The 144,179-nt window shown below is 42.6% G+C and overlaps 2 protein-coding genes across 4 annotated transcripts; both read right to left on the reverse strand.

Moving 5' to 3' along the window:
• Positions 1 to 9,000: 9,000 nt before the first annotated feature.
• Positions 9,001 to 69,499, reverse strand: KATNAL1 (katanin catalytic subunit A1 like 1). The gene is made up of 11 exons (XM_072134365.1): positions 69,082 to 69,499; positions 58,558 to 58,729; positions 55,909 to 56,069; positions 50,931 to 51,096; positions 30,469 to 30,596; positions 27,371 to 27,476; positions 25,396 to 25,554; positions 24,261 to 24,387; positions 22,143 to 22,277; positions 10,715 to 10,841; positions 9,001 to 9,230 (listed from the first exon to the last, which is right to left on the reverse strand). Exons 2-11 carry the CDS (start codon positions 58,717 to 58,719, stop codon positions 9,032 to 9,034), a joined length of 1,470 nt encoding a protein of 489 aa, XP_071990466.1. The 5' UTR covers positions 58,720 to 58,729; positions 69,082 to 69,499; the 3' UTR covers positions 9,001 to 9,031.
• Positions 69,500 to 131,656: 62,157 nt separating this feature from the next.
• On the reverse strand, positions 131,657 to 138,923 carry HMGB1 (high mobility group box 1). 3 transcript variants are annotated; one of them, XM_072134366.1, is made up of 5 exons: positions 138,775 to 138,923; positions 135,091 to 135,252; positions 134,030 to 134,175; positions 133,759 to 133,933; positions 131,657 to 132,364 (listed from the first exon to the last, which is right to left on the reverse strand). In XM_072134366.1, exons 2-5 carry the CDS (start codon positions 135,238 to 135,240, stop codon positions 132,203 to 132,205), a joined length of 633 nt encoding a protein of 210 aa, XP_071990467.1. In that variant the 5' UTR covers positions 135,241 to 135,252; positions 138,775 to 138,923; the 3' UTR covers positions 131,657 to 132,202. The 3 variants fall into 3 exon arrangements, with proteins under 3 accessions (XP_071990467.1, XP_071990468.1, XP_071990469.1); XM_072134367.1 differs by lacking the exon at positions 138,775 to 138,923 and adding an exon at positions 138,581 to 138,706; XM_072134368.1 differs by lacking the exon at positions 138,775 to 138,923 and adding an exon at positions 138,599 to 138,620.
• Between the last annotated feature and the right edge of the window lie 5,256 nt (positions 138,924 to 144,179).

The raw sequence follows: 144,179 nt of genomic DNA on the forward strand, positions 1-144,179 counted from the left end.
CCACCACAGACCGTCCAGGAGTTGGCGGATGCTTTAATCCAGGTCTGGGAGGAGATCCCTTAGGAGACCATCCGCAACCTCATCAGGAACATGCCGTGGTGTTGTAGGGAGGTCATACAGGCACGTGGAGGCCACACACAATACTGAGCCTCAGTTTGACTTGTTTTAAGGACATTACACCAAAGTTGGATCAGCCTGTAGTGTAGTTTTTCTACTTTCATTTTGTGGGTGACTTCAAAACCAGGCCTCTATTTCCATTGATTACTTTTTTGTGATTTTGTTGTCAGCACATATTTGTTTATTTGAATATTACAGTCATTCAGATCTAGGATGCACTATTTGAGTGTTCCCTTCAATTTTTTGAGCAGTGTACAAAGACTGATAGGAGGCAAAATGCTAGACCAGAGCTTGGAGAGAGGTCAGGATAACTTATTTCTTGTTTTTACAGCTATCAGTGGCACTCTTAAAGGGGTTAAAGTTAGACTCTATCCACAGGATAGGGTCTAATTTGCTGATCGGTGGGGGTCTCATTACTGATCATGTGAACTGGGGGTCCCCTTTGCACCCCTTGTTGCTGCCCGTGATGAGCAGAGCAGCCGGTCGAGCATGTCCGTTCTGCTCCATTCATCTCGATGGAGCTGACGAAGATTGCCGAGCGCCACATTTTTCCAGCTCTATCCTCTCAGGATTATTAAACCCCACTAACTATGCAATTAATCAAGCAGAATGTAAGACAGAGCGAAGGTGGATAAACTTGAGCTACAAGCTCCCGTCTGCTGGAACATACACATAAGTGATCACTTGCTCTCTGCCCCCAGCAACAATTCACATCTATTGAGCTTTTCCTGAAATATGTCACCCTTGAAATAACAAAGCAGAGAAATTATGCTGGAAGCTTTAGAGATATTGAGCTGTGATTTGATTATAATATTTTATTTCAATTTTGATGAATTACATCCTAGCGTGGTACAGCGGAGGGCATTGCTGAATATTCTCATAATGAACTCATTGCTGATCAAGGATTTAAGGCATTTGATGTGGTTCAGAATTAGGGGCATACAGATAATTGGGATATAATAATTGGGTAGTTTTACATTGGCGTTGGTGCTCAGCATCTGTTGTGCTTTGTCTTTGCAGTTTCTCCATTCTGCTTCCGTTTTGTCTCTGCGTCCACCAAAAAAAAAAATTTGTTTAAAATAGTTTTGAAGACATCACACCTGGTTTCTTAGCTTCATCATGATGAAAAAAACTAACATTTTATCAGGTTTTTTTGCAGACCCCTACACTTCTATTCCCTTCCTTCATCAGCATCCGTGAAAAAAATAGGAGTTTTTTTTAAATTTTGAACCACTGACATGAAGAACAAAGCCAATGTGATAGAGCCCTTAGAGAGAGACCTCGCTGACCTTAGTTCCGTATATGTTTACAGAGGAGCAATAGGAGGAAATCACAGGTAAAACATAGAAGTGTTACCTTATTCCATTGGTGGGTGTAGAGATGAGCAAATGTATTGATTGTTTTGTATTCAGTATAGATCTGCCAAATTCCAGACAGCTAACACATATCTACTGCTGTCATACATTCCAGAGCTTAGGAAGGGAGGGATGGGCAAGAGAAAAATTTAAACAAATTGTAAAAGATTACAAAATTTCATAAAATGATATATGTTTTAGAGGAGTAGATGGGTTATATACAAATTTCGAGGTCAATTGAAGCAACATCAGTTCAAACCCAATTTTTTAAAAACTTCATCGAAGGGAATCTTGAATGATTTGCTCATCTCTTTTTGGGAAATTACTGCACAGATCCTTTTGAGAAGAGCGAGTTCCTACTGCTCTATACTATCTTAGACACTACACGTACAGTCATATTTAATACAACATTCATTACATATACATACAGTATAATAAATATTAGTCAATACAGTATGCAATATGGAACTGTAAGGCCCAAAGGGGAGCTGCTCCTTGGGGAGGTGGGGACTGGCCACATTAGTGAAGGATGAATGTCCAGGACAGGGGTGGAGTAACACTGCCATGAGCCCTGGGGTTTATGAATATTATAGCCCTTACAAGTCTGGAAATCACTTCCTACATATTGTACTAGAATCAAGCTTCTTAGCGAATGAAGGATGTGGAGGACTATTGGAGGACCTTCAAAGGTCCTGAATGGCTCTTGTGTACATGTGTATTGAGAGCAGGAACAGATGTACAAGGATTTCATGGGTAAAGGTCCTTCCCAGTAGACATTTTAGTGTGGATCATAATGGAAGAGAACATATCATTCAGAGAAGCTGTTCCTCCTCTGTTTTCACTCCACTCCTGGGTTGGACAGCAAAAACTGCACCTGAAAAACGGAATGTCTGAACACACTCCAACCCCCCCTCCCTCATTCCCCTTGATGGTTTGTTTATATCAAACAACCTGCTGAGAAAGATGCTCTTTGTAAAATTTCTCCACAATGGAAAAGAGTAGATCCTGAGTCCCTTCCAACATTTTATGAGAAACCGATCATGAGTTAGGTGAAAATGTCTTTCTAAACTGGGCGACATCATTTAAGGAGGTTTTTATGTGTGAACCTCCACTTGAGACTCTTGGAATGAGAAAGGGATACTGGTGTCTCCAGTCTAGGGATGAATTGGATTCTGTAAGGGTGCACTCAGATGTGGCGCTAGCGTTGTGTAAACAAACGCAACGCTAGCACCCCGGGGTGAAGCATATGCATTTCCGATCGGTAACCAGCACTTGGTGTCTTGCAAAACAGCGGATGTAGGTTAAGGATCGCATGCACTTCACTGGAAACACATATGCTATTGGGACGAGGCCTGTCCCTGGGTGCTAGTGTTGCGTTTGAAAGACAAAGCTAGCACCACATGTGATCACACGTGATACATGTGATATCTTTGGTAAATTAGGTCTTTGGAAAGTTGGTCCCTGTTACCTAAAATAATGGTAATGGTATGATAACCCCATAAAACACAATGTCCATCTCTCATAATTGCATTTAACCAAAAGTTGTTTAATGTTGCAGATATGATGTGTAGTGTGACACCGGGAACAACGACAATCAGTGAAGCGCGATTAAGGGTTTCTACAAACTGTATGTGACAGCTTTAACTCGACTCCTCTGCTTTATCATAACAAAGCAAATTATATCTCATAATTGTGGCGGAGGTCAGGGGAAATCAGCTGTGACTGTCATATCCAATTTGTAAGTCACTGAACTACTGGGCAAAAAAAATCTGCTACTTACATTTAATCAGACACTAATTTGATCCATACGGATGCATCCAAGATTTTTAGACTTGCTACAGGAAATCATTAGTATGGGTGGCACGTGGTGTGACAGATTTTTCTTCTGTTGCCCAATTTGTTGCTGCCACTGGCTGCGGGAGTCCTGATGAGGATGACACATCCATGGGAGTTTCCACCTGAAGCGTCATTTTTTTTTTTTTTCAGGTGGAAAGTAAACGTCAAAGCACTCAAAGAGGCAATTCTGACAGACATGTGTTGGTTCATAATGTAGAAGATATCTCCAGGAACAAATAGGCATATACCGTACATCACCGGATGGTAATTTTAAAGCATAACTAAACTTTTGACCACATTTTATAAATGCACAGTACAGATAATAGTAAACTTTGTAATATTCGTCATTAAAGAAATCTTTTCCCGTTTCCTTCTTTTTCCTCTGCCTTTCTTCCTTATCTAAGCAGTTTGTGTAAATCAGTTTTCTGTCCTGTATCCACTGAGAGAACCTGATAAAGTGTCTAATGACTTAAAGGGAACCTGTCACCAGGAGAGCCATTTTTTAGCACTCCCCCAGTCCCCGCAGAGCATAGTACATACGCTGCCAAAGTGTTTTTGTATAGAAAATTGGTTTTACAGAAAAAAAGATATGTTGTATTGTACCTTTCATTAGCATCTGCTGTGTGACTAGGCAGTTGCCTATTGGGAGGGACTGGAAAGGAGCAGTTCCCCCCCCCACCCTTGGGAAACATGTGACCTTTTCAAATATATGAATAACTCCCCACACTCGGGATTGGCTGTAGAGCAGCAGGGGGCGTCGCTAAGCCCAGTGATGGGTGTTTTCATATATTTGAAAAGGGCACATGGAGAAGCTGTTCCCCAAGGGTGGGGGGAACTGCTCCTTTCCAGCCACTCCCATTTGGGAACTGCCTAGTCACACAGCAGATGCTAATGAAAGGTACAATATAACATATCTTTTTTATTATCTGTCTTATCTGCCTGAGGTGAAGAGAGCTCTCAATGCCTTCACATACACTGCTCACTACAGGAGAAAGAGTAGAAATAAGGCACAGAAAAGCTTCATTACCTAATATAAATTGCTTTGTAAGTTGATTACAAAGTTAACTACTATCACCTGCTCTATGTTCATTTTTTTAATTAAATTGCTTCAAAGGTTAAATTACTCTTTGCAGATTATTTTGGATAAATGATGATCCGCAAACAAAACTTAAAAGGTGTTGTCCAGTACAGGCAGTCCCCGGGTTACGTACAAGATAGTTGAATTTGTATGTAAGTCAGAACTGTATATTTTATCATTGTAACCCCAGCCAGAATTTTTTTGGACCCAGTGATAGTTGGATTTTTAAAAATGTTGGATTGTCATAAGAACCAGGATTAATACTAAAGCTTAATTGCAGACACTTTTGATAACTATTATTGGTGTTTACTGTAGGCTAAGGATAAAGTACAGTAATTTAACAATATCCAGAGGTCCATTTGTAACTAGGGGTCATCTGTAAGTCGGGTGTTCTTAAGTAGGGGACCGTCTGTATTTGATAAACATGCCCATTAGCTTCTGAGAACTCCACCATGGGCAGTGTGTGGTACTGTAACCAATCTCCATTGATTTCTATATAAAGCTAAACTAAAATACCAGCACCAATCATGGTCAGGTCTGGTGCTGTTTTGGAACAAAGCAGCCAAGCTTTTCAATCCCTGGGGAACTCCTTTAACTCACAAAGGGATACAATGATCCAGATTTATTATTTTGGCAAAACCTTTAGGTTAGTAACCAATAAGTGTTCATTATTTCCAAAAATCTATACACTGTGTTGTTACTTGAAATTAAGGAATAACCTGCCAACAGGGTGTTACTATGTTACCATTGTCCTTGTAAAACATGTGTATTCTTTACAGTGTGATATGCTCAGCTCCTATTGGACTGTAGGGACACATCCCATCTGGTTACACCCAGTTGGCAATTTGTTTAAAGACATTTGTTTGCTCACACAGAATTGTGAGGAGAGGTGGTATCTTCTAAAATTAGAAATAACTTGACAAGGCAATGACAATCATTTACTTTTATTATTAATTTCAAGATAAAATATTAAAACGTGTGGATTTCCCAGCACATTGTGAGTGTACAAGTCATCTGCTCAATAAATATTATACACACATTTGAGGTTAGAAATAAAACAAATATCCCCCATGTCTCCCCGAGTAAAAATCATAGTAGTACCACGTATAATATTAGTAGGAAAATGTCATGTAAAACATTTACACATTTTTATTATAATATTTTGTTTAGATTTCTTACCATTTCCTAGATCTTTTAGGGCAAAGGGTTGGATCCAATTATATCCATTCTATTTAGCTCAAAGACGTTGTCCAGAGGTTTTAAAAAACATGGCAGCTTTTTGCTATAAACAGCGCCACACCTGACCATGGGTAGCGCATGGTATTTGCAACTCCGCTCCATGCATCTCTGTGCAGCTGAGTTGCAATACAAGAACGAACCAAAGTCAAGTGTGGCGCTGTTTTGAGGAGATGGCAGCCATGTTTTGTAACCTCAGCACAACCCCTTTTAAAAGAGGATTGCACTGGATACAACTTAGAATCGTAGGTCAAGTTTTTATCAGGGGAATTAAAAAAAGTGTGGAAGTTGAACACATTTCAAAACTTTGTGAAACATTTCATTCTAATTTAGGAGGTTTTAATGCCTACCCTCCTATTGTGGCAGCTGTCCGACCCTGTCATGTATCTCCTAACCCATGGATAATGGTATAAATTACTAGAGTAACCCTAAGACTAGAGGCACATGGGTTCGATTTGTAAATCACTGACCATGTGCTGGATGAATTTCATGGACCAACCATAGTGCAGAGAATGGGACTCCTTATTGGATTATATCAGTATACGATGCTAGGAGTCCCTTTGTCTCTTCAAAACAGCAGCGACAAACTTTAATCATGATCACAGTTTCTGTTTTGTAGACCACAAGCAACTGTTTGCACCACATTAATACTGGTGTATGGTAAAGTGTCCAGTCCTCTCCACTGGGGTCAGTCACCAATGTTCGGACGAAGTCCATGATTCATGGACCTTCTAAAGATGTTCTTACACATTAAATGTATGTTGGGCAGACTCACCAATATTTGACAGGTTTAATAGACTACCTGACGTGTATGGGGATCCTCCAAACTCTACCCTTATAGATCTTGGGGTAAGACAAGGAACAAGCAGTTGGATTTTGGTCTGATCCACTTTTAAAGGAAATATGACACTACAGATCTTAAAGGGGTTGTCCACTTTACCTCATGTTTTTTGTAATGTATGTAAGTGTGGGGTGCAGGGTATTTAATAATTTACCAATATACATCTATTACTAGTTCTGTTCGGCTTTCTTGATTTGTAGAGTGGAGCCTCATGTCTTTTACCTCATCAACCAAACATTCCTGTCCATAAAATGGCTACAGATGGAGGGTCATGTGATCTCTGTCCACGAACAATCGCCCTGCCAGGACCTTAATCATATATTTATGAATATTGTTATAAGGTCCTGGCAGGGTGATTGCTCATGGACAGATAAGATCACATGCAGCCATGTTATGGACAGGAATCTCTGGCTGATGAGGTAAAAGACAGGAGGCTTCACTTTACATATCAAGAAAGCAGAGCAAAATTTTTAATAGATGTATATTGGTAAATTATTTAATATCCTGCCCACTTACACACACATTACAAGAACATGAGGTAAAGTGGCCAACCCCTTTAAAAGAATGATCATCTCCATAGGTAGAGCTGGACTCTTATAAAGCATCAAATGGTTAAAAAAAACAAAAACCCAAATATACAGCATTGGTCAGTATTTTGATGGAAAGTCGTCTAGTCAGGAAAAAAAAACCCCTCTGCCAGCACAGAATATCCTCGTCACAAATTTTGCAAGAATGTTATTATAATTGGATTAGTGGCGAGAGTTTACCAAACAGACAGAAATGTAATTACGCTTGTAATATCTTCACAACTGGAAGGATTTTAGCAGAGCAAATTGAATTATTGCCTTATCTTTGCCACAGAGGCACGAACTGCATAATGGATCACAAAAGGCGTGAAAGATGATCTAATTGTGTTCGTAAGTCGCTTTCTATTGCGTTTTAGGGTGGGCAAGAAATATTGCTACAGTCATGTACGTGTAAACAAGACGATGAAATTGTACGGGTCTTATCATCATAAAGGTTGTGGGAGCGGAGTACAGTAATGTGACAAGGAGACAAGGCGATACAATACTGTTACATGTACGCTATAATAGTCTATGAAATATGTTCAGAAATCTCATCCTCACTGAACAGCAGCGACTTACAGGAAGTGGAACTCCAGACAAATGTGATGGCCCATGTTATGCTTGGAGTAGTTTGTGAAGTCAAAGTTATATTTCCATCTTAGCATTCACATTTCATTTATCATTTCTTCAATTACGTGTTCTTAAAAAAAATGTTCCTGTGTGAAAATAATTTCCCACAAATGTAGCCAAATTGTCCCTTAGAAAAAAGATGGCTCTCCTTGGACACGACCACCTCCACACCCTGGCAATTCTGGCCAAACATGGGTAATTAAGTGCTGACAGACCACCTGGATTTAGCGTTATTTACTACCGGACAGCTGTGGGACATGTAGTAACTCATGGTCATTGCAGGTGATGAAACTATTTGGTCATATCCAAAAACATGGCTACATTTGTGGGAATTAACTTCACACAGGTAATTTTTTAAAATAACATCCAACTGAAGAAATGTTTGTTTATGGCAAATGAATTAAATTAAATGTCTATGCCCAGGTGAGAATACCCCTTAGTGGGAAAGTCATAACAGTGTATCAGTCTGGTGTGTTCCTTTACGTATTGTATACTGTAAGGGAAGATTAACTAAATGGTTGTAAATTAGTAATACTAGTACGATTAAAGGGGTTTTCCAGGCTTAATATTGTTCCTCAATATTAGATTGCTGGAGGGTCTTACACCAAGCACCCCCCCACAGCTGAGAACAAGAAGAAGACAGCCCCAGTCTTTGTTTAGTGGCCAAACCAGGTCACTGCAGTTTAACATTCAATTATATGCAGTAATCTGGTTTTCCCAATACACAGAGAACGGAGCTGTCTACTTCTTCTTCCTTTCTCTGTTAACTCCTGAAAACAGCTGATCTTTGGGGGTACAGGGCGTCATACCAGATCAATCTGATATGGGTGCTCATTGTTAAAGAAAACCCATTAAAAGCCAAAGTCCAGTACATTTTCATAGCTATTACCCCATGGCATATCAAACAATGAAGCATTTTGGAAAATGATGTATGTATACAGCTCTCATGCAGACCTATCTGTCTCATAGTTACAGACTACAAATAAACTCTCAGTATTCTGATCCAGCTGGTGTTAGTTCCCCCACTCCTTCCGCACCTACTCCATACAAATCTTAGTACATGGAGCAGATGGAAAGACGGAATTGAGAGAATCAGACCACAAAAGTTAATAGTAGACTTGTGGATAGTTTTATCTCAATGGGGAATTTTTGTAGTAGTTTTTGTTGCACAATTAGTCGAATCCAGAGATGTTACTCCACCCTTTACTCCAACTAAGAGAAGTGAAATCCACGGGAAAAAACCACAGCTTTGGGAGAACCTTAGGAGGACTGGATATTGCCCATAGATCTAGAGTCGGTGAAAACTTGTGTGAATTGTACAAATAATAGAGCTTGGAAATGTTTCGTCGAAATTCACATGAGTAAAGATTTACTAAGCGGAACCAAATTCACCCATCCACTTCTCATACTTCTCCAAATCTGCAGCAGAAACAGACTTTGAGATTTTCTTGAGTGCCAAGTCAAAGTCCATCATGGTCACTGGCATCTGTAGCTCATCCTTGGACAGAGCCCGGATCTGTTCTGGTGTTAAACCTTGGATGCGTCGTCTCATGGCCATCATGGAGGCGTCCCTGAAGAACACAATCCAATGGTTATATTGAAAAACATCAAAGTGCAAATCTCGGGGAAAAAAAACTTTACGCAAGTCAACGAGGATAGATGTTAATTGGGTAAATCGGTCTACTTTTGACACCAATTCAAGGTTTCCACGAAACAAATTCACTTAGGTTTTAGAGAGGAGCGCCGCTAAAAGTAATTAAATAGACAATCGAAGAATCCTTCCCCCAGATATTAAATCTGTAATTACGTTTCTGAGCGGATGATTAATTGCGCCGGCAGATTTGCTTAAGACAGCTAACAGATTGCTAAATTATTTATGAAAGGTTAAGGTTTTACCCGGAGGAGATTGTAGCTTTAAGAAAAGAGGAAGAACTTGAATGACAAATCACAAAAAAAAAAAAAAAAAGAGGAATGTTTTTATCTCGTTAACTCTTTCACAACAACCTTGTTACATGTCAAGACTCCAATAAGTGCCCAGTAAAGTTTCTTAACAACCAGTTTGAGGTCTGTATGTAGAGAAAAATACCGATGCATACCGATGTGTGTGTGCAACAAGGCACACCAGACCCCCATCAGAAGATCCGGCACCTTCTTGCGATGCTTGTGCCGGACAAAGGAGTACTTGAGATCTGGATCTGTATAGGCCTTGTGTGGCAAACCTTAGGCAGTCGGGAGGGGTGGATATTTAGGAAAGAACAAGGTGATAGGATGATGATAGATGTAGAGGCAGGGAGGTTGGTGGCTTTAAATCCTCCTCGGTACCCAGCTTTGTTGTTCTTATTAGGTCACTGTGAACTTACTAAACTGAAGAAAATCATCCGTACAACATGGAGGCACAGGTGGTCTGACTGGTGAGTGCAGTCAAGAGTATCCTGCACTTATTTTTGAAGAGGCATCCAAAAAAAACACATGACGTCATGGACGTCATGATTCGGTGCGGCAGTCGAGGTGTGTAATCTGAGTTTCTGCAGAAACTGAGGTGTGTACTATGCGGTTCTGCAGCAGGTGAGGTGGAAAGTTGTGATTTGATAGCACAATAAAAATAAAGATTCATGTATTTACTGTGTATTCAGTTTCCGTTTTCAGGTATTACCGTTATTTGGAATTAATCGAGGGCCTCTAACAATATTTTCGCCCAAGGGGTCTCCACCACCCCTAATCCGACCCTGATACGGACAGTTGTTTCTGTGAGCTGGATGTAGCTCATCCCCTATTCTGGAAACATCCAGCCAATCAAAATGTGGTACCCAATCCTCCAGCTCTCAATAGAGAATGCAATGATAATAATAATAATGAACAGCCACTAATGGTCATCATTCTACCTTAGGGCAAAATAACATTACATTTTATCATTATAAAAGGGGTATTCAGTCTTGGAAATCAGAACACTTTTAACCACACAATAACTACACTTTGTCAAATCTGTAGTAGCCCTTTAAGAAAAAAAAACAGGATAATATTAGGGCTGCTAGATAAAAGAATGTCTAAAATGTACCTGCAAACATTGGTGATATCAGCTCCAGAGTATCCCTCAATCTTCTCTGCGATGACCTCCAGGTTTACCGCCGGGTCCAGCTCCACTTCTCGGAGATTTATTTTCAGCAGCTCCGCTCTTCCATTAGCTGTGACAGGGAGACGGAACAGACATAACTTCATAGCAATTAATAACACAACAATTACTGAAAAGAACTGAAAACATTAGTGTAGCCCCGAATATGCCAAGCCAAAATCAATTAAATCCAAATCATATTCTCTCATTAGATGCCACTTGGCTGCCAGGTGCCAAATTCTGATAAAACGCTATCCAAAACCATCACTGCAGATCACGCTGCACATATGTGCACTGTATTATTAAAAATGAGCTCAGAAATATTCATGATGGCTGTGATGAGAAGGAGTTCCACAATTTTCATATCATTGTAACTCGAGACAAAATTTTTTTTGGTCTCTGTGACAATTGGATTTTAAAAGTGCCAGGATTAACAGTAAAGCTTCAATAGAGACACCTGTGTATCTGTATATTGTAGTCTAAGGCTCAAGTAAGGTAAATTAGCAACATCCAGAGGTCAGTTTGTAACTAGGGGTCGTCTTTAAGTCGGGTGTTCTTAAGTAGGGGACCGCCAGTACCATGAAAATGTTTTAAATTATACACATATACTGTACCTTATGGAAAGGAAAACTAGCAAAAATGTTCCTCTATACAATGGCATACCACAAATGAAAAAGTATAATGGGGCACATTTATCAAACTGACTATTTTTAGTTGCCCATTGCCACCAATCACAGCTCCCCTTTAAAATATTCATTAGCATTGGTAAAATGAAAGATGAGCTGTAATTGGTTATCATGGGCAACTAAGAATATTCTGACTTAGACAGCTTGATAAATCTTCCCCAAATGTCTTAAAGAGGCAGTGTCACAAAGTTCCTCTTTGATCGGGTTATACATTTTTTTTCTTTAACCCTTACAAGAGCTGTCCAAGATAAAGATGTCTAATAGAAAGTGTCTCAAAGTCCAGCATCTAACTATTTAGTGTTACTGAACTGTCTAGTTGCAACGCCCAACCTTCAGGGCCGTCTTCAGGTTTTAGCAGGCCCCTTGGCGATGGAGCCTTTGCAGTGAAATCCTGCATTAAAAGTTCAGAAACTAAAACATTCTCCAGTTCCCTAAAATATTCTGCAATTTATCATCCCAAACAGCCCCCATATGGTTATTTTATATACAGACCCCTTCAGCCCTTATGGATTAATTAAATACAGCTCCCCCTCATCCCCATGGATTCCTTATATACAGCCTTAGGTGGGCCCCCCCAGCAGCTTTAGGCCCCGGCACTTGCCCACATATGCCCAGTGCCAACGCCGGCCCTGGCAACCTTTGCAAAAACCCTCCCAACACCTAGCGCCAAAGGCACATACCCATTCAACCCCTATTATTATTACTGATCATCTGCTTTACACAAAGTGAGCAAGACGGACAAAAAATTGGAAGTGAGATGAAATGAAGAAAAAAAAATGACGATAAAGAAGACCCAAATTTTAGCAGCGTAAATGACCCTTTAACACTCATAGCTCAAGGACATCTACCTTATGTTCTTCTTATAAATGAGATTGGCCTTTGAATGGAGCGTTAGAGATTAAAACGTACTGTTTTAGAAAGTATCACTGTCTGAAACATCACATAATCCTTTTAGAATATCTTATACACGCCTCACGATTTCCCTTGGAAAAAAAAAAATAAATTTTTTGAAAGTCAACTTTAAAGACCTTGAAAAACTCTCCCGATGTTCGGTGTAATTCATTTTTATATGTGTTATAAGCAATAAGTCCTGGCGGCAGCAGGCAGCATAAAATACATGTATGAATAAATCTGATCTAATGACATCACTTTCCAGGAAAAGCTAGAAAAGTCATGTTCTTCTGCCAAGTCCTCGCTGGATACACATCCACTTTACATGCAGCCCGCGCAACACTCACAATTGTTCCAGAAGCAGCAACAGTCCCACAATTTATACTTCTATTCCAGACTTGATGTCAATGCCCTTGGTCCAAAAGATTATTAAGAGAAAGAATATTAGTAATGTTCTGTGTAATGTTATATGTCTGAAAATTTGGTTGCGATAGAGGTGCTGGCCGAGTATGTCATGAGTAATACCAGCACCATGATCATCACAGCTGCTACTTAAAGGAAATATATGCTTTTATGAACCAAATATACCTTGAGGATGCTGTAGCTACACCGATGCAGAAACATATCTTGTTTAATCCCTGAATCGAGTGATTGTGCTGAAAATCACGTTTACTAGTCCATGGGGGTGAGGAGAGGGTCACATATAGAATAAGGTTGAGGAGGGGACCACATATAATGAATAGGAGTAAGGAGGTGGCCGCATATAATGAATAGGGGTGAGGAGGGGGCCCTATATAATAAATGGGAGTGAGGAGGTGGACACATATAGTGAATAGGGGGTGAGGACGGGGCTGCATATATAGCAAGGGCTGTGAGGAGGGGGCTGCAAATAATTATTATGGGTGAGGAGGGGGCCCCATATAGAATAGGGGTAAGAAGGTGCCCGCATATAATGAATAGGGGTGAGGAGGGTGCCGAATATAATGAATAGGGGTGAGGAGGGGGCCCCATATAATAAATGGGAGTGAGGAGGCGAGCCGCATATAATGAATAGGGGTTAGGAGGGGGACACATATAGTGAATAGGGGGTGAGGACAGGGCTGCATATATAGCATGGGCTGTGAGGAGGGGGCTGCATATAATAGGCAGTAAGGGGGGCACATATAATCCATGTGAGGGAGGGGGGCTGCATATAATAGGCAGTAAGGGGGATGCGTATAATCCATATGAGGGAGAGAGGCTGCATATAATTAACCTATGGGTGGTGAGGGGGACCTGGGCTGTATATTATTAATCCATGGGGGAAAGGCAGCTGCATACAATCCATAGGGGGAGGGGGCTGAATATTATTAATCCATGGGGGTGAGGAGGCTGTATAAAATGAATCCATGCCGCTATGTGAGTTTACTGCAAAAGGGCCCACTGAAACCCTAATTCATTACCACTAGTAAAAAGATTGGTGATCGACATAACAGCCCAAAAAAAAAAACCTGTAACCAGTTTTATAACTAAGTCCTTGGGTAAGGCAGCCATGAAAAAGTTTGCCATGTGTGATGAAACTGTAATGGGAGAGATCAGGCTGCTGCATCCTGATGCCGCTGGAGTCTAGACAGCGCAGTCACCGGGACCAGCCATCTCTGAATCCCAATGATCTGATTACAATGATCTGCACCATCAAGTGAAGAAAAATTTTGAAACTTATGTTCTTTCTCGATGAACACCAAAACTTTTTTTTTTTTTTTTTTAACTGTCTTTGGCAGCTCCCAGTGATGCTGAAATGATGTTCGGCTTGAAGTTGCCGACTGTGCTTGTAAATATTTAAAGGGAATTACAGATGTATTAACGTCTATGAATGGAGAATAAACCTATGTCGGGACTATCCTTTGGGAAGCCTTTCAATGCCGCTCTTTGTATTTACATTTAGATATATTTTGGCTTTGAAAACCTGCAGTTCTTTGTGCTGTACTCTTCTTCATCTACTCTGTTTACCGTATGTAAGGAGGAGTGGGCCGTCCCGCAAGACATTGACTTCCTTGGATGAATAATTCTGATACATAAAAATGAAGGAACAAATAGATTGCCAACATTATCAAAAAGCATACATAAATTTAGGGCATCTTCACAGTTGTCTGTGCTCCGGAAAAGCTATTTTTGCCACAAATTATGGTAAATCTGTAGGTTCTTATAAGCTACACCCCTCTCAATAACCCCTCATGCCTTATGTGACACTTTACAGACCATTTTATGACTAGTTTGACTAGAGGGCATGACTCAAAAGGGAACCTGTCATCGTGAAGGTCATTTTTACATGATGACAGGTTCCACTAGCCTCTCAAAAACGCCTTTGTTGCACATCTGAATAATTACACAGCTTTTTAATTGTTTCATTATTATCACCCGGCTCCCTGCCAGCAGTGTGTGGCGAGTCCCAGGAGGAGTGGCACAGGTCAAACAGCACAAGTAGTCTTTCCTCAATCCCTCTATTTCACTTATTGCCCTTCTTCAGCCTCTCCCCCTGCTACCTTCCCCTGCTTACATCAGATCACAGATGCAAGCAATTCTCATTTAAACTGATGGCAAGGAGCCAATAAATGTTAAAGAAACTATTAGTAATCAGTGAAATTATTCAGATGCACCACAAAGGCATACAAGAGGCTATTGGAGCCTGTCATGTAATAATCACCTTCCCAATGACAGGTCCCCTTTAAAAAAAAAAAAAAAGTAAGGGTGTATGGCAAATATTATGCAAATAAGGCAAACTTGTGATGCATTTTTGTGATGTAAGCTATGCCATCAAATTCGAGGTGCAGAATTGTACCAAACTTAACAATCTTAAAACACAAGTGCACTGATATATTTACTTCCAGGAATGAGAGTTCCCTATTGAGGATGACGTCTTTTCTATTTCGAGCTTTCCCATTTTATTTGTATTTGCAGGAATATGATCAATTGAATTGCTTTCTACAAGTAATTCCTAATAACATATCAAAGGCGGTACAAGGTTTATTAGTTAAAGGATTGTCCAGTGTAGGAAAACTTGGTTCACAAAAAATGGTTCACAATGAAAAAAAAATGGATCCCTCATGGACTCCCTGCTGTTCCACTCCATATGGCTCTCTCTATAAAATATACATTATGTCAGCCACTCACTGGCTGAGGTGGGTTTACTACTGGGGCCTGTCACTGGCTGAGTGGGAAATTCCTATGTGTTGACAGGAACATCCGGTAGAGATAAGACTTGGAACAGGAAGTGTTAAAAAGAGTCTTATGGATTGGCGTTTAGCATAACCCACGCACTGTAGATGAGCATGATTGCTTTTTAAGTTTGTGATGTGCATCCCGGACATATTGCCAGCCAATCCGGCCACAGCTGTCCTCCCTGACCAGTCTCAGCCATGGCTAGTAGGTTGAGTGTCAATTGCCATGGGTAGTCAATAGTAGGTTGGGAGTCAATTGCCATGGGCATCTTTTCACCAGATCGGCCACAAATATATCCCGAGCGCACATAAAACCACACTTAAAGTTTGGGTCCACTTAACTCCAAAGCCTTTTACATGAAATCTAACAGTAGGATATAAAAACTATAACATAGCGCTAAAACAATGGTCCGTTGTTGAAAGAAATGTTTGAGTGATACAAACAGATATGGTATCGGATAAATATTAACATCGGTTGACATCGGTAAACCGTCTAGGTTGTAAGGATGATGGAGCTGCAGCAGGTGGCCTAGTATCCGGAACTTTTTAAAAGCTGCGGATCGTCTTGAGGAGAGGAGGGTAGGAAAAAAATAGGCCAATTCAGCGCTGCTCCAGGTTTACAACATTTTATTAGTAAAGTGCATGGATGGACAATGCGTTTCGGGTGCGTACTGCTCCCTTTCATCAGGTCCAAAAGATAAGAGTCCTGTTATAGCTTTTTCCTAAATTCACAGTGAGCATACGATATGATATGGCACAGTAAAGAGTTTTCTTGTTATATTGCCTTAGTCCCTATACCTGTGAGCTTGGGAATCAGTTATAGAAGAGTGTTGTGAGCCGGCACTAGCGCTGTGTGAGCCGGCACTTTACTAATAAAATGTTGTGAACCTGGAGCAGCGCTGAATTGGCCTATTTTTTCCTACCCTCCTCTTTTACATGAAATGTCAGTTTTGAAATGAATCTTGTTACGACTTCAGTTTGCAGTTATCCATACTGATACAGATAGACGTTGGCACATTGTGGCCATTAACATGTGATGCTTGCCCATTCCTTCCAGTTGACAGGACTGGAAAAGACTAGCACCGACGCAGGGAATTCTGAAGTTTTCTAGTTTAGTCATGCAGGATTTTGTTCTCTATACTGAAGAGAACAAAGCTGCGATCTAGTCCAGTGGATGGAATTCTATTTCATCTTCAGGGGGGGTTGTAAAAATACAAAATCCACAAATATTGCGACAAAAAAAAGGAACAAAATGTTTGACTGTTCTATTCAGGTTGGTGTCTACAGCAGCTATGCAAACAGGTCACAGCATAAAGCAGCTCTCGCTGTCTCTATCACAGCAGGAAGTCACAGCACAACTAAAGCTGAATAACATAGAGCCAAAGAAAGCTATGGATAGGTCTATGTAATTGAGGAAGCTACCAAAGAAGCTAAAATGCATTGGGGCTTATTTACTAAGGGTCCGGGGACCGCACTTTTGTTGGATTTTGGAAGTTTTCGGGGTTTGCGCCGCTGGGTCAGGTATTTAACTGGGGATTATGTTGCATGCGATTGGATTGTGTCGCAGCTGCACTGGCTTTCGTGTGATGCAAATTGGGGGGAGTGTCATCGGACGATCCGACTGATTCGGACTAAGGGCGGGATTTAAGATTCTAATTGTGTCACTTACATACACTGGGAAGAAGAAGGTGAACTCTGGCAGAGCTAAGCGGGGAAGCGACACATGCAGGATATCGGACGCACAATCTTCGTGAATCGCAGCAGAGTGCATTCCGGTTGGACAATGCACTTTCGGGGATCGCGAAAGGACAGGTAAGTTAATGGAGCAAATTTACTTACCTGGTCCTGTCACGATCCCCGATTCGGATGGTCTGGCGAAGATTAAGTCTGGTGCGTGTTCCTGCATCCATCGCTTCCCTGCCGATGTCCGCTGGCATGCCCCCGATTTGTGTCGCACACAAGCCGGCGCCGATGCGCCAAAATCCGATTGCGTGCGCCAAAATCCCCTACTCGATGCGGCGCAAAACGGAAATCATCGGGAAACCTGCCGAAAATGCGCTCTGTGGACCCTTAGTAAATGAGCGCCAATGTGGCCCAATTTGTTGACCAGAAGGTTATTCATTTTGATAAATGATTGGAAAGAAAAACACAAGTTTCAAAGTGAGAGATATAATATTTTCATTTTGTTGGAATGCTATGGGGTTTTTTGAAGCCTTTTTATTACCTTAAACAAACGATTTTATAGACTTTGGTGTTTGCACTTTATCCTGCTGGACATTTTTTATGGATAAAAATGATTTAGCATTTCCATAGCATGAAAAAAAAATTTGACATGTTTTTCCTAAGAATAAGTTCACAGCCAAACACCGCCCACCTCCGACCTAATATAGGCTTCTATAAGACCAAAACCTGCCTCACTTTAGGAGTTCAATTTGTCCAGGATGCAAGCTGAGTTGATAGTGTCCCCTGTTGTCTGGCCAGCAGCTGGCTTCAAAGGCCCATTTTACGAACATCCAATGAATAGAGAAATCTACTGCTCTGGCGCGGTTTCCCCGCAGTGCTTGGTCACGTCAGATATGGAAGAGACTCCGCTATCACATAAATCAGCTGAAATCATCCGCATAGAGCTGTACAGATACAAATACTCGGTCTAATCCATCATAGATGGACAGATGTGGACACAACACTATCCCTTATCTGTAACCTTTACAAAAAGAAACAGCAGCGAGCGCCGTCGTGGTGAACAGATGGGTTAAGGCAACATCTTAAGGCTGGATAAAGTTGTTTTTCACATCCAGAACTGCCAAAATCCGCATTTAAATACAAGTTAAAAAAAAAAAAAAAAAAAGACAAATATCACCTAACAGTGTCTGGCAAAGTGACACAAGTAATTAATTTGTTTCCAGTGAAGCAGAAAAAGTCTTAAACCTGTGAATGGGGATAAGGAACTTAGTATACTATAAAACAATTTCATTTTTTTTACAAAAGTAAACTAAAAGCATACATGTACAAATAGTCTCCATATTAGGTCACTTATAGACTGCAGAATATTTTGTCTTTTATGCAGAGAAATCGATCAGAAAAGCAGCTGGATATCTCATTGTGCATTTAAAGGGAACCTGTCCCCAGGGACCTCATTTTCACTAAAGAAAGGTTGTAGAAGCCCATTACAGCTGCATTGCATATTTGCCTTTCTGCTTTCTTTATACGTCTGCATTACAATATAATTGTGCGTTTTAACTTAACTTGCACCCTAACAGAACCCTCTGTTAAGTCGCAGAGGTTGGGCTTTGGTTTGGTTACATTTAAAAAAACAAGACTTGACTTGTCTGTGCAGCAAACTCCTCAGTTCTCAGCCCCCAACACTGTGCTCTTGTACAGCTCCCCCACTGATGACAGCTCCTGTGTAGGAGCAGGAGGGAGGAGCGCAAAGATGGGGGCTGAGAAGTTTGCAGCACAGACAATTCACATGTTTTTGAAATGCATCCAAGCCAAAGCCCAACCCCTAGCACTAAACAGATGATTCTGTTAGGGTGCAAAATAAGTTACAACACACAACTATGTTGTAATGCAAATGCTTATAAAGGGCAGTAAGACATTTGCAACCTGGTGACAGGTTCCCTTTAAGCTAATTCTTTAATATCAGATTGATCATATATCAGCTTAAATAAGCGTTTCTTCTATGAGAGAAGACATTCCAGGATTGGACATTTTGGGATGCAGTGATACCTAACATGTAGGTATTTTTTTACTATTTTTCAGACCCCCTAGTGTACTTTAACCCTAGGTTTGGTTGTCTGATTGATCGAACCATATACTACAGTATGGCAGCATATGGGGGATCTTCCACCTCATTAATTACAATGTGCACATCGGGTCTGTGTATGACCCAAGGATATCACAGTAACAGAACACCGCTCCCTGATGACACCACGGGGTGCGACCATCTAAGACAATATGGTGGCACTAGTCAAGTGCTACTGGCTTTTAATGCCGCCGGCAGCTTTGCCTGCGGGCTAACACCGATCAGGGGTGTTTTTGTTGAGTGTTTGCTGCAATATGCAGCAAACGCTTACTGGCTATGGAGATGGCTCAGCCCATGAGCCCTCTCCAAAAAACCTGCAGCCGAAAGGGGTTAACAAAAATAAAGCATTTTACAGCAATTCAACCTGTCTCCCTCAGTACTACTGTTGACACTGGATATACATAACAGTGCTATAGTCAGGCAGGTCTTCCTGTGTGCTCAGATTGAAACATATCTCCTTTACTGAAGAAGCAGGGGTAAGGAGACACTTCCTGTCCAGCAGTTTGCATAGAAGACCTGCTCTACAGATAAGTGTCTTGATCAGAGGGGAAAGAGGGCATAGCAGTGCCAAGTGTGTATTTGGTTAGATAGTAGAGCCGAGTGTGTTTTTGTGTCTTATATCCTTCTTATGACTTTGATCTGGATCATCATGTGTCAGATATGACTAGAATCTTCAGTAGCTAAAAGAAAGTGTAGCTAAACCTTGTACCATTATAATCGAATCACATTTTCTAAGGCAAGCCACTAAAGGTATACACTTACACAACGTATAAGCTGCGCAGTTCTTGATGCAAGGTTGTTGAGCAGAGCAGGAAATAACAAATGAAGAAGGCATTTTGCAAAAAATAAAAAAAAAAAAGTTTCTTTCCTGAACCAAATGTCTCTTTTTCTCTGTTCACACTTCAATGGATTGGAATAAAGAAAGCATGTTTATAAAAACTAAAAAAAAACACGGATCTGTCTGAATCGGAAGAGCATAAATACTGATTTGTACTACAAAAAAAAAAATCAGCAGCAAATGTAAATGGAGATTTGGGACATTTGTACTTGTTCGTGTTACCTATATGTTTGATGAACATTAGCAAAATGAGAAATCGCCAAGATATTATAAAAAGGGCCCATAACATGCAGTGGCATCCCTCCTGCAGGTGGAGGCCATCCGAGGATATACAGAACTGTGCAGAAGTTTTAGGCAGGTGTGAAAACATGCTTTCCAAAATAGATGTGTAAATACAAGTGTTAAACAAATGTAATCTGCAGCAAGGACAACAACCCAAAACACACAATGACCGCCATCACTACAGATACAGTCCTGATCTCTACATCGCGTGTGTCTGCCATTACATGACGAGACAGAAGGAAATGAAGAGATAGATATGTACTTAGTTATACTTAGTATAAAGATGGGAGACATTTCCTAAGCCTTGTCTGCAAGTTTTCTGGCTAACAAGGCTAGTTAACAAAACATCTATAACTTTTTTATATTTCTATGTAAAGAGCTCTGTGACGGTATTTAGTATTCCATGACGTGTCCTGGGAAGTGGGAAGAAAATTTCCAAATACAGTAAAATTTGGTGAAAAAATGCATTTGCACCATTTTCTTGTGGGTTTGGTTTCTGTCAGAGAAACAGATCGTCACTACCCGATGGCATCACAGGGAGCGGCGATCACAGCCAAGATGGTGGCGCACATGTGCCGTCAGCTTTTTTTACACTCACTGGGCCACATGTATCATAGTTTTGTCTCTCTGACGTGAATTTTAGAGACATTTGGCGGCTCTTTTTTGCACCTTATGTATGATCCTGTCTTTTTACTTGTGATACATGTTCAGTTTTTCCTATCCTGTCAGGCGCAATGTTAACACATGCGTTAACGTGGCGTATATATTGCGTTTTGTAAATGCAAATGTTAACAGTAATGAAATAAGGCAAATCGCCTCTCCTCAGCTGTTGTAATTAGTCTCAAAATGGATTATAAACGCAATTAAACCGCTACGTGTGAACTCACCCTTAGAAGTAACCAATAAAAAAAAAATTAAGAATTTTGACAAAAGAGGTTACTGTGCAAAATGTTAAACATTTAAAGCATGTGAAATAATTCAAATTTACACGTTAAAATAAGGTTCATGAAAAAAAAACCTTCCTTTGCACCTGCCCTGGACCAGGTGCAGATTTGCGCCAAATTAGCGCAAAAAAGTGAAACCTAAGTGAAATGTCGCACAGAACATCTGGAAAACAATGATACATAAGACACACTGCACAAAGGTGCAGACAAGGCGTACTTGAAAAAGAACAGAGTTAAAAGTCGCAAATATGGCGCAAAAACGACAAAAGTCGCTAAAATTTGACAATTTGCCTAGCTGAAACTATGATACATGTGCCCCACTGTGTGGGAGAGGGCCAACTCCATACACCTGCAGCAGACATGTGATGTTAAAATCAATATTTCATGTGATTTTGAAGGAAATCTACCATTAAAATCCATCATAATAAACCAGGGACACTAACTCATAGATCCAGGCACTGTGATTGTGGTTTCTTATGTTTTTTTTATCCATGGCCTCCTCCCTTCTAAAATTAACTTTTAAAATACTGCTAACCCTGAATTAACAACGGATATGATTTTTGTTTATTCACTTTCCATTTTGGGTATCGATTAGGTATTGATAAAAGCAAACTATTAACACTTTTATGTGTCAACAAATTTTTACTAGGCAGCCCTTTGCCAAAAACCCAGCCAAGATTCCCTTGCACACTTGTATTCATCCTGCATGTAACTTATCAATCTCTTAATACCTGTAGGTAACGGAATATAGATCCTCTTTTCTAATCTCCTCCGTAAAGCCTCATCAATATCCCACGGGAAGTTGGTCGCAGCCAGAACCATAACCATTTTTGAGGGATCATCATTTTCTAGGGCGCCTCCGACACCTGGAATAATAAAGTAAGAAGTAGTAAACTGACAAAAAATGGCGACATGGAGGAAGCATGATCTTTATTAAATCCGCGTTTTGCTCTGAAGACTTCTTAGAATTCTGAGGCCACTTTCCATCAATCATAGAAGCTCCGCATCCACTGTACTGCTCTGCTAGTTCATCCAAGTATACATTCATAAAACACACTGTCCCAGGCAATTTCTCAAATGGCATCTGTGCACGGAGGTTTTGAAGTCTGATGCTGCAGGGCTTTACATAAAATAACTACTGTTGTACATTGCTCAGCCGAGGGAGACAGGTTATTTATATAACTGTCTCTCCTACTCTCAGACTAAAGGGGATGAAAAGTTATTAAAGGAAACACTCCAAAAGTTCTTTTATATCGAGCTCTCTCCGGCAAAATAAAGCAAAATTACATTCAAGCACTTTAGTTCTGTGCAAGGAGGCAAATGCTATTATGATGTCCGCAAATTCCTTTATATGAACCTTGTCCTCCCAGAGAGTGCACGAAAATGACTAAAAACATATTCAAGGACGGAAGTATGTGGAGTGCTACCCTTTACAGACTGGAAACGCAAATGAACAGTAAAGGGTTAAAAAAATGTCGGCACATACAGAGACACTCTCTTATATACACGTGGAAGGAGGCACACATTTAGGCTCAGTGAAAAGCAGCACAGGATAACTGGTAGTGTCCAAAAGCCAGGTGCAAACTTAGACTACACAGTGATTCATCACGGCATCTCATGCAGATTAATATATCTGGCCAAGATTTAAGCCTGTCCAAGAAAATCTCTCTATGGGGCACATTAACTATAGGCTGGCGCTCAGTGAATGAAGCAAGTGAATCAAGCTGCCCCGCCCCCTGGCACTCACCGGATCTTTTGGGAGGCTCCAGCTGATGAAGATTTGCGCCATAACATCAACAACCCGTACTGACAATATGCAAGGCCCTGTAATGCCCCCTCCTCGCCCAACAGGCATAGAGAGAGCACAGAAGTCACATCTTGTACACCTGTTTTTAGGCTGGTGGGACTAGTGAGACACCCCTTCCCAGATTTCAAAAGTTTATCTTTACACCTACTATATTTGGCACAATTTTAGCACGTGGTCATAATTTGTGGTGAAAATCAGGCCATACTTCTTCCTGTGAAGCCACAGCCATTATCCTACAAGTTGTAGAGGTCTATAAAAATATTGTGGTAAATGGCATCCGTACAGATTTTGGGATTTTTTGGAAACCCATGAAAAGTGTCTCTTAATACAGAGGACCACTGCTAATCAAACCCTATACATCCTTAAGATTTTTTACAATAGGAGTCAACAAATGAAGAAACAAACAAAAAAAAAAAACAGACTGCAGCAGGTAAACAAAAAATTTTCGTGATCCTCCATCACTCCCATTACTACTTCCTAGTCCCAGCAAAGTCTACATTCACATCACGTTGGAGCCGTCCATTGTAAGAATATGTGCGCCAAATTGCCAACCTGCGCTTGCAGCGGAGGGCTAGGACATATCCCACAGTATTCTTATACATTAGGATATGTTGATTTGTTTTTCCCCCTCCCCCCTGATAGCGGGAGGAGGATTAAACATCAGCAGCAACAAGTGTTTGGCCGCTGTCGTTGCTCAGGGTGCTTCACCAGTTATGTAAATGTCCTCATATGAAAGATTACATCATTGGGAACCACCAAGAGTGTACACTCAGCTGAGGCCGAGGATGGATGCACTACTATTACCTCCATGCCCCATGCCTACAGTAGCCTATGTGGAATGTATACATGTATACTTCAGGAAGAATCAGGATAAAAAGTCACAGTATTCCTGATGAAATACTACTTTATACGGGGTATTATTAGGTGTAGCGGAGTCACTGAATAAGGTCTACCATCCTTTTACCAACATGTAAAATTTGACATGTACATATTGGGCTATTGCAATATATTTAGATGTGGCTTTAATAAGAAGACCTCATACCATCCATTTGGATAAGCAGCTCTGACTTGACTCTCCGACTGGCTTCATGTTCATCTGAAGTTCCCCTGCGACTGCAGATCGAGTCAATTTCATCAATAAAAATAGTGGTGGGGGCATAAAATCTGGCCTGTGTTGAGCGGTATAAAAAGAGGAAACATGTATAAAAATATGTTTGCAATAGGCCACATATTTAAAATATTTTACCTTAGCCCCCCATTTGAAGACAAAGTTAGAATGTGAAGGTAATAAAAACATACAATGCATTCTCTTCTATTTTGGACCCTGCCCTTTTATATAGAAAGTCACCTTGTAAGTAGTAACACGGGAGATCCAATTTAAGTCACGGAAATCGGCAAGAAATGTTATAGCTCCTCATTAAGGAGCCTCATAAAGAATGACACTTCCTGTTCTGTGGAGATCACTTCTTGGCAATCGTCTCATTATTTGCACAAGATAATACATGTACAGGCAGACCCCGGGTTTGTACTTATGTTGAATTTGTATGCAAGTCGGAACTGTATATTTAAATAATTGTAGCGCCAGACAAAATTTTATTTTTGTCCCAGTGACAATTGGATTTTCAAAATTTTGGGCTCTAATGGGACCAAGGATTATAACTAAAACTTTATTACAGACACCTTACAGCTGATCATTGCAGCCTGGGACTATAGTAAAGCATTCAGAGAGCTTCACCAGTAGGGGACCGCCTCAATAGATAAATCATGGACCATTCTCACACCTGTGATGGTGATAGTCACAGGTCCCCCCCCCCTCCGACCTCCCTACAGAACTTCATTTGTATTTTTTGTATTTTTACGGGGCGCTCCCACAATAATCTCCCACAGAAGTCAACAGACCATATCCAAACTACAAGAATTTTCCCCAATTATTTGTTCCTAGCTTGGAAAAAAATAAATAAATAACCACTTGGAATTGGAATATTCCAAGTCCAAAAACCACTTGTCTTTGAGTTGACAAGAGTCGCATATTACACGTAATGTAATGTTAAAAAAATAAGTCAATTCATTCAAATTATTTTGAGCAATGATTCAGTTTTAAAAGAAAACTTGATCCTCCTTTACAGACATGACAATAGTAGAAAAACAGTCAAACTAAACCACACAAAGAAACCTACCATTTCAAATAATAAGCGCACCAACTTTTCAGATTCTCCCCTGTATTTAGATGTTAGGGTTGATGAGGAAACGTTAAAAAATGTTGTTCCACATTCTGTCGCTACGGCTTTGGCCAACATAGTCTTACCAGTACCGGGTGGTCCGACCATTAAAACACCCTAAAGAAAGGGAAGAATAAAAACAGATAACTTTATTACCATAAGAAAGCAAAAAAGAGACCATCATCAGTTTATATCCCACTAAACTAAGTGCCCTCATGTAGGGTATGAAATATCCTTTCTAAAATGTCCTCTTATGTGAAATCTCACATGTTTAACTAATAAAAAAAAATCTCCAAAGTTAAGTGAAATGAGCAGAGAAGAGTCATTTATCTAAGATGAGTCAAGTTTAGAGGCTGCATGGGGAGTGTCACTTCAGGCGCCCCTATTTTTAGTTCTATAGTACCTGGAAAAATGGTGTCATATTAAAGAAAAGCATCTCATGTTTAAGAACACATTCTGGTTCTGTGAGCTACTGCGCCAGATATACAGACCGTTAAAAAAAGGGAATTAAATGTAGTTGGAAGTGTGGGCTGCAGATTAAAATCAATTTCCCCTTTTTTATCTGCCTATATATCTTGTAATGTAGCTCACAGAACCAAAATCTGGTAACAGGTTCCCTTTGTTTATTGTATTTCTTAAATTATAAATAAAGCAAAAAAAAAAGACTTTTAGAAAAAATTGATGATGGTAACGATTATGCCATCTACCACTTTTGAATATCCCAAAATCTACAAAACATAAACAAAAACAAACTTTCCAATAGAGGACTGTGCCCTCTACACATGGGAGAGAAGAGTTCCACAAACTCACTGCTGTATCTCAGGTGTATGAGGACCTTCAAACTCCCAGGTAACAGGTAAAGGAAATCTACCACCAGGATGAAGCATTGTAAACCAAGCACACTGACATATTGGTGTGTGCCTCTGGCAGGATCTGCTTATCTTTTAGCTTCGTATGCCCTTGTTTTAAGAAAAAAAGGATTTAAAAATTTAGCAACTGAGCCTGAGGGGCTCCAGTTTCAATTGAGTCTGAAGCCCCTCGGGTTCATTGCATAATTTTTAAAACCTTTATTTTAATAAGAAGCTAAAAGAAGACCAAAACCTGCCAGAGTGAGAACACACCAGTATGTCACAGTGTGCTTGGTTTACAAACCTTCATCCTGGTGGTAGATGACCTTTAAAGGGATTTTTCATGCTTGCAATAGGTCATTAGTATCGAACAGCTGGGGTTTGACACTTAGAGAAAGGATCTTGTGGTCCACCTTCTTTCTATTTGTGGCTGGCCCCAGGAACCACTATTGCCACTATTCATTTAAAGAAAATCTACCATCAAAATCCATCATGATAAACCAGGGACTCTTACTCATAGATCCAAGCACCGTGACTGTGGTAATCTTCTTATATGTATTATCCATGGCCTCCTTCCTTCTACAATCAACTTTTATAATGATGCTAATGAGCTGGAAGTGCTCTTGGGAGTGTTACCAGAGCCCCTACATGCTGCAGCTGTACAGGTTGTCATACTGTGCGGGGAGCACTTCCCCCAATCACAAACTTCCTCTGTCGCAGTGATATTACATCAAGCAGAGGAAGGGTGAAGTGCTGAGGGAGCATTAAAAGCTATAGTATGGGGAGGTTCTCTGTTAACACCCGCAGGAGCCCTTCAGGCTCATTAGCATAATTTTAAAAGATGATTTTAAAAGGAAGGAGGCCGTGGATAACAAATATAAGAACATTACCACATTCACAGTGCCTGTATCTATCCATTCTTGATTTGGATGGTAGATTTCCGTTAAATAAGAGCTAAGCTGCAGGTCATCAATATCACAAAAGTGAAAAACCCCTTTAAGCCAAGCTGAATTCTAGGTGCTTACCTTCCCCTTCCCATTAACATTCAAAAATGTGATCTTGGATTTATTCCACCTCCATCTTACCTTCCATGGTCTCCTAATTCCCTTAAAAAAATCTGGCATCCACATGGGAAGGACTACAGCTTCTCTTAGTAATTTCTTTGCTTCTTCCAGGTCGGCGATATCTTCCCTATTCCAAGACAAGTAAAGAGCGAAGGAGTGAAATATTCAGAAATTAAGAAAAGACAGAGCATGCACTATCTTTGCCCATATATATGGCCGTGCAGCTAGAATTTTCTATGGAGAGGGACGGGGGCGAGCAGCGCTGTGTACCCACATGTTCGTGTGCATGGAGCCTTACCTAGAATTACTACACCTACTGCCTGCATGGTCCTTCGGTGAGGCCAGAATAGTACATCTTGCATAAAATTTCACTAGCTGAATTCCATCTTTGTTAGCAAGATGGACATAAATTCACTAAACTGTCACATTACATGAACATTCTATGGAGAGGGGGGCTCATGAACCCTCTTCATACATCCTTAAAGGGTTTTTCCCACGAAAGAAAATTCTCAAATTCCAAATCCCCTAGTGATGTTTACGCAATAAAGATCATTTTTAACCCCTTATGTTACAATTTTACTCAGTTTTATTGCTGTTTTAGCTCCTATCACTCAGTGCTGGTCAGTGTAATATTCCAGAGTGTGGGCGGAGAAACTCTAAGCAGACACTTAATGATCCATCTAGTGCTGTGAGATGCTGTGTGCAATGTGCTTAGATTATCAGAGCCCAGGTTTATCTACACTTTTATTTAGCTTCTGAAAATGTGTACACCAGGACTGATAGAGACAGGTTGGAATTATATCTGTGAAATGCTGTATTTTTGTTAATAACAGTGAATTAGAGAATGTGTTATATGGTTATCCTGAACATATTTAAGAAAGGGGTTGTCTTTGTGGAAATACCCTTTTAACGGCATTATGAAATACATATATGTCATAATGTGTTTAGGGGCTTAAAGGAACACTCCAGCCAAAGTTGATTCGTTGAATAATACATGGTGCAGGGCCTGAACTCGCTTTCCCTGTATTCCTAGAACCTTGCTAGAACCTACAGTCATGTTCCTCCCTTCAGGCCCAATACATTGAATCACCTGTGACTGGAGTGTTCCTTTAAAAGTTAGGTATGGCTTCTTTAAAGGAACCCGTTCTCTCCTCCTTTTGTCTTCGGTCCTTCTGCGATGTCTGAAGTTTTGTTTGTCTGGTTATCTTTCATTTATAAGATCAAGAAATTCCCTCATGCACAAAACAAACATTTTATTAGCGGCTCACAAATCAGGCCCTGAAATGCAGCTTTGTTGTAAATACCATATTACATTTCAAGTGACTGAAATATAAATTCACGGCGAGGTGTAGGATTTTGCCGGCTTAAGTGTAGCTCTGTGTTTTGCTCAGGCGTTGATCACTTAAGCCAGTAACAATTTACAAAAGTATATTTCTAAAGAGCGTGGATTTTCCTGCATCGCTGCATTCGGCGCCCTACGTATCCGCTTTGCTGGAAGCAGCGTTTCATGCCGCATCCATTCTCTTTATTTCAGTGCGGGCAGATATAATAAAATGTCAGGGCCACTTTCCTCAAGCTGTAAAATAAACCCTAGCGTGGCTGACATCTGCTAACCAACCAAGGACAGAAGCCTGGCAAAGACAAGGGCGTTGTGCATGGGGGTCAAGATGACAAAACCAACACACTGTACAAGGTACCGAATACAATATGCCCAATTATAACTCCTTAAAGTCCTGGATTTTTCACCATTCAAGAATTTTTTTTTAGGAGTCTTCTCATTATCATTTGTCAAAAACAAATGATAATCAGAGATCCAAGACGTCTTCTTCTGGCACTACGGTATTTTTCGGACTATAAAGTGCACCGGATTATAAGGCGCACCATCAATAAATGCCTGCTCAAACATCTAGGTTCATATATAGTCCGAAAAATACGGTAATAACTTTTTCATACTTCGGGTACGGAGCTGCACAACCTTTTGATCACTTTTTATTACGGTGATAAAGTGGCATTTTCAACTTTGGCCGCTATGTTCTGTTAAACGCTGGGAATAACCATTATTATAATTTTGATAAACCGGACATTTTGCAACGAGGCAATACCGAACATGTTTATGATTTTTACTGTTTATTTTTATATTAGTTCTAGGGAAAGTTCAAGGGAAAATAGGGTAGTTTAACCCTAGGTTGTCACATTTAGCCCACCATATACTGCCTACTGCAGTATGGCAGTATATCGTGATTTTTCACATCACCTATTACACAGTGCAAATCACACATTGTAATAGATAGGCTAAAACAAGACAATGGGGCAGATTTACTTACCCGGTCCTGTCGCGATCCCGCGGTGCGTTGTCAGACGAGTATTCGGGTCTGCCGCGATTTACTAAGCCCGTGTGCCCAAGTTCCTGCATCCGTCACTTCCGCGCCGTGGTCCGCCGGAGTTCACCTTCTTCCTGGTGCATGTGAGTGCTTGATCTTGCGACACAATTCCTTTTTTAGATTCCGCGGTTTGTCCGAATCCGTCCGGTTGTCTGACGGCCCGTCCCCGATTTCTGTTGCGTGGAAGCCAGCGCCGATGCGCCAAAATCCGATCGTGTGCGCCGAAAACCCAGGGCAATTCGGCGCAAAACGGAAATCATTGGGAAACCCGACGAAAATGCCTCCGACGGACCCTTAGTAAATGAGCCCCAATATCGTGGTAAAAGATTGCGTAAAGGGGAGCACTGATCTAAGACAATATGACGGTGCTCATGTGCCGAAGGGCTAACACCGCAATCTGTGTTGCAGCAAACACCCAACTTGTATGGATATGCCTCAGCCAATATGTGACATATCAATAAATCAAGTCGATAAGGGGTTAAAAAAAACTGGGTGGAAAAATCAGAGCTTGTTTTTTTTCCCCCACAGCCATTTATAAAATGAAAGCTGAGCTCTCATTGGTTTCATGGGGAACTAGAACAGTTTTACCTCAGAAACTTCTGATAAATCTCCCCAATGGGGTTCTGTAGGGCCTTTAAGGATAAATAGAACAGTTTCAGAAATTTCTGAGCTGCAAAGACTACGCTGATCAATTAGAGTCATTGATATTAGAGTTGTAGTAAGACTACTTGAACATACCAATGGACATTGGGATTCCTAGAGATGATGTCCCGCTCCAAGGCTTCAACAAGATCCTTGTCGTATCCGGCACCATCAAACTTCTTCAGCTCATTTTCTCCGGGAACATCTTGCTGGTTTTTTCGGCCCTATAAAATGATATAAAATCAGGATTAACACAGCTGGAAAATGGCTAACAATTCTGGGTACTATACATTTATGCTACTACAGAACACAATTTGCTGCTTTGTACAGAGTGTGTGTGGACCTTGTACATAAGATTTTCTTTCTTCACAAGTCTTTGCAGTAATCCTTCGCACGCAGAGAAAAGCTTAGGAAATGTGGAGAGTGCTTTATAAATGAGGAAAGTAAAACGTGAGAAAATTTCCAGAACATTTCTTTCCTTTCCAATACTTTATGCCCTTCTATAGAAATGCTCATAAAACCGATTATATAGGTGATAGAATCAAGTATAAGGGGCGGATATTTGCTTATATTGTAAGCTAATAAAATCATGGGGCAGCAGATATTGTGCCGCCATGATTCAATAGCTGTTAGCCATCTGCAGAGGAGAGGGCAGAGGGAGCTGTGCAGATAGGGTCCTATGTAAAATCTTTAGGTAGCACATTTTAGAGCAGGAGGAGTTGAACGCATTGTACGGATAGTGTCCCATCTACAAGCAGCATGTTATAGAGCAGGAAAAGATGAGAAAATAGGACACTATGTACAATCTTCAGGCAGCATATTATAGAGAAGAAGGAGCTAAGCAGATTGTACATAGTGCCCTAACTGCTTAGCTCCTCCTGCTCTATAACATGCCTTCTGCAGATAGGACACTATGTACAACATGCAGGCAACATTGCAGAGCAGCATGTTATAGAGCAGGAGGAGCTGAACTGATTGTACATAGTGCATTATCTGCAGGACGGTGTTATAGAGCAGGAGCAGCTGAGCGATTGTACTCCTTCTGAACAGTCTAAGGGTTGCAACCTTTGAAATTCATACATGACGACCACATTAAGAGGAAGCTTTGGGGGCCCCTTCATCCAGTAGTAAAAATATCTGCCTCTAATGCCACATTTGGCTCATTTAGACTGCACACATGGATACACTATACATAGGACACACTGGGGCAGATTTACTTACCCGGCCCATTCGCGATCCAGCGGCGCGTTCTCTGCTCTGGATTCATGAAGGTTTTATGAAGGTAGTTCCTCCGCCGTCCACCAGGTGGCGCTGCTGCGCTGAAAATCATCTGAACGTGCCGGAATACACCGAGATGGACCAGGTGAAGGTAAGCGCTTCCCAAGCGACACATTTTCGGTTTTTAAATGCGGCGGTTTTTCCGAATACGTTGGGTTTTCGTTCGGCCACGCCCCCCGATTTCTGTTGCTCGCATGCTGGCGCCGATGCGGCACAATCCGATCGCGTGCGCCAAAATCCCGGGGGAATTCAGGTACAATCGGCGCAAATCGGAAATATTCGGGTAACACGTCGGGAAAACGCGAATCGGGCCCTTAGTAAATGACCCCCACTATGTGTAAGGTACTGAAATTCTGAAAATACAACTATTTTTTTTACAACTCTTAAAAGTCATTTTAGTTGTAATAGAATAGAAATTTTAGATCAATTCATTTTGACAGATCCGAGTGGAAATATCTTGACGGATTTATGGGAAGACATTACTCCATGCTTTCTTGTGATGAGATAGATTGGTTCCTCAAGTAGTTTATTTGAGAGACAGGCCAAGGACAGAATGTACAGATTTTGGGAAGTGGGAGACTGTAAATGGTATATACCATACTCCAGGGAAATATCTCACAACAAAAATTCTGATAGAAATGACCAAGTGAATTGAATAGAAAAGGTAGATTTTATCACATCAAGTAACTTAGAAGGACACAATTTTGTTAGCAAACTTTGTGCAAATCAATAGGATAATACTGTACAAGAAACTCTGGAATTATCTTCCAGAGTGTGAAAATCGTTTCAGGTATCAGTTTGTTCGCCTGATATAAGGTATCAGTTTGTTCGCTGGTGTATAAGCCGAGTTTTTCAGCACAAAAAATGTGCTGAAAAACGTCCCCTCGGCTTATACACAAGATATATATATATATATATTACTTTAAAAATAATAAACTTATATACTCACCCTCCGGAGAGCCCGATGTGCAGCGCTGCTCCCCCGATGTCCGCGCGGCTCCTCTTCTGGCTTCCGCGCCTATTTTCTTTCTTCTCTAATATCGTGCTGGGCACCGCCATGTTTTTCTCCTGGGCGGTGCCTAGTATGACGTCAGCAGCGGCGCGTCATACTATGCGCCTGCCGGGAGTGGACAATGGCGGTGCCCAGCATGATGTTACAGAAGAAAGAAGACGAGCCGCGCAGACATCGGTGGAGCAGCGCTGCACATCGGGCCACCGAAGGGTGAGTATTTTTTTTTTTTTTTTAATGCTGGGCAGGCTGTATACTACTGGGGGCAGGATGAGGTGGCTGTATACTACTGGGGCAGGCTGTATACTACTGGAGGCAGGCTGTATACTACTGGGGGAAAGCTGGGCTGGTTGTATACTATAGGGGGCAGGCTGGCTATATACTGGGGGGGGGTCTGTGACCAATGCATTTCCCACCCTCGGCTTATACTCGAGTCAATAGGTTTTCCCAGTTTTTGGTGGTAAAATTAGGGGTCTCGGCTTATACTCGGGTCGGCTTATACTCGAGTATATACGGTATATATATTATATACATCTCCAACCAAAAATGGAGCAAATTTTCACCATTTCACTGCATTTGAAATTTTTTCCCGCTTCCCAGTATTGGGCAGGGAATATTAAACACCATCACTATAAAGGTCACCGAGCTCTTTATGTGTAAAAATAAAAAAGTTATAGATTTTTGAAGGTGGGGAGTGAAAAGTGGAAATGAAAAAAACAAAAAAGAGCAGGTCATTAAGGGGTTAAAGGGACCTATAAGGTCTTTGTTGGGACATTTGGTCTCCAATAAGATATATCTACCGGTATACGTATTATCAGTTAAGAATGTTCTTACTTTGATGTGTCATTTGATGGTTGCAAAAACACATTAGAATGGTTTGGAGAGTACAAAGTAGAGTAACAAAGTACAACTTACACAATCTGCAGTATATAACAGAAGCCACTACTTGCTTTATGATTGTGGACCTCCAGGTTACTCAGCACTGATGACACAATTACAGAGAGAGTCCATTAGTCTGTACAGGAAACATTAGCTCTTAAAGCAGGAGCAGAAAACATGAACTTATTTCCCCTCAGAAAAAGTAAATCTTTTCACAAATCCATTTTCCGCCTGCCATCTAGTGACCATGAACTGTATGTTTCAAAAGGTAAAAAAAAAAATCAGAATATCATAGGAATAAAGGGAACCTGTTACATATATACTTGTCAGGTCTGAGGATGTAGACGTCTGCTCGCCAATAGATAGAGGTAAATGAAATAAGGATTGGGCATGTTGAATTTTACAGATATCTTTTAAAGGAATCTTCTTTCCTATTTGGAAAGGGAAATAAAGAGTCTTAAAAGTTATCTGGCGGCAGGTTGTTGTAGTAGCAGCAGTAGTAGAAGGAGCAGCAGTAGTAGTATCAGCAGCAGTAGTTGCAGCAGCAGTAGTAGTAGAAGTAGTAGTAGTAGTTTTAGTAGTAGTAGCAGCAGCAGATCCAAAAACTCACAATTTAGGGCTCTCAATCAGAATGGAAGGGTATGTGGAGACCCTCCTGCTATACATCTTTGGGGTATTGCCATTGGAAATATTCGTCAGCCAAACAGAGATTGAAGGTTTATGTCCCGGACAATAAACTATACTACACTATAAGACAGTGGCCGAGACTAAAAGCTATGGATCAGAAAGATGTATGGAAAAGGTCTAAAAAAAATCTAGGATAAGGAGAGGGCAGGTTGATCAGAAGCCGTGTCAATGTCCATCACAAAAGTCGATCCTCTTCTGTTCAGTAAAGCATCAGAATTTCATGGATGAGCTCTTGCCCCCACATTCTAATTTATTTTGTGGTCAGAACTTTTCTTGCCAATTGGATATGGTGGGTTAAAACAGGTTTTCTTTGTGGTTTGGGGAAAAAAAATTGGATAAAGTGGGTCCACAATCACTCTTCTGCATTTTCTAGGTATCCTCATCCTAGTCTATATTAAGGGATACAATTTATCTAGGAAAAGATGGAATAGAGAAACCTGAGGATTCCTCCAGTTCAACAAGATCACTTTCCTACTCTTCATCACAACTGAATAGGTTTATCTGGTCAACAGCAAAAAAAGAAAAGATAGGTCCCCCAGCTGCACAGTTAATAATAATAATTTCCTTTATCTGAACATCTAAAAATGCAAAGACGTTACTATCTGTACTTAACATCGGACGCGTTTCGGGGCCCTCCTTTTGCCCGAAAAAGCATCAGCTATTACGTACATATAGTCATGTCTTTGCAGTTTAACATGGTTGAATAAAGGAAATTATTTAACTGCGGAGCCAGGACTCATCTTTTCTATTTTTGCTGTTGAGTTTTATGGCAGCCTAGGCCCCGAGCACAGAATTTAAATGGGACTCAGCTGAACACAGCAATTGGACGAGCTGTGGAAGATGTAGCCGGAATAGCAGCTTTTCACTGAACGGCTTTATCTGGCATTTACAAGGGGCTCATTGTCTGTTTTTGCAGTCTGTATGTCATCAAGATGGAATGCGTTGCCGCATGTTCGCAAAAACGGTCTTTGTGATATTCAGATCTCATCCGTTTTTTTGCATTACAAAACAGAAGGTGGCAAATGATGTCACCAGTTTGTCCTAATCTCTTGAAGGGTCACATGATAGTGATACACTGCAGCTGATCTGCAAATATGGCCGGTGACATCAATATAGCATTCATATTTTTCACATTCCCATATTCCCTTCTACATGAAGGTCTGTAAAAATTGGCAGGAATAAGGTCATCTCTGAGTTTTCAACAGCATCCACACTGATCCACGCAGTTGGGGCATGTCTCACTGTGCTGAAGACTGGACTGCAAGAATCAGGATGATGCCAAACATGGCGTTTTGAACCCGTTTTTGGTCCGTTTTTAAGCAGTCCATCCTTTTTGACCCATTTTAATTAAGATAATTGGTAAAACCTGTCAAAATGGATCCTTTTTTTAACGCATGCGTTTGACAGACTGCTTAAAAACGGACCAAAAACGGGTTCAAAATGCCATGCGTGGCATCACCCTCATAGTTATATATGGTGCTAGGAGTCCTTTATATCAACGTGATAGTCATGTCCCATCCTCTGCACTGATGTCACTATGGGAAAACATGGCACCCACAGCAAAGCGTTTTACCCCTAAAACCAGAGGTCTAAAAATTCAGCTCATAGGGTCGCTCCTTTGGCCTATAACCTTCTGCCGGAGGGCATCAGTCACTTTGGAATGGTACACCATTTTTGCAATGTCAGTATAAACTGGAAAGTTAGACTGCCAGTTGATTATGGTTTGTCAGATAATTATGGAAATTAGCATCAGATGCCAAATTAAGGGCTCTTTTACATTGGTTGTTTTTCACATCTGTGGTTCAGTGATTTTCATGGATGTCTCACAAAGCCATCATTTTAAATGGGTGTTTTCACATTGGCTCATTTTTTTAATGATCCGTCGTCCATTGAAAAAATTTTGAAACCTGTCCTATTTTTTAAATTGATGCGGATCTCGGAAGGCAATAGAAGTCTATGGGTCCGCAATAAAAACTGATAAAACAAACAGTTTTTTTTTCCACTAATGAGACTGAGAAACCAGGTGTCATGTTTTCAAATCAATATTAAAGGGCATCTACCACCAGGATAAGGGATTGTACGCAAAGGAGTCTGAGGGGCTCCAGGCTCCATTAACACCAATGGAGCCCATCAGGTTCATTTGCATACATTCTTTCATCCTGGTGGTAGATTTCCTTTAAATTGTAACTGTAAAGTTACTGAAAAAAAATAGTTTTGGCACAGCTGGAGAGAGCCTTTGACAACAATTGCGTCGATACCTGTATCATGCTGCTGGCTTTTTCCTCACCTTAGATACAGGCTGATATATCTATCATCCTTTCTTATAAAACAGTAGTTACTCACCGGTAATGATGTTTCCTCGAACCACGACGGCACCAACCAGAGAGAGGGATCCGCCCCCAGGGACAGGAAACCTGAGCATAAAAAACATGCTCCTCCTATTCTGCCTCAGTGTTTACAGAGACTTGGAAGAGCCATATCATTAGTACATCAGAAACATACAAATCTATATATCGTTTTCCATGTATGCGTAATTTATATATATAAAATATATATATATATATCTTTTTTTTTTTTTTTTTTGCAACACCCGTGAATTATCCTATAGAAACATAGATTTAGGAAAGAACACCCTGGGTGGGAATATACCAGGTGCCGTCGTGGTTCGAGGAAACATCATTACCGGTGAGTAACTACTGTTTTCCCCTTCACCACGACGGCACCAACCAGAGAGATTTTCAGAGAAAAGTATTAGGGAGGGATAACAGAGGAGAGAACCTTCCTCCCAAAAGAAAGTTCAGATGACCCCGCCACATTCACCCGATAATGTTTGAAGAAGGTGTGGGGGGTAGTCCAACATGCAGCCTGACAAATTTGGTTGGAGATTTCGGGAGTGGAGATTAAGTCGGTTACTCCTTTTGTAATTTTCTCTTGTTTCTCTAGAGGAAGGAAGGATTTTTGACACTGGGAATCCAGCAGTACGCCCAGGAATCTTTTTTGTGTTGACGGGGTTATACAAGATTTTTCTAGGTTTCTGACCCAACCTAAGAAATCTAGGATTCTGCATACCCTGTCTACCTGGTTCCTTACTGCTTGTTCTGAGGAACCAACTAGTAGGAAGTCGTCTAAATATGGGATGAACAGACCTGGATCTTTTCTTATAAAGGTTGCCATTTCTGAAATAACCTTTGTAAAAACCCTCGGTGCGATGGCTATGCCAAAGGGAAGTGCTCTGAACTGGAAATGCAAGATCCTTTGATCTATTTGAACCGCAAGTCTTAGGTACTTCTGGTATTCCGGATGAATTGGAATATGGTAATAAGCGTCTGCCAGGTCTACTGACGCCATAAAACATCCCGGGAATAGCAGATTTACCGTGGACTTTAAAGTTTCCATTTTGAAACTTGGGATCTGAAGATGTGAATTTAAACCTTTTAAGTTTATTATAGCTCTTAATGACCCGTTGGGCTTTTTCACCCAGAAAAGAGTTGAATAAAATCCTTGACCCTTTTCCCCCGACGGTACCTGACACAGTACCTTTTTGGAAAGAAGAGTAGCAATTTCTGACATCATTGCTAGTCCACCTTTTCCGGACGGGACCTTTGTAATTCTGAATCTCTGAGGAGGGAGAGTTGTAAAGTCCCAGGTTATCCCTTGTGAGATGGTACTTAGGATCCAGTTGCTGTCTGATATTGTTTTCCAGGCCGGGAGGAAAAAGGAGAGTCTTCCTCCTACCTGGGGCCTCATGTCACTGTGGATGGGAACGGGCCAGTTTGGATTGATTCCTAGATTGGTTAAATAAGAACCCTCTATTCCTCTGAGGTGGTCTGGAGGAATTTGGTCTAGAGTCTCTCTCTCCTTTCAAACCTTGCCCTACGAAAGGACCGAAAGGATCTTGATTTATAGGGAACATAAGGGGAAGGGAATCCTTTCCTCTTATCCCCTGCTTTTTCTAGTAAATCATCCAGGATGGGACCGAATAAAAAATTTCCATTACAGGGTATACTACACAGTCTACTCCTAGAGGCCAAATCGCCCGACCAGTCTTTTAGCCACAGGGCTCTTCTTGCAGAGTTTGATAGTGTCGCAGATCTTGCTGATAGTCTCAGACTATCAATCGAGGCGTCTGCTAAAAGAGCTGCTCCTTTCTGTATATTTGAAATAGAGGACTGCAGATTTTCTCTAGGGACTTTATTATGTATATCATTCCCCAATTGGCCTAACCACATCAATACTGCTCGGGCCGTGCAAGCGGCTGCCACGGCCGGTTTAAACGCATTTGTAGAAGATTCCCAAGTTTTTTTAAGTTATCCATCCGCTTTCCTATCTAAAGGATCCTTTAGGGAACTAATATCTTCAAAGGGTAGAAAAGCCCCACGGGCCATTTTTATGATTGAAGCATCCACCTTTGGTGGAGGGCCCCAGGATGAAGTATGATCCGAATCAAAAGGGTATTTCCTTTTAATCGCTCTGGAAATAAAAGATTTCTTGTCAGGGTTTTCCCACTCCTTTGAAATTAATGTGGAAATAGTGTTGTGAATGGGAAAAGTGCATTTTTTCTTTTCCGCTAAACTTTCAAACATAATGTCCTGGACCGATTTTGGTTCTTTCTTTTCCTCAATGTCTCATCTTGAATTATACCCTCTTCTTCAGAATTTGAAGGGTCTTCCAGGGCTGTTACAGTGGAAGGACCCGGAAGATTTTTATCCGGTAATATAGGTGCCGGATTAATAGTTTCTTTTACTGTCAATTGGACCTCTTCTCTAATTACTGAACGAAGGGTCTCAAGCCATGAGGAGGATTCCTCTGAGATAATCTTTCCAATGCAGGAAGAACACGTATTTTTTTCATAACCAGACGGCAACTTCCTACTGCACATCCTACATTCCCTGTGGTGTGTTTTCCTAGTGGCTTTCTTGGGAGTATCTTCTCCCTGAAACCATTAAGAATCAGAACATTAGTGTGTGTAAGGAAAAATGCCCCATCGGGTAACTCACCACACCTTCATTCTCCTGGCCTGAGCTGCAAAGCACCGTATGCTTACTGTTGCATGGCCCTTAAATTTGAAAAAAATCCAGCCAGGCCACACCCCCTTCCGGTTCCTGACATGTCGGCTCGATCTTCTATTGCATATACACATATGCACAGAACGAGCCCAGCCTGCTCAGAAATAGTAACCACCGGGGTTCCCTCCCCTGCCCTCACGCTGCATACCTCCGGTCCGGGCAGCACACCGATGCGACCCGGAAGTGAAGAGTGACCACTTCCGGTCGCGCGAATCCGGAACACCAGCGTGCTGCACATCCGGCCGAGGCGCAGGACAGGAGGAGAGGTCCACGTGGAGCCGGCTTCTTTCCCGGAGAGACGCGAAGCGCCCCTCGGTGAGTCCAAACTGGGGGCACCCGGCGGAACCAACCAGAGGTTCCATCAGCCCACGCTCAGGTCCCTTCCAGGGACAGGAAACCACTGAGGCAGAATAGGAGGAGCATGTTTTTTATGCTCAGGTTTCCTGTCCCTGGGGGCGGATCCCTCTCTCTGGTTGGTGCCGTCGTGGTGAAGGGGAAAATCATATTCAGCTATTCCTAAAGTGGGTGGCACTTCCTGGTTGTGACATAAGCTTAGGGCATTGAGGCCCGAGAACTGAGAGCATTCATATAATCATATAACTCAGAACAGCATGTTTGTAATAGGTCAACCTGAAGTATATGACGAGTCACCTACTCATGACATCAATCAAGATCTTTGCCAGACACTAAGGCCTTTCACATGAATCAGAACAGCATGTTTGTAATAGGTCGACCTGAAGCATGTGATTAGTCACCTGCTCATGACATCCCTCCTCAAGTCCTGTTTTCTTTCACTCTTCTACTACTGACCTTCCTAACAAGCCTCCTCTCTGGTTTTCCATGGTAACCAGAAAGCATGGCAAATGGAGATCAACCTGGACAAGGTAAAATCTCTACTAGCAGCAGATGCAGATGGCTAATTAAAGTAAATTAGAAAATCGCTTATTTTTGTTTAGTGCAATTTGGCAAAAGTTTTTATACTTTTACAGTTGTACTTTAAACCTTCAGGTTTTTTTTAATACATAGAGACAAAATGGAAGCAAACCGGAGATACAACCAAGACAAAACACAATGGATGCGCAACGGAAGGGCAGCACCAACCCCAGTGTGAAACTACCCTAACACCAACAACTTGCAGTGCTAGGAGGGTGCGTTCATAGGTCTACTTTTTCACATGCAGTTTTTGATTTCCAAACCAGGAGTGGAGTGAAAAGGAGAGAAGTTGAAGCTTCTATATCTAATTTACATATTTATTCTGTGCTTTAGTATAAATACAATTTATGAAATAAGCTTAAAAATACTGCAATTTTACTCATGTCTACACAATGACCTTGACATTTAGAAAATTTAGTGTTTATTATATTTATTGTATGTGAACACACTTTAATCAGTTGAATTCTGCAGCAGATTTTACAAGGAATCCACATGTAATATCTGTATATTTTGCCGCAGACCCATATGGGATAAACTCAATGACGTAAGTTGATTTGCGGAAAAGATGAACGTGTACCTGTAGCTTTGTGCCACATGTGATTTAGCTCACAGACTATTGCCTATACTTGATACAAGGGGCAATTGTGATGCAGAGCAATACTGAATATACATATTTATATCCCTTCATGCCATTCATACAAAAAACATTCACAGTGGGTAGGAATTTGAATCCCCGCCCCCCCCCCCCCCCCTGTTGTGAGCTATGCAGGTGAAAACGCAGGTTAAATGAAAAAGATAAAACGATACGCTGCAGAAAAAGACTAAAAAATCTGAAGTGTCAAAGCCTCTAGGGAACAATGTGCGAGGAAAGCTGAAAGTTGTGTAGTTATAAATGACTTTCTCTGGGATCTGCAGAATACTTGTGGCTACATTACTTCTTGCTGCATAATGAATGCATAGTATGCATTAAAATCCTGCCAGAATTAGAATTGACTCTTTCCATTAAACACGTTATTAATGTACAAAGTAACAGCCAGCAAAAACAAAAACGATTAAGTGGCAATGCAATAAACCAGCTCAGCGCTAGGCTTATTTATTGACATTCATCTGTTCAGCCCAACTAACACCTGTATATCGGGAATGAGCCGCCCTGTAATCTATGGACGCTCCATTAACCCCGTCTAGGAGCCGTAATGCAGCTGGCCCAAAGCCTGGAGACCTCATGCTCCAAGTAACTTACTTAGAAAGAAAACCAGGACAAAACTCTAGCAGCACAATCCTTTCCACAATGGGTATATGTAAGCCACGTAGAATTTGGTGTGCCAAAATTCATGGGCGAACTGCCAGAAGAGTGCATCACATTGCTGGTCATACACCTGCAGAATTGGGGGCACATGTCCTCACACTGCTGGGCTCTTGGCTACCTGAGTGAAGTTGGCCCCCCCACCTTGTTCAAATCAAACAAAATTGGTGTCAACCGTTTGTGCAGCAAAAATTTCCGTTTGTGCCGCTAAGGTTTTTAAGATTTTAATGAAAGTTTCCAGAGGTCCTCAGAGGTCAACCAGCCCTCCCACATTGCCCAAACCAAACAAAGCTGGTGCCAATCAATTCCGCTATGTTTGTGCTGGTTTGTGCTGTTAAAAATTTTTTTGTGCTGCTTTTGTTTTGAATATATGAACAAAAAATTAAAAGGTCAAAAGTTCAAGCAGCTACCCCACATTAACCGAATCGAACATAAATGGTGTCAAATGTTAGTGCTACATTTGTGCAGCAAAAATTTTCGTTTGTGCCGCTATCATTTTTAATACATTCATATTTTTATCCAGAATGTCATCAGAGTTCATTTCTTCCAAAGTACAATGTGTTTGCCAGCTCCCCCTGGTGATCAAACCAGAGAAGTGTCACTAGGTTTGTTTTTTACCAGTTCATCCTAAACACCTTTAACCTATGTAAACACCTGAACTTGAAAGAAAAGTCCGATATCCAGCCAGTTCCGGGACACTTCAAAATTCTTTATTGAGGCACATATTTAAAATCCACAGCAGGGAAATAACGCCGATGCGTTTCGGACGGACTAGCCGTCCTTAATCATGCTGGAAGGTGAGCTGACTCCCATTCTACATTTTCTGTAAACACCTGAACATACCTTAAAAATGATAGCGGCACAAATGAAAATTTTTGCTGCACAAACCAGCACAAATGTAGTACTAACATTTGACACCAGTTTTGTTTGATTCGGTTAATGTGGGGGGCTAGTTGAACTTTTGACCTTTAATTTTTTATTCATTTATTCAAAACAAAAGCAGCCCAAACACAAATTTGAGCGGCACAAACGTAGCAGAATTATTCAGCACCAGTTTGGTTTGGCTAGGGCAATGTGGGGGGGCTGGTTGACCTCTAATGACCTCTGGAAACTTTCATTAATATCTTAAAAACAATAGCGGCACAAACAAAAATTTCTGCTGCACAAACGTAGCACAAACATTTGACACCAATTTTGTTTGATTTGAACAAGGTGGGGGGGCCAACTTCACTCAGGTCTCTTGGCTCTGTGCATTGGCTGCTCCATAGTCCCTCCCACCTGCTGTATAACACCAGCATCATGCGGCAAATTTTAATAAGAGCAGAAGAGAGGGGCTGTATCAAAGATCTCAATGACAATAAGCACAACAGTGTGAGGAAACACCCCATTGTACTCCGGAAGTAATTCCGGTATATACAGTGTATACAATGTATTTTGCTGCAGTCCTGGTGCTACAAACGTGAGATTATAAGCCTTGAAAACAAATGATTTGGCTTGCTCAAATGCTTGATCCCTTCTCACCCTAAATTATCTGCTGACAAAAATGGCGTTACCCCCTCCCCCCCCATACACATAAGATATCCGCCCAGCCCTGCCAAAACACCAGGCTCTTCTGACTTATACTTAATTAAAGAAAATATAGCATCAAAATCCATCACGGTGAGGACTTTCAACTCTTTACCAGCAGGTATTACTGGTGCAAGGGGTAAAATTCTGAAATTCTGGCGACATCAAATACCAAAATGAATGATTGTAAACCAAGCACACCGACATACTGGTGTGTGCCCTCTCTGGAAGTATCTGCTCTTCCTTGGGCTTCTTATGCCCTTGTTTTTAAGAAAAAAAAGTCTTTCCAAATTCTGCAAATGAACATGAGGGGCTCCAGACTCCAACAGCTACGGAGACCGGAGCCCCTCAGTTCCATAATTTTAAAAGCCTTTATGTTTTTTAAAAAAACCTGGACATTAGAAGCTAACAGAAGAGCAGATCTTGCCAGAGGGGGCACACACCAATATGTCAGTGTGCTTGGTTTACAATCCTTCATCCTGGTGGTAGATGTCCTTTAACTTTTGATTTATGCAAAGTTTGTTGAAAAGTAAGTGAATATATAAAAGCAACCCGTCACCCCGTTAAACATGAAATTGCAACTGTTTAACTATACAAATCTCTCCCAAATCTCAACCCCGAAGCCCACCCCCTTGACTAGTAGATGACTTGGAATACAAGTTGTATGCGGCCACACACTGTCGTTATAAGGAGATGCCTGGACAGCATTTCCTACACCCTATAACAGTGATGGCAAACCTTTTAGACGCCGAGTTCCCAAACTGTAACCCAAAACCCTGCTAATTTATCGCGAGGTGCCAACCAAAAATTAAAGCAATAACTTATTGCTCCCTTTTCAACAACTTTCAATCATATTGGCCTCCTGAGGACAGCAACACAGTAGAAAGATGGAAAATTTTCATCATTTTAGCTTCTTTCCAGTTTCCCTCTGTACACAGATAATTCGGCCCTGTCTAATTCTCCCTCTTCCTACAGTCCCAAGTAGCGAAGTAAGTATCAAAATATGACTGAAAGCAGCATCTTTTAAGTTGCTTGGAACTGCAGGAAGATTCTTTGAGTCCTCTCTGGGGTGCTGGGGCGATGGCGAGGGTGCCCACAAAAAGGGCTCTGAGTGCCGCCTCTGGCACCCGTGCCATAGGTTCGCCACCACTGCCCTATAAGGTATGTTTAGGGGTTTAACAGGTGTCCCGCTGGTGACAGGTTCCTTTTAAAGGCTGGAGGAAGAGGGGTACATAATAACAGCCTTATACTCGAAATATCCCTTTGACCAGAATAGCACAACTCGGAAGAATAAGATTTGGTTGTGTATACAGTACCAATGCAAAACCAAATGGGTGACCACCAGCTAATCGCCATCAATTACACAGCCTTTCTTGTACGCTGTAATTACTTCTTTTCCGCTGCTATTTCTGGGCAATAACTAGCCACTAACAGCTACACGTAAAAGAACCTGATGAGGTGAAGACAAAAAAGTACAGATTATGTATAAAAAGTAACAGCATTAAATGTCCTTCATAATGGAAAGACCCAACCAGCCATTGCACGTGTAAGCATTTAAACAGGCCCAGGGGCGTTAAAGAGTTAAAATCAATAAGCTCCTTCCGAGGTAGTCACCGCATGAACAGTTTTCCATCCCATCGCTGTTCCTCTGTACTTGCAGATATAAGCCAAGTATACTCTAATGTCAAGTACCTTTTACACTTGATTTGCTCAAAGGCAGATGGAGAAACTGCTTATAGTCTGACTGTACACAGAGAAAGGAAAGCAGCAGCGCCCTCATCTGTTCAGTGCTAGGAAAGAAGAGTCACTGTATGATTATTATTATTACAGGCGGTCCCCTACTTAAGGACACCCGACTTACAGACAACCAATAGTTACAGACGGACCTCTCTGCCCGCTGTGACCTCTGGTGAAGCTCTCTGGATACATTACTATAGTCCCAGACTGCAATGATCAGCTGTAAGGTGTCTGTAATGAAGCTTTATTGATAATCCTTGGTCCAATTACAGCAAAAAATGTTTAAACTCCAATTGTCACTGGGGCAAAATAAAAAAAATTGTCTACAACTTCAATTATAATATATACAGTTTCGACTTGCATACAAATTCAACTTAAGAACAAACCTCCGGACCCTATCTTGTATGTAACCCGGGGACTGCCTGTATTGGGTTATTTATATTCTATATGGTTTATTTTATTATTATTATTTGGCGAACAATGAAGTTAATTACATAACAGGATGCATTTTTATACTATCGCACCCTCTTAGAGGGCTCTTATTAAAATTACAGTCAAAAACTATACACGCTTTATCAAAACAATATTTTTCTAATTCATTTCCCTAGGTTGCCTATAATTTAAATACTGCATATACAGGCAGTCCCTGGGTTACGTACAAGATAGGTTCTGTAGATTTGCATGCAAGTCGGACCTGTATATTTTATAATTGTAGCTCTTATGATGATGAAGCTCTGTCCCTTCTATGGTTGGTTCAGCACTTCTCCTAGCACGTGGGTTTTTCACTGCAGGAGATGATGATGCAACCACTTTTCTCCCTGCCAGACAGAATAATCAATTGCTGCACCACCCCTTTAGCTGCTGTGTATGAGTGATCCAGCTCAGGTTGATTAGTCATGCTTGACTAACCTCCATTTGTAATTCTAAGGTCTCGTGTCTAATGTGTCGATCGAGGTAACCATGTTGACCCAGCCTTCCCTAGGTCCTGAATGTTGTAATTGTTTTTTCAGCAAAACCACTCAGCTCAGGGATTAACGAAAATATGATCCTGCATCAGTGTAGCTACAGCATTCTCAAGGTATGTCTGCTTCATAATGCATCAAATCAAATGGTAGATTTTCTTTAATTGCAGAAAACTTTGAAAACTCTTATTACTGTTTATTGAAGCCTAAGGCTAAAGTACAGTAAATTCCCAACAACCAGTGGTCCGTTTGTAACTCGGGGTCGTCTGTTAGTTGGGTTTTCAGTTCAGAATTACTGAAGGAAATAAATGAAGAGCTAACAGAGATGTGAACAGAGTTAGGCCGCACACAAATGTTTGCAGCCAGTGTTCATCTGTTTATATGTTGGTCTGATCCCATGGACTGCAAACCTTGCACAGGATGAGGGTCCTTGCATCATCATAAAATATGACGCAAGGATTCCCTGTCTGCCAGTCAAACTGAAGCACCAGCACTATCAAACATCTTACAGTACCAGCGCTATAATTTGTGTACAACCGGCCTCAATCCTATGATATTGATTCTATATTGCTCTATTTGCCCAGCAGATCTGTAAATGTAACCCATCATAGAAAATCATAACTTTGATGTTTAACTGAGTTTTCAGAATGGATTACAATTATGTATGTTGGGTCAGACATGTGCCAGTGAAACCACCGGTGGGACCAGATGCTTTTTGGCTCCGCCCCCTGTTGGCTATTGACTCCTACCCTGTCTTTGCAAGCTCCATCCCTTACCTAACTCTCTCCGGACAAAGAAAGAGTTATATATTGTGATGATGCAGAGAGCAATCAGCTTTTTCCATCATCCTCATTGTTGTTTCCCTGTAGCTGTGATACCGGCAGGCGCGGAGTGATGCAGTCATCAGGTCTGCCGGCATCACAGAGGAAGATAAGAAGAGAAGAGTTGCTAGGGAATGGGGACAGGTAAGTATGTGGTGGTTATTATTTATTTAGTCAAGCAGGGGAGCTCAAATATTTTTAAAAGCTCACACTGGCTGATAAGAGATGGTTAAAGGGCCAGATGCAGAACCCGGGCCGTACAATACCCAGGTGTAATCGAGATCTATAACATATAAGCAATTCAGTAGTTATAGATGTCTTGGAGGTGGAGTCAAGAAATGACCTACATATTGGCACAGCATCTTAATAAGAAATAATCACCTTGAGTATGAGGGTGTCAAGTGAAAGACCCAGATTATGCAGTCATTTTTCTAATTGATGATGCAGAACAACAGAACATGCAAGGTCCAAGACATGAACCTAGCCTTTCTAACACAGAATAGCGCAATATGGGGTTCAAAGTGTAGATCAATGTGCATGTCCTCCTACAGAGCTGAGAACGGATGGATAAACATGTTCAGTCACTCTCTACAGAGCAGCCAATAGAAATAGCTTTCTGCCCTGCTTGTCAGGGAAGGAGCAGAATGGAGAAGACTACTACTACATCTACTACTACTATATATAAACTGCCTTCATCAGCGCAGAGGAGGAAAAGAATAAAAAGGAAAGACGAGGATCTAAATGATAATTCTATATTTATCCATAGATGCAGATTGGGTCTAGGTATAGTCTCATCTGCTGTAAATGCTTTGTACTTTAGCGCCAGCAGCTCCTGACTGTGACTTTAATCACCAATTATGTGATGCACCGATTAATTGTCTCCAGATAAAACAAGACTGCGTAATGTAAGTTATCTAGAAAGAAGCATTTACACTTTGTTTTATTTTGCATAATTACCGTACTCTCTTCTAAGCTCCATTTTTCCCCCTTAGAGGGTACAAAGGGTTAAGCAATACCGATACTTGAAAAGACGATATTAAGATGATAAGCCAAACCCCCGCAGGACTGACTCCTTTATGCGAGGATCCGAAAACGATCCGAGCGACGGTGCCGTCTGCTGACACTTGTGGTTGGTTGCTAAGCAAACCTGCTGTTCAATCACTTTGCCGGCATCGCCAGCCACACACACTAATGAGCAGCCCCTCGAAAACCTTAGGAAAGAAACCCACACACACACGCCGCAGACTTGAGGGTTTATTTTTACAATCATATTGAGCGCGTGGGGAAATAATTACTTTTGTACTCCAGGAGAATAAAAAAAGAAAAAAAAAACACAGCAAAGCAAAACATTCTTCTCGCTTCACGAGAATCATTATCAATCGTTATGGAGAATGTTCTTACAGTGAGCCAAACTGTGACGGCTTCTAGGGGAGCCACATAAAACATATGCTCCTTTATACAGTGGTATCACACCAAGAAAGGCTCTGCATTAACAAAAAAGGATGATATTTTATTTTATCTATATGTAACCATAGTGGGCACAGAGTCTTCCCCACATCATACTTGTCCTAAGATTAAAGGATTAGTCCCGTTTCAGGTTTGTGTGCTGAGAATTTATCCGGTCCAAAATGTCTTCCAAAACAATTATAAAGTTTGGTTTCAAAAGGCTACAACCCGCTGATCACAAATCATCAAAGCAATGCATAAAAAATCATAGCTAATGGATATGCAAATCAATGCAAGTGCACCAGGGGCAGGGCAAATTAGCCAGATGTGCTACAGTCCGCTGCAAGTGCACCAGGGGCAGGGCACAATTTTCCAGCTGTGCTACAGACCATTGAAAGTGCACCAAGGGCAGGGCCAATTTTTCCAGATGTGCTACAGACCGCTGAAAGTGCACCAGGGGCAGGGCCAATTTTCCAGCTGTGCTACAGATAGCTGCATGTGCACCAGGGGCTGGACCAATTTTCCAGCTGTGCTACAGATAGCTGCTTGTGCACCAGGGGCAGGACCAATTTTTCAGAACTATTACGGACAGGTGCAAGTGCACCGTGGCTTGGCCAGTTTACCAGATGTGTTTGATCCGAATATGTGCCTCTAACATTAGTTCGCAAAACGTTTTGGACTTGACATACTACTATTTACAGCAAATTCCTAGCAAGGTTCCTTGGCAGTCCAGAGGTGCAGTACAGGTTGGCTAGGTGAGGCGATTTTGTGTGGGTCTGGGGGATTGGGGCAGTTGAGTGCCCCCAAAAATGTTTGTAAATTAGTTATCATCCCAAAGAGTCAATTGGAAAACTGCTCCCTTTAAGTCTTACCCTTCAAAACAGGCCTTGTAACATGTCCGAGGATGTAAGACAAACCAGACTCTCATCCGCAACCATCTGTTATGGGCATTTGTGCCTCCTCACTGCAGGGCAAAGTACTAATCTTTACCCACAATCCCCTAATATAAATATTACAATTTGGCTATTTGGCCCAGCCCTTCTTTGATCATGAATCATGTTCCTTTCATCCATACTCTGATACCAGAATCAGGGGGGACACCTACATAGTGTGAACTGACCAATGTCAGACGGGTGGGATGTACTCTAAAGAAGAAATCAATGTTTTCCATGTTTCAGCTTTTTCTTATATTTAATAGCTCAGCGTCCCCATTGATCAGAAGACACAGCTGCAGCGACTATACTAAATACCGAACAGAGATCTGCCAAGAGTACACAATGGCGTCTTCCAAGTTATTATTACGCGGATGACAGCGAGTCTTAGTAGCGCGGTCTGCCTCACAGCTTGAGCAGTTCTGCTGTAAAGACCTTCTAGAGCTCTGTGAACTGAACATGGGACTCGAGCTTTCAGCAGACAACAATAACAACCATGGCAACGCAAAATTAGTTTAAAAATAGACGGAAAAGGGGAAAAGGCAATTGTGCTTGGTTGCTAGTTGACGAAGAAGAAAAAAATATTTCAATTGTTTTCTAATTCATTGTTGGAGATTCTAAACAAATGTTTTAAAAATCTATTTGTTCAATTATTGCATTATTAAGACAGCACAACAGTTCCTAGTCATACCCATCTTGGTTATGTCACAGCAAAAAACAATACTCGTAGAGGAGCATCTTTAAAGGGAACCCCTTGTCCATCACTTTGCAGGTGTTAAAAACATGTTTTTATAGCCGGTGGCATGCCATGCCGCTACATGCCTCCAAAACGTACTGTCTTCTCCATAAGATACATTCAAGGTGCTGAGGGAGCTTGACTAACCACCTCCTGTATTTCGTTTGGACCACCCTCTCTTCCTCCCATCTCCAAGGTCACTCAGCAGCCCACTGGAGTTTACACGCAGGTACTGCTAGCCGCTCTGATGCTCTGCTGCAACATGCATGCGCATGGCGGAAAGCAACTCGCTAGCCACGAGTCGCTTCAAGTAGTGCTCTAATATTCAGCATGTACTGCTGAGTGAGGTCAGAGATAGGACCACCCACCCATCCCCCTATTTCTGACTTCACTCAGAATGCTAAATATTAAAGCAGTGCAGGAGCGACCTTTTGGTAGCTTGTCACGCTCCGTCGTGCACATGCATGTTGCAGCAGAGCACCGGACCAGCTAGCAGTACCTGCGTGTAAACCGGTGGGCTGCTGAGGGACAATGGAGACAGAAGAAAGGGAGGATGGTCCAAATGGTACACAAAAGTCAGTGGGCAGTGGAAACCACCGTCAGGAGGCGGGAAAGCTTGACTGGATGGTCGAGCTCCCCCACCTCCTTGACTGCATCTTATGAAGAAAAAAGGATGAATAAAAGTATGTTTTGAAGGCATGCAGAAGCATTGGCCGACTATAAAAACTAATTTTTAACACTTGCAAACTGACGGACATGGCAATGTTTGTGGTTTTTTGAAGTGGGAGGAGGTGACAGGTTCGCTTTAACTATGTAACCTCTTCATTGTGCATGCCTCTACTCCAACCCTTCATCAACACTATGCAAGTTTAGTGTAGTCTGTTATATAAGTTACTTATATATCATATGTTATTTATAGGCAACCCATAACCCCAGAGAAATCCATGATATAGTTTCCTAATGCCTCAAATTAAGATGAAATATTCCATTCAAATTTCTGGAGTGGCTAATTTTCAGAATCTACTATTCATGATTTGTGACTTTTTACCTTCATAAATATTACTCCATATTACTGAACTTTATCAATAAATGACCTAGAGAACCAAAGTAAAGTTTTCTTCCCTAGGATGAAGGTAAATTTTTTTTCTTAAAGGGATTCCCAAGCTCCTTTTAGCTCCCCGAGAAGCAACATAAGTGTCCTACCTTGTCATCCTTGGCCCTTCCTCTGAGATCTCTTTCACGGTTTGGAGCCTTGTCATTTTTTGAAATGGGGTGCGCTCTGCCAAGTGGGCCATGCGGTTGGATTCCTGGAGATTCTTTACGGGAAATTTTTACATCTCTAACAGGTCTTCTGACCTGGGGAGGAGCCCTGTTAAACGTTAAAGGAAACCATAAGTTCAACTATTGGTTGGCACCAGCTAAACTTACATTTTTTTATCCAATCACAAAAACTAAATGAATCAATTGGGATCAACTTTTTGTGTGAGCCAAAAAGTTGATCCAATCGAGACAAACCTAATGTTCTATAGAAGACCACAGAAGGTTCTTGATGTGCAAAGAACATTAAAACCACCTGCATGCAATAAATCACAGACATTTTGCCTCAGCTCCATCAAAATTGGGAAGTATGCAAATACATTTTCCAAGGTGTTAAAAGGAAAACAATGCCTCCTTTTGTTACCTAGAAAGGCAGCCCCCTTAACACCAAGTATGACCTACAAGAAGTCTAAAAAACATGATGTGGGATTAAGCCAAACCAGTATATCTATTCCAGAAGGAACAGACTCCCAACTGTAGACAGCACCGATTCGACCTGGTTAGGTCTCCTCAGTACAGCATAGGGAACTGATTTGGCTGTGTGAAAGGCTATTGACTAGGGTCAGACAGTAGGTGTTCTCCTTAAGGAGACAATGCCAATTAAGGCCACCTTAAAGACATGTGGAGACTTAAAGCCATAGATGCTCCACTAGGAAATTCTGGGAAGTATGCAAATATGTTTTCCAAGGTGTTAAAAGGAAAACCCATCAAGAGTGTTAAAGACCCCTGAAGATATCCTGTGGTATCGTGCATCAAAACATTTGCAGCAAATTCTTCAGGAACTGTTTATTTGGAAGGTGTGATCTACATGAACAAAACTTGTTTTTCCAACCCATCCCACAGATTTGGAGGTCATCATCTTGAACTCTGGTCATGTTCTTAAACCAGGGGTCCCTAAACTATTTTTGGCACTGGGACAAGTGTTAATTTTCCAGGGAACCAGAGGCAGTGTCAGCCTCCGGTGGGCCCGGGTTCTATCCTAAACCTTGACTCTAAAAGGTACAGCAAAAAAACCACCTTATGTAGGTGCTAGTATGGTCTATCCCCTAGGGCAGTAGTGGCAAATCTATGGAATGAGGGCCAGAGGTGGCACTCGGAGCCCTTCTTTGTGAGAACCCACCTCATTGCCCCAGAAAAGAGTCCACCAGACAGAACTCAAGATATGCTGTTCTCAGCGCTATTTTAAAGTGACACATCCTTGGCTGCTTGACTGCAGAAGGAGTTGTATCATGGTAAAAGGACTGGATTATCTTTGGAGGTCCTACTGTTGGTCCTTTGCTTCTTCCTGTACAGCGGGACTCTGGAGAGAAGCTACAATGATAGTCCAAATTTACCCATCCTCTTTTAACTGTATTGGTGTCCTTAAAAGCCTGAAACTATTGAAAATTGTTGCGGAAAAGGGATAAATAAGTTCTTGTTCAAATTGCTGTGTTAGCACTTTGGGTTGTAGATTGGGCACTCAGTCTCTTAAAAGTTCACCATCACTAGAGGTCAATGAAGAATCCATTGGGTGGCGGTTTTTAGTGTTTGCAGTGGGGTGGAATAGATTGAGGTGAATGGAGGTTGCTGGAGCGGATGCAAGGGGGCGCATAGGGTAGGAGCCGACGCTGACTGAGAGTGAGGTGCAGATCCCTGGCATCTCCCACTTCCCACAGTACCACTGGTACTGGAACACAAGCCCTGTGCCCAGGCTCCTGCCTCATCCTTCTAAATCAGAATGATCCCTTGTCTGACAATGGATCGTGACCCAGCAGTTGAGAAACACAATGTTAAACCATTTCTGAACAATTTCTGCAGTCTGGTGAGATACACTCTGATCAAAGAGGTCCCCTGGCGTTATGTACTTTGTCTGAAATCGACTTAAACATATTCGCAGACTAAGTAAAACAGACATAAAAGCTAATCACTAATGTTTACCAAAAACTTTTGAAAATCTTCCCGTGTTGATGCGCTGTTTCGTGTCTTTGTCAAATAAACGATAAAACGATATGCCTAAAGATGTCCGAATCAGACCAGGTTACCTTCTACCATCAACTCTGATGCTCATGTGCCCATTATAGGCTCTTTCAACAATAGACTGGGGTCCCCAAGTCGACATTGACCAGTCCAACTGGTGACTCTGTGATCAAAACTTTTCTATCATAGCAAGTGTATGGCATACGACCGACTTATCTGGTGAGATAACATTTACATTATAAGTTAATCGTTGAGAAGAACAAATACAAACTTTAGCTGATTCATTTTCTTTCCCTGTTTTCCTTTAATCTATCTATAATCATCTTATAACATGTCCTCAAAGAAAACAAAATGCCTATAACCCAATAACGACAGATTTAACTTAAGCTGTCTATAGTCAGAAGGAAAGAATTTGCCGGTGTCTTCCCCTAGCTTGCTGTCAAATTATGTCTTTACAGAAGAATATTAGATTTGTCTGTCATAACACAAGTTAAACACTGAGAGCTACAATGTAAAAGTGACAGATTGTAGCTTCGTACCAGAGAAAACGGGATCACTTAATGCGAGACATTCCAAGAATTAAGAGGCGAACCGAGAGACAATTTATATAAATAACCCACAAGGCCAAAGCTTCAAAAAGGAAAGACCAGTCTGGGGAGAAAATAGAAAGTATTGATTTCACTAAGTCAGTAAGATCGTGGAAAACACTGTAACAACGTGACTTGTAGTGAATACCACAAAGTCAAATAACTTAAAGAATCTTTGATTAGGGAAAAGTAACGCCCAATTGTCAATTTGTTAAATGAACATAGACCTGACAGGTGGTCTTTAAAGAGGTTGCACCAAGTTAGGAAGTTGTCCCCTGTGCCTAGGATAGGGGAAAATAAAGTGTAAGTGAGGGTCCAACTGCTAGGACCCCCACTCAATGCAAGAACAGGAGTCCTAGAAATTTCGAGAATGGGAGTCCCGTTCTCACTCATGTGTAAAGAGTCAGATTGAGCATATGTCCTGCTGCTCCAATCATTAGTATGGAAGTGTCAGAAATTTTAGAGCACAGTACTCAGCTATTTCCAGGACTTACTTAGACACTTATTTGTGAGAACAGAACCCCCAGTTTTCAGATTGCTGGGGGTCCAAATTCTATAATAAAGCAGGGTCTAAGCAGTCGAACCCTCACAAATCAGTTATGTCCCCCACAATAGGGGATAACTAGACAACTTGGTACAGCCCATTTGAAGATAACATGTTGACTTTCCGTTACTCTTGAGTAACACCCCATAACGTACACCGCAATTTGATCTCAGTTTGGCCCACTTCCTCCAAGAGGCTAACAGGTCTAGCTGCACTAGGCATCGTGCAACACAAATTAGGGGGTGTTCTGGTGCTCATTTGGACCCAGCGCCAGATTTAACATGCAAAGTCCAACAGAATTGTGTTGCATGCCTCATGTTAAAGATGCACCAAAAGAAAAAGTGGTGCTCTCTGTCAGAGCTGTGCAGGGAGCGCCAGATTCATGAAAACCGGGCACCACAAATACTGAATCTGGCGCCCACTGCAGACTACACAGGGAAACTGCATATAGTGCAATTTGCACTGTTAGTAAATGTGCCCCATTGAGTACAACAGAGCAAATGGGGTTAGCCATTTTTCAATAAATCTCTTCCATTAGACATGTCTCTTTATGTATATTTATCCATGTTTTACCTCATTTGAAAGTTTCAGCCTTTCCTTGTTCTCACTATGCTGCGCTCTGCATATGTACATACATCTTCATGTTTCTCACTGCTCTGGGCTGTCAACATAGCTTAACCCACTTTGTCTCTCTTTTCATTTACTGTCTATTGTCAATGACAGAGACTGGGAGGTGGGGAGCAGGATGAGTCATATTCTCCTGCTACAGCTCCTCCTATTCATCAGTGCTCACACATGTTAAAGAACCATGGACTGTCTGCAAACAGCACAAAAGTAAGTAGCAGGAATGCTGAATCACTTGAGGGACATTTAGGGATTATTATTAAAGGACATCTACCACCAGGATGAAGGATTGTAAACCAAGTAGACCTACTGGTATGTGGCCCCTCTGGCAGGATCTGTGCTTTTTTTTAGCTTCTTATTCCCCATTTTTAAAAAAAGGATTATAAAATTATGCAAATTAGCCTTAGGCTCGAGGTTTTAATGGAGGCTGAATGGAGGCTAATTTGCATAATTTTTAAAGCCTTTTATTCTTAAAAACAAGAGCATAAGAAGATTAAAGAAAAGTGGATCCTGCCATAGGGGGCACACACAGTTATGTCAGTGTGCTTGGTTTACAATCCTTCATCCTGGTGGTCGAATTTCTTTAAAGGACATCTACCATCAGACTCATTGATGGTAGATGATTTGTAATCACCACCCAGTTCCTTCCTTCCACTGAATTAATGTGATTTTCAGTATAAATAGGAATGACTGCATTTAGAATAAAAAATATTAAAATGAGCAGGAGGGTTCTGCAGAGCTGCTCCGAGCTCCTCCGTCTTTTAATTTATTCACTGCCCTCCTCATGCCTCCCACCCACACTCCGAGCAGAGAGCCGGTGACGTCATGTAGCTTTACAAATATTTCTCTTATACAGCTTGCACAGCCGGCTGATAGGACCTGGGTCTGTGCAAACAACATTGTATAAAGATTTAGAGAGACCCTGTGCTCGGAGTGTGGGTACCAAAAAAGACTTGATAACGTTTACGGATAATTTTATTCATAGGGTGACATTAGTAAAGCCTAAAACAAATACAGAAACAAAACGTCTTCATTGTGGGAACATAGAAAGTGTTATGAAAGGCGGCCTTGCGGGCGATTGTCAGCGAAAGGTTAAGTGCAGCCGCGCAGATGTCATGTGAATACAGCGATTTCCACCATTATATACACGCACCTGTGCTCTGCAGGAACAGGAGGCGGCCATACCGCTGGGTCCTTCACGGGTTCGTCTTGTAAAGCCACGGGAAAGTCGGCAGGCTTTTCGATTTTGAAGGATTCGAGAGTATTTACGATAGTTTTTACTTGCTCATATTCTTCCACTAACTCTTGGCACACCTGTGGCGGGAAGGAAGCACAATGTAGCAAACCTGCTTCATTATATACATTGACAAAGTATACTTCATGTTCCTTACATAACAGCCAGCTAAATAGGGCACCTGTCAGGCACCCCGTAGCGGTCAACATCCCACCATGTCTGTATTACACAAGGAATACATGATGCAGATTACTAGATGAAAGCTAAATTATATCGTCTGTAGGACTCTGGGGGCAGACAGAAGGACGTGATTGAGAAGCAATGACATTTTATAATGTAACGCCTGGATGTAGTGAAAGCTTATTGTGAAGTATATAGACTGTAACTAGGCCAATTCTACCCAACACCTGTTTCCTGAATATTTCGGGAGCTGCGGTGGTGTATTTACTTCATTAATTCACCGCCAAGCAGTGCAGTACGCTGGATAATGTAATGTAGACTAAAAAATATTCTCTATAAAGAGTTTCTAGCGATATCCCCTTCCTCCAACTGATTGCAGCAATTGCCTCACCTAAAAAAATTTTTTTTATATGCAGTACATAATCATATGCTCCAATCTGTTCCTATCAGATCATCACCCATTAACTAAAGCAGCATACAGAAAACTTTAGTACTACCATATCTTTCAGACTAAGGCGCACAAAAAAATCCTCTGATTTTCTTAGAAATCAAAAGGTGCGCCTTATAGTCCAGTGCGCCTTATATATAAACTGTACTTACAGACAACAGCTGCCTTGTACTGTGCACAGGTCTGCCACCTGCTGGTCATTCATCCTTATAATCAGGTGCACCTTATATATGAACCTAGATGTTTTAGCAGGCATTTATTGATAGTGCGCCTTATAATCCGGTGCGCCTTATAGTCCGAAAAATACGGTACTAGGATTTTTTGGTACAATTGTGAATCCTTTGAAGAAGGTGTCCAATGCATTTCTGCGATTCAGACTGACCCTGCCCTCCGAATAATTAATTAACAGTTTTCTGTTAAGGCTACTGATAATAATAAATAAAATAATATTATTATTAATAATAATAATTACCGTAGTTAATTTATATAGAACACACAGATTACACAGCGCTGCACAGAAATTGCCAAATTGGTCCCTGTCCCCATGGGGCTCACAATCTAATAAACCTACCTGCATGTTTTGGAGTGTGGGAGGAAACCGGAGGACCCCTTTTGTGATGCAGCTGCGCTGGCTTCATTGCAACACAAATTACGGGGGGGGGGGGTTTGCCGTCAGGCTGTCCGAGTGATTCGGACCGAGCGCCGGATTTGACTTTCAAATTGTGTCACAAGCTCTAGGTTTAAAATGCACCACTAAAAAGATGGTGAACTCTGTCAGACCAGTGCGGGGAAGCGACACATTCATGGTTGAATCGCCGCATGGTGCATTATAGACGGACAATGCACTTTTAGTGAACTCCAGTGACCCTGTAAGTAAATGTGCCCCAATGTTTTCACGTATCCTTTTATTCATGGATGTGATCATGAGGGAAAAGAAACGGCACCATTTTTACTTTCGGCCAAAAAAAAAATTTGAATAAAACGGACATCACAATGATATAATCTGTATGCGGCCTGTTTTTTTGTCACATTTCATGCTGGGGAACCAGGTTTTTGCCACCTAATTTTAGGCAACCATTTTTCGTGGATGTTTTTTTTAACACGTCATTCTGTTAACAGATTCTTTTTTGCAGATACAACACAGAGTAGTTTTTTTGCACAAGCCCTATTTTGGTTGTCTTATCCTTCGATGCATCACCCTAGGAATAAATATATTTTATCCTATTCTGTGAATTTAGAGAAGATTTATAAGTACAGGAATAGGGTGCACTAGGTCATTACTTTTTTGCCTAAAGATTTGTTCCTGTATCCATAGATGCTGATAATGGAGTAACTCGCTCAGAGTCTATGGGGGCCATTTACTAAGGGCCCGATTCGGGTTTTCCCGACGTGTTACCCGAATATTTCCGATTTGCGCCGATTGTACCAGAATTGCCCCGGGATTTTGGCGCACGCGATCGGATTGTGGCACATCGGCGCTGGCATGCACGCGACGGAAATCTGGGGGCGTGGCTGAACGAAAACCCGACGTATTCGGAAAACCCGCCGCATTTAAAAACCGAAAATGTGTCGCTTGGGAAGCGCTTACTTTCACCTGGTCCAGCTCGGTGTATTCCGACGCATTCAGATGATTTTCAGCGCAGCAGCGCCACCTGATGGACGGCTGAGGAACTAACTTCATAAATCCCGTCCGGACCCGAATCCTGTTCAGAGAACGCGCCGCTGGATCGCGAATGGGCCGGGTAAGTAAATCTGCCCCTATATGTAAATAATGACCACCTTATACAGAACCATTTTATTTTAACTAAATAACCCAAGTCGTAATCATAAGATCCACTACCAAACCTTCCTTCTCAATGGGTAATAACTCCCCTTAAAAATACTGTGTTGGTTGAAATCGACAGTATATAATAGGGCCGTGAAACGTAAGTACCACTCACTTGCTGCCACTTGACCTTCACCACTGGGTCCCTAATGTTCTGAAAGTGTTTCTGAATTTGTTGAATTACTCCCTGGTAATAAACCATGGATGAGTCATAATTTCCAAGAAGAGCGTATTCTCGGCCTTTTTTAGCATTATCACACATCTCGGCCAAATTCATTTTTGTGAACCTATAAAGGAGGAAAAAATGAAAAGAAAAATTAATAATAAAAAATATAATAGTAAATATATTTCAATTAAATAATGATATTAAAGGGATTGGTCACTTTTCAATAAATCTCTTCCCTTAGACATGTCTCTGTCTGTACCTCTACTTTTAACTCCTTAGAGAGCTTCAGGCTTTCCCTGTTCTCACCACACTGCCCTCTGCATTTATATACAACTTCCTGTTTCTCACTCCTTCAGTCCGTCTTAATGGTGTCACCCACTGTTACTCTTTCCCTCACAGTCCATCTCACTGACAGACACGGGGGGGAGGGGGGGAGTAGGTGTAGTCATAACCTCCTGCTGCAGCTCCTCCTATTCAGCAGAGCTCAGACATGTAACAAAGATCCAAAGAGAGTTTACAGATGGCACTAAAGTAAGTAGCAGGAATGCAGAATCACTTGAACATTCATGGATTAAGGCAGTAAACTTATGTTATATTATGTTATATTAACCCCTTTAATTTTATAATAATATGTAAAAAATAATAGTAACAATAACAAGAATGTTTATAATAATTGTTCTATGTGTGAATTTAATGATGATAAATTATTACAATATAAGAGCAGAAGGATTGCAGAAGCATTGCCATTAGGCTATATGCACACAAACTTATGCATACGTTCTCCGTGATGGAGAGGGATAGGGGTGACCTCTTCCCTCTCCAAAGCGATGCACAGCGCCATAACACGGGGAAAGATAGGACATGTTCTATCTTTTCTCCGCGTACAAAGTGGTATGGTGTCGCTCCGTGTGCTCATTGACGTCTATGGAGGACGTATACAACCCCCCCTCCCCCGACAGTTGGGTGAATACAGTCTTAGGCTATATTCACACTGCCCGTACCGTAGCGGGCAACGACAGTGTATGGGGAGAGGAGGAGGTGAGCGCAGCTCACCCCCGCCCCTCTCCATAGGAAGTAATGGCGCACGGCGCCGTATTACGGGTAAAGATAGGACAGATCCGCACCGTACCGCTCCCGTAGGGCGCCGTGCGCCCATTGCCGTCTATGGAGGACGTATATTGGCCATATATACGTCGGCCGTATATACGTCCTCCATACGGTAGTGTGAAGGTAGCCTTAGGGCTGCAGGTTATCATGGCCCTATGCCCCATTACAGGCATTGACTGGTGGGCGCCATATTGGTCGTCTCATATTGTATGCATGTATACAAAGATTAAGAGGACCGAAAGAGATGCAATGCTGGATTCCCAGGAGAATAGGCAGGCAAGTATTCATTCTTTGTCTTGGGTTATTTGGGGATTCTAAAAAAAATTTTCAGAACTTGGGGAACCAATTAATTCATCAGCATTAAGTAGCAATGATAAAATCTTTGTACTTAAATTAATACTTTAAGTACAACTTAAAGTTGTACTTACAACAGTAAAGTATAAAAACTTTTGTCTAACTCTGCACTAAGCAAAAATAAGGAATTCTCTCATTTACTATAATTAGCCATCTGCAGGTGTTTAGCAGCTAGCAGAGGTTTTATCTTGCTCCCCAGGCTAATCTCCATTTGCCATGCCTTCTGGTTGCCATGGGAAACCGTATAGTACAGCTAGAGACGACAGGAGGATTGTTGAGATAGTCTGTAGGGCCAATAGTGATGTCACAAGCATGTGACTCATCACATGCTTCAGGCTGGCCAATAACAAATGAGCTGTCCTGCATCGTTTGAAAGTACTTACTTAGTTCGATGCAAAGGACCTGTAGTGATGTCACAAGCATGTGACTCATCACATGCTTCAGATCGGCCAATTACAAACATGCTCTCCTCTTCTGGCTACAATGGGGTGAGCTTATGTTACACCTAGGAAGTGCCCACCCACATTAGAATTAGCTGAATAGGAATCTAATTCTATATATACCAGATATATCTCAGGATATACAGGCAGTCCCCGGGTTATGTACAAGATAGGGTCCGTAGGTTTGTTCATAAGTTGAATTTGTATGCAAGTCAAAACTGTATATTTTATAATTGTAACCCCAGACAATTTTTTTTTTTGCCCTATTGACAATTGGAGTTTCAAAAATGTTTGCTGTAATGGGACCAAGGATTATCAATAAAGCTTCATTACAGACGCCTTACAGCTGATCATTGCAGTCTGGGAGTAAAGTAACATCCAGAGAGCTTCAAAGGTCACAGTGGGCAGAGTGGTCCATCTGTAACTATGGGTCGTCTGTAAGTCGGGTGTCCTTATGTAGGGAACCGCCTGTATATATATATATTATATATATATATATTTTTTTTTTTTTTTTTTTTTTTTTTTTTTGCGCATGGTTTATAAATCCGAAGATGCAAAATGTCTCGTAATAAAAGACGGCAATGTCTGGGGGGAAAAAAATCCTTCTCAGCCTCCTGCTCCTCCTCCGTCTCCTCAAAAACTGTATTTATTCTTTTCACTGATGGTTGATTGCGGAGCACAAAAAAAATAAATGAATGTGCAATCAAGTGGGTTCCAGCTAAGGTTCCCGCTATAATGCAGAGAAATAACACCACCTGGACCGACTGAACGTTATGTCAGTATAAATATATTATCAAGGGTTTAATTACATAGCTAAAAAAGTTATACTATGCTGTAAAGTTATTGAAACAAACAAGATTGGTGGAAAAACATCACAGCCTCCGTCTAGCCTGCCCATATAGAGGATTTATTTTCTTGGAATAAATATAGGTAAATATGTAGATAGATAGAATAGATATACAGTATATGTTTAGATAAACACAGAAATAAATCACTACACTAAAAACTGAAAAACATTTCACGGTTTCCTATTGGTGGTGTGTTTAAAGAATAAACGGAACATAAACTAGAACACATTTAAAAAAAATACGAAATGAGCCACAATTCTCCATTTTCCCATTCAGGGGCAGTTGTATAAGGCAATAGGCCATTGTGCTCCCCCCCCCCACACACACACACAAATACACACAAGTCTTATTTTTTTTTTTAATGGTTTGCTATAAAGGCCCCTTTCACACTTGCGTTTTTCGTGCGTGTTTTCTGCGCGTGCTTTTGACGCGCAGAACTTGCATTGCACTCTGACCCACTGTAACCAATGGGTCTTTTCAGACTTGCATTTTTTTTCACGCACAAACGCGCGTTTAAATCTCGACATGCTCTACTTTTGCAAGTCACGCGTGTGAAAAACGCACCATACAAGTCTATGGAGATGCATCAAAAACGCATTGCACTCTGAGACACATGGAAGTGCAATGCAAGTGCAACGCGTTTCTCATGCATCAATTGCCATAGAAAGGATAGAGCTCAGTCCTGAGTCCATTTCACGCGCATTTTCTGAGCGTGAAAAACGCATTGAAATTGCATTGAAAACGCGCATGAAAAACTGAGACACTGAACAAACTCTGACCGAAAACTGATTGCACTCTGATGCAAAATGTGCGTTTTTCACTGACCAAACTCTGATCGCACCCTGATCAGACTCTGATGTGATCTGCAATGCAAGTGTGGAAGGGGCCTAACTTCCTACATATGGCAGCAGAATCAACCTACTTGGGAATGCCCTGGTGATTTATGGCTTAGAAGGATCTGGAATCACATGTGAACTGTGCTCTATGACCGTATTCCTATAATCGGACCTGCCACCCCCTGTACTCGATTTCTTTTGTCCCTTCTTTGCAGTCCACACACATCCAAGTGTCTTTCCGACCCCCCCCTCTTCCCCTTCCTCTGACTCTCCTTTGGTTGTCTGTGTCTTAAAGGGAATCTACTACATGAATGCAGCGCTTCTAAACTGAGCACACTTACACACTGGCTTGTGCCTCTGAGACAAGCTACGTTCTTTTTTATACTTCTAATAGTTTATTTAGTCTTCGTCTTTTATAATTCTGCAATTAAGCCTCAGAAGTTCCTGGCTACGTCATAGGAGCCCCTGACTATAGGAGCCTCTGATTATTACTCATGCCTCCATTTGGTATTAATATACCATGGGAGGCATGGCACAGGCAAAAAATTTATCAGACAATGGAGCCAGCAAGGGCTCTTGTGACATAGCCAGGAGCCCCTGAGGCTCATATGCATAACATAAAAAAAACATATATTACTCAAAAACTAAGCAATTAGAGGTAATACTAAGAATGGTTACTGTTTCAGGAGGCACATACCAGTATGTAAGGGTAATTGGTACAGAATTAATTCATCCATGTGTTAAAAAAAAAATGCAGCGACCCCCCAAAAAGTGCCGTGAAGTTACATCCATCCATCACCGAACAGGTGTAAAACTCCATCCCATTCAATACCCAGCATAGCAGGAAGTGAGGAGACTGCAGTACAGGCAGTCCGGGTTACATACAGGATAGGATCTGTAGGTTTGTTCCTAAGTTGAATTTGTATGTAAGTCGGAACTGTATATTTTATCATTGTAATCCCAGCCAGAACTTTTTTGGTCTCTGTGACAATTGGATTTCAAAAATGTTGGGTTGTCATAAGAATCAGGATTAACAATAAAGCTTCATTACAGACACATTTGATAACTGTTATAGCGGTTTATTGTAGCCTAAGGCTAAAGTACAGTAGATTAGCAACATCCAGAGGTCCGTTTGTAACTAGGGGTCGTATGTAAGTCGAGTGTTCTTAAGTAGGGGACCCCTTTAACTCTTAAAGCCATGGACAGAGATTGACCTCCATTGGCTTATGCCTAGGCTTGTTTTGACTACTGGGAAAGTGAGAGTTAGCTTCTGTGCCTACTTTAAAGGTGTGAAAGAGAAGAGATAGTAGACATTACCAACATGAGGAGCAAGGCCAAGGCATAGACTTTAGCAACATTATTTTGCTGGACACTTTTTGTACACCAGCCACTGTAGCCAGACCCACGGTGTTTTGTGGCTCCAAACTTACACAGCAGATAGCCAGCCTAGGTTAAGATCTCTTTAGACCTGCATTAACACATCAACGAAAACCAAAAATAATCTATGTAGAGGAGCTAAAGTCAACTTGACATCACCAAACAATGAGGTTTTCAATGCCGGGCTGAGGACGCGCTGTATTCTTGGAGCTTCTATTTTTATAAAAAGTGCAGAGTCTTCCGAAAGTCAAACTGTTCCAGACAAAGCAAATATACATTTAGTTTCCTTACAAGAATAACTACATAATAAATATTCCTTTTAAGTGCGCTCCGCAGACTTGTTTTTGATATGCTAAAAGCCGAATGCTATTTTTCCCTACACTTCCTCAATTAGATGACAAGTGCGCGTATAAGATGTGTAGGAGTCCAAGATGAAAGCGAAAAATAAGGAGGTTTCTTTCTCCTTCTTAAGTGACTGATGTCAATTGGAAAATTATCAAGTCAAAGAATGTAAATGGTATTACGTGATGAAACGATAGAAAAACTTCTCAGAAACGCCTCTGGCTCTGGTAAAATTACATCATTACCTCTCCATCTACTGGTGCCAGGGAAAAGTCACAAAAAGTTTCCTAAAATCACGACTTGTAGCTTTCTTCTTTGCTACTTATCTTTACATAATAAAAAATTTACCATTATTTGATGAATTTCCAGCTTGGGTAAGATGTAACCAATCACGTATTCAAAATGTTATTTAAGAACGTTTGGCGTTCTTAAGCCATCAGTCAATTAGCCACCTAAATAACTTTCATGAATAAAAAAAAAAAAAAAAAAAACTTGTGTGCATCCATTTCCATCCTCTGTGTAACATCAAGTGCCGGAAATCATCAACAGTAGTGCATTGAGGAGTGAGTTGAGGAGTGAGTTGAGGAGTGAGTTGAGGAGTGAGTTGAGGAGTGAGTTGAGGAGTGAGTTGAGGAGTGAGTTGAGGAGTGAGTTGAGGAGTGAGTTGAGGAGTGAGTTGAGTCTCTCGCCTCAGGGCGGCACCACCTGCAGGAAGGAGGTAGCAGTTTAAAATGGGCAGTCTGGACCTGAGGGGAATAAGCCACAGCCAAACTTCTTTGGGATTGGCCAAGTTAAAATCCAGCATGCCAAATTGACTTTTCCAACAGGAGAACCCCCAAATACAAAATGTCCTGTCTGTTTCATTAGGTTCAGCCAACATTTATCTTATGTGTACAGCAACATTTATGCTATATTCACACTGCCGTTGCCCTCCCGTACCGTACCATAGGACAGGTCCTATCTTTTTCCGGGTACGGAGCGGTACGGTGCCGCACATGTTATGCACCGTACCGCTCCCGTAGGGTCGCCGTGCGCCCATTGACGTCTATGGAGGACGTATATCGGTCGTATACACGTCGGCCGTATATACATCCTCCATACGTCAGTGTGAATGTAGCCTATTAGAGTAACTCACGTGCTAAAAGACCCAGCCTGCCAAAGAATTAGATTACTGAAGCAATGCACTATGGATGGATGTTCATCTGAGTGGTTGGTAAATAATACAACCTCCAACAAATTAAGAGAATAGGGGGTCCCAACACATGGACTCTACTGCTCTATTCAGTATCTAAAAGGGACTGACAAAGAAACAAGTACAGTGATATATACTGCAACTTGTTATGACTGGCATATACAGGACCATTGATGGTAATCTCCAATGGTCTCCTACTTGTGACACCATCACGATCAAAGGATGACTAGATGATGTCATATTCAGAATAACTACAGCAAAACAATGTGTTTTTTTTTCGCTACCCCATAGTAGGCAATGGAAAGCTGTGCTGTTTTTTGCAGATACCACAGAGTACAGAATTCAATGGTCACAAACAACACAGATAGTTATGTCACATTGTGCCATCATGTGTGAAATACAATTTGGGGCTCAAAGTTTTCTTATAGATGTAATCACTAGTCTCATTCACCTGGAGCAAAACATCAACAACCACTGTATACTATACTGGACCTATAATGTCCTGTCCTTTCCCAAAAACTTTCTCTGGGTACCCAGGTTATGCTTCATGGATACTAACATCTTCGACATTTATGTTATATACACCCATCACTACAAAAGGGTTGAATGAATGCTTCACCTCATAAATTAGGGAATGTAGAGTTCAGAGGATGCTGATGGTATAAGACTGATCAAACAAAGGGTTGTTATTCCCATAATAAACAGAAACGAGAATCTAAAACAGGAAAGGGCTTAAAGGGGTTTTCCCACAAATTTTCACGGGATAGGGCCTAACTTTCTGATCAGTGGGACTCACAGTGCTGAGACCCCCACAGATCGCGAAAACAAGGGGTCCGTCAGACCCCTGGTCTCTCTCCGTCATACGGCCGCACATGACCGTTCTGCTTCATTAATCTCTATGGAGCTGACGGAGATTGGTGAGCGCCTTGCTCGGCAATTTCCGCCATCTCCATAGAGATTAATAGAGCAGAACGGTCATGTGCAGCCGTCTGCTCCATTAGTCTCCTGTAAATAGGGCCTAAGTTTAGTTCGTGGGAAAACCCCTTTAAAGGTCCACCATCAGTGAGTGTTTACAAAGACTTTGCATCCCTTTTTCTGCTGATCATTGGAGGTCCCAGGGGCTGTACCTCTAACAATCTGACATGTATCCCCAGTCCTGTCTCTAGGCAGTGTGTGTCTTTGATTGGACATCCTCTTAAAGTGGCAAGAAATAGATAGAAAATGAAGAAAAATAATGTTATGATGGATGCCACTGGATTTCAGCCATCACCCATAGGCTCCCATCTTAAAAAGGTATAAAGCATGGTAATATATATATATATATATATATATATATATATATATATATATATATATATATATATATATACACATACACACATTTTCACATTGGTTGCCTCTATGGAAGTTTTGATTGTTTGATTGAGGCCAATAGTACACTTCATTGGTCTCTATCCATGTAACAGAAGATTATTGGTTTGTCTAAAAAAAAACAACTCATCCATCAATTTCCTGATGCATGCCTTACAAATACAATACAGACTCTTAGGCAAGAAGCACGTGATTATGATGCCGACCACTGTGCCAAGGATCGGGCTCTGTATCATAGTGATACTACATCATAATTATAGATCCTCAGGGAAGAAGGGACTCCTTGCACCTTATATCACTATGATGCTCGGAGTCCCAAAAGGCTGCTTTCCCATTAGTTTATAACAATGACAACCAAGATGGCTGCATTTCACGTTGTCATTTTTGCAAAAACGATCAAAACTATCAGTAAGCAGCTGCTAGCGCTATCTTACATTCAGCAGTGTCACACTGCTACCGTTATCGGAAACCTCCAAAAACACTGCTGTGAAGTACAATGGGAACACCGGACCGCTATTGCACTTCGCAGTACAATATTTATGCGGAGGCGGGGCTAGGGGCAGCGACTGACGCATAAAGCTCAGTAGTCACCGCTTACCTGTGGAGCCTATGGAGTGAGTGAGGCTGTCCGGGGAAGAGGCAGCCCAGCGCCAGCACCCGGCCACCACACTCGGGCCCCCGGATCAATTGTACCAGTGTCGCTATAAGACACTGGTACAATTGATCACCATCCGGATCAATTACTTTTCTGCCTCTTTGCTGCGCTTGTCGGGGGAACCAGGAAGGGCGAGTTCTTTTTTCTTTCCCAGAGGGGGGGGGGGGGGTCAGTGTGTCCGCAGGGGGGTCAGTGTGTCCGCAGGGGGAGGGGGCGGGTCAGTGTGTCCGCAGGGGGAGGTTGGGGGAGCAGTATACCCGCAGGGCGAGGGGGGGGTCTGTGTGGCCACTGGAGGGGGGCCCACGAAGGGGCCCACTAAGGCTCTGTCGCCCAGGGGCCCACTAAAACCTGGAGCCGGCCCTGCCTCGGACCGCCCCCTCATGAATACACCAGACCGCTTTAAGCGCAGTCCGGTTTTCTATTGTACATCACGGCAGTCTCTGCTAGCGTTATCACAGGGTTCCGATAACGCTAGCAGTGTAACACTTCTGCATTGGAGATGGAGCTACGAGCTGTATACCTTAGTAAGCAGCTCCTAGTGCTTTATTTATGGGTGGAAGGTCCTCTATAATTAAAGAGAACTGAATTACCAAAATATTTGTCAGTGGTGCTACACACTGTAAATACTATACAATCCCTGCTATACACCACAGGAATTATTGGTACATCCTTGCACCATTTACCACAGAATTGGTGACATACATTGTACTCCAGACTTTCAGGACGGTGATTTTGTCTGGTTCTCAGCCCAAATGACATGGGAAAAGGAACATAGCACACGCCGTAATCTTTTGCTTTTCTTTTAATTTAAGTGATTATATACAAGTGCTATATATATATATATCTCCACCATTACTTTCATACATTTAAACATAAGGATAAGAGATCATATTAGTAATTTGTTGCTGCACCATAGGGTTCTGTTATCTTATGGGTGGCATATAATAACAGAACCCTATGGTTTTTCAGATCTAGCTTGACAAAGGTCGGATAGACCGAAACGTTGCAGCAACAAATTGCTAATATGATCTCTTTTCCTTATTTTTAAATGCCTGAAAGATATACTATATAGCACTTGTATATAATCACTTGAATTAAAAGAAAAGCAAAATACATTGTGCATACATTGTACTTGTGTCAAAAATTCACATATATATGTATACAGTTTGATGCAATTTCTTTCATTTTTCATAAGACATTATGATTAGCAATTCCCATTGGATATCGTCACACAAAATCTTTATTTAAAGGGGGGCTCCAGTAACTATCCAGATTTTTCCGTCATAAGTATTTAAGGTCAACTATATGACTCCATGTGGAATAATAACTCTCCAGCGCTGTATATAATCGTGTCGTCTGATTATATCTAGGTTGTGGCAGGTGGGTGACTATTCCAACCCTCCATGAATTGGAAATCAAGATATCCATCATGCCTGATCACAGGATAACACATTAAGCGTTGTAGGGGGCTTTTTAATGCTCAAAGAAGCCAAACAAAAAGCAGGCGAAGCTGGGAGTTGTAATGACCCAAGCAGTGGCATAACTAGGAGAGACAGGGCCGCCCCTTCCCATTTAAAACATATACATATTAGTATACTCACACATGCGAGTTACAATCACATACAAATACTCTCATGTGCATATATACATACATACAGTGTATACAGACACCATATATACATCAGGTCAGATGATAGGGCCCCCTGACACTGCAGGCCCCATAGTGGCTGCTACCACTGTAGTTACACCCCTTGACTCAAGTGCTGGAGGACCCCAGATTGTAAAGGCCTATCCTAGATAAAAGGACATTCCCCAGCAGGACACCAGGACAATACAGATACATCATGCACCAGGCCCTATATAATTGCACTCTTCACACCCCAGGTTATATAACTGCCGGCAATGGACGCCCCTTGACGCCATGCAGCCGGGTGTCTTGCACCTCACTCACCTGCCAGTGCGGGGTCTTTTATTATAACCCGGGTCTCTGATCCAATGTACAATAGGGATAAATGCACGGGGGGTAAGGATGGAGAATCCCTGCAAGGAGCGCACGCGCGGGATCCTGGGACTTGTAGTCCTGCGCTCACTGATTCCCCATTACCGCCGGCACGTAACAAACTACATATCCCAGCATGCGTTGCGCGTCCGATTCGGGGTCAGCGATACAGCTGAGTGCAGGAGACTGAGCGATGACTGAGCGGCGTTTAGGCGGGAGGGGAGATTAATGGATGGTGTTGTGGGGGGCTGCGGGTGAGGGTTAGGAATAGCTCCGTATTCTTAGCCTGGTGCCTTATCCGTTAGCAGGTTGTGTTTGCAGCGTTGTCATGGCTGCGGGCGGATGCAGGGAAAGAGCTGCTGAGGAGGAGCTTATTCCTCTGCACATCGCGCTGCAGCCTCCAGGGGGCGCTGTCTAACCACCGGGGAATCTCACTGATACACATGGTGTTATACCGTCATAGCACACACCAGTACCCAACACACACTGCAGGGGACAGTCCCCAAAACTGACACAAGGACACAAATCACATTTCTGCAAATAAAATGAGGTCTTCAGGGGGACTTCTGTAGCAGCCTTGCACATCCAGAGGCTGGAATGTTTCCGTATTATTTGCGGCATCGCTCTACGTGAGTCACATAGATTGGAGAACGTTTTATGAACAGCAATTTTCAAGACGCGCCACAAATTATTAATGGGATTTAGGTCTGGACCGTGACTGGGCCATTTAAATAAATGTGCTTTGATTGAAGCCATTTCTTTGTAGCTTTTGGCTGTATTTTTTAGGGCGCGTTTACATGTTCCGCTAGCGGCGCGTTTATAATGCGACGCTAGCACTCAGGGGGCAGGGCTCGGGCTATAGCTATATCGGTTTTCCTGCCACGTCTGATGCTGCCCCACTAATGCTTCACGGTGGTCTTGGTGTGTTCAGGGTGATGTGTAGTAATCAGGGCTGGCGCAAGCACTGGGCGGACCTTGTATCTAATAAATCCACAGGGTGTGAGGGGGGTTTATATAAATAAACCATTAGGGGACTGTTTGGGATGATAAACTAGGGAATATGTTAGGGAACAAGATACTGTTTAAGTTTCTGAATTTTGAATGGTGCCTCGTGAGTTCACTGTAAAGGGGCCCACTGAGTCTCTGTCGCCCAGGGGCCTACTGAAACCTGGATATAATATAGGTGGTTTGGGCAGTAGTCCGGAGCCCAAGCCTTCTAGGATGCCCATAGCCACCCAAACCAGCCATCACATTTTATACCCAGAAGGATCTTTACCCACAAATCCTTGTACGTCTGTTCCTGATTACAATACACATGTACACAAGAGCCATTTCAGGACCTTTGAAGGTCCTCCAAAGGTCCTGAAACCACGGGTTGAACACAGGTAGCAGGATGCATCTTCCATTCCCTAAGAAGCTTGATTCTGGTACCATATGTAGCAAGTGATTCCAGACTTTTAGGGGCTATAATATTCCTACAGCCCAGGGCCCATGGTGGTCTTAATCCACCCCTAGTGATGTGGCGTATTGAACGTCGTTGTTAATTTCCCCCCCATCAGCATACTGTACACCAGATACACTAAGGGTGATGTCACATTTATGTTTTTTATGCAAACGCATGCGGTCGGCAATCAGCACCCGGTGTCTTGTATTGTGTACAGAACACCGCACCATTACAAAACGGAATCAGAACGCTAACATGTGGCATCACTCTAAGTGGGTCTGGTCTCATAGTATATCCAGAGGTGTGTTCCCCCAGGATAGTCTCCAGCGAAGACTATAGTAGGTAGATCTCAGGTAGATCAGCAGGTCTGACAGAACATTCCTACCTTCATTTTTGGTCAAAGAAGTAACTGCATGTACAATGTCCAGACTACATTTAGTTGTAAGTGCAGAGATTGAAAGTTAAAGATATGTAAATATATATATATATATATATATATATATATATATATATTCTCAAAATATTCTGCCTTTTTTATTATAATGTATAGGAAATTGAGTCTGATAGATAACATTTTAGATGTGTAGAATACGATTGGCAATATTCACACTAAAAAATATGATCCTATAGAAAATGATGAAGTTACTTGAGGCCATTTTAATGGTGAGATGATGGAATTTTACATTTCTGTGCAGAAGTATTTTTTCATGTTGCATAGAGTTCATTTTTCATTTGGGAAGTGTTAACCTTTTTATCCAGTAATTAAAAGGGTGTTTTTTTTTTTTTCATGTGCAGCTGCTCAGAGCAGGTGAGTTTTTGCAACTTTTTAGGCGCATAATAGTGATAGATGCAGCGTAAACATCTGCAGAACACCCATTCACTATGTCACATAAGGTGCAGACCCTCAAATCAACTAAGTGCCACAGCTTAGCCTGCACCCAAAAAAGTTAGAGACAAATCTATTAACTACACCAAAAAATTTTTGCAAAAAAACCACCAAAAATTATCCAAAAAATTATGATATGCTTGTTCCCTATGCTTGCCTTATCCCCTATATATAACTTTTTGTGACAAACTGCAAATATGTGACTTGCTATAGCTTTCAGTTAAAGCTGTCAGGGCTGGGAGTCTGTGGATCCTCTGGACCACCGCGGGAGGTGGTACTAGCCGACCTGGGACCGGAGTCTAAGTGGCACCCGGTGTTCACCAGAGCCCGCCGCAAAGCGGGATGGACTTGCTACGGCGGGATACCACCAGGTCGTTCCACAGGTGCGACTAGCCCACGGTGGTTGCTAAGGTAGTAATGCAGAAGACAGTCTGTATCCGGGATGACGGCTGGAGAATAGCACTGGAATGCACTGTAGGACTCACGTCAGGAATCGCAGGAACTGGCACGGACTGGCACACAGAATCACAGGAACGGACTGGCACACAGGAATCACAGGAAACACAGGAGAGCTTTCATTTCATGGGGAAGACTTTAAGATCCATCCAGGGTCACAGAAAGAGGCAGAAACTTATAGCAGGCCAGCGCCAATTGACGGCGTGCTGGTCCTTTAAATCTGAGCGAGCTGGCGCGCACACGCCCTAGGAGACGCGCGTGCCGAGCCACGGCAGCAGGAGAGGATATCGCTGGAGCCAGGGGAGTTAAGATGAGCGGAGCTTCGGAGGGACGCTGAGGGGCACAGGTGCGCCCGCGATCCGAGACAGGGATCGCGGGAGCACCAGTGACAATAGCTTTCCATGGGATTGGGCCTAACTTGCTGATCAGTGGGGGTCTCAGTGTTGAGACCGCCGCAGATCGTGAGAACGCGGGGTCCAACAGACCCCTCGCCGCTCCTCAGACTAATGGAGCAGACGGCCGTGCATGACCGTTCTGCTACATCAATCTCTATGAGCTAACAGAGATCGCCAAGCGCTACAGGCATGTAGAGGGACAATGTAGGGATAGGGGCAATGCTTTCTAATGGCCGTTTATAAAAACATATTTCGTTTTGGGGAGTTAATTGCCTGACGGGTTCTCTTTAACCCCTTAAGGACGCAGCCATTTTGTAGCTTAAGGCTCAGTCCCATTTTTTGGATTCTGACTTGCGTCTCTCTATATGGTTGTAACTTTTGAAAACTATTACTTATCTAAACTATTCTGAGATTGTTTTTTTCCCCACATGTTGTACTTCATTTTAGTGGTAAATTTTGGCTGATAAGTTTTGCGTTTATTTACAAAAAAAAGAAAACATTATGATTTCTTTGAAAATTTTCGAAATCATCACGTTTTCAGTCAGATAGATTTACCACCTAAATAACTTGCCGAATAACATTTCCCAAATGTTTACTCTACATTTTCATAATTTTTGAAATGTTTGGATAATTTATTTTGACGTCACAGGCATTGGGGCTTATGGGCATTTTTAGTGATTTATAAAGTTATTTTTTATTGAAAAAGATTTTTTTTTACATTTTTTACTTGATCCACCATGGGACATGAACAAGCAAGCATCTGATTGCTTGTTCATGATAATACTCTGCAATACTTATGTATTGCAGGGTATTAGCAGTGTCAGCCTATGCACATGCATAGCCTGACACTGTGCCTTTAAGATGACGTCATAGACGCCATCTTAAAGGCACTGCCTTCAGGCATCTCGTGGGGGAAAGACCCCCGGAAGGCAGGTTAAATGCCGCGGTCGCGTTGACCGCGGCATTTAACGGGTTAAACTCCCGCAATTGGAGCCCACACCGACTGCGGGAGTTAGCTGGGGATGTCAGCGGGGATGTGCAGAGCTGAACCGGCATCGTCTCTGCACAATAGCTGTACTGCACTGAGCGCTATTCGCAGGACTCAGCGCAATACAGCTACGGTGCAGAGTGCTAAGGGGTTAAAGGGCTTTTCCCACCTAGTCCATAGGATATGTCATAAATAGCTCATAAATGCAGGTCCTACCTGTGGATATGCCATACATATTATAGGTGGGAAAACCCCATTTAAAAGGTTATTGGCCCTTTGGATGGCCTAGCAATTAGATTTGCCACCAGTTTTAGATCTGTGTGGATCCAATAGATGAATTGCAGTTAGATGGAACTTTCTGAATTGCTGTAGTAGGATGAGTGAGCAGGGCAACTCAAGGCATGTAAACAATAATGGGAGCCAACCTATACAGAAAATACCTTATATGCGGGGTGCAGACTGGAAGACTCCCACTAATGTAGAAGGTCTATCCAAAGGATCAGCCAACAAATAGTGGATAACCTCTTTAATTCCTTATGTACTAGTACTATTCCCATCATCTTGTGCATGCAACTACTGTACAACATCTCATGGGATAGTAGAACTCCCATAATCTATGTTATATATAGATACTATTCCTTATACCAATATAGCAATAGCCAAAGGATGGCAGCACCTAAGCTTCGGGTTTGGAGAAATTTAAAGGGTGCAGCACCTGCTCTACCCATTGATTTGTCATTTCAGGCCTGACTGGATCTTCTCATTGAGATGTGTCACCTCACTGGTTGAAAACATTTCCCTCTAAACAGCAGATTCTTTCAAATTGTTCAACTTCTAGGGCTTATTATTGCATTAGAGCTTCACCTTTGGGTCCATCGTCTTCTCTCCCAGTCCACTTCTAGGATTTAAAGGGACAATCAACGGAGGCTGCTTATGCAATAGAATGGCAGGAACAGTTTAGTTACAAGATGCTCCAAAAACTGCAGTTACTATAAGTACAGCACAATTTTACATTGGTAATGAGCTCCCCTATCTGTGAGTTATAGAAGGTTGGCTGTACTGTAAATACTTTGATAAACAAATGAATCAACATTAAGAGCTTCTGCAGTGATGGTGTCTGGATGTCATTACAAATAGATCTGCAGTCAGCGCATTACAGCGAACATCAAACCACAGAATTCAGAAGCTCTGAAATATCTCAGTCAGCAACAGGAAGCATTAAAAAATCTTTTCATTAATACATCTTTTTCCAGGTTCAATATTTCCCTCATCTATTTTCTTACAAGCAAGACGGAATAATAAAAAGAATAAGCACAAGGAATAATAATAGAAGGCAAAAAATAAACTGGAAGCTTTCTCTTAGCAACAGAGGCAAGCAAGTCTGAGCCGAATGGACCAGCTAATAGATGAAATGATGCAGACAGGGGATATGTTCATTTGCTCGGCAATAAAACATCTTAAATAAAGAACTCAATGTTCTAGAATGTCTTCCAATTTGGTATCTGGAAGAAATAGTTCCATATTAGGAGGAAGAATTATACTATAGAGATAGAAAGAATCAAAGGGCTTCAGAAGAATATTTTGAGGTTCCAGAGACCCACTGAATATTAGTGATTCAGGTACCAAACATTTGATAGCAGGATAAAGATTGCAATTTACACACTAACACATTCAATACATACAATGGATTCAGAAAGCTTTGAGACTCTTCAATTTTTTTAAACATTTTTATATGGAGAACATTTTTTTTTTATAAAAAAATAAAGATTAAGAATGAAATTGCACAATAGAATGTTACAAATGATGTAACAAAAATATACAAAAAATAGAGTCCTGGTGCAGTGAACTTGATATAATACATCAGCTAAACAACTACGTCACAAAATAGAAGCAAAGATCCTAGAAAATAGAGAAAACTACCGTATATACTTGAGTATAAGCCGATCCAAGTATAAGCCGAGACCCCTAATTTTATCACAAAAACCTGGGAAAACCTATTGGGGGTCATTTACTAAGGGCCCGATTCGCGTTTTCCCGACTAGTTACCCGAATATTTCCGATTTGTGCCGATTTTCCCTGAATTGCCCCGGGATTTTGGCTCACGCGATCGGATTGTGGCGCATCGGCGCTGGCATGCGCGCCACGGAAATCGGAGGGTGTGGCCGAACGAAAACCCGACTTATTCGGAAAAACCGCCACATTTAAGAACGGAAAATGTGTCGCTCGGGGCGCGCTTACCTGCACTCAGGTGGGAAATGCATTGGTCACAGCCTCCCTATTATATAGCCTGCCGGACCCTGCCCCATAGTATATAGCCATCCCCCTGCCCCAAGATATAGCCAGCCCCCTGCCTAAGTATATAGTCAGCAGCGGGGGAAGCCGGAAAGGTGAGTTTTGATTTTTTTTTTTACTCAAGTATAAGCCAAGTTTGGGTTTTTAGCACATTTTTTGTGCTGAAAAACTAGGCTTATACTCAAGTATATATGGTATTTCAAAAGGCAAATTCAGAAGCAAGTTTAAAGATGGAAGAGAAAAGACAAAAAGACATAAAAATAAAAAATAAAATGCCCAGCAGTGGCTTCCCCTCATTAATAACATATCCAGCAGTGGCCTCCCCTCACTAATAACATGTCCAAAAGCAGCCTCCCCTCACTAATAACATGTCTAGCAGCGGCCTCTCTTCACTAATAACATGTCCCAGCAGCTGCCTCCCCTCACTAATAACATGTCCAGCAGCGGTCTATCCTCACTAATAAAATGCTCAGCAGCGGCCTCCCTTCATTAATAAAATGTCCCAGCAGTGGCCTCCCTTCACTAATAACATGTCCCAGCAGCCGGAGAGGTGAGTTTTGATATATTATTTTACTCAAGTATAGGTTGGGTTTTCAGCACATTTTTTGTGCTGAAAAACTAGGCTTATACTTGAGTACAGGAAGTCCCCGGGTTACATACAAGATAGGGTCTGTAGGTTTGTTCTTAAGTTGAATTTGTATGTAAGTCGGAACTGTATATTTTATCATTGTAATCCCAGCCAGAACTTTTTTGGTCTCTGTGACAATTGGATTTTAAAAATGTTGGGTTGTCATAAGAATCAATATTAACAATAAAGCTTTAATACAAACACATTTGATAACTGTTATAGCTGTTTATTGTAGCCTAAGACTAAAGTACAATAAATTACCAATATTCAGAGGTCCGTTTGTAACTAGGGGTTGTATGTAAGTCGAGTGTTCTTAAGTAGGGGACCGCCTGTATATATATTTTAAAAGACGAATTCAGAAGCAAGTTTAAAGATGGAAGAGAAAAGACAAAAAGAGATAAAAAGAGAGAGGGAGAGAGTGAGGGGAAAAAGAAAGCGGGGATCATGGCAGCGGATTGATCAAAAAGGCCCACACAGGCAACCTGTCTATAAGTGGACAAGGAGTGAAAGGAGTTTCTCCATTAGCTGCAAATGCATAATTTCCTGAAGCCACTCCAAAACGGTGGGGAGAATCGAGAATTCTAGAGACAGGGATGGTCCTAGCTGCAATAGTTTGTGTATAATCCTAACCATTTTTAATATTATGTTCTCTTGCAAACTTAATATAGGTAGTATTGGATATGAATATCAAATCAGTGCAGGTCCTACACCAAGCAACTCCACAGATGGAATCATAATAGGAGGCACAGAGCAGGTAACCTAGAGCTGTAGGTACACTCAGCAACGAGTCAGCTGTACTAGAACTGCAGTGTCCTCCAAGCCCTATAGTAAAGGTAAGATATAACTGCACTTAAGTCACATTGCTACATTTATGGTGTCAAAAATTGCAGAACTGAAGGATTTTTTTTTTAAGAATTTATAAAATTTTTCATCTCTCTTTCATCTCTGCTCATGCGCTGAAGTGTAATGGACATCACAGTTTTAAATTTAGAGTTGATTCTCAGATCTCAAGATCTAAAGAATCATACGGTGTGAGGAATACAGACAGGCCAGGTGTACTAAGGCATCCACATCACTTTTCATTTAGTTTTTCAACCAGCTTTGAAGTGAAAAATGTGCGAAGAACAATAGAAAAAAGGCTATTTAATTGGCTGCTTAAAAGAACAAAACAAAAGAAACGAAATTAATAAAGTACGAAGAAATAGTTGACTCCCCTGTTCTAGTATGTGACCATTTAGTCAGTTTTAGAACATAGCAGGAAAAAGTAAAATATGATCATTACGATTGTTTCAAGAAATCTTCAAATCCTTTATTGACTCCTCGTAAAAAAAACTAATGACATAGTTAGTATAAGGCTCCATGCACATGCAGCAGACAGTAAGTGTCTTGCCTATGCATTTTGAGCGCATTCACATGCTCTTAGTCATGGCAATGGTTTTAGAACCTCAAACATACAGAACAACATAAAAAATTTGAGCATACCCTTTATGATGTTCAATTGTTTTTTTGCATGATAATCGTCGTGCACATTGTAAAATATTGGGTAGCCCTGCTTGCCACTGAAGTATAGCTTTTCTCCACTGGGTGGCGCTCACCTACTGACATTCAGGCCTGCCTTGGACTTTCTGGGTTGGTGGTGTGATAAGCTCAATATAATTTTCCTTTTGCACAATATGCTATTTTATGTTATGTTATCTTTAAAACTAAAATCAAACTTTTGCCACTGCCGTCTCTAAAAGTTGTTCTTTAATAAGAATATAAAAATGACTTTTTTTTAGCATAAATGTAAACACTAAGTTTACTCTAAAAAGAAAGATCAGATGGAAACAGAAAACAAGCCAGAGCATGCAATGATGTCACATGCATTGATGTTTGGCACTGTTGGCTGGGTTATAGCTGCGGGGGTCACAGGACCTGCTGGACTATTCATCGGCCTCTGAGGTGCCTGAAGACGTCACTGTGACATAGAACAAGTATTCCTGGTTAAGTCATTTAGGCACTGATACCACTATGGCACTGTACATTATACCTACTATGTGAACAGGGATACAATGGTGTATGCTATGGATTTTAGATTACCGATATAAAGACGTTAATTGCTTGCAAGTTTGTGAACTTTGATGTAAGGTCTACCGTGCCAATGGTTTCTCCTGTATTATGAATAATGGTTTCTGTCCAAGGTGCTGAATAAATGCATCCAATGGGGCACATTTACTTACCAGGTCACTCAAGTTCACTGAAAGTGCATTATCCGTCTATAATGCTGTGCATTCTGATTCACTAAGATCGTGCCCCTGAAGTCATGAATCTATCGCTTCCCCACACTGGTCCGAGTTCACCATCTTTTTTGTGGTGCATCTTTAACATAGGGTGTGCAACACAATTTGAACTTTAAATACGATAATTGGTCCGAATCAGTCGAATTGTCGGACGGCACGCCCCTTAATTTGTGTCACATGGAAGCCAGAGCAGATGTGCCACAAAAGGGTCACGTGCGACACAATCCCAGCGCACACACTTCCTAAAATACCTGTGCAAGCCGCTTTAGCCATGAAGAACGTGCACAGTGCATGCGACCTTTAATAAATGTGCCCCAATGTCTTCACACTTTGGGTTATTACTGAATAATATTAATGTATGTAAATTTAGCCTTATAGGACTTCTACCACCCAAATGAGCGGACCCCATAGCGAACTCTCGACCCTTTTCTACCCTGACCATTTTGAACATTTTCAAGGGTTTTTTTAATTGTAATGATACAGCTTTAAAATTAATTACAGTACGGGGTTAAAAGGGTCTCCAAAAAACATGCCCAGCAGCTGCCTCCCTTCACTAATAACATGTCCCATCAGCGGCCTCCCCTCACTAATAACATGTCCACCAGTGGCCTCACTTCACGAATACATGTCCAGCAGCGGCCTCCTCTCACTAATAACATGTCCAGCAGTGGCCTCCCCTCACTAATAACATGTCCAGCAGTGGCCTCAATTCACGAATACACGTCCAGCAGAGGCCTCCTCTCACTAATAACATGTCCAGCAGCTGCCTCCCTTCACTAATAACATGTCCAGCAGCCACCTCCCCTCACTTATAACATGTCCAGCAGCCACCTCCCCTCACTTATAACATATTCAGTTGCAGCCTCCAATCACCAATAACATGTCCAGCAGTGGCCTCCCTTCACTAAAAACATGTCCCAGCAGCCGCCTCCCCTCACTAATAACATGTCCCAGCAGCCGCCTCCCTTCACTAATAACATGTCCAGCAGCAGCCTTCCCTCACTAATAACATGTCCAGCAGCAACCTCCCCTCACTTATAACATGTCCAGTAGCAGTCTCCCCTCACTAATCACATGTCCAGCAGCGGCCTCCCTTCACTAATAACATGTGCCAGCAGTGTCCTCCCCTCACTAAAAACATGTTCAGCAGCCGTCTATCCTCACTAATAACATGTCCAGCACCAGCCTCCCCTCTCTAATAACATGTCCAGGTGCAGCTTCCCCTCACTAATAACATGCCCAGCAGCGGCCTCCCTTCACTGATAACATGTCCCAGCAGCCACCTCCCCTCACTAACAACATGTCCAGCAGCGGTCTATCCTCACTAATAACATGTCGAGGTGCGGCCCCCCCTCATTAATAACATGTCCAGCAGTGGCCTCCCCTCACTAATAACAAGTCCAGCAGTGGCCTCCCTTCACTAATAACATGTGCCAGCAGTGGCCTCCCTTCACTAATAACATGTCCAGCACCGGCCTCCCTTTACTGATAACATGTCTCAGCAGCCACCTCCCCTTACTAATAACATGTCCAGCAGCGGTCTATCCTCACTAATAACATGTCTAGCAGTGGCCTCCCTTCACTAATAACATGTCCAGTAGTGGCCTCCCCTCAGTGATAACATATCCAGCAGCAGCCTCCCCTCACTAATAACATTTTTAGCAGCAGCCTCCTCTTACTAATAACAAGTCCAGCAGCAGCCTCCCTTCACTAATAACATGTCCAGGTGCAGCCACCTCTTACTGATAACAAGTCCAGCAGCCTCCCCTCACTAATAACATTTCCAGGTGCAGCCTCCTCTTAATAATAACAAGTCCATCAGCAGCCTCCCCTCACTAATTACATGTCCAGCAGTGGCCTCCCCTCACTAATAACATGTCCAGCAGCAGCCTCCCTTCACTGATAACATGTGCCAGCAGCCGCCTCCCCTCACTAACAACATGTCCAGAAGCGGTCTATCCTCAATAATAACATAAACAGGTGTGGCCTCCCCTCACTAATAACATGTCCAGCAGTGGCCTCCTCTCACTAATGATATGTCCAGCAGCGGTCTATCCTCAATAATAACATGTACAGGTGTGGCCTCCCTTCACTAATAACATGTGCTAGCAGTGGCCTCCCTTCACTAACAACATGTCCAGCAGTGGCCTCCCTTCACTTATAACATGTCCCAGCAGCCGCCTCCCCTCACTAATAACATGTCCAACAGCCGTCTATCCTCACTAATAACATGTCCAGCAGTGGCCTCCCCTCACTAATAACATGTCCAGCAGCCACCTCCCTTCACTAATAACATGCCCAGCAGCTACCGCCTCTCACTAATAACATGTCCAGCAGTTACCTCCCCTCACCAATAACATGTCCAGCAGAGGCCTTCCAAGCAGCACAGGAGGAGAAAGCGGTTTCACCGTAGCCGTAGCCCCAACCCCTTTGCACCACGAAGATAATTTTTATAATTTTTATACTTAAGTAGAATCCCATTTGTGGTAACTGTTCCTTCTCTGTGCAAATGTATGATGCTGATTTTCTAAATAGAAGAGGTAATGAATGTATAGTTCAAGGCTTCATAACTTCCATCCACATGTGTAATATATTATATGCTATTTATAAAGTTTTAAAAATATTGCTGATCCACTGTGAAAGGAAAAACGTTGCAGACTCAGTTTTCAGTTTTGGCTCAGTTCTGGGATACTTAGGGTTCACGCTTCATCAGCTGGCGAAGGTGAACATAAGAGATTGTATTATGAAAAATGTATTATAATCTGTAATGCTCCCGGTGCATGAGGTTTAATGAATAACACGACTACAGATCATTTTATGAAGTATGTTACAATCTGTGTACTAGCAAAAAGAATGTAAATATATGTAATCCATTTGGTTAAACTCGTACAGCACTGGCCCAGATATATAGCGTGGGCCATTTGTATGGATACATCTAAATAAAATGTGAACGGTTGGTGATATTGGAAACTTTTCAAAATGGGTGTTGACCATGGCAGCCATTTTGAAGTTGGCCATTTTGGATCCAACTTTTTTTCCAATTTTTTCCCCATGTTATGTTGCTTGTCTTCTTCTTTCCTGACTTATGGCATTTTCTATTCTGAAATCAATCCCAGGACATGGCTCCCACCGGCCAATATCCAGGATCGTTTCTCGGAATCCAGAATGGTTAGGAGATATGGGGTTGATACATCTTGAGGTACAGAAAGAGAGAGAGAGTTCTGCAGAATCCTACACTGGGATAGAGGGACTGGTAAGGAACAGGGCAGATTTTGTCGCTCACTATCCTTTGCAGTAAACTTTTGCATATACATTTCTGCAGATACACAAGACTCCTCAGCTAGCTACACAGTTCAGCCTTTTATGATTTCCCCCTACTCCTTCCAGGGTGAGCAGGGAGCAGCAGACCCTCTGTAAAATTGTCCTGTATCTTTAATGTAAATACTCTGCGGTCTCACAGACATAATCAGCACAGCCAGAGGAGACAGCTACTGCAGTGACCAGAGAAACTGAGAAGGATAGCAAAGAAACTAATAATCATGGATAATTAAATGGTTTGTTCACTCTTAACAAATAATTGATATGGTTTGTGTAGGGTAAAGTTATACAATTTTCCAATATACTTTCTGTATCAATTACACTGGGTTTTTAGGAAATCTAATCCTGGGGAAGATTGACATTGGTCTTGAAAACTCTTTTTTCACAATCTACATACAAAAGATATAAATATAACTTAAAAAAGAAAAACAAATCAGCCCCATACACCATGCCCCCTCTCTCAAACTTGACTCCTTGAAATTAACTTCCATATAAGTTAACCCACTTATCCTGATTAGGAAGTGTAATAATTTTTTTATCAATTCAATGTGAATCTCAACACAATAAAAATTGCTTAGTAATAGGAAAAGCCCTAAACAAACCCGAAGCTTCAGTTTCCCTATAGCCCTATCTAATAATACTCTTAACACATTAGTAACCTCCATCTAACCAACCATTGTAGTTTAGATTCCAAAAAGTATTCTTGGATCCATGGTAGTACAAGACAACCATCGCTTTTTGATCTCTACATGAATGAAAGTTTCAATCAACTTAAATGTTTACTCGTCTATTCATACTAGAGATGCATTTAGAGTTTTGGGAGGATAATCATTTAGATAACAGTGATTCTATCGGCCCTTGAAAGAGGCAGTTTAACCAAACATTTACTTTAGCTCTAATTCAAGTGATTAAAGGAGCTACATCTTTCTCTCAGAATGATAGTGTAACGGAGGGTCTGGGAACAGACTGAATACACCGACACTGAGAATAATTCCCTTTCCATGTGTTCCTTCCTATTGTCCAGCCCAACCTAGGCGGTGGATAGACAACTAGAAGACAATCCCTTCCTGCACCAATGTGAAAAACACAGAGACAAAGACAAGACAGTAAAGACAGATAAGAATAGTCACCAGAGCCAGGTTACAACAAAGAGGCCAAACACACTACAAAATTACAACAACATGAGCCAACAGTCAGAATACCAGGTGACAGAGATCAGACAAACAAAATAATCAGGAACTTGCTAAGAACCTCTTTAACAGACAAAGAGTACAGATCAACAGAAGCTTATATGACAAACCATAGTTCCAGTCCGGAAGGAGAACGGAAAGGAACTCAGTGGGTTAACTACCAAAGAATCAGAGCATAGCTGCAGAAAACTGCCTGGGTGTGATACAGAAACAGTGAACTCAGCCAGCAAGTATAAACCAGTGTAAGCACAGCTATGTTAGAGTGAAACACAATGACACAATCAGTGCTTCTTCAGTTGCACACCACAGAGAGAGGCTGATGCCAAAATGGATGTTACAGATAGACTTAAAATTGTTTAGAAGTTGTCTTACAATCATTCCAAGATTGATGGTCAGCAACTAATGTTCCACTAAGATCTTCTTCTTCTAATGACGTGGTCACAACAGCTGATGATCTGTTAATCTAGGGCAGTGGTGGCGAACCTATGGCACGGGTGCCAGAGGCGGCACTCGGAGCCCTCTCTGTGGGCACCCAGGCCATCACCCCAGCCTGAAGTTCACCAGACAGGACTCAAAGAATCTTCCTGCAGAACCTTCCTACAATGATAGATGAATTTGCCCTCCTCCTTTCAACTGCGTTAGAGTCTTTAGAAGGCTGAACGATTGAAAGTGGTCAAAGAACAAGGAGAAATAAATTGCTGCTTAAATTGATGTGGCTTTTGGTTGAAGTTTGGGCACTCAGGCTCTAAAACGTTCGCCATCACTGATCTAGGGCTTTGTATTAGCAGAACATGGATGCTATTCATTCTCTTAGATGGAACCTGTCAAGGTGATTTGGGACACTTAAACAACTACAGGTCCGTAAGGACCGGTGTTTTGTGTCTCAAATTGCTATGTAACATCATGGTGCTCCTGCTGCCTGCAGTGAAGCTGATGTAGTAAAACTCTACTTCATTGCAGATGCACCATACCTATGGCATGTGCACCTACCTCACGAAATGACTGGAAAGATAAGGATAAATCTTAGTTTCTTTTTTTATTGTAGCCATGGACCAAGATATTACAGGGTGATTTTGGACACTATGGACCATAAGCAGCTGTGGGTGGTTTATTGTTTCAAATAATCCTGGTAGCATTACCTTAACATCTTGGGGCTCTGCATCCGATATATATCGTAATCAGAGCTGGGCCGGGATCATAAAACACAAGGGGTCACATTTACCTTCTTCTTCCCGGAGCATGTAAGTGCATGGCTTTCGACACAAATTTAAATGTTAATTCCTGCGCTTAGTCCGAATCCGTCGGATCGTCTGACGGCCCGCCTACCGATTTGCATCCCCTGGTGCGATCCCTGAAAAGTCGGGAAACCCAACGAAAATGTGGCAGCGGGACTCTTAGTAAATAAGCTCCAAAGGCACAGTGTCAGCCCATACATGTGCAATTGCTTGTTAATGCCCCATGGTGTAAGTAATGAAAAAGTTAAAAAAATGTTATTAAAAAAAAATAATAGTATACTACTGGGCGCAGGCTGGGGCACGGCTGTATACTACTGGGGGCACGGCTGTATACTACTGGGTGCACGGCTGTATACTACTGGGGGCAGTGCTGTATACTACTGGGGGAAGTGCAGTATACTACTCAGGGCACGGCTGTATACTACTGGGGGCACGGCTGTATACTACTGGGGGCAGGCTGGGGCAGGCTGTATACTACTGGGGGCAGTGCTGTATACTACTGGGGGCAGGCTGGGGCAGGCTGTATACTACTGGGGGCAGTGCTGTATACTACTGGGGGCAGTGCTGTATAATACTGGGGGCAGCTCTGTATACTACTGAGGGCAGTGCTGTATACTACTGGGGGCACGGCTGTATACTACTGGGGGCACGGCTGTATACTACTGGGGGCAGGCTGGGGCAGGCTGTATACTACTGGGGGCAGTGCTGTATACTACTGGGGGCAGGCTGGGGCAGGCTGTATACTACTGGGGGCAGTGCTGTATACTACTGGGGGCAGTGCTGTATAATACTGGGGGCAGCTCTGTATACTACTGAGGGCAGTGCTGTATACTACTGGGGGCACGGCTGTATACTACTGGGGGCACGGCTGTATACTACTGGGGGCTGCTGTATACTACTGGGGGCAGCTCTGTATACTACTGAGGGCAGTGCTGTATACTACTGGGGGCACGGCTGTATACTACTGGGGGCACGGCTGTATACTACTGGGGGCTGCTGTATACTACTGGGGGCAGTGCTGTATACTACGGGGGCACGGCTGTATACTACTGGGGGCACGGCTGTATACTACTGGGGGCACGGCTGTATACTACTGGGGGCTGCTGTATATTACTGGGGGCAGGCTGGGGGGGGATCTGTGACCAATGCATTTCCCACCCACGGCTTATACTCGAGTCAATAGGTTTTCCCAGTTTTTGGTGGTAAAATTAGGGGTCTCAGCTTATACTCGGGTCGGCTTATACTCGAGTATATACAGTATTTTATCCCACAAAAATGCAATAAAAAGTGATTTAAAAAACCATATCTACTCCAGTATGATAACGGTGCAAAGTACAAAATGTTGCACAAAAAACAAGCCAAACAAACCAGCTCCTTAGACAAAAAAATAAAATTGCTTTGCCACTTGGAAAATGGCGTAGGAACGATAGATTTTTCCCCATATTAGGTTTTGTTGTGAGAAATTTAGTAAAATGTAAGAAAAAATATCTAAATATGGTATCCACGTCATCGTAAAAATAAGATATGCACCTACCTCACGAAATGACTGGAAAGATAAGGATAAATCTTAGTTTCTTTTTTTATTGTAGCCATGGACCAAGATATTACAGGGTGATTTTGGACACTATGGACCATAAGCAGCTGTGGGTGGTTTATTGTTTCAAATAATCCTGGTAGCATTACCTTAACATCTTGGGGCTCTGCATCCGATATATATCGTAATCAGAGCTGGGCCGGGATCATAAAACACAAGGGGTCACATTTACCTTCTTCTTCCCGGAGCATGTAAGTGCATGGCTTTCGACACAAATTTAAATGTTAATTCCTGCGCTTAGTCCGAATCCGTCGGATCGTCTGACGGCCCGCCTACCGATTTGCATCCCCTGGTGCGATCCCTGAAAAGTCGGGAAACCCAACGAAAATGTGGCAGCGGGACTCTTAGTAAATAAGCTCCAAAGGCACAGTGTCAGCCCATACATGTGCAATTGCTTGTTAATGCCCCATGGTGTAAGTAATGAAAAAGTTAAAAAAATGTTATTAAAAAAAAATAATAGTATACTACTGGGCGCAGGCTGGGGCACGGCTGTATACTACTGGGGGCACGGCTGTATACTACTGGGTGCACGGCTGTATACTACTGGGGGCAGTGCTGTATACTACTGGGGGAAGTGCAGTATACTACTCAGGGCACGGCTGTATACTACTGGGGGCACGGCTGTATACTACTGGGGGCAGGCTGGGGCAGGCTGTATACTACTGGGGGCAGTGCTGTATACTACTGGGGGCAGGCTGGGGCAGGCTGTATACTACTGGGGGCAGTGCTGTATACTACTGGGGGCAGTGCTGTATAATACTGGGGGCAGCTCTGTATACTACTGAGGGCAGTGCTGTATACTACTGGGGGCACGGCTGTATACTACTGGGGGCACGGCTGTATACTACTGGGGGCTGCTGTATACTACTGGGGGCAGTGCTGTATACTACGGGGGCACGGCTGTATACTACTGGGGGCACGGCTGTATACTACTGGGGGCACGGCTGTATACTACTGGGGGCTGCTGTATATTACTGGGGGCAGGCTGGGGGGGGATCTGTGACCAATGCATTTCCCACCCACGGCTTATACTCGAGTCAATAGGTTTTCCCAGTTTTTGGTGGTAAAATTAGGGGTCTCAGCTTATACTCGGGTCGGCTTATACTCGAGTATATACAGTATTTTATCCCACAAAAATGCAATAAAAAGTGATTTAAAAAACCATATCTACTCCAGTATGATAACGGTGCAAAGTACAAAATGTTGCACAAAAAACAAGCCAAACAAACCAGCTCCTTAGACAAAAAAATAAAATTGCTTTGCCACTTGGAAAATGGCGTAGGAACGATAGATTTTTCCCCATATTAGGTTTTGTTGTGAGAAATTTAGTAAAATGTAAGAAAAAATATCTAAATATGGTATCCACGTCATCGTAAAAATAAGATATTTATTAGGCTTATGGTGAACACCAAAAAAATAAACTCAAAAATCAATTACATAATTGATGCTTTTCGACTCCTCCACCCCCAAGAATAGGGGCTTATTTACTAAGGGTTGCGGATCGCACTTTTGTCGATTGTTCACAGTTTTCGGGATTTGCGCAGCTTTGACAAGTATTTAACAGGGATTGTGTCGCATGTGATCTGATTTTGGCGCAGCTGAGCTGGCTTTCATGCGACAGAAATCTGGGGGGTATTCTGAATGATTCAGACTGAGCGCAGGATTTAACTTTCAATTTGTGTCGCAAAAAGAAGAAGATGCATATCGGGCGCACAATCTTAGTGAATCGCAGCACAGGGCATTCTCGTCGGATAATGCACTTTGGGTGAACTCCGTCAGATAGGTAAGTAAATGTGCCCCAAGATGTTTTCAACAATAGGGCAAACCAACCCTAAAATGGTATTACTGGAAAATGCATCTCATCCCGCAATTAAATTGTCCACAAATGGCCCCACTAAGGGAAAAACGACAATTTTATAGCCAACAACAGGGTGCCAATGAGGTTCTATAGCAGTGATGGTGAACCTTTTAGAGCCTGAGTGCCCAAACTTCAACCAAAAGCCACTTATTTATTGCAAAGTGCCAGCACAGCAATTTAAGCAGTAATATATTTCTTTGTTCTTTGACAACTTTCAATTGTTCAGCCTCCTAAAGACTCCAACGCAGTTGAAAGGAGGAGGGCAAATTCATCTATCACTGTAGGAAGATTCTCCAGGAAGTTTCTTTGAGTCCTGTCTGGTGAACTTCATGCTGGGGTGATGGCCTGGGTGCCCACAGAGAGGGCTCCGAGTGCCGCCTCTGGCACCCGTGCCATAGGTTCACCACCCCTGGTCTATAGAATCCACTAAGTTCTATAGAAAAAAACTGGCAGCTGCAGGGCTCTCCTTCACTTTTGCGCCTCTCTGTGCACGCATACAACAAGTAACGTCCACATGTGTTTCTGTACTCAGGAGAAATTGCATAAAAAATTTTAAGATGGGTTTTCTCTTTTTATCTTTTGGAGATTTTTTTTTAAAAACGCACCATACAAGTCTATGGAGATGCATCAAAAACGGATCGCACTCTGAGACACTTGCGAGTCCAAATCAAGTGCAATGCGTTTTTCACGCATCAATTGCCAAAGAAAAGATAGGGCTCAGTCCTGAGTCCTTTTCACGCGCATTATCTGTGCATGAAAAACGCATTGAAATTTCGAAATAAAACATTTGTGAAAAACTGAGACACTGAACAAACTCTGGCTGAAAACTGATTGAACTCTGATGAAAAATGTGCGTTTTTCACTGACCAAACACTGATCCACCCTGATCAAACTCTGACGTGATCTGCAACGCAAGTGTGGAAGGGGCCTAAAGTTGAGACATGGGAAATGTTAGTACGTAACTAACTTAGGTGGCAAAAATATCCATCTCAAAAGCAGATCATTTCAAATTTTGAAAATGACAAAAAAGTTAAACCATATAGAGCAACACATGCCAGACTACAGAAAAAGAGGCTGAGACTTAACATACAAACTGGCTGCATCTTGAAGGGGTTAACGGGATTTTCCCCATGAAAGAAAATTCTCAAAACTCAATGTAATGTTAACACAATAAGGAGGACTCTCTAACTAGACACTTCATGATCCCTCTGTGCCATGAGATTCTGTGTGCTGACAATGTGCTTAGATTATTAGGGTACAGGTTTATATACGCTTTCATTTACCTTCTGAACATTGTAGTAATATCTGACACATAGTAAGAGAGATGAGACCATAGGCGTAACTACAGTGGTAGCAGCGATAGCAGATGCTATGGGGCCCCTAATGTCGGGTACCCTGGAATCAGACCTGACACACTAAAAGGTGAAGGATGTGCATCATGATATACATATTATTCTGCATATTTTAAAGTATAATATGTATATAAAATATCTGTGATGTATATATGTTGTATCTGTGATGTGTATACAGTGTATGGTGTGTGTATATACTGTAAGTTTGTGTATATGCTGTACGTTTGTATATGACACTGTATGGGTGTGTCTGTGCTCGATATGTGTACAAATGAGAGTATAAATGTGTGATTGTAATAGAAATAAGTATAGGAAGTGGGAAGAGGCCCTATTCAGAAGCCTGCTATGGGGCCCTTCTTCTCCTAGTTACGCCACTGGATGAGACAGATCAGAGATGAAGCTATTCCACAACACACTAGATCTGCTTTGCCTCCCCAGATCCCCAAGTACTTATCTGCCTGTAGCTTGTAGTTCTCCTCACACTGCTGCCAGCAGGATGTCAGTTTATGTGTCAGTGTGAGCTCCGTCCTGGACTGCAGGGGGTGGGGCTGAAGTGCAGGAAGCAGTGAGAGAGAGCTCCGGCCGCCACACAGAAATCCAAGATGGCTTCCCTGACCCTAAGTCAGAAGTTACAGGGTCGTGTCTAGGGGCAACTGAAATTGTGTACAGCAGGACTGATAGACAAGTTGGAATTATATCTGTGAAAAGCTGCATTTTTGTTAGTAACAGTGAATTAGAGAATGGGTTATTTTGTTATCCTGAGTATATTAAGAAACTTGTCTTTTTGGGAATACCCCTTTGATTCCTACAGAAGAACTTACAATGCTCATTCATTTATACTCTTTTTATTTACATCTTGTTTGTGTTATTGTCCATCTGTAGTAGTATTTACCTAATTTTAAGATATTTCAGTTTTATTAAGTAGATATGGAGTGCTGGAAGATTTAACGGGGGAGGGGGGACAGGTTTATTTGTTATTTTACAACCTAATCAGGCTGCAAAATTTTTTAAGGCATGAAAAACAAGCCCTGAAACTTCATATTCAAGTTATTAATGAGGTTGCAATAAATATATATAGTTACATTGTCTCTTTTCATATCTAACCTGTTTTTTATCCCCATGGCGTACTGGCGTAATGTCAAGGCCACAATCACAATGGAGGTTAAGATAAATACAGGGATAATTATAGAGTAAAGGAAGTTCTTGGCAATGTTTATGTACAGTAAATAGGCCAAGGTCAGAATGAGAAAAACAGGTAGTATAATATGGAAGGGAGTATAATATTAATGAGGTCTTATTGTTAGTATATGAGTTATATAACTATTGTTGGTTTTCTCCATTGTTGGTATGATGATATATGTATCATATATATATATATGCACCTGTTGCTTCCCCGCTCAGTTCCGCCGGAGTTGATTTTCTTGTTCCTGGTGAGTGCATTGTCTTGGGACACAATTTTAAAGTTAAATGCCTCACTCGGTCCGAAAACATCGGATCGCCCGACGGCCTGCCCCCCAATTTCTGTAGCATGAAAGTCTGCGCCAGAAGTTTGCGCCAAAATCCGATCGTGTGCGACACAATCGGTGCACCAGATTATAAGGCGCACCATCAATAGATGCCTATCAATATAGGTTCATATATATGGCGCAACGGATTTTAAGGCGCACCTGATTATAAGGATGAATGACCAGCAGGTGGCAGACCTGTACACAGTTCAAGGCAGCTGTTGTCTGTAAGTATGGTTCAGTAAGTAACAGCTGCCTTGAACTGTGCACAGGTCTGCCACCTGCTGGTCATTCATCCTTATAATCAGGTGCGCCTTAAAATCCGTTGCGCCATATATATGAACCTATATTGATAGGCATCTATTGATGGTGCGCCTTATAATCTGGTGCACCTTATAGTCCAAAAAATAAGGTACACATTCCAGCTCAAAGAATACCAAAAGGACAAGACTTTGGTCTCTATTGGGTAAATTGAGCCCTATGTATCCTTTAATTATTATACATATATGGAGGCAGTCAGAAATTTCCTCTATAGGGGTTTCCTAAACGTACAACCTTTTTAACTATGATTGGGTAAACAGCTTTGAAGCATGAGATCTTTTAAGGTCTTTTGTAGGAATGATAATGACATTCTAATAATAAATGAATGACTTTACATAACACCAAATAACAATAATCCCGTCTCTATACTCTTCAATTATTCAGTATATTCTATTATTCTTTAGCTTCTCAGTCTGTTCTGTTTTCAATTATAGTTATGGCAATACTAGGTATCCCTTTAATCCCCCATGCTCATGGTTGGACATGGGCTGAACCAGTCTTTATTCCTTTGTGTGATGTATTATTCATTATCGTTGCAGGATAATGAAATGATCATTTGAATAACAAAGGCCTCACGACTTCTCCCATGAACTGCTTAAAGGATAAAACATGGATTTTGGTTATTATTAACGACACATTTTACCCGTAATAGCCATAATAACTGCTTCAGATACATTTTCTGCTCTATTGTGTTTTACAGCTATAATCGTTGAAAAGATTATTTTTAAAGGACATCAGAAAGAAATCTCTATTATTTTATCAATATCGGCTTTATAGAGCTGTTCCAGTTATAAAAAGAAAGCTCCTGTGCTCCATAACCAATCTTCCAGAAAATGAGGAGAGAGAAAAGTTAAAAGTAAAAGCCAAGCCCATGTAGTAATCTTTCTTCAAAGACAATGGGGGTCATTTACTAAGGGCCCGATTCACGTTTTCCCGACGTGTTACCCGAATATTTCCGATTTGCGCCGATTTCCCCTGAATTGCCCTGGGATTTTGGCGCACGCGACCGGATTTTGGCGCATCAGCGCTGGCATGCACGTGACAGAAATCGGGGGGTGTGGCCGAACAAAAACTTGACGGATTCGGAAAAACCGCCGCATTTAAAAAACAAAAAGTGTCGCGGAGCTTGCACTTACCTTCACTCAGGCGGCCCGGTGAACTCCAGTGCGTTCCGATGCTTTTCCGCGCAGCAGCGCCACCTGGTGGACGGCGGAGGAACTACCTTAATGAATCCCAGCCGGACCCGAATCCAGCGCAGAGAACGCGCCGCTGGATCGCGAATGGACCGGGTAAGTAAATCTGCCCCAATGCATAGCTCGCCCTGTTCATTTTAAAGCAGGGGTACAGTAAATGGTGGAGTAAGGCTATGGTCTGTCCACCAATCGTTATTGATCTGTGATTTTATAGATAATTGCATTATTATCTTTATTCAAATTAAGTTCTTGTTTCACATTTACTAATTAGACTGTGTTCATATCTCATTTTATTTATCCGTTTTAAGGATAGGTCAGGAGAGTTTCCATCGTGTCAACAGAGGGCTGCAATGTATTGCGTCGACTTATACAGTTTAGCTCCTTTCCATTAAGTAAGTGGAAGAATGAAAATTGGCACCAGATAGTGATTTCAGGGTGTCTCCATATGAGGAGAAGTACAGTATATACTCGAGTATAAGCCGGCCCGAGTATAAGCCAAGACCCCTAATTTTACCACCCAAACTGTGAAAACCTATTGACTCAACTATAAGCCGAGGGTGTAGTATACAGCCAGCCCCCTGTAGTATACAGCCAGCCCCATGTTGTATACAGCCAGCCCCCTGTAGTATACAGCCAGCCAGCCCCCTGTAGTATACAGCCAGCCAGCCCCATGTAGTATACAGGCAGCCCTATGTAGTATATAGCCAGCCCCATATAGTATACAGGCAGCCCCATTTAGTATACAGGCAGCCCCATGTAGTATACAGGCAGCCATATGTAGTATATAGCCAGCCCCATATAGTGCACAGCCAGCCCCATTTAGTATACAGGCAGCCGCATGTAGTATACAGCCAGCCAGCCCCATGTAGCATATAGCCAGCCCCATGTAGTACACAGCCATCCCCATATAGTATACAGCCAGCCAGCCCCCTGTATGCCAAGCACGGCGCAGCTCCCGATCCTCGGTGGCTACCGATCCTCGGCACGGCTTCTCTTCTTTCTTCTCTTTGCTTAAATAGCTGTTAGAGTTGCGTTCATGTGATCTGCCGGCCGGCGCACACTATGATGCGCCGGTGTCGCGTCCATGTATACCACAGAGAGAAGAGGAGCAGCTGGGAGCTGCGCCGTGGATCAGGAGCCGCACCAGGTATTCGGGCGCCGGAGGGTGAGTATTAAGTTTATTTTTTTATTGACTCGTGTATAAGCCGAGGCAAGGTTTTTCAGCACATTTTTTGTGCTGAAAAACTCGGCATATACATGAGTATATACGGTAGATAACTTGGGCACACCCACTGTGTATAATACTAATAATTCCTTTATTTATATAGTGCACACAGATTATGCAGCGCTGCACAAAGCATGTGGTCCCTGTCCCCAATGGGGCTCACTATCTATTCAACCTACCAGTATGTTTTAGAGTGTGGGAGGAAACTAGTAGACCTGGAAGAAAACCCACGCAAACATGGCGAGAACATACAAACTCTTCGCAGATGTTGACCTGGATGTGACTTAAACCCAGGTCCCCAGCACTGCAAGGCTGTAGTGCTAACCAGTGGCGTAACTAGGAGTGGCAGGGCCCCATAGCAGATTTCTTCATGGGGCCCCCCTTCCCCTTAAAAATATATATTCATATATACATACACACACACACGTTTATACAATCACACACAGTTATACACTTAAATAAAGACACATAACATTCTACACTCACTTTTATATACTCGTACACACATACATATGTATACACTCATATGCACACATTTATGTACTCATATGTACATTTATACACTCATACATACAGTATAAACTCATACTGTATATACATACATATAGCATACATACATCATACATATATCAAATCTATATACACATACAGTATATAAACACATAATTCATGTACATACAGCAAACACATGCAAAAAGTATATACACACAAACATACAGTATATACAGCAGATACACATGTACACCATATGCATGTAAATATACAGTATATTTATACACACATACATACAGTACATACAGTACATACACACATCATATACTGTACAGCATACACACATACAGCATATACACACATACATACAGTACATACTGTACAGCATATACACACAGCACATAAACACATACATACAGTACATACACACATCATATACTGTACAGCATACACACATACAGCATATACACACATACATACAGTATATACTGTACAGCATATACACACATACATACAGTGTATACTGTACAGCATATACACACATACAGAGTATACACACATACAGCATATACACACATACATACAGTATATACTGTACAGCATATACACACATACATACAGTATACTGTACAGCATATACACACATACAGCGTATACACACATACAGCATATACACATACATACAGTACATACACACATCATATACTGTACAGCATATAAACACATACATACAGTATATACAGTACATACAGTACATACACACATCATATACTGTACAGCATACACACATACAGCATATACACACTTACATACAGTATATACTGTACAGCATATACACACAGCACATACACACATACATACAGTACATACACACATCATATACTGTACAGCATACACACATACAGCATATACACACATACATACAGTACATACACACAAAACGATACATACATATATAGGGACTTACAGGTCTTGCAGACCTGCTTCTGTGCGGTGGGGTGGGTCGGTTAGGAGGCTGGTTGGGTCATCATGCCAGCGGGTGGCTGTATCTTCGGCTGGTAGGTGTCAGTCGCATCGTGCGGGCGTATGCCCGCAGAAGCAGTGTGCCGGGCGGGCGGCCGCGGACAGAGTGTGCCGGGCGGCCGGCCGACGGAGTGTGCTGGCCATAAGGCCACAATCTGGCTGTGCTGGCCGGGCGGCCGGAGAAGCAGTGCACTGAAGGAGTGTGCCGGCCGGGAGCCCTCCGACTGACTGTCGGCCGGGCGCTCGCGGAAACAGTGTGCCGGCCAGGCGGCCCAGTACACTGCTGAAGGAGTCTGCTGGCTGACTGACAGGATGACTAGGCGGCCGCAGACGGAGGGTGCTGGCCGGGAAGCCACGGATAGAGAATGCCGTCAGCCGAAGCAGTGTGCCGACTGAGTGTACTGGCCGGGAGGTCACCGACAGAGGGTGTCGGCTGGGCGCCCGCGGAAGCAGTGTGGCGGCCTGGAGACCGGGGACAGAGAGTGCTGGTCGCGAGTCCGCAGAAGTTTGGCATAAAGTGGTGGGCGGATAAAAAAGGTAGTGCCGGCCACAGATGAAATGGACAGGTCATGCAGCCGCTGTTGGAGCCGTCTGGGAGGTGGGTGCCAAATGAAGTTGGGCGGGCTACGTGCCGCAAATGAAGAGGCCGAGTCCGGCGGCCGCAGATGAGGTTATACATTTTGTCTCAGCTGTTCATCCCGGGCCCCTGTGGCGCCCGGGCCCCGTAGCAACTGCTACGGCTGCTACGGCTGTTGTTACGCCACTGGTGCTAACATCTTAGCCAACATGTATGTTCAGCAGAGGCAGAGGATGGATGCTATAAAGTGGCATCCATTCCCATAGCCTCTTATGGCCTCCACTTAACATAAGTATATATTTTTTTACAGCAGGCATCAGGATGAAATAGTGCAGTCTGTTGCTATGTGCAACACATACTGGACCGAACGTCTTCATCTCCCAGTACAAGTCACGGGTTCAGCATCAGTGCCAGCAGTTTGCCTGATGTACATGTGTCCAAAAGTGTAAAATAAAAACACAGGGCAGCTTATCATGCAGCTGGTGATTGACTTTGATTTCCTACCAGTATATGTTCTTATTGAAGAGGAACATTGTGCCCCCTATAAGGTATTCCCTCTGTTTAATACAGATGTCTGGCAATGTCCTTCACTGACATGAGTGCCGTACAGTCAGTGCGCAGACTTTACTAATTTGAGGTTATGTATTCACATTTAATAGCATCAATATTCTCGCAGGATAACATAATTAAGTGACCCTTTACAGTTTGGGAAGCTTGTGATTAGGTTAAAACTCCCTGCTGGCTGCAGGGAAACTACTTTATTATTATGTTATTGTAAGTGCACAATTCTCTGATTAATACTTGCTTACTGAGCTCTGATATGTGTATACAGTTCTGCGTGTTTTTACTCAACATTCACCGACCAGCAATCACAAAAAATGGGTGAAATGATTTTTGTGATATGCTGGATTTAAGAATAACACAATGGGGTACATTTACCTACATTGCCGCTGAAGCGCACTGAAAGTGCATGGTCCGTCTATAATGCTGCGTGCGGCCATTCACTAGGACCGTGCGCCTGAAGTCAGAGACGGTAACAGAGTTCACCACCTTTTTTGGGCGTGCAACACAATTTAAAAGTTAAATACGGCGAACAGTCCGAATCTCTCGGACCATCCGATGTGTGTGTAGCATGGAGGCCAACGCAGCTGTGCCACAAAAGGGCTGTGTGCGCCACAGTCGCAGCGCAGACACTTCTTAAATACCTGTGCAAGCAGATTTAGCCATTAAAAACGCGCACATTCCGACTAAAGTGCATGCGACCCTTAGTAAATTTGCCCCAAAGTGTACAGCTCTCTCTAGTTCTGTGCAGTCTCTTCTTTCTTGTGAGTGCATTTACAGATAGTATAATAAGACATATGCTGCTCTTGCTTTTTTTTTCTCTCCAATCTTAATTTTAGCTTTAAAGACATCCCGGAGACAACCTGAGTCACAAAACACAACATAAAACCTAACAACATTTACTGTGCTTACTTCCAGTGCACAGTAATGTATATCAGGACCCATATGACAAAGTGCTGTTTTATAATACTATTGTTATATCCAAACTTTGGAGCACCCTCGGACTATAGGCCCTGGTAGTGACTGCTACCACCGCAACCCAGCTATGCAACCTAGCTACAGCTGTGCCCCTGGCACTAGGTAGTTTTGTATTAAAGGATCTTACCAAAGCTATTGGCTTAGCTTTTAATACAGCTCTGGGCTATGGATTTGTAAAACAAGAAGTAAAGTACATGTCATGTAACAAATTTATTATGTGTTTTTATTAAAATTATAGAGTTTTACCTCGCCATAAAAACCACTGCAAGGTAAAAAAGAAGTACTGTATAGCCCCTCAGGCTCGTTTGCATAAAGTCCTTCATCTTGGTGGTAGATGCCCTTTAAGAATATTGTCTTTGTGGGAATATCCCTTTAATGGAAGTAGTAATGGATTCCCTTCAAATCAGTAGCCTAAGTGAACACATGAACCTACAATGAACCAGAATGTCACATTCTACTTAGCATCCTACCTTCTTGTAATAGAAGGGACAAGTTGGACAGTGATCCCTAAACTCAAGCCTCCCAAAAGGCCCTACCTACTTACTCAACCAGAAACTGGGTGGCAGTCCCTCCCTACGCCAAAGTGCAAAAATATAACAAAACAAACAACAGAAATAGAGAAGAATAGTCAAAAAGCCAGGTCACAACAGAGATAGTAAAGAAGTATAGAAGAGAGAAGATGGGTGTTGTGCAATTAAATCAAACCATCAGCAAAACAGATAAACCTGTGTTCACACACAGTAATACAAGAGATTTAGTCAGCGCCTCCTCAGCCATATTTCACGGACAGGGTATGACGCCTAAAACAGACGTTACACTCCTTATACTATTTACTGTTCTACTAAGATTTCAGATTACAGGTGGTCCCCTACTTAAGGACGACCCCTAGTTACAGACAAATCCTTCTGTCCACTGTGTCCAATGGTGAAGCTCTCTGGATGCTTTACTATAGTCCCAGACTGCAATGATCAGCTGTAAGGTGTCTGTAATGAAGCTTTATTGATAATCATTGGTCCCATTACAGCAAAATATTTAGAATATCCAATTGTCACTAGGACAAAAACAATTGTTTAGAGCTACAATTATAAAATATATAGTTCCGACTTACATACAAATTCAACTTAAGTACAAACCCAAGGAACCTATCTTGCACGTAACCCCAGGGAAGGCCTGTACTAAGAAGCTCTGATGAGAGCAATTACAGCAATTAGGTCTCCACCCACCTGCAAACTAAAGATAAAGGTCGGAGTTTTACGGTGTACAATTTATAAAAATTGGCCAGGAAATTGCAACTTTTCCCCCTTTTGCCACCTTCCATAACTTTTTTGAAAAGTGGGCAATGAGGGGCAGGGAGCAGACAAGTTTATGTACCCTGTGCCAGAATCATGGGCATTGGAGCCTTTTACTACACCCGGTGTGTCGTGTGCCCCTGCAGGGGTAATATGAAGTGACAGTCTTAATAAATCCCCCACCGACTGCAGAAATGAAGATTACAATTTGCATTGTTACAATTTGCATTGTGTGTGTATGTTATGCCTCATACACACACACAATGGACTGTTGATATTTGCAACAATTGATGAAAGGTTAAGCATGGTTTAAATATTAATATTTAAAATCCAAAATATGTAAAATGATGTATAAAAGTAAATCTTGACTGAGCACATATCATAGATGTCATCTGTAGATGCTATGTAGCTAATAAATGATAGAATTAGCTGAGAGTATATCCGCAGCGCCCAGTGTAGCTAGTTAACAGTCTAGAGATAAATGTGCTTGTCATATTACAGCAGTTTCCATAGAATTGTTCTCATTTCAGACCCGGAGATTTCCCAGAATTCATGAATTATAGAGGATGGAGCTGTGTCACCTCTCACACACTACAGGGGGCTTATCTCTGCAAAGGAGGAACGTCTTGTAAGTCAAGGCAGCGTGTTTTGTTATAAGCTTATGGCTGACAGTCAGTGAGTTCCAGATTCTTTTGCCTATAGAATAAAGACACATTCAAAGCACAAATGTTCTCAAAAATCCATAGCATAAATATTTATAGACCTAGAAAAATCATCTATGGAGATTCTTCACACCTTTCGGTTATAGAAGGTTTAAAGTTTATCAGGCTTCTTACGTTCGGAGAGTTTACAAGGTTTATTCTACAATGTATAAAATATTAATTAAAACGGCTTTATTTTGATTGTAGAAAGAACATTTTTCATGAAAAACTATGGCCAAATTTGCACTGCAGCTGGAAAAAGACAATGAATAAAATGTATTAATGTTATAGACGGTTAACATGAAAAAGGGCAGCGCCGGGTTTATGAGGTGCCCATTTTTGTACATGTATTGGCTACTGTGTGAGGGCACTGTGACTATATTAACTACTATGTGGGGGTACCATTGCTATATTTCTACATTACATTATTGGGCAGGAATAGGACCTGCTCTATCTTTTGCGACCTGGGCTTTAAACTCATGTACAGAGCCAAGTATTCCAAGGCCATGTGTATGAGCACATAGAAGTAAAAAAATAGGGACATGTGCTAGCCGCTGAAAATAAGTCTATCTCATGTCCAAATTGCAGGTTCATGTGTATGAACCTTTAGGCTGCATGCACAAGAACATGGTGGGGCACATGTAATAAGGGTCGCGCGCTGCACTTTTGTCGGAACATACACATTCTTTATGGCTAAAACAACTTGCACAGGTATTTAATTGTGGAGCAGCTGTGCTGGCTTCCATACGACACAAATTAGGGGGGAGTGCCGTTGGACGGTCCGACTGATTCCGACCGAGCGCCGTGTTTAACTTGCAAATCGTGTTGCACGCCCTATGTTAATGGAGCACCACAAAAAAGATGGTGAAATCTGTCGGACCAGTGTGGGGCAGCGACACATTCATGATTTCCGGAGCACGTTGCATTATACACACAAATAGAACTTTTAGTGAACTCTAGGGACTTTGTAAGTAAATGTGCCCCAGTGTGTCTCCCACAATAAAAACTGACAAATTTCAATGGACCCATACAAATGAACTTGTTTTTCAGGAATCCGTGGAGAGCTTGTAGAACATTCGGAGCAGGTCCCATTCCTGCCTGTGTTTGCAGCCTGTGCTTTCCTATAGAAGTCTAGGGGAATGTGAAAAATGCTCAGGCCACTCATGAAAAACAGGTGTAAATGGCATGTGGTTCATATTTGTGGATCAGTTACTAGGTATCACAATTACGTGACCCTTCTAGGGGTTGAGACAAGCAGCTAGTGACATAACTTGATAGCCTTCATGCGGATCTACAAAAAACGGATGGCCATTTCTGCAGACACAGAAACCGTTTACACACTGATGGATTGAAATGCCATAAATGAAGATATACTTGCAAATGGAATATATCATGCAGTTAAATCTTCCATAACTATTGTATTGGAATCATCTTAACAAAGGAGAACATACACAGACAGTAAGATGTTGACCAATTTAGGGGATATTATTGCCTGGCTTTGCACAGCTTCTTCTCCTTGGATTTTCTATGAAGCTACCAGCAGATGGTGACATGGAGCGGTCATTACACGTCTGTGCGGCTTCTTCATAAAGTGCTGTGTAATTATGACTGCACGTCACATGTTATCGACTAAGGAGAGACAAAGACAAGACAAAGAACACGTTATAGTCCCATAGTCTCTGCACTTACAGCATTCACCAGGCAGTGACATTATTCTGCGGCATTCTCCAAATGAATCCAAATGTTTACTATATTGTGTGTATTCCACATGGAATTTATAGATTATTGTAATTTATATAATTGTACCTTGTATCCTGGAGTGTACAAGGCTGAATCGCTCATCAATGCATATTTGCGACCTATAGATGCGCATTCCTAGTGTATTTCAGCAATGGTAAACTCATGAGAGTTGCCACTCACCGCCAGGTGGTGCCCCCTATATAAGTGGTTAAGCTGCCCTAATCCTTCACTTATTACTATTTATAAATACACAGAATGGTTTATTTTCGGGATCTACATCAGATTTTCTTTAAGGTCAAAAATCTACAAGCAAATCCACATTATTATTATTTATAGAACACAATTCATTCCATGGAGCTGTACACCGGGGCATAACTAGGAGAGACTTCTGCATGGGACCCCCTTACAAAATATATACAGGCGGTCCCCTACTTAAGAACACCTAACTTACAGACAACCCCTAGTTACAAACGAACCTCTGGATGTTGGTAATTTACTGTACTTTAGCCTTGGGCTACAATGATCAGCTATAACAGTTATCACAGGTGTCTGCAATGAAGCTTTATTACTAATCCTGGTTCTTATGACAATCCAACATTTTTAAAATCCAGTTGTTGCAGAGACAAAAAAAAATTTGACTGTGGTTACAACGATAAAGTATACAGTTCTGACTTGCATACATATTCAACTTAAGAACGAACCTTTAGAACCTATCTTGTACGTAACTCGAGGACTGTCTGTATACATATTTGTACACACATGTTTATACAATCACACACATTTATACACTCATATATACACTCTTTTATATACTTATTTACTCACACAAATAAAATTCTACACTCATACACACACGTATACATTTTTACACACATACATACATGTATTCATACACACACATTTATGTACTCATACATACACACACATACATTATAGATACACATATAAAGTATGTATACACTACATATATATACTATACTACATATACATACATATAACATATACATACATAAAGTATATAGACATACTACACATATACACACATACATATATACAAGCAGTATATACTCGCCATACAGCATATATAAACATACATAAAAAATATACAGCATTTACACACACACATACATACAGCATATACACACATACATATGGCATATACACTCACCTGCCACTTTATTAGGTACACCTGTCCAACTGCTCATTAACACTTAATTTCTAATCAACCAATCACATGGCGGCAAGTCAGTGCATTTAGGCATGTAGACATGCAGACAATCTCCTGCAGTTCAAACCGAGCATCAGTATGGGGAAGAAAGGTGATTTGAGTGCCTTTGAACGTGGCATGGTTGTTGGTGCCAGAAGGGCTGGTCTGAGTATTTCAGAAACTGCTGATCTACTGGGATTTTCACGCACAACCATCTCTAGGGTTTACAGAGAATGGTCCGAAAAAGAAAAAACATCCAGTGAGCGGCAGTTCTGTGGGCGGAAATGCCTTGTTGATGCCAGAGGTCAGAGGAGAATGGGCAGACTGGTTCGAGCTGATAGAAAGGCAACAGTGACTCAAATCGCCACCCGTTACAACCAAGGTAGGCAAAAGAGCATCTCTGAACGCACAGTACGTCCAACTTTGAGGCAGATGGGCTACAGCAGCAGAAGACCACACCGGGTGCCACTCCTTTCAGCTAAGAACAGGAAACTGAGGCTACAATTTGCACAAGCTCATTAAAATTGGACAGTAGAAGATTGGAAAAACCTTGCCTGGTCTGATGAGTCTCGATTTCTGCTGTGACATTCGGATGGTAGGGTCAGAATTTGGCGTCAACAACATGAAAGCATGGATCCATCCTGCCTTGTATCAACGGTTCAGGCTGGTGGTGGTGGTGTCATGGTGTGGGGAATATTTTCTTGGCACTCTTTGGGCCCCTTGGTACCAATTGAGCATCGTTGCAACGCCACAGCCTACCTGAGTATTGTTGCTGACCATGTCCATCCCTTTATGACCACAATGTACCCAACATCTGATGGCTACTTTCAGCAGGATAATGCGCCATGTCATGAAGCCGGAATCATCTCAGACTGGTTTCTTGAACATGACAATGAGGTCACTGTACTCAAATGGCCTCCACAGTCACCAGATCTCAATCCAATAGAGCATCTTTGGGATGTGGTGGAACGGGAGATTCGCATCATGGATGTGCAGCCGACAAATCTGCGGCAACTGTGTGATGCCATCATGTCAATATGGACCAAAATCTCTGAGGAATGCTTCCAGCACCTTGTTGAATCTATGCCACGAAGAATTGAGGCAGTTCTGAAGGCAAAAGGGGGTCCAACCCGTTACTAGCATGGTGTACCTAATAAAGTGGCCGGTGAGTGTATATAGAGTATACACACACATATACTTCTATATACTCATACACACATGTATATACTCGCTTCCAGGCAGTCTTCTTATTCCAGGGGGCTGTTAGAGGACACATACATGATTTCAAGCAGCCCAGTAGCAGCAGACAGCATGTGGGATGTAGACAGAAGTTAGAGAGATTTCTGTCTTGCCGTTCCACTGTCCCCTTCCATCCCTAAGATGGATTTTTATCTGAGCTGCTGGCTCAGCTGTGTACTGTCGCAGTAACTGTGCACCCCTCCATTCTTTAGTGGGCAATTTGGGTGGTCGGGCCCCATGACTCTATGGGCCCCAATAGCAGTTGCTATGGCTGCTACCCCTGTAGTTATGCCCCTGGCTGTACATTCAGAAAAAGGTTCAGATACATTGTATTAAAATAAGAACAAATAAGTACAACACCCAAAACTAGACTGACCTGGTACAAGCAGAAGGAAAACCCTGCCAGGCTCACAATGTCCATGGGAGGGTAGATTAAGACAAGAGGTGATGGAGCAAAGCTGTGAGGTTATTTAGAGCTGTAGGTAATTCTAAATAGATGTCTGACATTGAAGGTTTGAAAGGTAGAACACAGAGGAGAATGTTGCAGTAGTCCAAGTGGGAGATGATGAGGGCATAGAGGTCAATTTTGTATAAGGATCAGAAATGAGAGATGTTTTTGCAATGGAGGTGGCAGCATGCTGTGAGAGCCTAAATGTGAGGCATAAGGTGACAAACTAAGCCTCTCTTGTCCGTTTTTGCGGTTAGTGTGTCTTCAGTAATTTTTCTGAGAGGTAAGTCCGCCAAGTAATCAGAAAAAATTCATTGCTGCACGCATCTTCTGCTGACCCTAGTCATCTAAAAAGTGGAATTCCCGTCGATCAGTGTTTGAGGATCAGACGGATATGCTCAACTGAGAAAAAATTCAAACAAGAAGCCATGGAATGAAAATAATGTTTTTGTTGCATTCATTGTACCTTGAAATGAGATTATAAAATAGCAAACAAAACACCTCTAGAGCACAACTACTGTGTAACCCTGTCTTCCAAATGTAGTCAGAAGTGAAGGAAACGGTGTACATTTCTCTATTTCTGTTACTCCTGATCTGGTGGTGGATCATTTGTGCTGAGCTAAACATACCCATGGGGTTAACCAGTAACAACACAGAATAGTGCATATGCCGGTAGTAGTAACTACACCCAGAGAATGAAAATTTCTTGCAAAAAAAGTCACTGCTCACCACTCTGATGCTTGTGCAAATGGCCGAGAGTAACTTCTAGTGTGAACGGTGCCCGGAGCAGCAGGGTTCCTGTACCGATGTAGGTAAAGTCCAATATAGAGAAAATAGAACAACGATCCGGCACTCGTTTAAAAAGATTGATAGAAAAAACTTTATTTCATTCCAAGTTTAAAAATAAGGATAAATACAAATTTGTAATTTGTCATAGAGCAAGCATGCTCTTCGTCTAAATAAAAAGGTAGTTGACCACAATATATATAGTGTCCGAAACGCGTAGGTCTGCTACCGTTTTTTTAGACCAAGAGCATGGTTGCTCTATGACAAATTACCGCTTTGTATCTATCCTTATTTTTAAACTTGGAATGAAATAAAGTTTTTTCTATTAATCTTTTTAAACGGGTGCCGGATCATCGTTCTCTATAATGACAATTTCTCCTTGTTGTATGATTGACCCACAAGTGAATAGTCACCGAAAAGCCTTGTAGGAAATCAGATAATATGTAACATGAGCAGTAAAACGAAGACTGCGCTACGGAATTTGATGGCGCTACATAAATAAAGATTATTATTCTTTGTAATTATTATTGTAAATATTATTAATTGCATTAACATTGCGTATACAGAAGAACCAAACCATCATTTGTCAGGATGCAACCTCCAAGATATCCATGGTCATCCAAATATTTGTCCCCAAATCTCGGGTTACATGTTCAGATGTTAAGCCCCTTTCATATAAGTGTTTTTTCATGTACTCTACGTGTTCTGTGTGTGTTTGTGACATGCAGGACTTGCATTGGACATTGTATAGATTTTATTATCATGCTTTTTTTTCACGTACACCACAAAATTGTTTTCTAGTCTGCATGAATCTCATAGAATGCTCAATTGTATAAGTGAGATGTGTGAAAAAAGCAAAAGACAAGTCTATGGGGATGTTTGGCATCGCTGCGTTTGTTAACACAATGTAAACATTATGGGGGGCATTCATAATTTTTGCACTGTATTTTTTAAGTGTCGGCGCCACAAAATAGGTGGTTTTCCGATCCTCTTGAGTTTTTCTATTTTTGTCCGCACAATTTGGGTGTCCCTTGGAAATCGGACACTTTTCCTGCACATCTAGTTTTCCAATACGTTTTTTGGGGTAATTTCAGGCGCACACTACGGATTTACAGAGTTCTATTTCACCTTCAGAACCTTCAAAGTTCTAAATCTTTTCAGTCCTGCCTTAAAACATTAACCCCTTGCGCCACAACCTTACATACCATTGAAAACTATAGAACAATTTGTGTGCCAAAAACACAAACCCTGTGCCCAAATTGACAAATGCCCGCCAATGTGTGAAGCCATGCCTGCTCCACTTGGGAAAAGTTTTCTAGGGTAGGAAAATGAAAACTATGCCTTAAACAAAACAGCTCCCACTGACTTTCAAGAATCCATATATAATGACGTGGGTTTGATTTACTGTAGCAGCGGTGCGGCCATTGTGTCGCATAAACACGTAGGTTCTCATTCACCCACAGCAAGCAAAGCATAACAGTCAATTATCTCTTGGTTATACAATGAATAACCTGTATTTGATGAAACCAGAGTGCCCCTTTAAGCTATAAAAGCAGCCAACACATGGAAAGCGTCTAGCTGAGTTTTCCATTGAACTTCACTGTTTCCCCTTTGAGTCATGTTACTATAATTTAAAGCTCTGTGTTCCCTGAGTAGTCTCCCTGCCTTGCTTTCTCTAGTGTCATATCTCCAGCATGCCAGCAGACAATCTCGTGTCTCTAGCGGTGAGAAGGATTTGTTTTTCCCTTTGTACACTTGTTATAGCAACCAGATATGTGTCAGATGAAGCAGATTTCCTGTAGCACATTCTGCACGCAGTCCTAGCAAGCAGATGTAAGTCATTTCACACACAACGCAACCTCGTACAAATCCAGTGTATTCTAGTAAGGAGAGCAGCGTCCCCCCACCATGTACTTAACATGTACATGTAATTAACCTGCCTCCTGCCCTCCGCTTCATGTATGGGGGATGACGTACAATGGAAGCTTGGAGTTTATGGAAATGAAAGAAACCACAGCATCAAGAAATCCGCTGTACAGCGAATGCTCTCAGACGTCCCTAAGTATAGATGTGCGGAGGAAGAAAGGCACTAGGCATGACTAAGTAGATGAAATGTGAGGCTCAGCACACTCCCTTCCTGCTAAGTGGAGCCAAATATTTGTAATCCAAAGGCATGTTGTGGGGGAGCATCTCAAGTACAGCAATGAGTCAAGACCAGAGCAAAGATAGGAATGCCCTATAACTCTACAAGGCCTGCGGATACAAGCACATGATCATCTGCCTGTTCCTAAAAAACTAGGTTAGGGTTTCCTCGGAATGTTTCGTCATTTCCAAGCAGGAGCAAACGTCTTTCTTCATTGATTCTTCCTTATGAATAGTAAAAGGAGTCTAAGTAAAAGTCGCATTGTGTTAAGAATTACATTCATTCTGCTAATGAAAAAGAAGAAAACAAGTGTATATGTGGTTCCACCTCTTTTGTATCTCGTTTTCAAAAAGATAAAAAAAATTATTTTTCTCTAAATGAGACTCCGAGAAAACAGAAGCTAGTCGGTTCCCTTTAGGATGTGGCCACACGTTCAGTTCTTGGTCTGTTCTTGCATGCATGTGTTTTATGCATATTTACCATACGTTTGGCTGGTTTGAATCGGCTTTTCTTCATTTCTGGAAAGCAGCTGTATTAACATTTCCACAGCAGCTTAAACTTCCACAAATAAAGAAAAACTGATTCGAACCAGCCAAACGCATGGTAAACATGCAAAAACGCACACATTTTAAAAAGCGTGCGTTTTTAGTGCGTTTAAAAATGCACCAAGAATGGACCAAGAACACAGGGTGTGACCGCGACCTTAGGGTGGCCATACACAGTAGACTTAAATGGGTTTTCCCACAAAGTCAAGTTAGGCCCTATCCACGGGTTAGGGCCTAACTTCTGATCAGTGGGGGTCTCACGCACGAGCAGACGGCCGTGCATAACCATTAATCTCTATGGAACTGACAGAAATTGCCGAGCACCACGCCCAGCGATCTCCGTCAGCTGCATAGAGATTAATGGAACACAATGGTCACGCGCAGCCGTCTGCTCCATTAGTCTGAGGAGCAGTGAGGGTTGTTGAGAAGGACCTGGGCCTGGGCGTACTAGTAGATCATAAATTAAATAACAGCATGCAATGTCTAAAGCCAGCAAAATCTTGTCATGTATCAAAAGTAGTATGGACTCTCGTGATAGGGATGTAATCTTACCATTGTACAAGGCATTGGTTCGGCCTCACCTAGAATATGCTGTCCAGTTCTGGGCACCGGTCCATAAAAAGGATGTCCTGGAGCTGGAGAGAGCCACAAAAATGATAAGGGGTATGGTGGGTCTTAGTTATGAGGAAAGATTAAAACAACTAGATTTATTGAGTCTGGAAATGAGACGACTACGAGGGGACATGATTAATTTATATAAATATATGAATGGTCCATACAAAAAAATATGGTGGTAAGTTGTTTCAGATCAAATCAAAAGATGAGGGGGCACTGTCTCCGTTTGAAGAAATCAAGGTTTAATCACCAGAGGCGACAGGGCTTTTTTACTATGAGAACTGTCAATCTGTGGAATAGCCTGCCTCAGGCGCTGGTCACAGCAGGGACAGCAGAGAGCTTCAAGAAGGGTCTAGATGCCTTTTTACACCTAAATAACATTGACGGTTATGTTATATAGAATTGTTTCCCATAAATCTCTTCCTCTTCCAATCCCTTCCCTTCATTGGTTGAACTTGATGGACATGTGTTGTTTTTCAACCGCATATAAACTATGTTACTATGAATTATAATATTTCTTGTATTTGTCAACCTGTATGCTAATGGTAAAATTGTATGATCATTTGGGACCAATGTAGTTAAAACAAAGTTCCTTGTATCTAAGACAATCACATTGCATTTTGGCCAGGGGTGTAAACTAACACACAAGTTACAATCACACACATTTATATAATTATATACACATCACATATAGAGCATCTACACACATATACATCATATAGACATCACATATACACAAACATACAGCATATTCATCCGTACATTTGTACATTTGTATACTCACTTACCTATACGAGGGCGGTTTAATAAGTACCCGTGTTTGACGACAGAGGGCGTTCCTGAGGGAAGTTGGTGTTATTATCGTGTTCTGCCATCTATCAAACGACGGCAAAACAAGTTGCAGACTGATTGATTGGTTAGTTTGGATTTGGCAACCATTTGAGTAAGACGTGTTTTGTGATTTTCGCTAAGATGGAAAAATAGCAGTATCGTTCAGTAATTCGCTTTTTGTTTTTGGATGGGAAAAAATGTGAGGAGATAAAAGCAGAGTTGGATGCTGTTTATGGGGACACTTCGCCATCTATGACCACAGTTAGAGATTGGTTCAATGAATTTAAACATGGGCGAACATTCATTTTTGATGAGGAGCGACCAGGACGCCCGGCAGACGTGGTTACCAAGGAAATCATTCAAAAAGTCCACAACGTGATACTCGCTGATCGACGAACGAAAGTGCACGAAGTAGCAGAGGCCGTAGGTATGTCAACCAAACGGCAATTAATATTTTACATGATAAGTTGGCGATTAAAAAAAATGTCGGCCCTATGGGTGCCGCGATTGTTTGGTTGTGTGACAGGTATGATGTTCCTCAGGAACTTCTTACTAGGACACATCTACCATGACTGATAGTAGATGTCCTTAAAGGAAAAAATAAATAAAGAAAAAAAAGTGAAATTGTCCACCCATGACTTCACACAATGGCGTAACTACCGCCGTAGCAGCTGCTACGGGGCCCGTGAGGTTCAGGGGCCAGGGGATGCACGGTCCCTGCAGTGCTCTGCCACGGTGCGTGTTAAGTGGTCTAGGGATGCACTGCCGGGTGCCTGCCGGATTGTGCCCATGGGCCCCTCCGTGTCCTGGCTACCGCCTACATCTCTCCTGGCCCGCCTACCACCTCCCTGACCTGCCCGCTCATCTCCCTGCAGGGCGGCACAGTCGACATCCCGCCCTGTTTGTTTATTCTAACAAATAAAAAACCTAGAAAAAAAGTTGTGTCCCTTAAACGACTATGCACGAAAATTTGCCAAAATACCCTGCTCATTCAAGCCTTTTCAGGCTTCGTCATTAAAGGGGTTGTCCACTTTCAGCAGAATCTGCTATTGTCAGGCTTGCGGGTGTGGATCCTCTGGACCACTGCAGACGATGACACAAGCCACTACCTGGGACCGGAGTCTAAGTGATACCCGGTTTTCACCAGAGCCCGCCGCAAAGTGGGTTAGACAAGCTGCGGCGTGGTACCACCAGGTCCTTCCTCAGGCGTGACTTGTCTGCAGTGGCGGCCAAGGTTGTAGTACAGAGACGGCAGACAATCTCGTGGTCAAAGTCCAGGCACAAGGTCAGGGCAGGCGGCAGAGATGCAACATCAGAGTCCGATCCAAGGTGAGCAACAGGAGGTCCAAGCAGATAGGAAAGGGAGCAAGGCACACAGGACAGTAGCATGGAGGAACACTGGTACACAGGAACATGGAGGAGCTCAGGTAACACAGGAACAAGGAGGGACTCATGAACGCACGAGACACCGGAGACACTGGAAGGCAGGAGACACTGGAACGCAGGTAAATTGCAGAAGAGCTTTCTCTAGGGCTGTGAGGCACAAAGATCCGGCAAGGCAGTAAGGAAGGTGCTGGATTTTTAAAGGGGAAGTGATCAGCCAGCACACCAATTAGCGGTGCGCTGGCCCTTTAAATTTTCTGAAGGTGCCGCGTGCGCACCCTAGGAGGCAGGAATGAGGAGAGGTGAGCTGCGCTGGCACCACGCCCCGGGGAGCACGGGTGAGCCCGCGACCCGCAATATGGGTTGTGGGACCACCCGTGACAGATATGGTTTTCTAGATCTCTGCTTGCTTTCCTTCTATAGAAAGCTTCTTTGTTTATTCCCAGTGGATAGAAATCTGTCCCTGGTCATGTGATGTCACACAGGTGCAGTTTTTTATATCACACAGCTCTGATTAAAGTTGCATAACTTTTCATTACACAAACAATATAAATTATTGGCTGAAAGTGAACAACCCCTTTAAGGAGTTAAGGGTTGGCGGATTTTGCGCCAAACACTTCAGTAAGATTAGCAGAAAAAACGATGCCAAACTAAAAAAAAGTGAGCCAAGTATATTTATCTGCTATCAGCACTGGACGTATCTCAGTAAAGTTGTCAGCAGGCGGGGACAAGAGATCTGTGTGATGAGATATCCTGGATGTGTGCTCTCACCTCCCATTAGGATGAATGAGTCTTCTGGTTTGAGGGCATCTGCAGGACTGGTTTGACTGGCTGAACGGCTCCTAAGGAACATGCAAAGTCTACAGCAGCAGTGGGAGAAGGTCACAGCAGATGGAGTCATTTAGCTAACAAAAACTCTCTGTAAATGTTACACTGAATGGAAAGCAAAAATAGATTATTAATCCGTACAGTTAAGGGCCCAGAACATTTTTTTGCTATGGTTTGATAAAGATAAAGAAAAAAGGGTGAAAAAAAGATTTCCAAATAGCTGGTGGTGTACCCACTAAGGAGTCTTTCCGATGGTCAGAATATAGAACACTGAACCCCTATTCTGTTTTTCACAGTAACATATTCAGAATGGTGGTCCCATTGTCATTAGGTTGATGATACATTCTGCTGCTTTATTCAATTCTAATCAGAAAAGCATCAGAAATTGCTGAGCACAGTGCAGTTTTATTATAGTTATATTCTTGTACATAGGGGGCAATTTTTATTAGTAGAAACAAACAAAATACATGGTACATTCCAATCAGAATTTAACAGAAATCATACATTGAAATTAATAAATAAATGTATAATAAGTAACTTAAATGTCCATCATTGGTTAAAGGGAAAAGGATTTAACATAATTACATGATCCATTAGTCCAGACATATATTCCTCCATAACTTTCTATACTCCTCCTTTTTCCCTATCTCTATGTATCTGATCCATCTGAGCTCAGACATGATGAGTGTGACTGCGGTCATGTGCTGGAAGGACTCGTTGTGGATGGAGACTCGGGTCCTGTTGTGCCAGTGGTAATACTTAATGATGGTGATAATGAGGTACATGGTCCCCCGGTCAGTGTCCGTTATGTGTGATGTTACCCCATAGATGATATCTGGGTATCTAAGAGACTGTAGACGTGGTATTTTCAGTCTGTGGGACACCTCCTCCCATATCTGCCTCCCACCCTGGCACTCGGTGGTAAAATGCTCCATGGTCTCCTCTTGTTGACATCCTAGGGGACACATACGGTCAGAGACGCTCAGGAATTTTAAATTTCCTCTGACAAATAGTCTCCCATGCAGAGACAACCAGGCGATGTCAAAGAATTTGGCTGGAAGCCTCGGTCCATTAAGGAACCTCAGGCTTTCCTGCAGGGTGGCCGTTGTGCAGTCCCTCAGAGCTGGCTGTACTGTATAGAAGGTCTTACAGATATTAGTGTACAGCTCCTTCCTGGTCTTACTCTCTAAAAATGTCTTGTCTAGCCTCCACTTTTTCACACACCTGAGACCATACTCCAGATACTGGGGGAGGAAGCCAGGAGTCCATCGGCCCCTCTTGAGACTGCCGCCTCGCACCCAAGACTCTGCAAAAGGCAATATCCAGTCCCTGACACTACTTACCCACAGGAGACCATTATTTGAGTCCAGGCAACTGAAATTTACTTTCAGAAACAAGGAGTCAAAAAATACCCTTGGATTTAACATATCCAGCCCACCCTTTCTCCTCTGCAGATAGGTGATCCCTCTTTTTACTGGGTTCAGCCTGTTCCCCCACAAAAGCTGGAAGAACAGGCTAAAGAGCCTAGCGGAGAAAGATTCTGGCAAAGGAAAGACGACAGAGACGTAGAGGAAGACAGGGACCAGGTAAGTCTTCATCAGAGTAACCCTTTCTCTATAGGTCAGCCTCCAGTTCTTCCATCGCTGAACCTTTGCATTTCCAGTTTCCAATTTCTCTTCCCAATTTAGTTTGGCATTATCTTCCCTCCCGAATTTAACCCCAAGGATCTTAATATGGGTGGAGGCCTTGGCGAACTGTGGCAGATCAAAGCCAGGAGCAGCATCCAATGTCCAGAAAGCTTGACTCTTCTCAAGGTTGACCAGAGACCCGGAGGCCTCTGAGTAACTTCTGATGGCTGCAGATAACATCTCCACCTCACGAGGTTCAGATATCACCATAGTCACATCATCCGCGTAGGCAACAACATCCAGGGGCAAGCAATGGGGGACCGGCACCCCCTGAAAATCGCACCGCTGCAGTGATCTCAGGAATGGATCGATAGCAAACACATACAGCAGTGGACTCAGGGGGCAGCCTTGTCGCACCCCGGCCTCTACCCTGAAAGTGTCCCCTTGCCAACCATTGATCAGAGGAAAGCTCTTCGCCTCTCTGTACAAAGTCCTGAGCCAATCTATAAATTGTTTCGGAATACCGTACTTTGACAAAGTGGCCCATAGATAATCATGATCAACCCTGTCAAAGGCTTTAGCCTGGTCCAGACCTACAACATATCTCCCACACCTCAGGGCTTTACATCTCTCAAACATCTCTCTAATCGAGATGACTGCTCCAGAGATGTTCCGCCCTTTTACTGTGCCGTACTGAGAGCCTGCCAACAGTGCCGGGGACAAACAGACTAACCTAGAGAATAGAATTTTTGCCAAAATCTTCCTGTCGACATTCAAGAGGGCGATCGGCCTCCAGTTCTTGATGTCACTAGGCTCTTTCCCTTTGGACAGCAGAATTAGCGATGAGACCCTCATGGATGGAGGCATCAGGTGATTTTCTAGACAATTTGTAAATACATCCACAAGGATCGGGGCTAAGAGGTCTCTGAACTTCTTATAGAATTCACATGTTATTCCATCAGGACCTGGTGCCTTCTTCAGATGTAACTTATCAATGGCCTCTTTAACCTCCTCCTCTGTTATTTCTGCTGTCAAAGGAGAAAAGTCCAAATCTCTAGTGTCAGGACCTGGAGTTGCCTCCAAGAATTGAGCCATTTTCTCTTTATCCAAAACCTTTTTCTGAAATAATTCAGCATAGTAGGATCTCACCACCCCCAGGATACCCTCCCGAGATTCCTGCAAAACTCCCTGGGAGTCAGTGAGACCTGTGACCGATTTCTTGGCCACACATTCCCGGCAATTTTCATACGGATCGGGAACGCCCAGTTTTCCGTAATCTCTCTCGATCACCAGGGACGTGTAGCGACTGTACTGATACTGCTTTATTTCAGACTTCAGTCGGTCAATCTTTTGTTTGTCCCCCCCTCCCGCCGAATACAGTGACTCCAATTCTTTACGCAGCTTGAGATACTGGCTGTACTTACTCTTACCCTTCTTCACTGACAGTCTCCTTAAGAGGGACCCGATCTCCTCCTTGACGTTCTCCCACCAGTCAGATATGTTGTCATAGAAGTCTACTCTCTGGAGCTGGTCCTGAAAAAGGGAGTGGATACAATTCTGGACACAGACATCATCCAGGATGCTGGAGTTAAGCCTCCATAGCCCCCGACCAATATCAGAGCGGTTAGTAGCTCCTATGCAAAACAATAAGGCCAGGTGATCAGAATATGGGACGACTCTCTCACTCATCCCACTAACATTCTCTGAGGGACTCACAAAAGCCATATCAATTCTGCTATGCCTGTCAGCACAGGAGTAGGTGTGCTTAGGTGTCCTACCACCCAGGGTGAATACATCACACATATGGGCCTGTGATATAATGCTCTTTAGGACTTTGGAGTCTCTGACCACTGCTCTGCCCGAGGATCTGTCACCCGATGTCATGGTAACATTAAAGTCGCCCGCCATTATCACAGGGATTGAGGTGAAAAGATATTGCTGCACCTCATTGAACAGCTGGATTCTCTCTGTCACTGTCTGTGGGCCATAGATGTTGATCAGCCGGAGCCGCCTACCATGGATGGTCACCTCTAGCACCAGGGAGCCTCCCCATAGCGACCTCCGTCAGCCTGTGCACCGTCACGTCTGTAGTGTTAAACAGTATGGCGACCCCGGCGTACGGCTCCACAGCCAGAGACCAGTAAGAAGGACCAGACCGCCACTCACGCTCAGCCTCACGGAGATGCCCTAAGGTGGTCAGACGGGTCTCCTGCAGGAAGATGACATCCGCGTCCAGATATCTCAGGTGGTCATACACGGCGTGTCTGGTCCTTCTTACTTTAATGCTGTTGACGTTGCTGGAAGCAACTTTTAGAGAGAACCCAGCCATTATAGTCAAAAAAAGCAAAGCAGCGACCCCCATCATCATATGTCAGAGTCAATGTCCCCCTGTCTTCCACCTGTCTCCATGTCTGACTCTACAGCGGTATCTTCAGGAGGGGGCTTCTTTTTAGTTGGGGGGTCCCCTATGTCCACCTCACACTCATTATCAATACGTTCCAGCTCTCGCTCATAATCCCCATCTGACTCTGACAGAGCATCAAACCGGTTGCCAAGGACCATGACCCCAGTATCACCACTGGCTTTCCTCATTGTTTTCAGGCCTAAATTGCTCTCTTCCTCAGGCTTACGGGAAGATTTATCTTTTTTCTTTCTTTTTTTCTTCTTTACCTCCTCATAATCACCAGGCGCTACAGAGGTGGCTGCCTGAGGCTGCTCCTGGGTGACAACCTCCATACTCCCCTGAGTGCTCCCTGACCGCTGAGGTTCTTGAGCAGTTTTACCTGAGCCCTGTTGTACTTCCCGCCTAGTCAGAATTTGTCCTGACAGCATGGCCTCCTCCTCTAAGGCATCTGCCTCCTGGACCATCTCATCATCTGAGAAGTCTCTAGCAATGTTATGCCAGGCCTCCGGGCAATCCTTGTGCGGGTGGCCCATCTCACCGCACAGATTACACTTGACCTTCTCACAGCTGGCACTGAGATGACCGACCTCCCCGCACAGGTTGCATTTTATTACTGTGCATATTTTAGCCACATGCCCGATCTTACCACATCTGAAGCACTTCCGTGGTTGCCCTGGGTAGAAACAGACGCCTTTCTCTCTACCAATGAAGAAGGAGTTAGGGAGGTGTAGGGTGATGTTGTTAAATTGCCTCAGTTTTACTAGAACCTTCCACCCTCCAGTCCAGATACCGTCGGCGTCTCGGTTCTTGGTGAGGTCAGACACCAGATCACAATGGCGCCTGAGCCACACCAGAATATCCTGAGGAGGAACTGACTCGTTCCAGAAGATGATATTTACCACTACGGTACCTGGCCTGGATATGGGGACAAACGTAAACTTATTCCAGCCGTCAACATCCTTGAACCGGGGGAGTTTATCCCAGAACCTGTCCAGACTTGACATAAGCTTAAAGCTGACATCATAGCCCTGTCTGTCTGGAAGGTTGATGACCGCTAGGATATCATCAGGCGTGAACCCCATCTGGTGACATAGGAGATCCCGCACCACAAACCTCCTATCTGGGAGATCTTCCTTAGCGCCTCTGTTTTTAAAGCGCACCACGTTCCTCCTCTTAAACGCCTGCCCTGAGTATTGTGCGCCGGAGGTGAAGGCGGGAGCGCCGCGGCTCCAGGCGTTTTTAGGAGGCTCCTGACGGGGCTCACTCTGTGTATTGGGGGGAGGGTCTGAAGTAGAGGGACCTGACTCATCTGGGGGGCTGGATGTTAGAGGGGGGAAATCACACACATCATCCTGTACAACCCCCTGCCCCCCATCCACCGGTAGCTGCACCTCCCAGATAGACTGAGAGTCCCCTCCATCCCCCGACCCCTCAGCCACATCAAGATGTTTAGCAATGTCCCCAGTCTCTGTGACTACAGCACAATTCTGGGTCACCGCATCACCATGACGCATGGATGAAAGTCCACTATCCTGCTGCACAGTCTCTACTGGGACATGTGGTACTACAGCATTTTCCTCTGCTGTGCGGGTCTGCGGCTGTTCTTGTGTCTGTCCCTTCTGGAAAGAGAAACTTGCAGGTTTCAATACTTGGGGTGACACTTTGTGGGGTGCACCTGGGGGGACAAGTCCTGCCCGGGGTCCAGGGTTACAGCTCTGCTTCTGCTGGGCAAAGCGCTCCCTGTTCTTATAGGACTCGGCCAGGGGTCCCATCCTCTCCAGAACACAGTCCATGTCCCTCACCACCACAGCAAGTTCCTTACTTAGTGCCTGCAGCTTAGTATTATACAGGGCGCTGCTCTCAGGGTGCGCAGTCCTCAGGCTGTACATACAGTCTATCTGCATCTGCAGCATCTGCTTGTGGTGACTTAGCTCCCCCATCCTCCTTACCAGTGCCGGGATCTCCTCCGCCATCTGCAGCTCAGGCGCTCGGGTGGTCTCCTTCAGCTGCCGTGCTGGTCGCTGTAGTCCTCCAGGCTGCCTGGGTGTAACCATCTCCTGGCTTGGCTTCTCAGGTTTGCTGCCTGTAATGGCCGGGCCTGAGACTGAGGCTGGATCACTCTGTGCAGAGACACTCTGCGGCTTTGCTGCTGACCTGGTGCGGCCTGTGCAGGCCATGCTGGACACAACCTCTCTCTGCTGCAGGTTTTCTTGTAGGGTCTGTCTTTCCAGGGATCTTCTCCGCTGTCTGGGTGCAGGAGTGGGGGGCTGTGCACCTGCTGCCTGACCTGTACTCAGCTGCTTCATTATCTGTGCTCCATGCTGTCCGGGCTGGGATCTGGCTTCACTTTCACTCTCTTTCTTTTCTTCTTTCTTCATTACACTGAGGTCACACACAAACTGGCTGCTGCTCTGCTGGCGGCTAACTCTGGGATTTACATCCCCATCAGAAGTTGTAAGGGAGTTTTCTCCCGGTGTAGGCCTGGAAGCCTGGGCCTTGCTTGGGGAAGTTCCCCACCCAGGGTGGCCCCGCCCTGGGCTGTCTCCAGGCATTAGGAGACTTCAGGAGCTCAGCTCACACACAACCTCCCAGCAAGGGGGCAGTATTATAGTAGGTATATTCTTGTACATAGGGGGCAGTATCATAGTAGTTATATTCTTGTACATAGGGGGCAGTATCATAGTAGTTATATTCTTGTACATAGGGGGCAGTATCATAGTAGTTATATTCTTGTACATAGGGGGCAGTATCATAGTAGTTATATTCTTGTACATAGGGGGCAGTTTTATTATAGTTATATTCTTGTACATAGGGGGCAGTATCATAGTAGTTATATTCTTGTACATAGGGGCAGTATTATAGTAGTTGTATTCCTGTACATAGGGGGCAGTATTATATTAGTTATATTCTTGTACATAGGGGGCAGTATTATAGTAGTTATATTCTTGTACATAGGGGGCAGTATTATAGTAGTTATATTCCTGTACATAGGGGCAGTATTATAGTAGTTATATTCTTGTACATAGGGGGCAGTTTTATAGTAGTTATATTCTTGTACATAGGGAGCAGTATTATAGTAGTTATATTCCTGTACATAGGGGGCAGTATTATAGTAGTTATATTCTTGTACATAGGGGGCAGTATTATAGTAGTTATATTCTTGTACATAGGAGGCAGTATTGTAGTAGTTATATTCTTGTACATAGGGGGCAGTTTTATAGTAGTTATATTCTTGTACATAGGGGGCAGTATTATAGTAGTTATATTCCTGTACATAGGGGGCAGTTTTATTATAGTTATATTCTTGTACATAGGGGCAGTATTATAGTAGTTATATTCTTGTACATAGGCGGCAGTATTATAGTAGTTATATTCCTGTACATAGGCGGCAGTATTATAGTAGTTATATTCCTGTACATAGGGGGCAGTATTATAGTAGTTATATTCTTGTACATAGGGGGCAGTATTATGGTAGTTATATTCTTGTACATAGGGGGCAGTATTATAGTAGTTATATTCTTGTACATAGGGGGCAGTATTAAAGTAGTTATATTCTTGTACATAGGGAGCAGTATTATAGTAGTTATATTCTTGTACATATGGGGCAGTATTATAGTAGTTATATTCTTGTACATATGGGGCAGTATTATAGTAGTTATATTCTTGTACATAGGGGGCAGTATTATAGTAGTTATATTCCTGTACATAGGGGGCAGTATTATAGTAGTTATATTCTTGTACATAGGGGACAGTATTATAGTAGTTATATTCTTGTACATAGGGGGCAGTATTATAGTAGTTATATTCTTGTACATAGGGGGCAGTATTATAGTAGTTATATTCTTGTACATAGGGGGAAGTATTATAGTAGTTATATTCCTGTACATAGGGGACAGTATTATAGTAGTTATACTCTTGTACATAGGGGGCAGTATTATAGTAGTTATATTCTTGTACATAGGGGGCAGTATTATAGTAGTTATATCCCTGTACATAGGAGGCAGTATTGTAGTAGTTATATTCCTGTACATAGGGGGCAGTATTATAGTAGTTATATTCTTGTACATAGGGGGCAGTATTATAGTAGTTATATTCTTGTACATAGGGGCAGTATTATAGTAGTTATATTCTCATACATAGGGGGCAGTATTATTGTAGTTATATTCTTGTACATAGGGGGCAGTATTATAGTAGTTATATTCTTGTACATAGGGGGCAGTATTATAGTAGTTATATTCTTGTACATAGGGGGCAGTATTATAGTAGTTATATTCTTGTACATAGGGGCAGTATTATAGTAGTTATATTCTTATACATAGGGGGCAGTATTATTGTAGTTATATTCTTGTACATAGGGGGCAGTATTATAGTAGTTATGTTCTTGTACATAGGGGGCAGTATTATAGTAGTTATATTCTTGTACATAGGGGGCAGTATTATTGTAGTTATATTCTTGTACATAGGGGGCAGTATTATAGTAGTTATATTCTTGTACATAGGGGGCAGTATTATAGTAGTTATATTCTTGTACATAGGGGGCAGTATTATAGTAGTTATATTCTTGTACATAGGGGCAGTATTATAGTAGTTATATTCTTGTACATAGGGGCAGTATTATAGTAGTTATATTCTTATACATAGGGGGCAGTATTATTGTAGTTATATTCTTGTACATAGGGGGCAGTATTATAGTAGTTATGTTCTTGTACATAGGGGGCAGTATTACAGTAGTTATATTCTTGTACATAGGGGGCAGTATTATAGTAGGGGGGCAGCATTGCAGTTTTTACCTCAGGCAGCAAAAAGGCTAAAATCAGCCCTGTGCAGCAGATAATAAGGCAGGGTACAGTATTGGGGTCTATCAGAGCCCCTACATTCAGCCAGTTATTCCAAATTACCTGCTGCATGGGTTCTGACAATTTTCATTATCATTATTATTATCTGTTTTGTAGTGTGCTCTGCGTTCTATGCTACTTATTGTACAAATGCAGTAGTGGTTTCTGGGGCGAATTTGCGCTGTACTATGTTTTTTGGCCCGTATAGGGCTTTGGCTAATAGTGCGGCCCCCTGTATAATAGCAGTATGACAATGCGGCCCTTAGACTGAAAAAGGATGTGCACCTCTGCTCTGCTGGTAAAATCTTGGTGGCATGGTGGCCATGTACATAACAGGATAATTGCTACCTATTTAATGTTTTCATGCAATTCTAGTTTTGGTTAAAAAGCGTCATCAATGCTGCATGAAGATGGATTTTCAGGGAGGAGAGGGCCCCTGATCAGATGAGACTGTACCTCTTAGCGGGTGAGTGGAATACAAACAGTTCTCTGAACACACAATGCAAATTCAGCAGTCACACTTGTAATCCACCTGGGGATATGTAACCGTTAAGCAGGTGTGAGGGACACATGTCACTGTCATACAGAAACAAGTCAAGAGCAGAGAAATTTCTTGAATGTAGTGAACATTGTAGTCTAATTTACTATAGCTAAAAGACATTAATTCAGCTAAAAAATGCAAAAAGCAGGATGTCATTTAGTTAAAGGAAATCTACCACTAGCTGGTAGACATATTAAGCTCTAAAACTTACCTACCCTCCTCTTGATGTTGATCATGGCTGAGTCCTTCTCTAAGCTTGACATGCCTGGATCACCTAGAAAAGAAAGTTATAAATAGCAGCCCGGAGCGCAGGGATGAGATGTCCAGTGCTCCGGGCTGCTAATTATGCACGCTTCCTGTGTGACATCGCCTCCCTCTCCAAAATGGAAGAGGAAGGCATCTATCATGCGTGACATCACCCCTTGCGAGGAGCAAGGGAGAGGGAGGTGGTTGGGCGTGCATAATTAGCAGCCCCGAGCACCAGATATCTCGTCCCCGTACTCCAGTCTAATTATAAGTTTCTTTTCAAGGTGATCCTGACCTGTCAAGCTTAGACAAGGACAAAACCAGGATCAGCATCAAGAGGAGCGGGGGTAAGTATTTGTAGTTTAATATGTCTACCTACCAGCTAGTGGTAGATTTCCTTTAAAAGGACTCCATGGGAACCCATCACTAGCTGTATTTGTGCAAAATGTATGGACAGGTTCCCTCTAAAGGAAATCTTCCACCAGTATAAACATTTTTGCAACCTAAGCACACTTATATGTAGCTGTGTGCTTGTTGATCTTGGAGCTGATCACCAATAGCCTTGAAATTGCCCAAATTTCTTGGAATTAGAATTTTAAAAATATGCTAATTAAGCTAAGGGGTTACAGTATCCCCCTCATGCGCCATGTTTCGCTAACTTTTCACACCCCCACAGGCATCTATGCCATCTTCTCCCCCCCCCCCCTTCTTATGGGAAGAGGATGCAGGATATATTGGATGATATATCGGAGGCTGAGCGCAGTGACTTAGCTCTTAGGGTCCGATATATCGGACGTGCACGCTTCCGGGGGTTAGTGACGTCACCCTTTCTAAGTCATGATATATCATGTAATGACATATGTAAGTCAGGACAGATCCGCCACTCTCTAATGCCACCATTCTGCATTTAGTGGTATTGTAGAGTGTGATCTGTCCTGTAGGTACTGTTGTACAATCACTATTATCTCTCCAGCACTGTCCGTTTTTCCTTGTGTTATGCCCCCCGTTGTCTGCTTTCCCTTCTACCCTAACCGCACAGCGTTGTGATAGTAGAAGTAGGAGTAGTGCACGCTGTATGTGGAGGAAGTAGTAGTGCACGTGGTGTGCGGAAGATGTAGTAGTGCACGCTGTGTGTGGAGGATGTAGTAGTGTGTGCCATGTGTGGAGGAGGTAGTCGTGCACGCTGTGTGTGGAGGATGTAGTAGTGTGTGCCATGTGTGGAGGAGGTAGTCGTGCACGCTGTGTGTGGAGGATGTAGTAGTGCATGCCATGTGTGGAGGATGTAGTAGTGGAAGCTGTGTGTGGAGGATGAAGTAGTGGAAGCTGTGTGTGGAGGATGTAGTAGTGCGTGCCATGTGTGGAGGAGGTAGTAGTGCACGTGGTGTTTGGAAGAGGTAGTAGTGCACACAGTATGTGGAGGATGTAGTAGTGCACGCCGTGTGTAGAGGATGTAGTAGTGCACGCCGTGTGTGGAGGAGGTAGTAGTGCACGCCGTGTGTAGAGGATGTAGTAGTGCACGCCGTGTGTGGAGGATGTAGTAGTGCACGCCGTGTGTAGAGGATGTAGTAGTGCACGCCGTGTGTAGAGGATGTAGTAGTGCACGCCGTGTGTAGAGGATGTAGTAGTGCACGCCGTGTGTAGAGGATGTAGTAGTGCACGCTGTGTGTGGAGGTGGAAGCAGTGCACGCCGTGTGTGGAAGATGTAGTAGTGCACGCCGTGTGTGGAGGAGGTAGTAGTGCACGCCGTGTGTGGAGGATGTAGTAGTGCACGCCTTGTGTGGAGGAGGTAGCAATGCACGCCGTGTGTAGAGGATGTAGTAGTGCACGCTGTGTGTGGAGGTGGAAGCAGTGCACGCCGTGTGTGGAAGATGTAGTAGTGCACGCCGTGTGTGGAGGAGGTAGTAGTGCATGCCGTGTGTGGAGGATGTAGTAGTGCACGCCTTGTGTGGAGGAGGTAGTAGTGCACGCCGTGTGTGGAAGATGTAGTAGTGCACGCCGTGTGTGGAGGAGGTAGTAGTGCATGCCGTGTGTGGAGGATGTAGTAGTGCACGCCTTGTGTGGAGGAGGTAGTAGTGCACGCCGTGTGTGGAGGATGTAGTAGTGCACGCGTGTGTAGAGGATGTAGTAGTGCACGCCGTGTGTGGAGGTGGTAGCAGTGCACGCCGTGTGTAGAGAATGTAGTAGTGCACGCCGTGTGTAGAGGATGTAGTAGTGCACGCTGTGTGTGGAGGTGGAAGCAGTGCACGCTGTGTGTAGAGGATGTAGTAGTGCACGCCGTGTGTAGAGGATGTAGTAGTGCACGCCGTGTGTAGTGGATGTAGTAGTGCACGCTGTGTGTGGAGGTGGAAGCAGTGCACGCCGTGTGTGGAAGATGTAGTAGTGCACGCCGTGTGTGGAGGAGGTAGTAGTGCACGCCGTGTGTGGAGGATGTAGTAGTGCACGCCTTGTGTGGAGGAGGTAGCAATGCACGCCGTGTGTAGAGGATGTAGTAGTGCACGCCGTGTGTAGAGGATGTAGTAGTGCACGCTGTGTGTGGAGGTGGAAGCAGTGCACGCCGTGTGTGGAAGATGTAGTAGTGCACGCCGTGTGTGGAGGAGGTAGTAGTGCATGCCGTGTGTGGAGGATGTAGTAGTGCACGCCTTGTGTGGAGGAGGTAGTAGTGCACGCCGTGTGTGGAAGATGTAGTAGTGCACGCCGTGTGTGGAGGAGGTAGTAGTGCATGCCGTGTGTGGAGGATGTAGTAGTGCACGCCTTGTGTGGAGGAGGTAGTAGTGCACGCCGTGTGTGGAGGATGTAGTAGTGCACGCGTGTGTAGAGGATGTAGTAGTGCACGCTGTGTGTGGAGGTGGAAGCAGTGCACGCCGTGTGTGGAAGATGTAGTAGTGCACGCCGTGTGTGGAGGTGGAAGCAGTGCATGCCGTGTGTGGAGGATGTAGTAGTGCACGCCTTGTGTGGAGGAGGTAGTAGTGCACGCCGTGTGTGGAAGATGTAGTAGTGCACGCCGTGTGTGGAGGAGGTAGTAGTGCATGCCGTGTGTGGAGGATGTAGTAGTGCACGCCTTGTGTGGAGGAGGTAGTAGTGCACGCCGTGTGTGGAGGATGTAGTAGTGCACGCGTGTGTAGAGGATGTAGTAGTGCACGCCGTGTGTGGAGGTGGTAGCAGTGCACGCCGTGTGTAGAGAATGTAGTAGTGCACGCCGTGTGTAGAGGATGTAGTAGTGCACGCTGTGTGTGGAGGTGGAAGCAGTGCACGCCGTGTGTAGAGGATGTAGTAGTGCACGCCGTGTGTAGAGGATGTAGTAGTGCACGCCGTGTGTAGTGGATGTAGTAGTGCACGCATTGTGTGGAGGAGGTAGTAATGCACGCCGTGTGTAGAGGATGTAGTAGTGCACGCCGTGTGTGGAGGAGGTAGTAATGCACGCCGTGTGTAGAGGATGTAGTAGTGCACGCCATGTGTGGATGATATAGTAGTGCACACCGTGTCTGCAGGAGTTACTAGTGCATGCCGTATGTGAAGGATGTAGTAGTGCACGCCGTGTGTAGAGGATGTAGTAGTGCACGGCGTGTGTGGAGGATGTAGTAGTGCACGCCGTGTGTAGAGGATGTAGTAGTGCACGCCGTGTGTGGAGGATGTAGTAGTGCACGCCGTGTGTAGAGGATGTAGTAGTGCACGCCGTGTGTGGAGGATGTAGTAGTGCACGCCGTGTGTAGAGGATGTAGTAGTGCACGCCGTGTGTAGAGGATGTAGTAGTGCACGCCGTGTGTAGAGGATGTAGTAGTGCACGCCGTGTGTGGAGGATGTAGTAGTGCACGCCGTGTGTAGAGGATGTAGTAGTGCACGCCGTGTGTAGAGGATGTAGTAGTGCACGCATGTTTGGTGGAAGTAGTGTTGCACACAATTTGAGAACTTGTTACAAAAACTATAAACCTTCTAAAATTCGTAAAAAATAAGCAAACGTAAAAAATAATTATGGAAGAAGAAAGAAGAGAAATGGCAAGAGTTTTCTATAAAATCTGTGGTATGCCTTTTTGTCTAAAAAATAGAACATTTGAAAGATATAATAAAAGCCCCAAAAAACCCAACCAATCAGCAAAATTCTACTAATAATATAAACTACAATATGTCATGAGAAAACAATCTCAAAATCAGTTACATAAGTTAAGTGTAAAAAGTTATTACGACACGAAGAGATCAGATATAAAAAATAAAAACCGGGCTGAGCCTTAATATGCAAACTGGCTGCGGCCTAAAGAGGTTAAGCAAACGCAATGTAAACATAATGTAAACAAGATGTAAACAAGATGTAAACTCAACATGTGAACCCAAGCTATTACAGAACAATGTATACTAGACTAATACAGGTGCACCATTATGACAATATACTGCAATAGAATAGTATTGAAGCATATTGAATGAGTGAGTGACCATCCTAGCATTCACACACACTAGGTGGACTAAAACATTTTAAAAAAGGGAAAAGTATTGTAAAAACTTCAAAAGAAATAAAAAAAAAACCCTGAAAGTACAAACAACCCCCATTCTCTAAAATTCTAAACAAAATCATTTTTAATAAACATAATCATAAACATGCTATTTATCCCCCAGTCAAAAAATGCCTAGTTTATTAAAATATAAAAATAATAATCACAAGCAGTGAACATTTGTCACGGGTGTCCCCACAATCCATGCTGCGGATCACGGGCACACCCGTGTCCCTCTCGGTGCCGTGGTCCCCGCTGCCGCTGTCCTGCTCCCCGGCCCGAACTCACCTTTCCACGCTCCTGGCTGTGCTCCTGCCTCCTGACTAGGCCATGCGCTCCCGCTCCTAGGGCGCGCACACGCCGGTTCTTCTAGATTTAAAGGGCAAGTGTCCACCTGATTGCAGCTTGTAAATCTGGCTTGCTTTTATAATCCAGGACCTCCCTTCACTCCCCAGATCTCCAGCATTCTCTTGGAACTTCCAAGGTTTCCACACCAAGCCTTCCCTGTGTTTCCAGTATACCTCTGTGTTCCTGCGTTACCAGAGTGCCTTCCAGGGTTCCTGTCCTGCTGTGCCTTCCTGGGTTCCTGTCCTGCTGTGCCTTCCTGGGTTCCTGTCCTGCTGTGCCTTCCTGGGTTCCTGTCCTGCTGTGCCTTCCTGGGTCCCTGTCCTGCTGTGCCTTCCAGGGTTCCTGTCCTGCTGTGCCTTCCAGAGTTCCTGTCCTGCTGTGCCTTCCAGAGTTCCTGTCCTGCTGTGCCTTCCAGAGTTCCTGTCCTGCTGTGCCTTCCTGGGTTCCTGTCCTGCTGTGCCTTCCTGGGTTCCTGTCCTGCTGTGCCTTCCAGGGTTCCTGTCCTGCTGTGCCTTCCTGGGTTCCTGTCCTGCTGTGCCTTCCTGGGTTCCTGTCCTGCTGTGCCTTCCAGGGTTCCTGCCCTGCTGTGCCTTCCAGGGTTCCTGTCCTGCTGTGCCTTCCAGGGTTCCTGTCCTGCTGTGCCTTCCAGGGTTCCTGTCCTGCTGTGCCTTCCTTGGTTCCTGTCCTGCTGTGCCTTCCTGGGTTCCTGTCCTGCGGAATCTTCAGTCCATAAAATATAATTTTTTTTAAAGTGATCAAAAAACACATTTCCCAGACTGGTATCAATTACCTTTTACAAGCATACAATACAATACAACTAGTGATCCCCAGGAGCGAAGTTCTTTTGTACATAATGTTGCACAAAATTGTTACACCGTTAGACACAGGCTTAACGTTACAGATACATAAATACACTTTGCGAAGCGCGTTCTTACATGTTGCTAGTTCCTTGGTTGCATACACACAGTTACAGGACATAGAGATACAGCACAATACAGGTTGCATGACCCCATTAAATTACAAATGGGGAAACAATTAGGGTATGAAAATATACAAGTCACAATAACAAATATACACTGGCTAGAGAGAAACAGGGGGCTATAGGAAGGGACAGAGGTTGGGGCAAGCTCAGGGCACACTATCCCCTGTCTTCTGTGTTACCAAACCCTAACAGAAGGAGCTCCAATGATAGTCCAGCTCTATCCACACCTCCTTGTTCTCTTGTTCATTTGTTAACAGGTTATGTGCTTTATGGGTGTCATAGATGTGGTTCCCTCATTCATAACCCCTCTTTGTCACGCAGAGTAGAGGGAACAATTGCAAACCTGAAAAGATGGCAATGGACCTGAAATGGGGTCCATATGTTTGTCCTGCACAGGGGGCCTTAGTTCTTTGTGTCTGCCAGTGATATACTGACGTGATGCAATTCGCTCTGTAATTTTAGAACACATGATCATAATAATAGCCTCACCCTGTGTAACAATTAAAGTATTGTGAGACTAAGGACATGTTAATGAGCGTTCTGAGACACCATCGCCAACTGCGCAGACAGAAACTATAGTGAATTTACTGTTACTGTACTATCAAGTACCGCCATAAAAATAAGACAAGGACATTGTACCAATAATATACAGCTGTACATTTCATGAACTGCAGATATATAATAATGGGATTATCTAACTGATACTTACTGTTATTATGAAGCAATTTGTCAGAAGAGTCTGCAGCGCTGTACAGAAAGAACAAAAGTGTAAGGCCGGGATCACACAGAGCAGTTACACACTCCACGGCTGTAGTATGCAGCAAACCCATTGTAACAGACTCATCTTGGACACTACAGACTGTTACCAAATGTCCCTGACTGTAGTAGGCATGTTGAGCCTCTTGCCTCAGGCGGCACCACCTATAGCAATATGTGGGACAGCATCAGGGGCACAGTCACCTGCTATAAAGCAGGACCTTAAAACACATCTGATGTTAGCATGGGAGTAAGGCACTCCATAAAGAACCCATTTTGCAAAAAAAAACAAGGGCAGCTACTCCTCAAAAAATAAGTTATGGTCCTATTCCTGTCTGGCATGCAGCTTGTGACACACATCTGCTCATTCCGACATGTGTATGGAGCCTAAGGCACTGGGCACTTGGCTTTCCTCTGTCACCAGTATACTGATATATTGATCTGTACAACTCTGCGGAATGTGATGGTACTATACAGAGTTATTATTGTTATAGCATGTTACGTGCCGTTATTTTGCTTCTGCACTATGAAGGTGGCCTGTGCTTATACGTCATTGGTGACTGATAGTCTATCCATATGTATCAAGATTCAGTTTCCATTGTTCTCCTATAAGAGAGAGAAACTGGTGTAAATGTACTCTGACTGTGTAATGAGAAATACTTCTTACTGCCACATTCATTTTTTTGGATTCAGCTTCCAAACCATTCTGGGCCGTTTGTAAGTAGGCCCCTGAGCGACAGAGCTTCAGTGGGCCACTTTTCAGTGAACTCTCATCTCACTGAAGTACAGGTAGTACAGGTAGAGGGCAGTACAGGACATGTAATATAGGTAGAGGGCAGTATATTACATATAGCACAGGTAGAGGGCAGTACAGTACATGTAGCACAGGTAGAGAGCAGTACAGTACATGTAGCACAGGTAGAGAGCAGTACAGTACATGTAGTACAGGTAGAGGGCAGTGCAGTACATGTAGCACAGGTAGAGGGCAGTACAGGACATGTAATATAGGTAGAGGGCAGTACAATACATGTAGCACAGGTAGAGGGCAGTACAGGACATGTAGCACAGGTAGAGAGCAGTACAGTACATGTAGTACAGGTAGAGGGCAGTGCAGTACATGTAGCACAGGTAGAGTGCAGTACAATACATGTAGCACAGGTAGAGGGCAGTACAGGACATGTAGCACAGGTAGAGAGCAGTACAGTACATGTAGTACAGGTAGAGGGCAGTATAGTACATGTAGTAGGTAGAGGGCAGTACAGTACATGTAGTACAGGTAGAGAGCAGTACAGTACATGTAGTACAGGTAGAGGGCAGTATAGTACATGTAGTACAGCTAGAGAGCAGTACAGTACATGTAGTACAGGTAGAGAGCAGTACAGTACATGTATTGCGGGTAGAGGGCAGTACAGTACATGTAGTACAGGTAGAGAGCAGTACAGTACATGTATTGCAGGTAGAGGGCAGTACAGTACATGTAATACAGGTAGAGGGCAGTACAGTACATGTAGTACAGGTAGAGAGCAGTACAGTACATGTATTGCGGGTAGAGGGCAGTACAGTACATGTAGTACAGGTAGAGGGCAGTACAGTACATGTATTGCGGGTAGAGGGCAGTACAGTACATGTAGTACAGGTAGAGGGCAGTACAGTACATGTAATACAGGTAGAGGGCAGTACAGTACATGTAGTACAGGTAGAGAGCAGTACAGTACATGTATTGCGGGTAGAGGGCAGTACAGTACATGTAATACAGGTAGAGGGCAGTACAGTACATGTAGTACAGGTAGAGGGCAGTACAGGACATATAGTACAGGTAGAGGGCAGGACAGTACATGTACAGGTAGAGGGCAGTACAGTACATGTAGTACAGGTAGAGAGCAGTACAGTACATGTAGTACAGGTAGAGAGCAGTACAGTACATGTAGTACAGGTAGAGGGCAGTACAGTACATGTATTACGGGTAGAGGGCAGTACAGCACATGTAGTACAGGTAGAGGGCAGTACAGCACATGTAGTACAGGTAGAGGGCAGTACAGTACATGTAGTACAGGTGGAGGGCAGTACAATACATGTAGCACAGGTAGAGGGCAGTACAGGACATGTAGTAGGTAGAGGGCAGTACAGTACATGTAGTACAGGTAGAGAGCAGTACAGTACATGTAGTACAGGTAGAGGGCAGTACAGTACATGTAGTACAGGTAGAGAGCAGTACAGTACATGTAGTACAGGTAGAGGGCAGTACAGTACATGTATTGCGGGTAGAGGGCAGTACAGTACATGTAGTACAGGTAGAGGGCAGTACAGTACATGTAATACAGGTAGAGGGCAGTACAGTACATGTAGTACAGGTAGAGAGCAGTACAGTACATGTAATACAGGTAGAGGGCAGTACAGTACATGTAGTACAGGTAGAGGGCAGTACAGTACATGTATTGCGGGTAGAGGGCAGTAGAGCACATGTAGTACAGGTAGAGGGCAGTACAATACATGTAGTACAGGTAGAGGGCAGTATAGTACATGTAGTACAGGTAGAGAGCAGTACAGTACATGTAGTACAGGTAGAGGGCAGTACAGTACATGTAGTACAGGTAGAGAGCAGTACAGTACATGTATTGCGGGTAGAGGGCAGTACAGTACATGTAATACAGGTAGAGGGCAGTACAGGACATATAGTACAGGTAGAGGGCAGGACAGTACATGTACAGGTAGAGAGCAGTACAGTACATGTAATACAGGTAGAGGGCAGTACAGTACATGTAGTACAGGTAGAGGGCAGTACAGTACATGTAATACAGGTAGAGAGCAGTACAGTACATGTATTGCGGGTAGAGGGCAGTACAGTACATGTAGTACAGGTAGAGGGCAGTACAGTACATGTAGTACAGGTAGAGAGCAGTACAGTAGATGTATTGCGGGTAGAGAGCAGTACAGTAGATGTAGAGAGCAGTACAGTACATGTAATACAGGTAGAGGGCAGTACAGTACATGTAGAGAGCAGTACAGTACATGTAACACAGGTAGAGGGCAGTACAGTACATGTAGTACAGGTAGAGGGCAGTACAGTACATGTAGTACAGCTAGAGGGCAGTACAGTACATGTATTGCGGGTAGAGGGCAGTACAGCACATGTAGTACAGGTAGAGGGCAGTACAGTACATGTAATACAGGTAGAGGGCAGTACAATACATGTAGTACAGGTAGAGGGCAGTACAGTACATGTATTGCGGGTAGAGGGCAGGATTATATTAGGAAGCTCTATAGTCATAAGATATAATGTCTTCCTGTAGGGGGATTGATCAATTCTCACTAAGAAGTTTGTAGATTGCTATAGAGAGCGTAGTGCTCATAGTCAGCCCCAAACCCCTGATGACGCCAGTTTCAGCGAAACATGTCGGAAGGGCTTGGTGGAGCAGCATTTTTTGAATTTTAACTTGCAGTAGACAGCATACAGGATAGTGTTATAAATTACTTCTAGTTAGCCCTAACTAGAGTACCTTGAAGAGTCTAGAATAGAAAGGCAACCTACCCGATAGGAACAATTAGGCCCTTTCTACGAGCAGTAGGCTCTCTATAACAATCTACAAACTTCATACGAAGACATCATATGACTATAGATCTTCCTAATATAATCCTAACCAACTGCTATCCCCTAATACTGTCTGCTTGTACATTTTTAATATGTTCCCTTGTAAGTTGTTCTTATAGTAAATGCAATAAAAGATCTTTTTGGTTGCAAGCCGTGCGACTATTAGTGTTTAAAACATTGCTATTTGAATGCCCATCCACCATGGGCCACGATACCAGCGGGGTCCATTCATGTGTTCTCCCTTCTTGGTGCCTTTGTGGTAATATACAGAAATAAATATGGTCACTGCATTAAATCCGTAACGGAGCTAACTTTGATACCCTGCTTGTCTCTGCACCTAAAGAGTCTCAAACTGCGATAAGTAAAACATAAAAAAGAGAAAGCAATAGGTGTTATACATGTCCCCAAAAAATCTCAAGGTATGCTGCTCTCAGAGCTACTTTAAAGGAAACCTACCACTTGTAGTGGCAGGTTTCTGATGGAAATACCGGGCACCAGCTCAGGGTGAGCTGGTGCCGGAGCTTATTTTCGTTAGTGTTTTAAACCGCGGTATCGCGGTTTAAAACACTTTTTAAACTTTATAGCCAGCGGAGGCAGGTACGCGCTCGGCGCTTACCATGCGCGCGGCTCTCATTCACTTCCTATGTAGCATGGTAAGTGCCGAGCGCGTACCTGCCTGCGCCGGTTATAAAGTTTAAAAAGTGTTTTAAACCGCGATACAAAACACTAACGAAAATAAGCTCCGGCACCAGCTCACCCTGAGCTGGTGCCCGGTATTTCCATCTGAAACCTGCCACTTCAAGTGGTAGGTTTCCTTTAAAGCAACACATCCTTGTCTGCTTGGGACTGCTGGCCCCTCATTACTTTCTGTACAGGGGAATCCAGGAGAAGATACAATGATAGAACAAATTTGCCCTTCTTCCAACTGTTTTGGTGTCCTCAAGAGGACAATAAGATTGAAAGTTGTAGTAGAACAGGTAATAACTTACTGCTAAAAATGCTGTGTCGACACTTTGCTATAAATAAGTGGGTTATGGCTGTAGTTTGGGCTCTGAAAGGTTCACCATCACTGCTCTATAACATTACTTTATTTAGCAAACCCATACAGGTACATCCATAACATGTCACATGTTGTGTTGAGGTGTCCTGTAACCAAAATAAAAGGCCAGCAGTAATAAAAAAATTGTCTTTACTCAGAAGCAATCAGAATGTCAACAAAACATTTGCAACTTTTCTTCTTTTTTTTTTTTCTTTTTGCAATTACAGAGTGGTATTCAGTTAAACAGAACAACAATTATGATGCTAAGACAACTGAAGATGAAATGATCTACATCCCCATAGAACTAATCTGTGCTGTGCACAACATGAACCTGCTCAAAATTTCCATGCCAATTTACAACCCCCGTCATGTACCAGGCAAGGTAAGTGGCCATTGAAAAACCACAAAAAGAAGGGGTAAATAAAAGGAGAAGAAAATAAAACAAAAAGAAAAAAGACTGGGAAGTCTAAAGACACAGCTGGTAGTGTGTGTTAACTATACAAACAAAAAAATTAAAAAAAAAAAAGGAAAAATAAAAAAGGACACTGTACATTTTAAAAACAAATCTTACACATTCTTATATCCGATTTGTTTTTGTTTTTAAAAATGAGTGAGCTGTGTACAGGGGGGTTAAATGCTATATAGACAAAATAAAAAACAAAAACGCTCATGGAGATGCTCATTCATCATCTTCCTCCTCCTCGTCTTCTTCCTCTTCCTCCTCGTCTTCTTCATCTTCATCATCGTCGTCGTCATCCTCTGCCTTCTTGCTTTTTTCGGGCTTAGCTGGAGCCTTTTTCGCTGGCTCTGGTTTGCCTTTAGATCTATATGATGCCATATCCTATGCGAATGGAAAAAAAAAATTGTCATTTTCATTTGGACATCCACTTCCTAAACCCAAAATTGATAACAGATCAGTGGGGGTGTCTTGTGGTACCTCTGCTGTATCCTTTTCATTGTTTAACCCAAACATTCACCAACATTTTAGCTGCTGTGCAGGGCAGTAGTTTTGTCCCTTCAACAAAATAGCATACTGCAACTATACCCCACACCACTGATACTACATATACAATGAAAGGGGTGCAGAATGAGTGCTCTGGACCCTTCAATCAGGTTTACAGATCCTCGTTAATAGGATATTGATGCTTTAGCTGAAGGATTGGCTAAGGATAGCGTGAATACATAATAACCTAAGAAATCTCTTGGACGCCTACTGAATGCTTCCACCTTTAGATTTTCTATTACACATTATGGTCACACTGTACATATAATTCTTGACTCGCTTTAACTTTAGACACACAGAGGGGAGATGAATACGAGCAGTATGGCCATAAAGGGGCACTTCTTTACTCTGTAATTCCTTCTCATATAGTCCTGGAACACCATAAAGTTTAGACACCTGCTTTATGCATACAGTAACTTATTCCATCAAAACATTTCAGCTCTATAAGTCTGAATGTTGAGTAATAAAACTGCAGCGTCACACAACATAAATATATATTATAAAGTGCGTTCTTTGGGGGAAGCAGAACACAAAAGTGAGATCTTTATGTAACCGACCCATTGTGCTAAAAAAGTTTCATGGTTACACAGTGCCACCTTCAGCATAAAGCTATGGCGAGCACAGCTATACATACGAAACACATGACTTCTTATCACGTGTGAGAGGAAATAATTCAAATGTTAACACTCCAAATATATCACATATTTAGGAGGATCTAGGAAAGGTTTTATTCATACATTTTCTCCTGCACCGGAACAGAGGAAAGAATGGATAAAGATGTAATGTGAAGGTGGCCAAAGTATTGGTGCGGTTTTCACACCAATATAGGAGGTAACACCCACAAAGCCAGAACTATAAGAAGCATATGGTGCTACAACTCGGGTTCTGATATGCCAGGTCCAGGTGTTGCATTTGCAACAAATACACAAATATTACACCCATATGAACACTACCTAAGGTTCTGTTCACATCAGCATCAAGGTTTCTGCACCGAATGGTGCCAAGACAGCTATGACTGAAGTTGTGGCGTGTAAGATTTACATTGTGATTAAAGTGTTTTTTATTTATGTCAGCCAACTATGGTCACCATATTCCATCATAAGAAGGAATTAATTTACTTTGTTTGTTAATGTACTACTATGGACATGGTAAAGTTTGGGTTATGAAGGTCAAATGACCAACAGAACCCAGTTCATCTTGTTAGTATTCTTATGGTACATATGAAGACATACCTTCTTGTACTTCTCCTTCAGTTTGGAAGCTTTCTTTTCGTAAGGCACCTTGTCTTCTGATGCAGTATTATTCCACATCTCTCCTAGTTTCTTTGCCACATCTCCAATGGTCAGACCTGGGTGATCTTCTTTGATTTTAGGACGAAACTCAGAGCAGAACAAGAAGAAAGCCGAGCTGTGGAATACAATGGTTACTCGAGAATGTTCCTATTAGGCCTAGAAATATTGTTATATTATTGCAAACATTTTCAGCTCAAAAAAATTAACTCACGGTGGTCTCTTTGGTGCATTTGGGTCCTTAAACTTCTTTTTCATTTCTCCTTTAGGTGGGATATAAGTTTTCATTTCGCTTTCATAGCGAACCTTGTCTGCTTTCGCCATATCTTCGAATTTTGACTTCTCTTTAGGAGACATGGTCTACAGAAAAATAAATTTCACATATAAAAATGTTCAAAGCCAACATGTTGTGATTTTCAGTACATACAGACATCAAGATTATACAGGAGTAATCACAACTTTCCCTGTCATTCACTGTGTGTTAGCGTAGTAATCAGGACGCTCCCTGTCAATCACTGTGTGTGGGAGGGATAATTAAAACTCTCCCTGTCAATCACTGTGTGGGCGGAGTAATCAGGACTCTCCCTGTCAACCATGGTGTGTGGGGTAATGAGGACTCTCCCTGTCAATCACTGTAGGTGGGTGGAGTAATGAGGCTTCCCTATGTCAATCACTGTAGGTGGGTGGAGTAATGAGGCTTCCCCATGTCAATCATTGTGCGTGAGCAGGGTAATCACCATCTCTCCTAGGACTCCTATCAGATTCACTCAGCTTTATTCAGAAATCTTCCAAGTATAGAAAACCTATCAATCACACTTTGTTGCCTAAATTATAGCACAGAAATCAGCGGATGGGTTTACTCTTCTTTTTACATGCCATCTTCACATATGAAGACATATCAGGCAGTGTATACATATTTATCTAACAATGGCCATTTGATGTACGTCAACCACATCCCTTTATTCTCATGTGTGTAGGATCATCCAGAGGCTGATGTTAACGCCTGGCAGGGGTTTTTCCTTCTACAATTTACTATATACGTATTGCTTGGCCGTGCATCTAAGTGTCATAGGGCAGTGCAGCTTGAAAGCCGTCACATAACTATTACTAGCTGAAGCACAAACATAACCTGAATAACTAACTCTTAAGACTACAAAAGTAATGATCTGCTCTGTGGACACAACTTGCACATTCCTTTTTCTGCGGAGGGCATACATTTTAAAGCGAACGTTATGGGTTTACCCAGGTTCGCACCAAAAATCACAACTATTTTACCTTCCATCGTTCTGAGCACTTCTTGGAGAACTCTGCAAAGTTTACAGATGCATCAGGGTGTTTCTTCTTGTGTTCTTCTCTGCACGTCTGCACAAAGTAAGCATACGAGGACATTTTTCCTCTTGGCTTCTTGGGATCACCTTTACCCATTTTAGTATCGTTCTGCAAAAAAATTTATTAAATAAGATTTGTACAGTGCTGGCTACATTTTTAAAAATGTTCCAAAAAAATCAATCAGAAAATGCATCAAATTTATCGCCCTCGCATTAATGGGCATCTACTACCAAGATGAAAGATTAACCCCTATGGATCCCCATCAGGCTCATTTGCATGCAGTCCTCCATCCTGGTGGTAGAAGGCCATATGTCATTTCCTTGGAAGCAGGAACAAAAATGTTGCATTTTATAGTATTGGTGCATTATATGGCATCTTAAATCGGCCCCAATGTACATTTTGTTTTTGAGATTCTATATCCTATGGGACAACGGCCATTGATGGAAGGCTTTCTGAACCATGAACGACTACTTTGAGGACAATGTTATGGTCAGAACTTATGTGGGGTTAAAGTCACACAATTTATCCATTTCCACTGCTATGCCAAAGGTTATTGAATGTGTAACAGATGGAAATACATATTTTTCACTCATCAATAATGGAGAAATGGATGTACTAGCAACAAGTACATAGGAAAAGGAGATACCACAGATATATATATTTACAGCTTCAGCTCCTTGTAGTGACTCAATGTGAAATACAACAGGACCACTAATATGAAGTTCATTTTAATCTCTGACGCATTGTATAATCTATCCCATGATGATAGACTAAAGAATTGTGTAAAGGAAAAACTACGTTGGAATATAGTTTCCCCAACGTGTAAGATGGTGAAAAGAATAATAGTCTTAAATAGGCCAAAGATACAATTGGTCAGCTGGATAACAATCCGCCTGGAAATGCTATTTGTTTGGAATAGTTTTGATGTTACTCATCTCTTACTACATCACGTGATGGACCACATGTGATGCAAGAAGCCTCCATTCATGAAGACAAAGTTATACTCACTTAAACAATTCAGAGAATATAATAGAAGGGCAAGGAGCCTGAATGTAGTGTGTGTCAGTCATGGAAGTAGCAAAAGGTGCTGAATCTGGTGACCCTACAAAAGCTGCGCTATGATGGGACTTAGGTTTGTCAGATGTATACCTTACCATATGGGAAAGAGTATTTTTTTTAGTCACTAACGAATACAATACCACAAATGTTATAAAAGGGTCTCCAAAACGGAATATTAAATTTAAAAGATATGTGAATGTAGCCTAAATAACGTAGTGGACGCAACACTACGTTATTTAGGCTACATTCACACTACCGTATGGAGGACGTATATACGGCCGACATACGTCCTGCATAGACGGCAATGGGTGCACGTCCTATCTTTTCCCGTAATACGGCGCCGTTCGCCATGTATCTCTATGGAGAGGGGCGGGGGTGAGCTGCGCTCCCCTCCTCCTCCTCTCCCCATGCACTGCCGTTGCCCGCTACGGTACCGGCGGGCAACGGCAGTGTGAATGTAGCCTTAGGGTTTACCTTTCTAGTTTTAAATGGGCAACATATTTCTGAATATAGAAAGGGGATTGATATTTTGCTGTAATTCTTATAAATTTTTTTTTTTATAAGTCTTAACCTCAAATCTTGAAAGGACTGTACCTTGTTTGATTAGGATAGGGGCCAACAAGCTGATCAGTGAGGGTTTGACTTCTAGGTCTCCTGCCGATCATAGGAACGGACCCCAGCAGTTCCTGGAGGTTCTGTTCTTACCAATGGAATGAAGCGGCAGGTCAACCATATAGCCTGCTGCTCCATTCAAAGCAACGAGAGTGACAGAAATCACAGAGCACAGCACTTGGCTATAAACACCACTTTAGTGTCGCTATGCAAGAGGCGGAGACACCACAGTGTTGCTCTGTGCAATTTCTGATACTCCAATAGTAATAAATCAAGAGGCAGGACACATGCCCAACCTGCTGCTCCGTGCATTTGTGAAAATGGGACTCTGGTTATGCAGATTTCTGAGGATCCATTCATGTGACCAGGCAGTCAGACCCTCATCTATCAGATAGCTACCCCCTATCCATATACAACAAAAGTTAGTTCACCACCTGCACTCGGCTGAATCCACCTAGACCAATCCTTATACAGAGAGATGTTGGTTTCCCTGATGCAACAAGTGATATCTTATGGTCTAAAGAGACCACGGATTGGCTTAAGAAGATCCTGTGATGCTCAGCCGCATGGAGGAATCGCAGAAGCCACACAGCAGCTTTCCGACAGAGATCAGTGATGGGTAATAGGTTATAAACGTCTGAATTTATTTATTTCATCCCTGTCCTCATGTTTTTTTTTCAGAATTGCTTCAAAACCCCTTTAAGCCCTGTTCACACTGTGTATATGCAGCATCTTGAATTGCATCCTTTCCTGGTTCTACATGAAAATCAAAAATGGAAATTCAGAATGCAGGCGTAACCAGGACAGAGAGAATGGGGGGAAAAAAATCTATAAAATACCCCGCAGGAGTCCTTAAGGCTCATTAGTACAATTGAAAAAAAAGTTGATTTCAGAAGGAAGGAGGTCAAATTTAAGACAATAACCACAATGAGGGTGCTGGATCTATCAATAAGTGGCTGTGGACCCCCTTTGGACACCCCTGGGGGTAGAGTTTGGTATATACTGTTCTGTCATGTATCTAGGACATGTATTATTATTATTCTCCTTCGCGCTTCTTCATGAAAGAAAGTCCCCTTGAAATGTCTCCCTGGGCTCCCTCGTGCTGCGGTGTCCGGGTGACTGCCGCCGGCGGCTGTGTGCGGTGATTACACGGCGGCTCCGTTGCTGTGTGTGAGCGCAGACATTATAACACTGCGGGGCTGAGGTGCTGGCGGGAGCGCGCACCCGCTTCCAGGATGACGCGGCCGCCGCCGCCGGGAGCGCGCTCGCCCTTTCTCCCTATTGTTGTCGTGCCCGCGCCCCCTCACGCTATTAAAACCACCATGTTAGAGAGTGCGGCTCGCAACCGCCATCTCATAGAGAAACAGCAGCGACGGGGGCTACCGGGCAGGGCGTCCAGGGGCGATTACTAGCCCTCACCCGCCACTGCCCGGGCAGGGGACTGGGCGCTGGTGACAGCCGCCACCCTCTCCTCTTGTTTTCCCCATAGTCAGCCATGTTACTGCACATCCTGAGGTAATTTTCGGCATCTTCTGCCCATACGCCCCAGCAGACGGGTGTCGCTGCCCGCTACCTACTCCCGGGCTCGGGTTTTTTTTTTTTTTAAGCAGGGTCGTCAGTGCCCGCTCACCCCCGTTATTAAAAGTTCACCTCACACTAAAAGCAGTAAATAATAATAATAAAAATATATATCTTTAGGTTCCCAGTCACACGGCTTCAGTTTCCCTGCGTTAACGTGCTTATTATCGCCCCCTTATAAATTCACCGTTTTATCCCCCCTCACCACCACCTCGTTGTTTATAACGTTAATCCCGGCCCGGGGATTATTTGACGTCTTTTAGGCGGATTAACACGGGCCACGGGCGGAGGTGCTCTGACGTCCATCCTCGCGCAGCATACTTACCTTCCATAGGCATTGCCAGTGACTGTGTCAGTTTGGGTTGCCGTGTATATACTCACCCAATGCTGTGTCTATGGAGCTCAATGTACTGCAATGGCTGTGTTAGAGAAAGCGGGATCGATACGCAGCCTCTTCACACTCTTCCCAATCTGTAACATTACTCTCAGCCTAGGGCGACGCTGATTGGCCGCCGCCAAGTCGTCGCTTCCTCTCATTGGCCGGCTCGCCTTCATTGTCCTGACCAGCGGCCGACGGTGATTGGGCAGGATTTAGGCGACGTCACCCCAGAGCAAAACAGCGCGCAAATACAAATTGTCATCAGTGTGTGTGAGACGCTCATGCGGGAGGCAGCTGTAAGGCTGAGTTATAGTGTTTGCAATGCAAGCCCATAGAACCCAATGTAGTGTATGACGGAACGGGGGCTCCTCTACATGAGGGGGCTATATCGCGATACCGGACGGACTGCCGGCTGCACCACAGTCCCTGCGGACACCCGCACCCCCTCCACACCCTGCAGCCATCTACAGCCACAACATGTTACCCCATTGTCCCCTACGTTATAACACGGGCGTCGGGCACGCGCACAGTGATAGCACTAGGCAGCAGACATCCACATACAATGTTATACGGCAGTTTTCTGGTCCAATATGGAAAAATTACCGCATTCTCCCTCCGCAGCGGATGCGTTATATCCAGCCGAGAGTGCAGGAAGGATGACGGGTATAGGGCTGTCCGCTGCTGGGGAACTACAAGTACATGCACGCCCGGCCATGCACAGGTTACATGGTCGTGCCGAGACTTGTAGTTCTCCATCTATACGGTGCACAGAGCATATCTTACATCACACCATATACTTATTATATATCATATCTTACACTGCAGATACCAAATACTACATCACACTGAATACTGATGTATCATATCCTACATTACAATTATTTATGATATATCATATCTTACATCAAAATGTAGACTTGTATATCATACCTTACATTACACTGTACAGTTATATACTACATCACACTGTATACTAATATATCTTATCCTTCATTACACTATATTTAAAATGTATCATGCCTTACATTATATTGTTATATACAACATTACACTGTATACTAGTATGTCATATACTTCATTACTCTATATTTATTATGTATCATATTATACACTGTGTAGCTATATACCATATACTACATTATAGTGTATACTAATATATCATACTCCACATTCCAACTACATTTCCATATCGTATCTTACATTACACTGCAGACTGAAATATCATACCTTACATCGCACTGTACAGATATTTACTACATCAAATTGTATACAAAAATATCATACCCAACTTCACTCTATATTTATAATGTATCATAATTTACACTGTGTAACTTTATGCCATATACTACATCAAATTGTATACTAAAATATTACATCATACATTAGACTACAGTTATTACTGTATTTATCATATCCTACATTACACAGTATACGTATATATCATACCTTACATTGCACTGTATTGTTATATACTACATCATGCTGTATACTAATATATCATATCATACATTACACAGTATACTTATATATTATACCTTACATTGCACCGTACAGTTATATACTACCGTACATCACACTGTATACTAATATACTGTATCATATCCTTCATTACTCTATATTTGTTATATCATATTATACATTCCATATGTTAAGCTATATATAAGATATATATAAGCTACATTCCATATATTACATCACACTGTATAATAATATATCATACATCATACCACATTACACAGCAGTTATATATCATATCCTACATTACACTATATTATATATATCTTACATTGCACAGTATGCTTATATGTCATAATCTAAGTTACACAATATAATATATCACATCTTACGTCACAATGTATACTTCTATATAATATATTTCATTGCACTATACAGATATATCCTACATCACACTCTATACTTATATCATACTTGTATATCATATCTTACATCACACTGTACAGTTGTTATATATCTTATCCCACATTAAACTATAGATACAATTTGTGAGTTGATACCTTACTTGGCTAAGATTTTTAGCCAATAAAGGTGTGTATAACTGAGGTCTTTACATTATTATTATTTATTTAGTGAGCCACATTACTTCCATGGTGCTGTACATTCAATAAGGGGTTCAAATATATTACATTAAGATGATAAATAGAAATACACAAAACTAAACAGAAATTTACTAATTGTTTTCATGCATTGTGAACCAAACATACCTTGAGAATGCTGTAGCTACACTGATGCAAAAACATATCTTGTTTAATCCCTGATCTAAGTGGTTTTGCTCAATAAAACAATAATAAAATTCAGGATCTTGGGAAAACACATTACACAGAGCTTCCTGAACTGTCTAGACAGGAATAATCAACCTGAGCTGGATGAATCATACACAGGGGCTGGGGATGGTGCAGCAATTGATTACTTCTGCCCGTCAGGGACAACACAATGATTACATCATTCTCTGGAGCAGTGCATAATTAGGATAAGAGGAGATGGGCAGGGGCAGCCACAGGAGAGACAGGGCCTCATTATCATAGTTTTAAAATTGTTTTTTCAGCAAAACCATTCAATTCAGGGATTAAACAAGATATATTTCTGCATCCGTGTTGCCAGAGCATTCTCAAGGTTTGCTTGGTTCACAATGCATGAAAATAAATGGTAGATTTACAAGTGGAAGAAGGACCCTGCCCATTGTGGCTCACAATCTATATGGGAAGGTAGATGAAGACATTAGGTGAGGGAGCAGAGCAGTGGGGTTATTGTGTGGTTTATGTCATCCTAAATAGATGGATTTTAATTCTGTTTAAAGGTTTGGGACCACACAATGCTCTATATATATGATATATAACACTTCACTGTATTGTTGATATATAGAAAGTATAATTAGTATAGTTGATATCCTTACATTACACCACATACATATTATATATGATATCCCACATTATATTGTATACTTACTAGGTTTCATATCCCACATTATACTATAGTCATCTGATATACTAACAAATTATTGTTAGTATACACTCACCGGCCACTTTATTAGGTACACCTGTCCAACTGCTCGTTAACACTTAATTTCTAATCAGCCAATCACATGGCGGCAACTCAGTGCATTTAGGCATGTAGACATGGTCAAGACAATCTCCTGCAGTTCAAACCGAGCATCAGTATGGGGAAGAAAGGTGATTTGAGTGCCTTTGAACGTGGCATGGTTGTTGGTGCCAGAAGGGCTGGTCTGAGTATTTCAGAAACTGCTGATCTACTGGGATTTTCACGCACAACCATCTCTAGGGTTTACAGAGACTGGTCCGAAAAAGAAAAAACATCCAGTGAGCGGCAGTTCTGTGGGCAGAAATGCCTTGTTGAGGTCAGAGGAGAATGGGCAGACTGGTTCGAGATGATAGAAAGGCAACAGTGATGGTTCAGGCTGGTGGTGGTGGTGTCATGGTGTGGGGAATATTTTCTTGGCACTCTTTGGGCCCCTTGGTACCAATTGAGCATCGTTGCAACGCCACAGCCTACCTGCGTATTGTTGCTGACCATGTCCATCCCTTTATGAGCACAATGTACCCAACATCTGATGGCTACTTTCAGCAGGATAATGCGCCATGTCATAAAGCTGGAATCATCTCAGACTGGTTTCTTGAACATGACAATGAGGTCACTGTACTCAAATGGCCTCCACAGTCACCAGATCTCAATCCAATAGAGCATCTTTGGGATGTGGTGGAACGGGAGATTCGCATCATGGATGTGCAGCCGACAAATCTGCGGCAACTGTGTGATGCCATCATGTCAATATGGACCAAAATCTCTGAGGAATGCTTCCAGCACCTTGTTGAATCTATGCCACGAAGAATTGAGGCAGTTCTGAAGGCAAAAGGGGGTCCAACCCGTTACTAGCATGGTGTACCTAATAAAGTGGCCGGGTGAGTGTATATCAGGGGTGCACAACCCACATGCGGCCCGCAGAAGCTTGGCGTGTATTCACCTCTCCTGGGCCTTTCTTGATCCTCTGCACTCTCCTGATGTCATTTGCGCCATTTTCTTGTGGGCTTGGATGTTACAGCTTTCACTGAGCGCCCCAAATGACATGTCTACTTTATTTTTTTGGGTTGGTACGATTACGGGGATACCAAATTTATATAGGTTTTATAATGTTTTCATACATTTACAAAAATTAAAACCACCTGTACAAATTTTTTTTTTATTCTGGCACTAATAACTTTTTTATACTTTGTTGTACGGAGCTGTGGGTCATGTCATTTTTTGCAACATTTGATAATATTTTTTTATTTTTATTTTTACCATTTTTAAGACTCCCTAGGGTACTTTAACCCTAGTTAACTACAGTATTGCAGTATATGGGGATTTTCCTCCTCATTCATTACAATGTGCTATCAGCACATTGTAATGAAGGTGTTAAAACGAAATAGCCTCGGGTCTTCGGAAGACCCGAGGCTACCATGGAGATGGATCGCCGCTCCCCGATGACGTCACGGGCAGCGACGATCCCAGGCAAGATCTTTTTTGAGGCTGCTAGCACCAATCGCGGGTGTTACCGGCAATATGTAGCAAAGACTTACCGGCTATGGAGAGGGCTCAGCCTTTGAGCCCTCTCCATGCAGCGGGACCCGACCGCCGCCGTGATTCTTGGATTCATCTTCTCCATTTACATAAGTAATGGAAATAGTTTTAAATCAGCAAAAATCTCCATCTAATTATCTGCCCATATACCATTTATGTCAAAATTTCAACTCCACTGATCAGCCTATGAGCATTGGAGAAAAAAGAGGATGAAAAATCAGCCTCTATGAGGATAGGGGGCTCACACCTTGGTTAAAAAGGGTTGTGTGCATTCAGAAAATTCTTATATGTATTTGCAGCTCGTTACCAGTGGGTTTTGTCTATAGAGAGGCTGGCGATCACGTCAACAGTGCATGTGCCAGGTACACTGACTGCCTCTGTATACAACAGAGGCCTGAGGTAAAGGGTAGAGCCTCTGCTCAACAGGAGTGTCGGAAAATGTGAGTATGTGCTTTTTATTTTGATGCCCTCCCTGGAGGCATATACCAGAAATTTTCTGAACCCGGAAAACCCCTCCAGGTGTAAATACAGCTGTACCATAAATGCCAGAGTTTTCCTTTCTGCGACTTTGCCAATTAACCCCTAGGGGACACAGCCTATTTTGGCCTTAAGGACGCGGCCCCATTCTTCAAATCTGACCTGTGTCACTATAAGTGGTTATAGCTTTGGAACGCTATGAGATATCCAGGGGATTTTTAGACTGTTTTCTCGTGACACATTGTACTTCAAATTAGTTTAAAAATTTGGATGATATCTTTTGTGTTTAGTTATGAAAAAAAACAAAATTTGGAAAAAAATTGGAAAAATTCTTTAT

Source organism: Engystomops pustulosus, chromosome 2 (genome assembly GCF_040894005.1).
Source record: "Engystomops pustulosus chromosome 2, aEngPut4.maternal, whole genome shotgun sequence".
Classification (NCBI taxonomy): domain Eukaryota; kingdom Metazoa; phylum Chordata; class Amphibia; order Anura; family Leptodactylidae; genus Engystomops; species Engystomops pustulosus.

What these genes read in the sequence shown, in the direction of transcription:
- KATNAL1 (XM_072134365.1), bottom strand. Translation starts at nt 58,719, where the DNA reads ATGAATTTGGCCGAGATGTGTGATAATGCTAAAAAAGGCCGAGAATAC. An exon ending in TGCGCTTATTATTTGAAATG is followed by an intron (nt 24,388 to 25,395) that starts GTAGGTTTCTTT and finishes CGCTCAACACAG; the next exon opens with GCCAGATTTTATGCCCCCAC. An exon ending in CTATATTCCGTTACCTACAG is followed by an intron (nt 10,842 to 22,142) that starts GTATTAAGAGAT and finishes TCCCTGTCACAG; the next exon opens with CTAATGGAAGAGCGGAGCTG.
- HMGB1 (XM_072134366.1), bottom strand. Translation starts at nt 135,240, where the DNA reads ATGGGTAAAGGTGATCCCAAGAAGCCAAGAGGAAAAATGTCCTCGTAT. An exon ending in AATGCACCAAAGAGACCACC is followed by an intron (nt 133,934 to 134,029) that starts GTGAGTTAATTT and finishes TGTATTCCACAG; the next exon opens with CTCGGCTTTCTTCTTGTTCT. An exon ending in TGAAGGAGAAGTACAAGAAG is followed by an intron (nt 132,365 to 133,758) that starts GTATGTCTTCAT and finishes CCATTCGCATAG; the next exon opens with GATATGGCATCATATAGATC.